A 144,179-nucleotide genomic window follows, 5' to 3' on the forward strand; every position below is an offset into this window, starting at 1 on the left:
TGTAAATATTTTAATAATTGTTAATGCTTACGTTTACAAAATCCCAACATCAACAACCAGTTTCTAATGAAACCAAACATTTTTCCACTTTTTAGAATAGCTCTAAAGATTTAAGCTCAAACGTTATGTGTATAACTCACAAGCTCAAAAATTAGAATGATTAAATTTTCAAAAAATAATTATTCCTTAGAGTTTTTAATTGTTGAAATTTGTGTCTTTTAACTGAAAAATTTCATTGTTAAGACACAAAAAGTCAAACAACGATTGTTGCTGGAAGTTAGTTAACAAATTTTATTTAATTGTTGTAAACTTACCAACAAAGCTTTTAAAACTGCTTTTTATAAATCCGGGGGTAATTTATTTGTGCACTTTATATTGGATGATCAAAAATATAATAATTTAAAACTTTTCTTAAGGCATTTTGCATAAGCTAGTTCAGATCTGTTGAATTATAGTGATATACATCTTTGCAGGAGTCGGAAATATTTGCTCTGCTGTCTAATTATTTTTAAATCACTATAATCCATAAATAATTACATTAAATTGTAATATTTATACAACATCGAATAACTGTTTTTATAAAAATCATGAATACAAAAAACAAATAGAATTAATGAGATACACTTCGATTAACAGTTTTTTTTTCTGTCAATGATAGTTTCTTTTCAAAGCGAAATCGCTACCATTTTTCAAATCTTTATGTATATCCTTATGCACATTTCTGTGCAATTTAAAATTTATATTGTTTATGATAAACTATAGTAATGTACTTATACTACTAAAATTATGACTGCGTTTCTAGTAAAGTGATAGACATACTTTTACAAACTATACACTGTTATAATTTTCATCCTGAAATTACTGTAAAATAACAGGCTGCAGTCTGTCTATCTGATGAACTATACAGTTTATGGCTGGGAACATTTTTCGCCGTTACAGTTTTGAAACAGTTTACAGTTAGTACGATTAAAAAACAGTGAATATAAAACTATACTATTTTGTACCCTTTAAAAATGGAATAGTTTCTAATAAAACTTAAACGGGCATTGAAGCTCTGTGGCGTCTGCACCATTAATGCGTGAATGATAATTTGGTTTTATTCAGGGTCACCACCTGGTGAGAGTACAACACTGGGTATTCTTCATGCATTGAAGGAATGGAAGAAATATCGTGTCATCAACTCTGGGATTCGAACCCCTGTTGAGTCGATCATGAGATTGACCGATTAGCTCTCTGAGCTACAGCATGCACCTAGCTGCCAGGAACAGTTGCCACCCATAGAATTATGGTAGTTAGACCGTATTAGGTAAAAACAATCAATAAATGATTTTTCTCACATTTTTAAGTTTGAATATCACCTTTTTCTTGGTAATTTGATTGTTTTGATCGAATATGGTAAAATGTAGATTAAATAAATTGCTATCTAACCTTTTTTTACCTAGGAATTTCTAACTGTATATAGTTAGTTATAATTTTAATAAACTATCTTTTAATGCTTAAATTCTTCAGTCAAATTTATTTAGCTCAGATGCAAAATTAATCTTAAAAAAATCCAAGCTAATTTAATTTATCATTTGTAATAAATTTCTAGTTCCGAAATGTTCCCTGAAACTTTTTTTGTAATACGATTCTTAAAGAGGTGGTTCCATGATGATGCAAGAAAAGTTTTTCTGTCAAGTTTATTGTAATAACAGCTCACTCTTTTCCATGTAAAAAAATCATTTACTGAACCACTTTTATTCCTGTTCTTAAAATGTTTGATCAATATTGCGTTGTCGATATTCGTGTAATTTCTATGGTAAATACTTTTACTTAAAAAACTGTGCACTGTCCTTATAAGTTTTTCATACATGTATTTATTTTTTTTTTATTCAATATCAGTTGTGAATAAATGTTTTATTTACAGATATACATGAATGTTTGTAATTGCTTTTTTTTAAATCTTTTTTTACACTAATTTCAATATACCATATGTGATAGTTAAAGCGATTATTGATGTCAAAAATACTTGAAACATTCGAAGTTTGAAGACAAGATAAGAGTTAGACCTAAGAATTGGTAGGAAAAATAAAATATTAAATCATATGAAAACATCATATCAAATATATTATATCATATGAAAATACGTTATATCATATTCAACACTTAAAAGTTCTTCAGTACTGCTTAATAGTATTTGCGATCAAAGAATATGGGAAATTTGATAAGTGTTTCGAGATGAAATGATTTTCAGAATTGAAGAAAAACAGCTCTAAGATAGCAGAATCATCAAAAGTTAAAGTTTTATATCAATGTTGATGTTAGATTTTCAAAGATCGTGTTTGAAGTTTTTAGAAGTGGGGTTCTTTGTACTCGTGCAAAATATGCATCGACCTAAGAAGTCAAAAACTTTTTTCCTTTTTCAATGCCACCATAACTAAAAAGGTTTTCTTTTAAAAATATTGCAGTCCTACAGAACGACTTCAAAATTGCTGCTATTAAAATTAGAAAGATACAAGTTCCTCTCCTCATTTCGGTCGATCTGAACTTTGCGCAGATAAAAATGATGCCATTTCCAAAGTCTTCAAGTATGATCTTTTAAAATGATGCCATTTCCAAAGTCTTCAAGTATGATCTTTTAAAATGTGCCAAATATTTTCCCAAACTATTGCCACTAAGAGAAAGACTGTTAACATATGGTTAGTATAGAAGTATTTCCATATTTTTATCCAACCCCTGCTAGTATTTATATGATAGATGTTAATATATATATATATATATATATATATATATATATATATATATATATATATATATATATATATATATATATATATATATATATATATATATATATATATATATATATATATATATATATATATATATATATATATATATATATATATATATATTGTTGAGGAAAAACACAGTGAAAGTTTCGATAAGGTACGGTACTTTTTTTTACGTCGAACAATGGGCTGTTGGCGACGGTTTGGGAAACATCACTGAGGATGATCCGGAGACAACATACGTCACATTCCGTTTTACAGGGAGGATTCACATCTCATCCATCCGTAGATAGTAATTTTGACCTGAACCAGACCACGATCAATTTCCTATCCAATACATCGAGAGAAATTCATTTGTTATAGGAATTCGGAGGTTTTTGTGACCCCAACTGATTGAGTGGACATCAGTCACCACTTGTACTCAGGGAGTCATTACCTTGAGGGGATCGAACTCACGATCTGTTGGACATGGGCTGAACGCCCTATCAGCCATGCTTTCCGGCAAAGTGAAACTTTCAAACTACAATTTTCCTTTCCCGTGGTGGTTCAAAAGATATAGCGTTCGCCTTCCAATATGGTGAAATGGGTTCGAATCCCAGCGATGACTGGTCGATTCGAACTCCGCACCCTGATTTCACTGACCACAGTGGTGACGTAAAAATATCCTCAGTGGTAGACGGATCAGGGGTTAGAGTTCCCTTGCAATCAGGATAACCGTAGGAAATTTTCGCGGTCTTCTATTCCACATAACGCAAATGCGAGTTAGTTCCATCAAAAAGTTCTTCACGAAGGCAAATTTCGCCCAATACTTGATCCAGGAGTTCCCTTGTCCTCTGGATTGGGTTCAAAATTACAAGGCTACGGAGTTGAGCATAGATAGTCGTAATCCAAAAAATTGGGTCTGCTGTTCAACGACAGTTATTAAATAAATTTTTTGTTCATCATAACAAGACCAGACTCCAATTACTACCATATATTTGGGACATAAAATTCTTTATTCATTTCAAACTTCATTTCAAAAGCACATTATTCAATGATTAATTTTCCAAAATAAATTTCAATATAGAATTTTTGTTTTCAGAGATTCAGTGCAAAGTTTGAACAATATTTTCAGAAAAAATATACTTAACTGGTGACAAAATGCCTTATATTTAAAAATATTAATATTATGAAACAAATTTCACAAGGACCATGAACTATTTAACTTAAGTCTCTTTCTATAAGAGATTTCCTCAAGCAATTTTGCCACTTAGCAAGGCTTTGAATGCTTTGTTGACTTTTATTCAAGATCGTAAAAAGACAGTCACAATAAACTGGGTAACTTTAAGCTGCCAGAAATTTTTTTGGTTATTTTAACTCCATGTAAATATTTTAATTTATAAACGTCATTGAACCTCCAACCCAAATTTTGGGTTTGCGACTACCAGTGTTCAAGTCCGTAGCTTTGTAATTTTGAACACAACCTAGAAGTCAAGGTAGCTCCTGGAAGTATTAGGAGAAATTTTGATGGAACTAACCCTCATTTGTTGCATTACATGGGGAGGAAAACCACGAAAACCTCAAACGGTGAGTCTGACGGCAAAGAGACTCTAACCTAAAATCCGTCTACCACTGAGGATATTTTACGTCAGCACTGTGGTCTGTTCGAGCCGGATACGGAATTCGTTTCCACCAGCCATTGCTGGAATTCGAGCGCTGGTCACTTAATTGGGAGGCGAGCACTCTTTCCCTTAAGCCCCCACGACTACTAAGCAATAATTGTGGAAAAGGCCATGCCTAGTATGGCAAAGTAGGATAATCATTACTTATTTCTTAATCAAATTTTCGATAAGATTCACAGTGAATGTGTGATTTAAAATTGAAAATGTGTGTGATTAAAATTGAAAATAAAGCAGTCCGTGAAAGATATGTTACAAGATTCAAAGCGATTATGAACGTGAAAAGCGATTATGCATGTTATTGCTTTATAAAAGCTTTGTTTGACTTTCATTAATTCATTAAAAAAATAATTAAATTATATACGTTTGTTTTAATTAAAAAAAAATTTGAAAACAGAATTATTATGTATAATTTTTAAAAAGCAATCGAAAAAATTAACAAAATAATAATGTACAAAATGACATTTTTTAAAATTATCCATTAAGTATAATTGTAAAACAAATGTATTTTGTCATTTTTAGCTTTTTCCATTTCATTTATTTAATTAGCTTTTTCCATTTTTCATGAGACATATTCACGCATAGAGTTATTACTCTATGCGTGAATTTATTACTCTATGTATTCACGTCTCAGCAGGGTCACGGTATGATGAAAACGTAGCACATTTACGTCTCTACAGAATCACCGTGTGACTAAGTTGTGACATATTCATGTCTCAACTGTGTCCCCATGTGACGAAGATGTGACATATTCACGCCTCAACACTGTCACCATGAGACTTAATTGAGACCTGAATATGTCACATTCACGTCATACGGTGAAGTCACTGCGACAACTGAATGCCTCATTGTGGTCTGTTGTTGACGTCTGGGTGACGTTAAATGTCACGTCACTAAAGGAGGACACAGTAACCTTTTTAGACCCACGCATCGTCATCGCAAAAGTCACATATGACTTCACAAATATGTCTCCATGGCTGTTGAATTTTTGTTGCAATCTGGTAGCGGTGTTATCTGGATAGTTATGTTTCTGCTGCCTATGGGCCAGCCTGTATGGTATTTTTTCCGGCAAGTTTAACAGTTTACGGACCTCGAGTTAATTCTCGAATGCTAAATTTTAATCCATTGCTTTTCCTGAACTTTTTATTAATCCCCAACGTAATTTCAAATTTTATGATTTTTTCGCAGCGAAGAAAACTGTAACATTAAGTTGAACACTCAAAACAACAGAGGTGGCTCTTACGCTTTTTCATTATAGATAAAAGTATATATTTAATTATTTTGCAAAAAATTTTTTATTTATCATGAATGATCCATTTTATCATTATAACAATTAATATTATTTATGGGTCAGTTCTTGAGACTAGATATGCAAATCTATGATTTGCCTCTTCTCTGCTATAAATTGATTTTATTCTTTTTCAGGAACATATAGGAAAACTTGGATGTCGATTTTCCAATAATCGAAAAGATTCTTATGCATAACTAACAGCTAATTTTTATGATTATAAATAATAACCTATAGCTTGAATGTTAAACGTTTAGTTTCTGAAAATTAGGAGGAAAAACCCAATGTATATAAACTCTTTAAAAAAAATTTATAAGACGGTTGAAGACTTCTCTTCTCAAACGAGCAATCTGTCCCACTATGAACTGATCGTTAGACACGGTTCTCAGTAGATCAAGTATCACTTTCTGAACGGGTTAAATACCACTTTAATTCACTCGCGAAGGGACCGAAGTTGCACGGTATTTGTCTTCGCTAAATTAGGTTGTTGTTGCTTATCCTCATAGATCTGACATTAGTCAGATCAAATCCAGAAAGTTGTTGACACCCAGAAAGTCGATGACAAGAAGTGGATCGGAAGTTAAGTCCGCCCTGCTGGATAGTCCGACACAATCAAGTATATGTTTCGGCGAGGCTGGATGGACGCAGCATTTTTTACAAGTCGGGTAAATTTTTGTGCCACGTTTGAATCTTAGACATTTTAGGTGACCAGTTGAGAATCTGGCCAAGGGAGCTTCGATCGCAATTGATTCCCAGAAGGGTGCCAGGAGATGTTGCGATGTACCATTGGTGCTTAGGTGTAGTTTGCCAGATTGATTTTGTCTATATTTTTCATTGGAGTAAAGTAATAATAATAAGTGATGATCCGGTGGATATATCTTCTTCACGGTCATCTTTGGAGTTTTCGTTAAATTGTTCTACCGTAAAGTGCTCGGTTTCGCGCGTGGGTCGTTGGACAAAAGATTATCGAAAGGAGAAGAAGTTCAGTTCTTCGAAAACGTAACTAACGCGAGGAATTGCTCGGTGCGATACGCTATTCCAGAAAAAAAGGGAAAAAAAACTAACAGGGTGAGCAACATACTCAGATTTAGCAGAGCGTCATTTGAACTAAGATCCAGTGCATAAGAAACAAAGTGACAGGAGGTACGTCACCTGTGACCCGGTTATTGGGCAACTCCATTTGCATAGTTGGATACGCAGCCTCCCGCCATTTTATTCTTTCCTTGTCGAAATGTGTTTGCAGATTTAATTTACAGGGATTATATAAATGTATTCTTAAAGAAATATCTTAATTAATAGTATAGTATTGTTTGTAAATAGTGTAAAAATAAAGAACAAACCAATCATGAGTAAAAAAGAGAAAATATTTCTCCTTCACCTCAACATTTCCCCAACCCCAGTATTGGTGAGGAGGGGGGGAGGTCGAAGACCGAAATCATAATTGGGTGGTCATAATAATTTGGCCACTAGGTGTATAAACCATGGTTAAAAGCGTCAAAAACTGTAAATTGAACTTACCAACCCTGCTTGAAAGACACAATGTTTGTTTATTCATTCATTTGTTATAATTTTAGTCTTCAATAAACCAACAGTATTAAAAAGATCTTTTAATGTTTTTATTTTTTCGAGAATGAAATATTTACACTGAGAGGAAATGCTGAGTAAAAAGTTGACTAGTTGTTTCACAAGGCATGTCTTTCAATCACTTGTTGTCTTCAGGCTTGAGGCAGCTGTAGGGGGGAGGGGGATCAAAGACAGCATGGTAGGGGGGAGGGAGTTCTTCAGATGCCGTCGTCGTCGTTTCGGGTTCTGTTCTGGTGGAGGATGTTCTGAAAGGCAGGGTAAGGAGTGGAGCTGCCACTGCCGGAAGGGTCGACGACGACTGCCTGGAGTAAATGCGCCTTATCCTCTCTCTGTCTGCCCTCACAAAAAAGGCGACCAGCACGAAGAACATGAGGGGCAGGAAGACAGAGAGAATGGCAAAAACTGCCAATCTAGGCTTGCACCTTGATCGGATGGTGAAGGAAGATCGACCAGCATTTGGTTCTTCGGGTATCCAAACCAATGCACCGTCATCAGATGCAAAAGAAAGACCTGGAAACGAAATTACCCATTATATTTTACTTGAATTGACTCTTTAAGCAAAACAGCGTCAGTTCTGGAAATACAAATTAAAGATAAAATAATGATAGCGAGGGGCGACTATTTCATATAACAAGAAAAGAAGTTAAATGAAAGTGCTATTAAATGACTACTTTATATAAAAGTAATGAAGACTACCTTATATAAAAGTAATGAAAACTACTTTATATGAAAGTAGTCCCCATGAGCATTTTTCTCATTGACTGACGAGCCCTTATGAAACTGTCTTTGGGTTGTTACTTGAGATTGTCCTTAACTGACCTCTTCGCGTCATTTCCTGACACGAATCTGGTTCCCGTAAGTTGTTTCGTTTTCAAGTGCCCGAAAATAAGGAAGTCACCACAAGGCTACAGGTATGGTGGATGTTGCAGCATTACCCCTTTGAACCTTGTCAGCGTTTCCTTAATTCATCAGTGACGCATGAGTAGTAAGAAATTTTTACTAAACCTACGTGCCACTTGCATGAATGAGACACGCCTTTGTGGCGCACTCATGCGTCAAGGATTATGGACCGAACCATTATAGCGTGGGGTTTGTTGCCTCACTTTTATTTACTCCACCCTCTTGTCATTCATCAGTTATACCGCAGGAGAAATTCCATAGTAACCATTTAAAATTTTAATTTTAGCCGATCTACAGAAGGAAAAAAAAGCAAATTATCACGGGATTGCTGTTATAAGTATACATACTTGGTAGGGGTACTGGTAAATAGCTTATGGAGAAGAAGAAATGAATTAGAGCTTCAAACTGGATTTTTAACCTTCATGAAAATTTAGTGAATTAAATGGAAAAGAATGCATGAAGATCGATGCTGTAAGATAGTCAATAGATAGGCAAATCCCATGGGGAAAAAGATCTCGTGGTATACTCCCGCTAAGATGGATAGACTGTGTTGAGAATGACATTCTTAACATTCCTAAGGTTAAGAATTAGAGAGTAATTACCAAAGGTAGTGATGCCATGAAGGATTTTTACCTCTAGCGTTTTCTGGAGAGTAATTTTATATGTTACATTAAAAATGGTTTTCTAGAAAAGGCAAGAATCAATGAATTTCTACAACAGGATTACATACCAATGGTGCAAGACGTTGAGAGGCTGCACATGTCGAAGGAGTGTCCGGACTTCATGATTGTGTAGCGGGATCTGTCGATGAGCAATTGAAGACCGAAGTGATTGGTCTTCTCTTTATTGGTATTGAGGGCCACAATCACGTAGAACCCATCGGCGGTGATGTTTACTTTCACTGGTCTCTGAGATACCACATCACACATTGTTTCTTCACCGCTCACTGCCACAGCATAATCACTGCAAAGAAAACAGGTCGTAGTTTAAGTAAATAGAATCTGGAGACAAAAAAAAAGTTTTTTTAAAAAAAAGAAATGCTTAGTGCAGCAAGACGGAAAGTTGATTTGGCAGAAAAAGTCATGAAGGTGCTTTAGAGTTGAAGGGAGATCGTGGAACACTAAATCAAACAGTCTGTAATATGAATTTATTTAATAATGCTCCTTAACTTACCTGACCAATGAAGAATCTTTTTGCCTCTTCATGTTTCTACATGCTGAGAAATATTCATTCTTTGAACAGTCTAGATTCGATATTTGAATCTCTTCTGAGCTTGCTTCTTCCATCGAACTATCATCGGAATTCTGCTGTTCTGAGAGCTTTTGCAAATATTCTTGAACACCGTGTTCACCCTGATTAAATAAATTAAAATGAGTATTTTTTGAAAAAATATATATCAATATATTAAAATAATTAACCATATATTTAAACTTTATGAAAATTAATCTTTTTTATTTTATAAAGATAAATAAAAGGAGTAAAAAAAAGTAAAATAATTTTCCATGAGGTGAACGTTAGGCTTTTGCTATAAGCAAAAGTATTATTGTTGGAGATGTTAGTTAGATTGCTTTCTGTGATAAGTAAAATAATTTTCTTTGATGTAAACGTTAGCTCTTAGCTATATGCAAATGCATTATTGTTGGAAATGTCAGTTAGATTACTTTCTGAGATAAGTAAAATAATTTTCTAGTATGTGAACGTTAACTCTTTGCTATACGCAAATGCATTATTGTAGGAGATGTCAGTTAGATTACATTCAGAAATTGTTTTGAATACAGTTAGAATATATATTTGCCGATTTAAAGATAACTTATGATTGATGGAAATAGGTCTTTCATTTCTAGGGTCTTTCATTTAGCTATACGCAATTGATTCATTTATTTTTCCAAATTATTTATTTTACTTATTTATTTTAATTTAATTTTGTTTATTTTTCAAGTGCATTTGGTGACGTCAAAAACTCTTTTTTAACCAAACATGAAAATGCCAAAAATGAGAACGCAGACACGAAATATTTAAACAAGTCTTAAAGATTTACATGTGTCACCGATTGAACATTTGCGGACAAAAAATTAAGGCAAAGGTATAAAATGTATAAATTTTCATTCTAATTTGTCAAAATTCAATAAATTGTTACAAATAATCTTCGCTTACTCAGCTCCTCAGTAATAAAGCTGCTATAAAACGGACCAAAAACAAAATAAGATTTTCAAACTCATCTTATTTTGTTTATTAAAAATTTCTAGATATAAAAGGTCCATAGTTAAAGTTTGCATTAGTGAGCAATATCCGAATTTCATGAAATTTCATTTCAGTAACGTTAGCAAAATTTCATGAAATTAGGCAAAGACATAAAATAAAACCTCTAGATAAGTTTGCATTATTTGCTTTACTAATATGGAGACTCTGCTACTATCACTATCACTTCTTTACAGCTTGGCCTTCCACATCTCCAGACTTAAATTCTTGCACATCAAAAACAGATTGATCATGACCACATCACACGCGTCTCCGAACTTAATTATAGCACAACACACCATGAATGTATTATTCCCATTATGCTCTACTTTGCGCATTACCTATTACACGATTGAGTATTCACGTCTCCCCCTCTCCGTTACTATGGTTTCGGCAAATCTTGCTTTTTTGCAACACCGGTACGTTTCAGTAAGACGCTGGACAATAGGCAATACTTGCGAGGGGGGGGGGCTACTGGCCGAAGCCATGGTAACGTAGAGGAGGAAGATGTGGAGAGTGGGGATAGTTATGAACTCTTACTTTAAAGACCAGTAGTCTTGCTCCTTCTTGTGATGCACAAGAGTAGATTTCAAGAACTGAAGATGTGAGGAGAAAATATTTGAGTTTGAAGGAGTTTCGACTTCTGCCTCCTCCCAACTTCAAAGAGACGCTCACTTTCTGTTTATTAAGATGGTTGGCGTTGACATGGGGAGACTGGCTTACCTGAAAATAAACTTAGATATTTATCTCACTGCTCTTAAATAATAACGAAAAAAATTAATAAGAAATTATTCAAATTAAAAGGAAAATGTATGTATTTTTTAAAACAAAATGTTCACGAAATTAACATTATTTACGTCGAAAATTATCTCTTAAGCGCAACAAAATTGCTAATTTATGAGTTAAGTGAATCAAGATAATAAAACTAATAAAAATGTCCGTATTTAAAAGTTCATCTTCATATTTTGTAACAGAACTCTCCAGAACTGAACAGAATTTTGTGGCAATATGGAAATAACTACATAGAAAGCTAATATAAAAAATAAAATACAAATTAAAAAACATTGTTAAGACGTTGACAAACCTTAAACGAAATTATGGCAGATGTACAGTCAGCAAAAAAAAAAGATATCACCCTGAATAACTTTTGTTCTAATGATCGGATTTTCACGATCTAAGTGTCAATCTTAATGGTTCCCGGGGGTGACCTCAAATATGCTAATTAATTAGTGCTAACTATTAATTAAGTTACGAAATCAGACACAAAAACGTACTTTCTCTGAATAAACATGTATTTTTTTTTACATATTTGGATTTCTGACCTTCAAAATATAGGGGGTAGCCGCAATCTGGGAAATGTGGTCCCCATAGTTTGGTCAGGAGAGCGATCCAAAGTTCGTACCCCTTAATGTTAATTTCGCTTTTTGCGTTTTCAGTCATATTTTCAAAACTAATGAAGCAATTAAAAAAAAATTGCACCCACTCATAAAACTCATTTACCCAAAGATAATTTCATGAAAAAAATAATTTTTAATATTTATTTATTATTTTTTATTATTTAATTAAAGTGAGGATGAAAAAATATTGAATTATAAGGTATGAATTTTTTTATACCATAATAATCTACATATTTTTCAATAGAAAAATCTAAAGTTTTCAACTGTTTTTATTTATTAGAATCTAAAAAAAATTAAAATTAATTATTTTTAAAAAAATAATTTGGCGACAATAAAAAAATGATTAAATGGGGCGATTAATATTAAAATGTGATAAACTTGCGAAGAACTTGACTTCGCGCGCGTAGTGTAAAATTTCATTCCTATTTTTTTCCCTAATAATCGTTTGCTAATCTTTTTATTTTTATTTCTTTCAAACTATAAAATACGATGTTTCTTTTTAGTCATTTAATAATTTATTTGTAATTCAGCAAAGAAATTATGAATAAAACATTTTGAATAAAAAACACTTTATTCAACGAATGTCTAGTTTTATAAAGGCGTGCATCTGATAGAATATGATTATGCACCAGATTGTGCTTACTTAATGTGATTATTTTTTTAATTTTTGATTTTCTTTTTCAATAACTGATACAATTTCAATAATATACATACGTATGCATAGATTTGGAATAATATATTTATCAATTTCTTGAATATATATTTTATAATTATTAATACGAATGCGTAGTCAACATTTTTAATCATCTTAAAACTTCGCCCGGTGGCTGAGCGGTAGCGCTTCGCGATGTCGTTCCTCGGGCCGGGCAAGGCTGACTCAGCCTTTCATCCCTTCAGTGGGTCGATAAATAAATACCAAGCATGATTGGGAACTAAACACTGGGGGTTCCGCGTTCGGCTGACCACCTGACCGGAACATCTGCTCCTGCACCCCAGAGCCCTAGGTCCAGAAAACTGAGGTGGGCACAGTAGGCCTTGGCCCTCCATGGGCTGTCGTGCAGCTGAGTTTAGAGTAGAGTTTTTTAAAACTTCTTTACATCTTATATATCGCCTTAATCTTAAAATAAATTTGTAAATTACCTGTCTGTGCGTGTTTCGCAGAATTATTTTTCTAACTTTTTTATTGAATTTTAATGCAATTGTTTTTAAATTCTATTATGTATATTTTTTTCCAATAATATACTAATCAATCATTTAAGTACTTTAATTTATGTTTTTCTTTAAAATAAAATTACTTTTTAAATTATTGCTAAGTTCTTATTGAAAGAAAACTTAGAATTATTGCCAGCTATCTGAGAATTAAATCTTGTTAAGAAATTAAAAATATTCTACTGATCACACACAATATCATTCGAAGCAGAACAGCTGACTATTTACTAAAAATACTATTGTTTACGAAAATTGAAGATAAATTATTAATTTTATTTTTTTTATTACTTCTTATTTATTCGAGTAATGAAAAGTAAATGCGTATGTGCGCACAGGGGAAAAATTTAACAGATTGTTTTGTTTTTTAAACGAACAAAAAACTATGGGCATGCAATTTTAATTCAACATTCAAAGTTAATCTTGTGCGCTAACCCGTTTAAGTTACCCTTTTGTCTTAAAAAGTTGAAAATATTTTCTTTAAAAGTTGTTTGTATGATTTCTCAACTTTTGCACAGTTCAAAAAAATATTGCTATATCAGGAAAATGTTCGATATGCCTTGTTTTGTTAAACAACTACTAAAATAAAAAATTGTAAAAAGATTTGAAAAACGTGCTACTTTTAGAATCATCATCTCAAAAATTGTTCTTTTACTCCATTTGACTTTTTTCTTCTTAAATAACTTATAATCATAGTTTTAACACACGTTTTGAAGAAATTATGTATACCAATTTCTCCTAATATTTCGTAATAAAAAAACAAAAATATTAATGATTTATTTATACAGTGAAACCTGCCAAGTTGACCACACTTGTAAGTTTTACACCTGAATAAGTTGACCTCAATTATCAAGAACGGAAATTTTCCTACATAATAAAGAAGCAAAACCTTTGTAACTTGACCACCTGTCTATCTTGTATGTTGACCACTGAAATAAGTTAATTTTGTCTAGGAGTATTATGAAATTCTATTCTAAAACCCTCATAAGTTGACCAGAAAAAAAAATTCAGAAAATTTTCTGTCATTTTGCAATGTATGTTAATATTTCACTTGTTTGGTGAAATTGTGTAAAAAGCTAATCTAAACCCTTTTGTGAGTTGACCATCTGGGGAAACTGTAGGGAGTCAGCTTTTGACCATTTCTTTCATTCATTCATTGAAAACAGGTGTGTTAGTTGAAAAGTTGCTCTTCCAGTTGCAATAGTGAGCAAATAGGCTTGTATGTGTAGTAATAACAGAATAAATTTTAAAGTGTTAAAATAATTTTGTTTTGTTAAAGTTTTCAATGTTTTGCTGTTGTGATATTTTAAGAAATTATTTTTATTAAACACTTCACATGCATAACTAACAAAATAATTTTTTTTTAAAAGTTAGTTAAATATTAAAATTATTTCTGTGTAACAAATTGAAGTTCGTTTAGGTTTAAACACATTTCTTGAGATATTCATTTAGTCATTTGCTAAATCAAATTTTAATGTCAAGTAAAAAAAAAATTAAATATATAGCAACATGTGGGAAACGAAAAAGTAAACAATGTCCCACCCCTTCTATAAGTTGACCACTTGTCTACGTTGGCCACTAAAACAATGCACATGAAGTGGTCAACTTACACAAGTTTTACTGTAATTGTTTCATTGAACCAGAGTAGTTAATTGTTTTCGTAATAATCGGCCTTACAACTATTTAACTTAGATTCTTTGGACTAGGCGTCACTTCATGCATGTCTTTCGAGATTGAAATTTCAAAGATAAAATGTAAAAATTACAAGAATGCGTAAGCTGGTTTCAACTAACAAAAAAAAGGGACAAAATCGTTGGCCATATAACATTTATTAAGTTTTACAATTTTATCGAAAATAAATACCGTGATTTCTATAAAATTTTGCGATTATGCATCAGAATAGCTATCTTTTATCAGGTCCACCTTTGCTTGATCACTTTTTTTTCCTTCCCTAAGAAACTCGAAGTGAGGGGCAATAGCATTCAACCCTACAACTCTTCAAAAATTTATGATAACTTATAAAAATTTGTTTTTAATTCAAAACTGTCATACAAATTACATTAAAACAGCTTTAAAAAAATAAATAATGTCAGATAAAAAGGTAAAGATTCTATAATCTTGCAGAATCAAAAATAATTTAATAATTTATTTAAATTTTCTTTTTAAAGGAGATTAAAAAAAAAAAAAAAAAGCCCAGAAAGCAACGCGAAAAATTCTTTTGGTTGCTTAGCAACGAGAAGCACTATCTTTTCCCATCTTGTCATTCATTCAGTTTCTTTATGGTTGTTATAAATTATTTCCCCTTCTATGGCGAGGTAATTTGGCATATTTTTAAAAAATCGCCAGATATATAAATCCTTATTGCGACCTAATTTACAACCCATTTTTTTTCGAAATTTTGTCTACCCCCCCTATTTTAAGGGTCAGGATTCCAAATATGTAAAAAAAAATACATGTTTATTCAGAGAAAGTACGTTTTTGTGTCTAATTTCGTAACTTAATTAATAGTTAGCACTAATTAATTAGCATATTTGAGGTCACCCCCAGGAACCATTAAGATTGACACTTAGTTCGTGAAAATCCGATCATTAGAACAAAAGTTATTCAGGGTGATATCTTTTTTTTTTGCGGACTGTACGTAGACATTTCCGTTATTTATGTAAGACTAAATGCTGACTTAAATAGTAGCAATAAATCCAAGAGCGTTCGTAGAGTTTGCTTGAGTTGAGTCTGAGCAATTTCGATATTGATGTAAGCCTTTCCCGGAAATTGACACACAATTTGTTTTCAGCCGTTTGTCATAGACGGTGTATTCCACAAACAGCTAACATATGAAGCCACAATTACGTCGAATTAAAGTCGAACAATTATGTCCTCATGCAACACGACTTTACATTTAGTTTTATTGCTCTGATACGAATTGATTCATTAACAATGGCCCGACTTGAGCAGTCTCATATATTGGTGTGAAACTTGCTGATATTTAATTTTTACCTTTGTTTTAAAATGTGATACGCAAGCTACATCTTTGAATATGTGATGTGCAAATATTATAGTTCTTCTTGGGGGAGTTTACTTAAATTAGAGTTATAATACAAGCTGTCTCAGGTTTTCAAAGTGAGTTATTATTTTTGCATGAAGTGCATGCAACTTGAACATTTATTTTAGTGACTAGTTTTTCAATACAGTTCTTTATTATTTGATGTGTAATTACTCGCATTAAACTATTTTTGTGCAATAGTGTCATTAAACAAATTGAACTGTGACAACATCTTAAGTGCTACTTTTTAATTCACCAGCTTAGCTGAAATTAAACCTCATATTTTTACCACCCTACTGCATATCACTACACAGATAAAACTCAATGATCATCTATCCGCATGAATACGCCTTTACTTCATTTGCATGTCGCCACCTCATAGAAACGCCACAAAATGCAAGCTAAAGATGAATGGGGAAGGGGCCGCCAGCAGCCCCAGGTGCCCAGATGCTTTATACAGTTCAGTTCATCCCATAAGAATGAGCAATCTGCGGCTTCTAACTTTAACTTATCAGTATAAAAGATATGTAGATTAGACACTTGTTTAGTACCTGGTAAGCTACAAAAGGATGATCGGAGGTGAGAGCAATCGCTTCGCACCACACAGTGGATGCTGGTGGTATCAATCTCTGGTCAGTGGCTGAAAGTTCAATTCTGTGTTCGGGCCAGGTCTTTCGCTCTGTGAAAGTAAAGAACAGGCCGAATACGGCCACTATGAATACAGCTGATAGCACAAACCATCCCGAGATCTTGGAGGTCATCACACTGTGGGGGGGAAATTTGAACATAGCATGAGTGCATGACATAGGACTGAATTTCATGACAAATGAAAAGATAATATTATCAATACAACTCAATCGTTTAATCGCAACAATAAGAATAAAAATCGCAACATAATGGAATACGTTTCAATTCAATGTTAAATAGTATATACAACTGGTCGCTATCACTGTTTCTATCATAATAGTTCAACCTCTTTCTTGGGTATCTTATGGTACAGTCAGGAGAAATTGCTTATGTTGTTCACAGTCATTCAAACGTTCTTCCTTCTGCTGAAAAGTCAATTTTTTTGAAATCTCACCTGAAAGCTATATTTTTTACACTTATGTTTTCCTTACCCAAAGCAGTTAACCCAGATAGCAAAATAAGGTTTATTTTAACCCAGAAAATTTTGTTATGCGGTTTACGTGTAAACCTTCTAACTTTAAAACAAGATCTGTGACCATTTGCTCAATTCTACGCACATTACCCTCCTCCAAAACCTTGTAAAACAACCTGCGGTATAAAAACCTTAAATCGAGGTTGACTTAGGGAAGTGTTCCCCAACTCCCGGTCAGCGGATCGGTACCGGTCCGTGGATCAAATAGTACCAGGCCGCCCATTTCATTGAAACTAAATTTAAATTCCTAGTTTTTATACCCCAAATTAAAAATATCTGTGTTCCATTAAAATTTTATTTACTTAAAAAAAGGGGTCCCCGAAAGTAGTGACATAAATTTTAATGTTTGTAATGTGTCATTGTCTCCGATTACCCCCAGATGGAACCGTCTCATTGCAAGGAAACAAGCTCAGTTTTCATTGATTTAACGTTCTAGTAAGTTAAAATGTTAAATCACTTTATATTTATTTTTTGGTGTAACTGTATTTTACTTGGAAGTTGAATACAATTAAATTAAAATTTATAAATCAAAATAATCTAATATATAAACAATCAACGCCCCCCCCTCCTCAGAGGGCCGCGGTAAAAATATCAAACGTTGACAGGTACGCGGTGATAAAAAGGTTGGGGAACACTGACTTAGGGTTCTCAAGCGTGAAAAAATCTATCAAAAAGCTAGTCTCAAGGTGAAAATAATCTTAAATCTAGGTAATTATAAGGTTTCTTTTCGCTAAGTCTTGTATGTTCAGCTGAAATCCACCTTGTCTTGAAATTTTAATGGACAATGCAATTTGATCCTATCGCTAGTGTGACGTCAGCTGAAAACGTCATCATAGACCTAAGTGACCATTCTACCTAAGTGACAATGCTTTTTAAAATAGCTTTAAAAATAATTTTTAATCCTTTTGGGATTGAAACTGCAATATTTTTGGTTTATTGAAAAAAGGTTTTTAGTACAAACATTTTCGCGACAATTAAAAGAAAGTTCCGAAACAAGGTTGTCGTAAGGTTAAATATTTTCAGGGAAAGTCGCTCCTTTCATTTTGCCCCAAAAGTCTTACTTACAAGTAAAAAGTATTCCCTCAACAACCATGAGAGAGAGCATTTTCACTATTTCGTGACACATGATTCTGATAATCTGCTCAGCATTATCCTCAGGCCGGTGAGATTAATTCTACACAATTCCATATGTAAATTTCGAGGAGGGGTGAGATTAATTCTCAATTCGGTTTTTACAATTGATTTAAAATTTATGATTTATTTCTGTCACATAAACAATGAAATATGCCTCTATAACTGAAACAAAGAGCACATGTCTGCTAAAGTTAAGTTTATTATTTTTTTATTTGCATGAAAAACTGAATATACGATGAGTGTATTGAAATAATTGAGCAGTAGTGAAATTTGCACTCAAGGAATTAAGTACAAACCGTGCCCAGTGTTAAGAATTGCCACGAGGCGGCGCTCATATCATATAACACATTATTGTTCAGTTGCCATTCAACTCTAGAACAGAGAACATCTCTTGTTACTCAAAATGATCTTGTCAATTTTATGTTATTAAGTTGTAAATAAATGTTTATGTTTGTTACAGTCCGCTACTTTATAGCTCAATATATCACGAACACTTAACAAAAAGTGGTCATCGCCGAGCACGAAGACAAACCGAACGCTTGTGAAAATTTAATACGAAATCGAAACGAACAATGGCTTTGGAGCAAATAACAGTATTTAACCGAAAACGGGGTTATATACGAGGACAATTGACAAGGATTGAAAATGCACTTCAGCAAAATACTGATTTACCTGTAGACAATACGGACATCACTCAAAAATTATCAACTTTGGATAAACTTAGAACAAAGTTAGAGGATCTACGCAGCGAATGCTATTCTACTTTGTCGGATGAGGATTTGCCAGATTTTGAAGAAAGTTTAGATGGGCTGCAAATTGACCTCGAAACATGCGAGGTAAGCTTTCAAAAACTTTTAAATCCAAATTCTAATTCAAATGAAAATAGTTCGTCCTCTGGTAACTGTAAACTAAAATTACCGTCAATTAATCTTCCCGAATTTTCAGGTTTATATGTCGAATGGTTGTCATTCAAAACGCAATTTATGTCTTTAATTGACGATAACAAACAGTTGTCAGAACAACAAAAATTGTTTTACCTTCAGTCGGCACTTAAGGGTAACGCTAAACAATTAATTACGGTAAATGATACGTACAACAGTTTATTCGAAGCATTGAAAAAACGATTTGAAAATACACGGTTGCTAATTATGAGTCATATTGGTGAAATATTTAATTTTTCTAAAGTTAAATGTGAATCTGCGTCTAGTTTAAGACAGATGCTCGATAAAATTGAAAGTAATTTGCGATCATTAAAACAACTAGAATTAGAAACGAACCCTCTTTGCGAAGCAATATTAATTTATATAATTATTCAAAGAATTGATATTGACTCACGTAAATTATACGAAATGGAATTGGGTTCGGAATTACCGAGTTGGGAAAAATTTACGGAATTCTTAACTAAAAGATGTCAAGCACTAGAAAATGTAAACAGAAATTCAGGCGAATTTAAACGGGAACCAACCCCGAAATTCAAAACTCTAATGGTGAAAAACGAAAACAAAAATAATTGTTTATTAGGATGCATGGAATCCCACCCTATTTTCAGATGTAAAAAGTTTATCGATTCTAACGCAGATGATAGATTAAAATGTGTTGTAAGGAATAAATTATGCTTTAATTGTCTCGGATTTCACACAATGTCTAAATGTAAGAAAATTCATTTAAAATGTAAATCTTGTAACAAGAATCATAGTACAATGTTACACGGAGCGAACTTTTTCTTCGATAGACAAAATCAAAACAAAAATACGGGTGTGGCGCCAATGAGCAGGGAAGAAAGAAATAATTCAGTTTCGGAACAAGAAGTTACGCAATCACAAATGCAAAATGAAATTAATAACAAACCGCAAGAGGCACCATGTTTATATTCTTTTAATGTAAATAAAAACGTTCTTCTTTCTACAGTGAAAGTTAAAATATTGCAATCGAACGGAAAATATTTGCATTTAACAGGGCTATGCGATTCTGGAAGTATGAAATCTCTTATTACAGAAGAGGCAGCTAATTTATTGGGTTTAAAAAGATCGCGTTGTAGGTCAAATTTAATAGGATTAAAAAATACAGTATTTCCAATAACTGAGAAGATTTATTCGCGTATAAGTAATGATGAGGAATCATTTAGTAAGGAACTCGAATTGTTAATTTTGCCAGAAATAGCCGGAAATGTTCCTTCGGAAGAAATAAATATTTCTAATTTGAATTTACCCGAAAACGTTAAGTACGCTAATCCTAATTTTTATTTACCGCAAAAAATATCGATTCTTTTAGGAGGAGACGTATTTTATGAATTGTTAAAAGGAAATCAAATTCGATTAAGGGGTAATTCTATTATTTTAATTGAAACAGTTTTCGGGTGGATGGTTACAGGTTCGATCCCCTCTACACACCCACATGATTCCAAATGTTATTTCATACAGGACAATGTTGATGAAGGGTTAAATAAATTTTGGGAATTAGAGTCAATTGGGATAGTTCCAAATGATAATACAGATGAGGAAAGTACTGCTTTAGCTCTCTTTAAAAATTCTGTAGATTACAAAGAAGGGAGGTATCAAGTTGGGCTACCATGGAAACATGATTTTAGGGAATTAAACGATAACTTAACTGTAGCCAGAGGACGGCTAGATCATTTGATTAGAAAAGTTGAGAGACGCTCAGAACTGTATGAAGATTATCGTGAAATTCTGAAAGACTATGAAAATCAAGGCATCATAGAGAAGGTCCCAAAAGACAAAGTACAAACAGATAAACCGCTATTTTATCTACCATTTTCCATGGTTTACAGAGAATCAGTCAGTTCTAGTAAACGAATAGTTTTTGATGCCAGCTCACATGAAGAAGGTGAACTTTCCTTAAATGACTGTTTATACGCAGGACTTAGCCTAAACCCCCTGATATTTAACATGCTCATATTTTTTCGTTTGAATGCTGTGGTGATCTTAGCAGATATCGAAAAAGCGTTCCTTCAAATATCGTTGAATGAGACAGATCGAAATGCAGTGAGATTTCTTTTTCCAAGTTCGAACCCGGCCATAAGTGAGCAGTATGACATAAATATTTTTAGATTTTGCAGAGTTCTTTTTGGTGTCAACGCCAGTCCCTTCTTGCTTTCTGCCACAATTAAGGAACATATCAAAAAATATCAAGAGTTGCATCCCGCTACGACGAGTATGCTCAATGAATGTCTATATGTCGACGACTTCATAGGAGCTCTCGACGACGTGAAATCTGCCTTTCAGATGTCGGACGAAGCCAAGAAAATTATGGCAGAAGCAAGCATGAATCTGTGTAAATGGAGTTCAAACAGCAAGGAACTAGTACAATTATGGAAAGATTGCGGGTTCGAAACCCACCCCATTCATTCGGAAGCCAATCCTATAGCCAATTTACACAAAGTTCTAGGACTGCCATGGCATGTGCATGAAGACTACATCTCTGTAGATCTGAAAGACTTGCTTAAATTCGATGGAAAAGAAAGCATTACTAAAAGAATTGTTTTAAGAACTATCGGAAAACTGTTCGACATATTGGGTTTTCTTAGTCCGTACACAATAAGACTCAAGTGTTTACTCCAAGATTTGTGGCTTAGAAAGTGTCCGTGGGATACGGAACTTCCACCGGACATTCGCCAACAATTTATTCAGTGGAGGTCTGAATTATCGGTCTTTTCAAAATTACAAGTTCCTAGAATGATTCTAGATTCCAGTCTAGATGATGCCAAGGTACTTCAAATTCATGTATTTTCGGATGCCAGTGTTTCCAATCGAGTGAAAGAGATTCAAGCCCTTAGCAATCCTGAATCTTGGTCACACGTTCCCGGTAAACTTAACATTGCTGACATTCTTACGAGAGGAGTTAGTGCAGAAGTTCTTCTGAAAAATGAGGCCTGGTGGTCAGGTCCCGAGTTTTTAAGAAAAGATGAGATTTCAGTGTTTGAGTGCTCTAATTCCATTGCTGAAAACTCTTACCTTTCAGAGTTAAAAAAAGGTTCCTCTGTTGAAGAGGATATGTGTTTTGCTTTAACTAATCAAAATGTTATGTTTTATAATTACCTACTTAAACTTACCAATAATTTTTCTAAACTTGTTCGTATAGTTTCATATATTTTTAGATTTATCTATAACTGTAAAAATCCAAAGAACAAGGCAGGTAGGTATTTAGATTCTGAAGAATTGAACAAATCCGAAACTTTTCTCTTAAAATTTGCCCAAAGTGAATATTTAGAAGAATTGAATGCTTTAGTGAAAGGTGAGAATGTGAAAGGTAAAAGTAAATTGTCTTCTCTTAATTGTTTTATTGATAAAAAGGGTCTTATACGTGTTGGAGGTCGAATTGTAAATTCAAGTGTTAATGATTGTACTAAACATCCAATTGTCCTTCCAGCAAAACATCCCTTAACCTATATGATTGTATATTATTTTCATTTGAAATATTTACATGTCGGAGCACAAACTTTGTTGTACTTAATACGTCAAAAATATTGGCCTGTGAACGGCAGAAATTTGTGCAGGTTGGTAATACACAATTGTGTTACGTGCACAAAAAACAAACCAGTTTTAGAGCAACAATTAATGGGTCAGTTACCTAAAGAACGAATCGAACCTTCTCCTCCATTTACCATAACAGGTATTGATTTTTGTGGACCATTTTATATAAAATTTAAAGGACAAAGGAAAGGTGTTTTAAATAAGATATATGTTGCAATTTATGTATGTTTCTGTACTAAATCAATACATTTAGATTTTGTAAGTGACTTAACATCAACAGGGTTTATAGCTAACTTGAAAAGATTTTTTTCTAGAAGAGGTAAGGCCTCTAAAATTTTCACTGACAATGGACGAAATTTCGTGGGTGCAGACGCTGAACTGAAACGGCTTTTCAAAATTATTAATTCACCAGATGAACCTTTGGCTCAATATTTTGCCGAGGAAAAAATTGATTGGCAATATAACCCCCCAAGATCACCAAATTTTGGAGGATTATATGAAGCCGGCGTTAAATCTTTTAAATTCCACCTAAAACGGATAGCGGGAAATTCCAATTTTACTTTGGAAGAATTCATTACAGTTTTAGCAGAGATTGAAGGAGTATTAAACTCCAGGCCATTGACTCCATTGTCAGCTGATTTCGAAAACTTTGATACCCTAACACCTGGGCATTTTCTTATTGGGAGACCCATCACTTCTATTACAGAACCCCAACTTGCAGATATCAATGAAAATAGACTCAGTAAATGGGAAAAGATTTCTAAAATTTCTCAAAAAATTTGGAGACTTTGGAAGAGAGATTATTTAAGTAATCTCCAAGAACGCCACAAATGGCAGTTCAGTAAAGATAATGTTAAAATTGGAACTTTAGTGTTGGTGAAAGAAGAGAATTTGCCAGCAACTAAATGGTTAACAGGAAGAATTGAGGAAATATTTATGGGAAGGTAAGAGTTGTAAATATACGTTTGCCACAAGGCAATATACTTAAAAGATCAGTACGTAACATTTGTATTTTACCTATATATTAATTCTTGTGTTAAAATTTTCATTATAATTGTAAAGTTGAAATTGAGATTACTTTTATATATATTTGATGTTTTGTATGAATATTGTCAATTTTTCATTTTATTTTATTATGTAATAAGCATTGTAATTAATAATGATTGGATTTAAACATCCAATCGGCGGGGAGTGTTAAGAATTGCCACGAGGCGGCGCTCATATCATATAACACATTATTGTTCAGTTGCCATTCAACTCTAGAACAGAGAACATCTCTTGTTACTCAAAATGATCTTGTCAATTTTATGTTATTAAGTTGTAAATAAATGTTTATGTTTGTTACAGTCCGCTACTTTATAGCTCAATATATCACGAACACTTAACACCCAGCGTCCGATATACTGAACAACATCTAGTAATTTTTTTTCATTTAAAAAAAAATATTTTAAGATTTATTTCTGTTTAGATGACTTTCAAAAGTTTATTCAGAAAGACAATTAGATTTACCCTAATTGGCTTCAATGACAAGTAAAAACTATAAGAATAGTAGTAAGAAAGTTAAGAATTTCGATACAAATAACATTTTAGACACATAATTATGTATTCACTAATTATAATAATGTTATTTATATATAGACACATATAAATATGTCATTTATTTATAGACACATAAATAAATAACATTTAAGACACATAAATATATTATTATTTAAGACTCGTGGATTTTGTCTCATAAACAACTTCACTTTTAAATTACATACTAAAATATATTCTCAATATTTAAAAGATACAAAAATTTAAAATAAATCATTTTTTATGCAATAAATAAATGCCACTAATAAAAGTTAACTAAGTTTAATTATTTAAATTTTTTAAAGAAATATTTTATCGTATTTATGAGTTTATTTTTTTAACATCATATTTCTGAGTAAAAATCTGCCACTATTTAATATTTCGATCTCGTGATTATGAACGCTGAGGAAAAAAAACGTTACGCTGATAAAACATTAAAAAAAACTGCATGCGTTGCTGAACGAAAATAGAGAGATCAACATGCATATTAATAGATAAAATGTTGGCATGATTTGAAACAGATAAAATGCTTAACACCGTAATTGGATTGTGACTAGATAAACTAGTTCTATTGAATCTGATTATTTATGATATGCCCTAACAATATTTATGGAGAACTTAATAATGTATACATATAGATAGATTTTTTTTTAAAAAAATGCCTTGAATAACTTCTACTCTATTCTTTGAATTTTAACTTTTCTTAATCTTATTTCATAATAAGAGTCATAAAATATTGCAGTAGATAATTTGTCTTACGAAATCAGACACTTTATCTGAATAAAGCAAATACGAGGATAATATCGTCAAGACTTTCCTTATTTTCTGTTCTTTTTTTTAAATTTTAATTTTAAAAATAAATGTAGAAGTTTTTTTAATGCTACAAGGAAAATCTCCTGTGCTTTGAAAATCCTACTCATTACAAATTCTGCTAATAGTACAGACTTTCGTTCAAAGATTTACTAACAGTATGTTTGGCACTATGACACGAAATATAAATAATAAAAAAAATCTTACTAATAATGCATACCGTGAATTATTTAACGAATGAATTATTTAATTAAACTTTTTTAAAATAGTATCTCAAAATTCAAATAAACAAGTAATACAAAAAAAAATTAAACTCAATTCCTACTCAGGTCAACAAAGAAAAATTTTATTTCAGTTACTTTTTATTAAATAATTAAATAATTTCTCCCATATAAATGAATGAATGGATGAATAAAAAGTATTTTATTTATTAACGATTAAAAATTTTAACAAGATATATAAATATATATAATAAGGAGAGCGTGAACTAATTGTAGGAATTGAAAAAAAAAAGAATATTGGGATTAGGCAACTATAAAAGTATAACTTTGGTGACGTGGACCACACATGCTACCACGTAATGTTCTTTATTGAATTTATCTGGCACAGCGAATATTAAATACAATTGAATATTTAAATGCACGCAATAAACTATTTGCTTAGGTTGAAAATGATCACTGATGTTATTTTTAAAATCTGTGAAAAACTGAATCACTTATAGTAAAATTTAAAACAATGATTAACGCTTAACTCATCAGAAAATTCCATTTCATTTTTCACTCATTCCTATTTAATGAATGAATTAATATAAAAAATGTTATGAATATAATTTAATAAAAAATGCATTAACATTAAGCGTTATCCCCTACAACAGGGATGGCGAACCAATGGCACGCGACACAATATTTTGGGCACGCCACCGATCACAAAGTTCACTATGAAGCACATTAACAATTAAATTAAAATTCACAAAGAACAAAAAAAATAGGCAATTATTGACAAAAAAATTAACAAGTAATGTCAAAAAACAATTAATAATCATAAGAATAAGCTAACAATAATATATATATATATATATATATATATATATATATATATATATATATATATATATATATATATATATATATATATATATATATATATATATATATATATATATATATATATATATATATATATTGATTTAAAAGGTTAAAAAACAGTGTTTTAAATCATTGATACTTTTATTATTTCTTTTCTTAGTTTCAAAATTTATTTTAAGTAAATTACTGCATTAGTTTTAAAATTTATTATTGTTGCATTAATTAATTTCAGCTAACGAAATTACTTTCTTTCTTGGTATGCGTTAAATTCTAACACATTTGAAATTACATTTTTACAAATCTCCTGATTCTTGAGATTAATAGTACAGATTAAAGTAAACATTTAAGTATTTTTTCTCATATGTTTAGCGGTATCTTTGACATTATCAGATTTTCTAAAAAGAACTTTTGTGGGAAAAAATTTTTCAATGAGTAGGTACATAGATTTTTAAAAAAAATTTTTTTAGCTTAACTTATCTATTTTGATATAGGATTAAAAATAAATATTTTAGTATAAATATATGTAGATTAAATATTGATTTATTTTTTGCTGAATGACTACATTTATAAACACAATCTATTACATTTATGGTTTGGTAATTGAAACTTTGTTTTAATAGTTAAAGTATTCTTTAAATTCTCTATTTCATCTAGTCTTTAAATTTCAATCATGCATTTTTTTCAGAATGGTTGCTATGCATTTAAATCTAAGTATTATAATAAAAAATTGTTTTAGGTAGTTCGAGTTTCTATATATATTCTTTTAATATAGTTTTAATGTTAATTATTTTAATTAAATATTCTTATAATATAGTTTTAATATTAATTTAATTTTGATTAAACATTTATAAAGTTTTTTTAGTCATAAATCAAACTTACTGTGTATTTGAATAAAAATCAAAAAAATCTGATTTAATCAAAAAAATCCAATTTAAATCAAAAGAATCTGATTTTTTTGATTTTTTTTTACAAAAATCAAAAAAATCACGAACCCTGAATAAATGACTAGCAAAAAAAAAATAATAACTGTCCTGCTTAAACTAACATTTTACAACCTAACATAAGTTATTTGTCATCTTATCTGCAACAACAGAAGTCACACTGATCTTACTTTAAGTTGAACTATGCGTATAACTGAGACATTGCAAAATTTTTTTGTTTTTTTTTTTCAAAGTAAATGAATAGTTTTGAGTTGATACTATTTTGTATCATTATTTTCCCAAAAATCACGAAGTCAAAATTATTTGACGGCACGTCCATGATCTCATTAAAAAATTTTTTAGAAAAAATGGCACGTTGGTGCGTAAAGGTTCGCCACCCCTGCCCTACAATCTTATAAAAATGCATTTGATCTTGAGTGGATGAATAAAAAGTATTTCATTAACGAATTGAAAATTTGAACACAATGTACGGAGAGTATGAACTATTAATAGGAATTGAAAAAAACAGTCAGCTGAAAGTGTTTTTAAATTGCTAACGGTAAAGGGGATCATATAAATCTTAAAAAATATTAGTCCTCACTAGTTCATACTTCCAAAACAACTAAATTATTTTTCATAATTGAGCGAAAAATTCAAATGTGTTTTTCAATCTTTTAAACATTAGTTACAAGCATTCAATGTCAATCTGATTTAGCATATGTATATCATCGATTTTAAATCAAAAAATAAATACTAATAAAAGCTTAATAGTACGTAAAGATTTTAAGCATTGCAGAAAATATAATTTTTTTAAATCAAAAATAATTACTTTCCTTGTTTGAGAGAGATAAATGAATGCCCTGAAATTGTTTAAAGATCCTTTTATGTCAAAGAAACGAATAAAGAAAACATTTAAATTCACCGTTTAAATATCTGTATTACATTAGTTTATTAATTTACTTAAGTTTTAACGGTTAGATTTTTGTTAAATTTTTTAATAAATCAGTATCTAATAAAGTTAGCGCTACAGTATTAGTTTATTTTTAATTAAATTTTTAAACAGTTAAAAAAAGTTTTAATAATTTTTAATTCTAATCAATCATTATACGTTATTGGCCTTTATCATGTTAGTTTAATCTGTAACTAAGCGCTCAACAGTTTGTTTTTTCAGTACATAAGCGTGCAACGATTCATTATAATACATTCATTATTTTTAATTAATCACCAACTATTATGATTAGCTCTATTACATTATTTTTACTATTTTTTTAATTAGTTAAAAATTTTAAATCTATTGTGAACGTTTATTAGTTTTATTAGTTATTAAATTAGTTTATTCTCTTACTAAGCTTTTAAACAGTTACAGAAATATATTCACAATTTTTATTTTTAAATCAGTCATGAACTGTTATGATCAGCTCTATTACATTAGTTCATTCTACGAAGCTTTTAAACAGTTGCAATAATATATTCACAATTTTTATTTTTAAATCAATCATTAACTGTTATGATCACCTCTATTGCATTAGTTCGTTCTTTTACCAAGCTTTTAAGCAGTTAAAATAATATGAAAACAATTTTTGATTTTAGATCAGTCATCAACTGTTACTTTAATAAATTTATTTTATGAGCAAATTATTAAGCAGTTGAAAAAAAATTGCTAATTTTAGACAAATATTAGCCATTATAGAAATAAAAAGTACTCACGTCTTTTCTTTTTGTGTTAGAGTCGTATTAAATAAAAAAGAAAATAATGTTCCTTTCCATATTCCATTTCGTCACAGTTATCACAAAGTATGTATTTTGTGAGACTAAATCAGTTGAATTTCGGACTAGAAAAATAGTCTCGGTCTCTATCACTGATGAAATAAAATAATCCCTGAATCTTGTTGTCGATTTGAACCTAATTACGCTGTTACAAATAATTTAATTTTAAACAAGTGAGTTTTAAAAGTATTTCTTGTGCACTTATCACCAATTCTCTTCAACATTTCTGTCGATCAGCTTATTGAAACAGCTTACCCCAAAAACAACATCAAGTCTAGCCAAGGTCGATTAATCATTCTGTATCTCTTTTCCATAACATCACAAAAAAACATCGGGTTTTATTGTGTATTTAGTCTGCATTGTTACGAAGGCTGTGGGAAAATAGATCTATTTTATTTGTCTTCTTTTATTGCTCTTAATTTTTAACTATATTGTGATTCTTGTTTTATTTTACTACCGGCTATCGTTCAGTTTAGAACCGAACCCGGTAGAGATCTCGTAATGATTCATAATCTCGTAATGATTTCCGTTTAACCCCAAGATTCGTTTACCTGGCCGCTGTGAGTACTTTTACGTGTCAGCATTGTGGTCGTTGTTAACCGGGATTAGTATGCATGTTACTGTGAGAAACTAAAATTTGTGAATGTCAGCATCCTCCGGCGAATGTTGATATTTGTATAAGCCACTTAGATGAATGCTCGAAAATATTTTTTGTCTGCTGTCTTTGTGAGCCAGGAGTAGTGAATATATATATATATATATATATATATTATAACAGTCACTAAGCAGCCAACCCAATTTTGGATATGTTCAACCCTATAGCCTTATAATTTTGAACCCAGTCCAGAAGACAATGTAACTCAAGCATTGGGAGAAATTATACCTTCGCGGAGGCTTTTTTGATGAAACTAACCCGCATTTGAGTTACATGGAGAGGAAAACCACGAAAACCTTCCACGATTAGCCTGACGGCAAGGAGACCTAAGCATATGAGCCGTCTACCATTAAGGATATATTTACGTCAGCACTGCGGTCGGCGCGAGATGGGTGCGGAATTCGTATCTACCAGCCAAACCTGGGATTTGAATCTGGTTCACTGAAAGGCTAACGCTCAATCCCCCCGAGGCAACACGACTCATATGTTACTGTGTTTTATTTTATTAATCCCAAGTGTACAATAGCTTAAAAGTTATCAAGGTTTTATGTAAAAGTTTTTATTCAAACTTATTTAAAACACTAAAGCCGTTAATATGCGCAATGCCTACCTTAATCTGAAGAATAATTAGTGTCATCCTTAAAAGTGTTTCGTATCATTAAAGTTTGTTTCTTTCATTCTATAAACTAATTTGTTGATTGTTTTGACTTGATTCTTCCGGTGTTGAAAAATAAATAAATGACAATATGCTAATTTCCTTGATTGTAATAATATTTTTTAGTCCTTAAAGTTACTGTTTCTACCAACTAACATGTTAATTATAGAGAGAAGTCTTAATTTATTATACATCGAAAAATAAATTAATATTATTATGTTAATTTCAGTGCGCAGATACGTTTATCAAACAAAGACCTTATCTTCACATTAACGTGTGTCAATCGTAAGTGATGTGCAGTTTATCTAGGTAAGACTGTCTAGATAATCTATAAAATGAGACCATTTTTGTGTATTTTAACGGCAGATTAGCTAAATAATCTGTATAATAATTGATTTCTAGACTTACACATATCGTCTGATATTAATATCTGTAAAAGTTGTTATTTAAATACTCTTTTTCCGTTAAATTCAATGAAATCAAAATTAAGTCATTAGTTCTAATAGTGCAGAGTTTTATGTGGGAAAATTGTAACTTTTGATTTATTCCACTTAACCTATAAAGCCCTTAAAACTGGTAGTTAAAAATGGTTAAAAGTTTGTTTTAATGGAATTTAACGTAAAAAAATAGATAAAAACATTACCTTGTTTGCAGTATCAGAATTGTATATAGGCACATAAATCTTATAACATTTGAACTATTAGACCAAATGGATATGAATCAAAATTTTGACGACACAGAACCTCAATAAAATCGAAACTATTAGTCCTAAAAACTTGGGATATTTGATTAAGAAAAGAAAAAAAAGAGGTAAACAGTACCTTTTTTATCTAAATAACAATATTAAAGTCTTATCTCTTTTTTACTTCCCCCAGTGATAAAAATTTTATGCTTTATAAGAAAAAGCACAATTTTTTCAGCCGCTTTATCATTATGGTATTCCCCTTAAAATTACCAACTTTCAAGGTACCATTTACACACTAGATTGCTTTTCTTGAAATAATAAGAAAGCATAAAGTGATTATTTCTACCTCAATAAACAATTGTCTATTATACAGTCTCTGGTGAAATTATTCGCCGCACTATAAGATTCTATGCGAAATCTTAATTATCACGTGATACTCTATACAGCTTTATTGTTTTTATGTGACTGAAACCGGTTTGCACTTGTTTACGTTAGTGTATCAATGGGTTAAATTAGACGATATATAATATAAATTAGACGATTGAATAAATTAGACAATATTTTACATAAATATAGAATATTTATTATATCAAGCATTATCTATTATATATAATTCTCTTACGTGGCTCCCAAATTTTGGCTGTATTTCTTTTCCGCCGGTGGCAACGTTTGCTTTGTTTTGAAAACACCAAAGCATTCTGCCTTTTAATGATGTGTTTCTGATCTAATATAGATAATTCTCTTACGTGGCTCCCAAATTTTGGCTGAAGTACTTTGTACAACTAAATAAGATTCTTTTCACAACAGTTAAATATTTATTTTATTTTCTTCATTCATAGAGAAAACAGTCGGCAAAGAATTCTGTTAGGTTAAAAAAAAAACATTTCGCTAAAAAAATAACAAAAAGTTTTATTTTAACTGTCAAATACTATATTATAATTTTAACTTTTTCTATGACTGTACTCATTTTCTTACTCTTCTCTTTGTTTTTTATGCATTTTATTTTTTTGTGATAAAATTAAAAACTTATAGTTGTTCTGATTCTGAACACTGATGAAAACACAAAATGATGGGCTTCATCAACAATCAAAAATATATATATTTATCTTACAAATTCCATATTATTAAGGTGGCGCCCTTCAGAGAATTAAAAATACAAAATAATCTTCATCAAAGCCGATGCATTTTCATCCGGCGTTCAGAGGCAGACTACTTTTTCATATTGTTTTACAACACATGGCTTTAGCCCTCTGGTGGGAAAGACTTTAAAACAAAACTTACAACAGTTACTTTTCTCAACAACTGAAATTTAGAATAGTGTGATTAAGAAAAATATGTGAACTGTTTGCAATTTCAAATTAATATTGAAATATACAGGTTTAGAATTTTCTACAGTGAAAAGTTTTCGGAACTTCAGTATTCAAAAAAGTATACAAAAACTAGCGAGCATTGGATTGCGAAGCCATCCGAAATGAACTGCGAAAGCAGTTCCGGGGGTTGGTGAGCACCAGCGAGCAGGGGGCGAAGCCTCCTAGTATTAGTATATTATAATAATTAGTCCAAATTATTAGACGCACTGTAGTTATTTTTAATAATTACCTGTTCTGCACGAGTTTATAGGCAATACTTTTATATCGGGTTGAGTAAAAAGTTTTCCACCAAAAAAAAAATCCTGAAAAATGATAAACACATACAAAATCAGCAAAGCTAATGAGAATAGTTATCTCCATTCAAATCAACAATAGTCTGCCAACGTTTTGGCAACTTTTCATTCCCTTCTGCGAAGAACTGGGGGGTGCGCGAGTAGAGAAAGCAATCGACCTCATTTATGACCTCGTCATTTGAACGGATGATTGTGCCATCAAGATGCAGCTGCAGATTTGAAAACAGATAGTAATACGAAGGCGCCATGTCTGTGTTGTATGGTGGATGTTGCATCAAATCCCACTCTAACGTGTGGAGCGCCATGCCGGTCATTGCACTAACATGTGGCCAAGCGTTATCTTGATGAAAGAGAATCACCTTCCTTCTGAGCTCGTTTTCTCCTTTTTTTGCGAATCGCATCGCTAACTTTGATTAGCATATTGCTGTATATTGTACTGTTGATAGCCTACCCGCTTTTAAGGTACTCCTTGTAGATAATTCCACGACAATCCCACCAGATACGGAGAAGGACCTTCTTGTTAGTTAGCGTTCGTCTTGCAACCGAACTTGCTGATTCCCCGGATGCTGACCACCCTCCTCCACGGCTAGTATTGTTGTAGTATACCCATTTTTCATCACAGGTCACAATTCTGTCCAGAACGTCCTCTTTTCTTTGATCTCTGAGCAGAACCAAACAGGCCGCTTTTCTCTTGCTCTTGTCTTCAGCAGTCAATTCGCGAGTCACTCAACGGTTAAACTTAACTGTTAGATTTATGCGTTTGAGAGTATTTGCTATAGTTTTTTGGCAAATGTGAAGCTCTAACGCAATAGTTCGTGCTGAAAATTTCTGTCTTGAACAATAATTTGCTTTAACTGGTCACAATCAATCTCAATAGGGCGGCCAGAACGTAGTTCATCTTCAATGTTGAAATTCCCAGTATTAAACTTTCAAAACCAAACTTTTACTGTATCCTCATAAGAAACAGTATTGAAACCTAAACGTTCACACATTTTCTTGTGGCATTCAGTTACACTTAGTTTATTTCGGAACTCATAGTACATAATGGGTCTGATCTGTTAACGTGATAGCTCCATTTTAAGAAATTTTTTGGTGCACAAGATGATAAAGTTTTGGCAAACAAATTACACAGTTGTGTAGTTCCAACTTTCTGCTTTAAAATACAAAAGCCCGTTTCAAAAAAAGTTAACCACCACGGCAATGGCTGCTGCTAGCACGGAGGTATTTCCCTTTGGCGGAAAACTTTTTACTCAACCTGATATTTAAACATACGTGTAATGGATTTTTATTCATGAGATTTTTTATATGCTTCCAATTGGTATTTATTTTTAACGTATTGCATTACAATGCTAACCAATTGATACAGGAGCGTAAACATATGCTAACCGATTTCATCCGAGTAAAAGTAATGCAGCTGTATAGTATCACTTGAAAATTATAATTTCACATAGAATCTTATAGCGCGTCTAATAAATGCCACGGACTGTAAAGTAGTAATTGTCTGGCTATTTAAGAGCTTAATAAAACTCTAAAATGATTTAAGGTTTTTTCGTTTATTTTTTTTTTTTAATAAATCAGAAATTTCATTACATGTTAGATGTGATATCGATAAATCGATGTTCATTACATCAATCGATGCTCTTTATCTGAGAAACTAGCTTGTTAAGCATTTTACTGACACCAGAAGGTCAAGTGTCTGGAATTTGCATGAATGATAAGAAATCGTTCAAGAAATAATGAATTGAATCCAATAGAGAAAGAAGTTCAATGATAAGAACTCTAGTTACAAAAATTTGGGCACTTTAAGTAACAACGCAGCCAAAAACCGATTTGAGTTTCGACATATAATGAATTGGAAAATTCAAGAAAGAAATAAGAGAGTAAACAATTAAAAGATAGAATAATCTACATACATGTGCTTAACTTATCATAAAACTTATTGATTTTCTTATACTATATATGAGTCGCTCAGAAGCCAATGCGGTTAAGTCCAAAACACAACAATTGAGAAAATTAATGTTTTTTGATACATTAGTTTTTAAAATTCCTGGTTTATTAATTTAATTAGAAAAGTGTATAAACTCTTTTTTCGAGGTGTAAACTCTGCAAAAAAACAAGATATGTACAGGATGTGTAAATAAAAACGTAAGTATTTATTGAAATAATGACAGCATCTTAAAAATTTTAGGACTTACACCTTTTAGCAGCTGAAAAAGATAAGAAATTTATGTCTTCTAGTATAAACGAACTTCGATTTTTCTCAATCATCACTAGATACAGTGACTAATAGAAAATAAACTGTTGGATTATTTCAAAAATTGATTTTTACTTCAAAACTAAAGTGGCACTTTTCTTTGTTTTAGGAAATGAAAAAAAAAATTTAAAAAAATAAAAAATACCACATTTTAAAAAAATACTACAAAAAATACCATACCATTTTTGGTGAAGAAATACTACCGTAGTATTAAAAATACTACGCCTGGCAACCCTGGTTACTATGAATTTCTTATTTTACAGTGGTACCAACAAATATCAAAAGAAGAAGAATAATTTAATTTTTATTTCAAAAATTGTGTAAAAAAATATTGATAAAAGGTGAACTTATTCACAATGGCTTCTGAAATTATTATGTAATATATTCAGAAGCTATTAAAAAATTGCTGTCTAACCTAGAAAAAAGTAACCAACGAGTAAATCCTTTAATAACTAAGAAGATTATTATTTATTTCATCAAAATTTCCAAAAATCAGAAAATATCAAAAAATGGACTTAACCGCATTGGCTTCTGAGCGGCTCATATATATAAAGAAAATTGCTTTCAAAATGTCATAAAAAAAAACAATGGCTACTCAACTAAAGTGATTAATTCTATATAAAATCATTGTAAATTATAAATAAATTTACCAAAAACTTCTTTATCAATTTATATATTTTTATTATGTGCAACTCCATTTCAAGCAAGTCCGTGGCTAAAAATCTGTGCAAAATAGGCTATTCATGTTTCTTTATTGTTCTCACTTTTTCTTAAATGTATATTAATTTTATAAAATCATTAAAATTGTATAATTAAAAGTCAACCTCATTAATTATAAACTTCTTTAAATTATCCAGTATAATATTATTACCTTGCGCAAATCCATTTTTGGAGCAATCCTTGGTAACTAACAAATCAAACACGCTTCAGTACTGCAGTAAGAACGCGCTACTGAACAAAAACCTTCTATTTACGCTTTTAGTTCAATTTGCGTTTCCGTTTTCATATTTCGTAGTCTGGTTATCTTATTGTGAAAATATTGTCAATCATAATTGAAAGTTTCCCGTCCATGTAAGTTCATTTGAATTCGCTACTCGCTTTATAGATTTCGTTTTGTGTCTTGTTCTGTTTTTTCTTTACACTTTTTTTCTTGACATTTTATTTTCTGTTTTTCATATAATATTTTTTATTTAATGTGTTCTATTTTGCTCTATTGTTGATTGCTTCTCATGCTATTGTATTGATAAATTTTGCTTTGGCTACATTGAAACAATATTAGTTAGCACTCTTTTTTGCGGATATAATCGTGTGAGCTGATGAAGAGTTCATATCCTTTATCCCGGGTTTTTATTCATATTTTTTAATGTTATTTTTTTTATTTTAATAATTTTTTTCTTATCTTTTCATTATTCTGTTGTTTTTCCCATGTTTTCCCTATTACACACACACACACACACACACATATATATATATATATATATATATATATATATATATATATATATATATATATATATATATATATATATATATATATATATATATATATATATATATATATATATATACGACGAGCCGTTCGAGCGGGATATGCGAAAAACGAAATAGAATTTTCTTTTTAGTTAAGCGTTAACCATTATTTCAAATTTAACTGCAAGAAATTCAATTTTTCAAATATTTTAGCGATAACATTAGTGATATTTGATTCCTTATATCAAGAAAATGATCAAAAAAAATGAATGAAATGAAAAATGATCAAGAAAAGAGTTTGTTGCTTATACTTTAATGTTTAATTATTTTTTATTCGTTAGGTCAAATAAATTCATAAGTCCGCAAAATTAAAGGAAGAATAGCACTAATTGACTAAGAAGAAAAAGTCGACATACTCTTATTGACACCAATGATAATTAATTTCCGTAATAATTACTAATTAAAATAAACGAAATGGGCTATGTTACATGGCAAAATTAAAGGAGTAAAGGAACTTATTCGTTTAGTAGAACCGTTAAAAATCGCCATATTATTATTGGCGTATATGATACTTAATTTATGTTGATAATATGTAATAATTAAATTTAAAAAAATAACCTATCAACTAAAACGTAAAGTTAACGTAGAAAAGATACTTATTCAGTTTGGGGATATTATTATCTGCCATATAATTACTGAAACCAATGCTTAATTATTATTGGTAACATATATTAATTGAAATACCGTAGAAACTGCCGTACTGGAGAAAATTGCCATACGCAGATGACAATTAATTTTGGCAATATGCACTACTGATATAATGATAATGGGTGCAGTTTTAATAAGAATTCTACCACGGGTTTTCCGTAGTTTCAGAAAATATTCTTCCAGCTGAAGAAAAGATAGTGTATTTATATTTTAATGAATTATACTTGGAATAACTTTTTTCCACCACTACTTATAAATATTTTCTTATGGTCGGGTAAAGAATTGATCACATAAAAATTTTATTTGCTCTTAAAATTTCAGCATCAGTTTGCTGCCAATGATAAATGTACTTCGTACAAAACCCAAATATTGAAGAACTATGTTGTTGTTGTAGTTTATTTACGTCGCCCTAGAGCTGCACAATGGGCTATTGGCGACGGTCTGGGAAACATCCCTGAGGATGATCCGAAGACAAGCCATCACAATTTTGATCCTCTGCAAAGGGGATGGCACCCCCGCTTCGGTAGCCCGACGACCTGCACGCGATGTCGAGCACTTTGCGGTAGAACAGTTTAACGAGGACCAATTCCGCTCACCCTCGGTCTTACGCAGACTGATCCAAGTGGTCACCCACCCGCTCACTGACCACAGCCAGTGATGCTTGACTTCGGTGATCTGCTGAGAAGAAGAACTATGGAATAAGTACCAAATATACAAATATAGGGATAATGTATTATATAGTTATTGTTGAAACTGCACAGCATTGTGATTTAAATGATTATCAAATACTAATTAATAGTTTTAAAACTATAAGCAGTTTTAATATTGATACTGTGAAAATAAGTGTCTTACTGACCCTTGAAGGGGATACGAACCGGAGAGGATGTTGGTAAATTTTGCCTATCAAGAATTAGCCGCGAGCAATATCATCTTTACAAGTGATGCTAAATACGGTTAATCTCTATTTTGATGAGATCAACTACACAGAGAGTGTTTTGCTTGTTATAATAACGTAAAGCCATAGGGAAGGGCAACAAATAATAATAAATAAATCAATAAAATTATTTTAGGTTTGATAATTGAGCTCAGTGGAAAAACCAGATAAGTTATACTTTCAGATAGGCTATAATCAGTGTAAGAAGAAAAACAACTGTTTTATTACCTATCCACTAGAAGGTGGGACTAATAATTCTTTGTCTTATTTTATTTCCCACTGCCTAATTTGAAAATTCAACCGTACTAATTTGAATGTGAATTAGTAATGTTTAGATTGAAGTGAAAAAGAAGGAAAATATTGTTACATTTAATGTACTCATATTGAGGCAACCACTTTATTTTCACTGATCTTAAAAACCCCTAAAAATGTCACTTACCTGGTTCTTCCACTAAGCTTTTCAGTGCTGTCGGTATATGCGTTTCAGATTTGTGCATGATTTCGTAATGTTGATCAGTACTGATTAAGTGATTTTATTTTTATTCGTCCCACACGAAGAACGGACATTCAGCTACCGTATATATAAAAAGAAAAAAATTTGAAAAAAAAAGCAAAGAAGAAAATTTTACAGAGACTTTACTTTTCAGCTATGTGAACTACAGCATAGAGAACGTGAGCATAAATAAAATTACTCAAGCTATGAAATAATTTTAACAAACTAACATAGATTAGAGAGGGGAATTACAGTACAGTGAATGTTAACATGATTGTAATTATTCAAGCTAGGCAACAATTTTAGAGACAAACATATATCATAGATGGGAATTACAGAACAGTGGATTTCACCATGATTTTGTAATTATTCAAGCAAGGATATTGATTTTAAAGGCATTTCAGAAATTGGAAAAACAGCATAATGAATGTGAACATGTTTATAATAGTTACTAAAGCGAAGAAATCAATTCTAGATATTAATACATTTCATAGATCGTAACAACTTCATGGTGGATATAATTATTAAATCGAGGAAATTAATTATAGATTTCAATACATTTCAGAGATTGTAACAACTTCATGGTGGATGTAATTATTAAAGCGAGGAAATTAATTATAGATTTTAATACATTTCAGAGAGTGTAACAACTTCATAGTGGATGTAATTATTAAAGGAAGGAAATTAATTCTAGATATTAACACATTTCAGAGATTGTAACAACTTCATGGTGGATGTAATTATTAAAGTGAGGAAATTAATTCTAGATATTAATACATTTCAGTGATTGTAGCAACTTCATGGTGGATGTAATTATTAAAGTGAGGAAATTAATTTAGAATCACTCACCTGAATTAGACGTTATCCAAAATACATAGGGTGAAAAAAAATCGCATACATACGTGCGATCTGGTAAACTTTGGATTCGAGATAAGATGACGTCGATCTGTGAACTACTCTCTCAGTGCAAACAAAAGAAAATGAAGGAAGGAACGTATGATGGACAGCGCACTGGTATTTTATCTTTAAAATACCACAAATAAGGGAAGGATGCAGATAGAGATAATAAACCGTCCATTAAAATCGCCGAAAATTCTCTTATCTTATATAATACGGCAGTTACATTCCTGTTTGAGCACGATTTTGGTAATCTGATTATATGCAGAGTGCGTCCAAAAATTAGACACGTGCGTTGTTTGGAAAATACACTTTTGATCAAAGAAGTATTTAATAAATAAATGAAAAGTAAATAAAAGAATCGGCTTTAAATAATTTGTATTAAACTATTCTTCGCTGACACAAAAATATTCTAACCCCCCCCCCCCGTATGGGTAAACTGAATTCTGGCTTCTTATGATATACTATAGTTAAAAGACTAATTTCATAAAAAAATACTTAAAAAGAAAATTATCACTTAATGAAAATTATGATAGTTAAAATGTTATGTTTATGAATATTCGTTTATATGACAATAATTTGATAAAAAAAATTTCTCAGCTTTAACCTAATATATTTTAGTTTCATTTGCTAATTTTTAATAAAATTCTCCATATTGATATTAACTTTTTACGTTTGTATTTCTACATTAGACTCTCAAACTTTTTTTAATCTTTTATCCGTACAATGCTAAGAAGAAAAAAAGAAAAAGAATATCCTCAATATCTTTTGGTTTAATCAATGTATCTTCACATTCTGGGACTTTATCTTAATAGTTCGAGGGAGTGACTTCAAATATGTTAATTAATTAGAGCAGGCAATATTTTAGGTCGCAAAATCAGACACAGAAACGTACTTGCTGTGACTAAACACATCTTTTTTCGACGGATTTGTGTATTTGATCCCCAAAATATTGAAGTTATCTGCAATCTGGAAAATATGGCCCCAATAGTTTAAACAGGAGAACAAGCATAATTTTGGACCCCTTAATGCTAATATTACTTTTTGCTTGCTTCATTGCATCAAGAACACTTTCTAAGCAAATCGAAGCAACACAATACACAATTACAAACTTAGTTATAAGTTAATAATTTTAAATAATTATTTTAATAGCAGCAAAAATTCGAATAGAAAGGATGCAATTTTCAACAAAATTTAAAATCGTAATTTTAAATGAAAAACCATTAAAAAAATTTTATGAAAACTGTTGTTGAAAAGTTTCCGTGTCATCAAATTTTAAAAAGACGTGAATTTAATAATTCTATTCCTTGGGAGCTATTTGACCAATTTTGTTCATTATACGTTGAAACCATTGACTTTTGAAACATTTTCTCCACAAAACTCAACATATTTCTAAATTTTTGAAAAACTTTCATTAAATTTTCACTTTTTAATTTAAATTGTAGGAGGTATTGAAATCTTCTTGACCTCTAAACACTTATTGCCATCAAACGTTTAACATCCTGTCTTCCGCAGGTATGGTAGTATAGTATGCTATAATATAATACTTGACAGAGTTTGAATATTGTAGGTTTATATTACGGGGAGATATGGAACCATATATATATATGTGCAGTATATAAGCAACAAATTATTCATTTTAAGGCACTTTGAAATATATATATATTTACTCAAATATTGTGCCTCATTGTGGACACCCTAAATTGTCTGTAATTAATTCCTTTTACATAGTACTATAGTATATTATAATACAATACCTGACCTAATTTGAATATTATAAATTAATATTAAAGGTCGTTACGGGGCGACTTATGTGTACACACCCCCTTTTTTCTATAATTATTTCCCGGTCTCCCTAATTTGTATATAATTATATCCTTTGGTATGGTTGTATAGTACATTATTATCTAATACGTGAACGAGTTTGAATATTATAGGTTAATATTAAAGGGAGATATAGGCTATATTAGCAACAATTTCATTTTTAACAGTATATTACGCCCTTTGAAATATATACATAGATTCTTAAATATTGTGCAGCATTGTGATACCGAGATTTTAATTTATATTTAAAAAGAAATTTTTTAATCATCTTTTATTTGCTGAAAAAATATACGTTTAACTTAATCAAAATGTGAGATAATAGTTAGCTTCCAATCAAACATAGGAATCGGACTTTTTCTCGGTTTCTATTTCCTTCACTTTAATTTTCTTATTATTATTTTTAAAATAATGAAAACTATCTGTACAGAATTTGAAATCTATCTATATACATATTTGATAGATATTAAGTCTTCTGGAAATTTAAAAAAAAAAAATAAATTTAGATATTGATAAATAACTTTTTAAAAAATTATTAAAAATACACACCTCATAAATTTTGGAAACATTTTAAACTTCTTTAAAATTTAATGATAAATAACACTGAAGATAAACTAAAATAATTAAATTTTTAGAATTCATAGATATTTAGTAAAATAAAAATTATATATTTATTTTAAATCATAAAATGTATGCATAGATTAAATAACAAAAAATTAAATCATCAGGAAATTCAAAAAAAAAAAAAATCAGGTTTCGATAAATAATTCATTTAAAAAAATAATGATAAATATGGAAATTTTAAATTTAGAAATTTCTTAATTTTCAAAAAGCTAGTAGTACATAATGATAAACATAAAGAAAAATATGCATTTATGTATTCAAAATGAATATTTATGATTATATATTAAAAATATGAATGTAATTATTTGAAAAAAATGAAAAATGTTTGGTAGTATATTTGTGAACATTTTTAGTATATATATGGGAAGTTATTTTTACTTATGTTTTTAATACAGCCTTAATTCCACAGCGTAAAGAAATTTTATTTTTTTTTAAAAATGCAAGCATGGAAAAAATGCATTCCGGTCTAATTTTAAGACATAATAATCAAATTAGAAACAATATAATAATAAATTTAATGCGTTGCAGAATATTTGTGAAAGTGTTTATTACAGTTTTAATTCATTACTACAAAAAAAAGTCCCGTATCTTTTCTCTAAAAGTACAAAATACAGTGGGGAAAAAAATGAAAAGTGAATACAAGTTACTCACTGTTTATAAAACTGTTTCATATTAAGTCGATTCTTGTAGTAAACAAAATGGCTCTAACATTATAACTTAACACGGCCTCGCCTCATTTGAGTTCAGAGAGAAGAGCCTTGATTATAGTGACCTATATCTCCAAAATGAACTTTCACCTCACAGTAAAAGATGGTGGGTTGACCACTTTTTTTTTACACCTTCAGCATTGTTTTGCTTTCTTACCAGAACTTCTGCAATCATATAAGTAAGACAGGATTAGAAAGAATCATAAAAATTTCCCTAAATGCACGATGTTTTGGAGAAACAATTTCAAAATACTAAAAGGCGGGAATAAATTTTTGAAGTTCACGGAAGTAAATAAAAAACAAGGTTTGAAATCCTAGAAAATAATTCTAATTTAGCAACAGAAAATTTTTTTGTTGTTCTAAATGTTAATAAAATTAAGAGTTGAGCGGTAGATTTTGCATTTAACACTAAAATTATACTAATTTTAAATTTTAGTCTTATAGAATTTACAGTCAAGATTGTTCGTCATCTACGGGACAAATACAATTCAAGTCATTGACGTATTTAAGGTATATACAATTGGCGCATTTAAGTTATAAAGTACCACATTGGACTGATCGTAAAGACGCGACTCCCAGTAGATCACCAAAGACCAGCATTAATGACTGCAGTCAGTAAGTGGGTGGGTAACCACTTTGATCAGCCTGCGTAAGGACAGAGAGTGTGCGGTATCGGTCCTCGTGAAACTGTTCTAACGAATACAGACTTCGAATACAGATCCTCGGGCTGCCAAATCAGGGGACCCATCCCCTCTGTAGAGGATCAAAATTGCGATAGCATGTCATCCACAGAAATGCTTCCCAGATCGTCGTCAATAGCCCATTGTGCAACCAGCTTTAGTGCGACGTAAATAAAGTACCTACCTGCATTCAAGGTATAAATTGCAGTTTTGAATTAACTATAATTTAATAATTACTCCGAAATGGACAAAATAAATTTTATATTTGTTTTCCTTTCTTAAAAACTTATTTCTAAAAAAAAAATTTCCGGCAGACAAAGGAAACTCTGTGTGCCTTTCTTGTAAGCAAAGAATAACCACTAACATGGATTAAAAATTTCCCAGGTGATTTCTTAACATTGCATCGAAAATTGATAACTCTCTTTAAAGTGATAAGAATAATTCAGTTTGAATACTGTCAGGGTAGATAAAGCACCACTGAAAAAGCAAATATATATTTTTTAGTATCTTAACTTGATATCTCTAAGGAAATAAGTCAACTTTTGTCTAAAATGTCTCAGAGGAAGTAAGTCAATTTTTGTTAACTATGAGTTCGCAAAGTAATTAAACACACGTAGACTTTATTTATATATTATAAGACAGGCTCTGAATAATTATTAAAATAATTTATATCAATAATACAAAGACTCTAGATCGGTTTTGATTAATAGCGGTTTGGTAATTTCTTTAGTTTTTATCTGATTTATTAAATACCTTTAACACCTTATTTATTGTTGTTATTTTTTATGATGTAAGCTTTTAGATAATATACAGTTTTTTACAACATATTGTTGTTTTTTATGTTGATCTAGCTATGACATAATGTAAATTAGTGACGTAGTTCTATATCATCATGTACTTTATGAATGTAGTTATTTTTTAACAGCATTTACGTTATAGATGCAGCTCCTACATTGATGTATGTTTTTTTTAACATGATGGAAATTGATAACGTAGTTTTTTACAGGATATATATTGTTGTTGAAATTTAAGTTGCATAGTGGGGATTTTAAATATTTTTAGAAGATTCTAGCATATTGTTAAGTTAAATATGCAGTAAAAATTTGGATTTATTTGTATATATTAATTATTTTCATCTATTCTATTCCTCATTATAAAATAAATGCTACAAAAAATCCTACTTGAAACAATTAAAAAAGTTATTGAAGTAAAAAATGTGTTAATGTTAAAAATAATGAATAATTATTGTTAAAAATGTTAAAAAATTATTGTAATAGTTTTTAACGATTCCGGTTATAGTTTTCGAAGTTATTGTGTCCAAGATTAAGAGAAATGCTGTATGAATGAAACGCTATTTTAAGTTTGAAAAGGTTCATTCAATCCATATGTGCATCGATACTGAATGCGTTAAATCTTTTTAATTTCTGTTTCGTTTAATTTTTAAAAGATTTTAGACATACTGATTTTGTAATTTTGGGAAAATAAATAATTACTTTTTTAACGAAATGTTCGCAGTAGTCATTTCCTATGACAGTTGTTATTTATTTTCTTTTTTATTTATTTTATGTACAGTTAATTATATTGTTTTATTCTTTTGCCTTAAAGCGTTAATTTTTTGTCTTTCTTTTCATTTATCAAATATTTTTAACCATCGGTAATTAAATATCTATCTATAGTTTTAAGTATTTATTTTAGAGCAATGATACAAGAAGCAGTTGGAGTATGGTGGAACCGGGAAGCTATCAGTACTTGAAAGCGGACAAGCTAAGATCCGCAGCAGGCTATTTGGGATGTATAGATAAATGTATTACCTGATTAAAAATTTCATTCGTTTCAAAAATATGTAAATAAGAAATAAAAGTCGAAATGCCTCAAACGCTCAAAAACAGTCCCCCATTTTCAAGACTTGTCAGACCTGAATGAGATGAGACGAAAGTGATTTGATATATAAAACTAAAAGTTGCAAGCAAAAAATAGAAAAATAAAAGTTGAAAAAAAACTAGAAAAACTAAAGTAGCCGAGAAGTAGGTAGGTAGGTACCTTATATACCTCGCACTAGAACTGCACAATGGGCTTTTGGCGACGGTCAGGGAAACATCACTGAGGATGATACAAAGACATGTCATCGCAATTTTGATCATCTGCAGAGGGAATGACTCCCCTTTTTTGGTCGCCCGACGACCTGCTCTCGAAGTCGAGCGCTTTACGGTAGAACAGTTTAACGAGGACCTATACTGTGGACACTCGGTTCTTATGCAGGCTTATCAAAGTAGGCACCCACCCGCTTGCTGATCACAGCCAGTGATGCTTGACTTCGAAGTTCTACTGGGAACCGTGTCTTTACGATCTGTCCACTGTAGGATATAATAGCCGAGAGGTAAAGAAGATGAAAAACAGAACAAGAAAAAATACAGTGGTCGAGAGGGACAAATCAGCGGAAAATGCATTTATATGCATTATTGGCGATCAAAATGCACTACAGGTGGCTTAGAACAGAACTCTCTACCTATGGCAATACCTCGCACGCTTTCACGATTAGCGTGTGGAGAGTCATAGGAGAAGGAAGCATGTTAGTTTCTGTCTTGATTTTCAAACAGATTTAAAAAATATTAAGTTAGAAAATTCTATGGAACTCTAAACTGTATTAAACACAATTCTTAAAGAAAGCGTCGTGGAAATTTTAGAAAATATATTTGACTATTAATGCGAAAAATATTATGGAAGGGGAAAATATCATACTATATTAACCCATAAACCCATGCCATGAGCTCAAAAATGCCCGGATGTGGTGTATTGTGCCATCTCGAAACAGTTATGTCTAACTGCTTTTATACTGTGTAATACTGTTTGTTTTTTTTTCTTTTTTTTTAATACTGTGTAACACCTGTTGTGTTTAAGTGCATGAAGAGTGTTTCGGCCGTAAGCTATGCAAAGATTTATATTTTTGATGTTCTTCTTGTATTGACTCTGAATAAAATTTTACGCTGATTTTAGATTTCGTTTGCACTAATTTTAAAGGCTAATCATATTTCTATGACTGTCATAGCCCAACTAGTGGACATGCAGTAGCAACTATATGACACTTTTAACATTTTTGTCAATCATATGACATTTTCATCAAATTTTCCCCTTATAAGGCGAAAAAAATTTACCAGCATTCAAATTTTAGTCCGCTAGAACAAAAACTAGACGAATTAAAATCTGTAAGGTGTCCGTATTTCTGGTACCTTTAATGTTAAACAAATCTGATTAAATCAAATATACAGTGAATAATTTTGTTGACAGATATCTTGAAGAAATAGAAACGGAGGTGGGAAGATCTCTTGCAATTTTGAACGATGATTTGGAAAAACTCGAGCAGGCATCATCATCTACGAAATATGCTCCCAGGTTAGATAAAGAGTTTTTTTTCTTCTCGTAGCGTGAATGAGGAACTGAGTATAAACAATGAGAAGTTTCTAAAATTGGATAGAATATATCTAACAGAGTTTCAAAATTATAAGTTAATATTAAGACATGGGATATTATATGCATGCAGTACAATAGCAATTTTTTTCTAATTTCATACGCTCATATTTTAAGTGCATTTAAAAATAAAAAATGTAGTATATATCAGTGTATGTAGTATATTTTTATTATATATAAATATAAAAGTAAAGTATATATATATATATATATATATATATATATATATATATATATATATATATATATATATATATATATATATATATATATATATATATATATATATATATATATATATATATATATATATATATGTATATATATATATATATTTATATATATATACAGTGGTGGCCAAAAGTGTGGACACTTTTTGAAAGTTTCATGTTTTTCTACTTTGTGTGCTTGTAGAATATATTAATTTTTACTTAAATACAAACGTTTATGTATCAAATTGAAGGTAATTTAATGTAAAATTTAATAATAAATACGTTATTACAATATCTATATTACAAAAAAAGTTATGCAACTAATAGTAAGATCTATCTTAGATTTGCATTTTTTTAAAGTGATACTTACACAATCAATACTTAGTAGGGTAACTCTTATTTTTTAAGACAGCTTCACAGCGTCTTTTCATCGAGTGAACGAGTGTTTGGAGTTTATCTTTCGTAACCACATGGTGCCAAGAATCAATTATAGCTTCAATAAGTTGTCTTTTATTGGATGGACGTTTTTTTCGTACAAGAATTTTCAAACGTCGCCACAAATTTTCAATTGGATTGAGATCAGGGCTGTTTCCTGGCCATGGTAATATATCTATGCCTTTATTTTGAAACCATGCTTTGCATACTTCTGCTGTGTGGCATGGAGCTGAATCCTGCTGAAAAATAAATGGTGCGTTGTTTGGGAAGACATCCCCGATGGAAGGTATTAATTTTGGTTTCAGGACAGTTTCGATGTATTTTTTGGCATTCAGTATGCCATCAATCACTTGAATTCGGCATACACCATCTGCAGACATACATGCCCAAATCATGACATTTGTTGAGTTTTTTGTAATTGCTTCAATGCAATCAGGATTAAGTGCTTCACCTACTCTACGTTTCACGTATTTTCTACCATTACTACCAAAGAGCGATATTTTACTTTCATCGCTCCAGATTACTTGCTTCCATTAATTTTCTGACCATTTAATGTGTTCTTTTGCCCACTTAACTCGTTTCTCGCGTTGCTTTTGATTTAATTATGGTTTTTTCTTTGGAATTCTAGCTTGTAGTCCAAATCTTGATAACCTTCTTCTAATAGTTCTTGAACTTACTGCAATACCCGCTGCATTCATTTCACATCTAATGGCATCTGATGAAATTTTTCTATCTAGTAGGCATAGCCGTATAATTTTTCTATCGGCAGTAGCACTTGTGCATCTTTTTCGGCCTGATTTGGCTTTATTTTCCACTGATTTCGTTTTTCATAACGTAAACAGAACTTTTGTACACCAGAACTTCCCCAACAACGCACCATTTATTTTTCAGCAGGATTCAGCTCCATGCCACACTGCAAAAGTATGCAAAGCATGGTTTCAAAATAAAGGCATAGATATATTACCATGGCCAGGAAACAGCCCTGATCTCAATCCAATTGAAAATTTGTGGCGACGTTTGAAAATTCTTGTACGAAAAAAACGTCCATCCAATAAAAGACAACTTATTGAAGCTATAATTGATTCTTGGCACCATGTGGTTACGAAAGATAAACTCCAAACACTCGTTCACTCGATGAAAAGACGCTGTGAAGCTGTCTTAAAAAATAAGGGTTATCCTACTAAGTATTGATTGTGTAAGTATCAGTTTAAAAAAATGCAAATCTAAGATAGATCTTACTATTAATTGCGTAACTTTTTTTGTAATACAGATATTGTATTACTGTACTTGTTATTAAATTCTACATTAAATTACCTTCAATTTGATACATAAACGTTTGTATTTAAGTAAAAATTAATATATTCTACAAGCACACAAAGTAGAAAAACATGAAACTTTCAAAAAGTGTCCACACTTTTGGCCACCACTGTATATAAAAGTAAAGTATATATATATATATATATATATATATATATATATATATATATATATATATATATATAAAGATGAAAAAGTGTTGTATTGCTTTTCAGTAGTAATAAGCTCAAAACTTAAATAAAAATAATAATAATAAGAACTCTTAAGTACTAGAACTTTATAATAAATAAATAATAAAAATTTTGATCGTTTTATTACGGTCACTAGTAGTACGGTCACTGGTCAAATGCTTTTTCTTTCTGGTTTGACTCTGATAAACATCACAACATTTCAAATCATGGGTAGCAAAAACTGTCTCAATAGATGTTTGTCGTCGGATTTGTTTTCAAATCCTGCCTATGTATACGTGTTTCAAGACGTCACAAAATACTTTTCCTTCTTCAGTATTCATATTTATATTAAAATCACCGTCAAGACAGTAATTATAAGTTAATAATAAAAAGTATATAAAAATACTTTAAATTATTATTATGTAAATACATTAAGAATGACTGCTAATGAAAATAAAAGAAGAAAGAATTCTAAAAAAATTATCAAACAGCAGCGGTCGCCATAGCAACGCATGCAATGACAACGCATGCGCACTGTTTATTATTATTATTGAACACAGTTGAAAAGCGTGATGACGTTCAAACAAAGTGTGCACGTCATAATACCCAAAACAAGACCCATTTTGCCAATGGGTAGAAAGGTTTACTTTAAAAAAAAAAGTAAAAGGAAGATTTTCGTAAGTATAATTCATACCAAGAAGAAATAAATCAGTTAAATTAAAATGACGATAAATCAATTTTTTTCTAAAAAAAGAGAATAAAAATTAAGTAGGAGTTTAGAAGGCAATCAACAAAAAATAATAATATTATTAACAGTGAAAAATTAAAAAGTGCATATTTAGAAACGTGTTCTTGAGAAACTTCTTGGAGTAAGATGCCAAATCGATTCTTAAAAAAAAATTTTTGAGTTGATAAAATATAATCAGAAAAAAAGTGCTAAAAAAATGTGATCATTTTTATAGCACTGAATTGAAAAAAATTGAGGGATTGTAAAAAAAGTGCTGAGCTCTAAGAAAGTTTCAAAAAATAAATAAACGGATAGTTCAATTAAATATCCCATAAGGAGGAAAGAAACCTAAAACGTTCTTTAAAATAAAGGTCAAGAAAATACGACACAAAAGAAGAAGAAAATAGAACGAAAAAAAATTCTATAGTAATAAAAATCTAACTTATGGGCAAATTAACACAAAATTCTTTTATTTTAATATTGTTAAGAATGGTAATAAAATAAATATTGATAAAATTGGCACCGAATCAAAAACGTAGATTTCCTTTTGTTAAAAAAAAAAATGATATTTATTAAGGTTTTGTGTCTCTTTAAACAACATTGATTAAGAACGAGAGTAGGGGGAAGAGTGGGAGTAAAACAAGTTCGAAAGAGATGAGTCACAGGTAGAAGAAATATCCCGTGCTCTACAGTTTCGTTTCAATGTTGTTAGAGAGCATGATGAAATGGAGAGTGAAGAAAGAAAATTATTATGAGTAAGTAGCATCAATAAGTTTTTTTTTTGGGGGGGGGGTCCCCCATCTTGCGTTTTGTCAATGTTTGGATAAACAAAATGGTAGGTAAAATAATTTTAATTTCTACTTTCATTTTTGTATGAGTAACTAAGTTGTTTTCAAATTGAAAATTTTACTTTAATATTAATGTAAGTATTACTACAGAAACTTACTATTGAAAATTTTATATTATTATTACCGCAGGCATGAATACTAAAACTCACTTATGAAAATTTTATGTAATTAATGTAGGCATTACTACCGAAGCTTTCTAATGAAAATTTTACATAATTAATGGAAGCATCACTACTGAAACTTACTATTGAAAATTTTATGTAATTAATGAAGGCATTACTACCGAAGCTTTCTAATGAAAATTTTACATAATTAATGCAAGCATCACTACTGAAACTTACTATTGAAAATTTTATGTAATTAATGTAGGCATTACTACCGAAGCTTTCTAATGAAAATTTTACACAATTAATGCAGGCATCACTACTGAAACTTACTAATGAAAATTTCATATCATTATTAGTTCAGGTATTATTATCGAAATTTGCTAATGAAAATTTTATGTCATTTTTAACATAAGCACTACCACCTAAACCTGCTAATGGGAATTTTAAATCATTATGAGTTATTAAAATTGATTATTATAATTTATCATAAGTAGATTAATAAACAGTGGAGGGTGGGGTCTAAAATATATTACTTACATTTTATTACATGTCAATAATTGCAAAAGTATATTTACAGCAATATTAATTTCTAGTTTGATCAATGTAAGCGTTAATAACTAATGAAAATTGTAAAAAATTCTAAGTAAGTAAAATTATTATTATATTTATTATTGTTATTATTACTATTCAGATTATTCATAAAATTATTTGTAAACATGGATAAAAAAAAAAATAATTTGCCTTGCTTATATGTTATGCAAGCAAATTATTCACCTTTATTTTCCCTTCTCCTGATTTCCTATTCATATATGACAAGTTTATAATGTACAGTTTGCCAAAAAAATGGACCACCCTGAATAACTTTTGATCTAATGATCGGATCTTCACGTTCTAGGACTGAATCTTATTGGCTCGAAGGGGTGACTTCAAATATGTTAATTAGTTAGTGTAGACGACATCTTAAGTTACGAAACCAGACACAAAAACGTACTTTCTCTATATAAGCATACATTTTTTTTCAACGGATTCGGTTTTCTGTCCCCTAAGGCAGTGTTCCCCAACCCCGGTCCGCGCAAAATAAAAAAATTGAGCGAAATCGGTTGAATAGTTCCTGAGAAATCAAATTTTTAAAGGAGTCATATATTTAAAATTCGATCTCCCAAGAACAATTCATCCGATTTCGCGAAATTTTGTATTTTGCATTGTAAAATTACATACTTTAAAATGTTGTAAAAAATTACAAATCTTAAAATTCAAACTTTTTCGAAATAAATAAATAAATTGAAAAAGAAAGTATGTTCATTCAGAAAAATTATGTTTTCGTGTCTGATTTCTTAATTTAAAATATCGTCAGCAATAATTTATTATGACATTTGAGTTCACCTTCTTGAGTCCTAGAACATGAAGATCCGATCATTAGATTCGAAGTTATTTAGGGTAATCAGTGTTTTTTTTTTATTTATTTATTTATTTTTTTAGCACTGTGGGGTGGGGGAAAAAACAAACATCCGAGGAAACTTTCTGACCTAATGATCGTATTTCGCACCCCAAATAGTACATGTTACATATAAAATAATTTTAAAAAGTCAGACAGAAAAATTAAAAATACTTTAACTCTTTCGAAGCATTCATATTGTTACCTCTTAAGAACACTAACGGACATTCCAATCATTTGAAGGTTTGAATATTATTTTACTAAGATATAGATAGTTGGTTTTTATCTTAACAGCTTAAGAAGCGCTGATTCTATGGCATTATACAATATTTAAATGGTTATTTAAATATTATTAATAATATGAATAATATTAATAATAATATTATAATAATAATATTAATAGCAATAATAATATAAATAATAATAATGATATTTAATATTTTTATAATAATCCATTTATTTAAATGGTAAAGTGTAATTTTATTGAGATCTATAGGTGATTTTGAATTTCGGAAGCTCTGCTTCTACGTATAGTGTTATATATTATTTAAGAACAGTAATAGATTTTCTAGTTATTTCAATCATTAAATATCATTTTACTGAGATGGTAATCATCATGATTGATCATCGGGAAAGCATGAAGAGAAGTGCAGGATACTTTGTTTCACGTGATGCAAGAAATACATCTTTGAAACCAATATTAACGTTTCGGGGCACTGTTAAATGACTTTTTCTTTTTCTTCCAGGATTATTTAGGATTTTGTTAGATTTTTTTCTTGATAATGGACAAAATTTTGCGTCATTTCCTTCTTTACAAATTTAATAAACTACTTAACATTTTTCTTCTGTATTTTTTTAAATTCCCGTATTTTTTGTCATTACATGCTAGTTCTTGTAAATTAGACTTCCATTTTGCGAATTTTCCTATTTTTCAATTTTTTTTCGAAGAACCAAGAAAATTCCTCACAAAATAACTTCCAAAAAGCGAAGTGAATTTTCTATTTAACGAACTTTTCTTTGAGATCCACTTTCCCAAATATTTCGGAACATTTCAAACTAGTTAACGTATTCTACGGGGGAAATGAACTTGAATTTATTTTTGTAGCCACTTAACTTTTAGAGAAAGCAGTAAAATCCCTTCCCCTCTTTGTTTGCATTTTAAACGAAAAACTCAGACAAAATTAACGAATTCTATCGGTAGCAATTAAACTTAAAAACGCATGTGGTAATTTATATGAAACGCATGTAGTATGTTTAAAATTACTTTAAATGCAGCTGTAATTTTAAGCATAAATTTAGCTCTTTTTAGTTGAAAATGTATGTAGCATGATAGTGTGGTGGTGGTGGTACTTATTCCTCTTGGCCCAGAACAAGGCTAGACCAAGTCCAGGAGACCGTTCACCGACAGAAAATCAAACACCATCTGCGGATCCTCCAAAATAAAAAATTTCTCCAGTCCCATACAGGTCAGCAAATGATCAGGTGAAGCCTGGTGAGCACTACATTTTAGGCATACAGGGAACGTCTTTTGACCCTGAACAAATGTTAGTCCGCGGGTATGACCAGTGATTAGTCTTGTGATAGCTGTCTGTAGTTTCCTACCACCTTTTAGCTCCAGGGCAGCCCCAGGAGTATTTTGTTGATACCATTCACGAATAGGTGGAATCCTCCAAGTCCTTTACCATGATAGTGTAACACTGGATAATGTATTGCTCTATTCTTGCTTTCCATGCAGGTTTCTTTCATGGTTAAGATTTATAAAATAAATAGAAGATACTAGTTTACAAGATTAAGGGTGTATCCATTGCTATTTCAATTATGTCAAGTACTTATGAAATTAAAACCTGTTTTGTTCTGTTTAAGTATTTCAAAAGGTGATTTTATATTTAGCGAATTTTCTATACAACGAACTTATTATTGGAATTTAGTGACTTCGTTAACCGCTTCTCTGATTATCCCGAATTAAATCGGAAACTGCAAATATTTATTATCCCGAGTAAACTCGGCCATAACAGAATTCGTCAATATGTTTTGTTTTATCACGTTTTTACTCGGCCGGAGTAAAAAACAATGATAATTGGAAGTTTGCCAATTTTTGTTTGGGAGTTTTGCTGTTTGTGGGACTGTAGACGTGTTTTGTGCAATTGTATATGCGATGGTTGCTGAATTTGCATAGAAAAAAAAATAGTGCGTGGAGTCCCTTCGAGCGGAAGAAGTTAAACTTCGCAACCTGCGACGTTAATTGTAGAAGAATCAGCAGTCGTTGAAGGATCACTAGTTCTATTCAACGACCCTGCTCCGCTCGCTTCCGTGCTCTGTAATCACGGTAATATTGTGCATTTTTCCCTCCTGGACCTCTTGAACCAGTGGAAGTGCTTGTGGTTGCCTCAGCGTCTCGCCATGAAAAATGTATTTGTATTAATAATGTACGTGAAGGCGTCATAATGTAATTTCAGAAGAGAAAACCTAACAATCAATTGATATTCACAAGAGACATACCTTGACATAACCTTAAGTCCGTCGCATTGTCCGTGGGATTGTTTTCACTCATTTTTTACACTTGTTATCGACTAAGTTTGAAAATAAAAAATACTATCCTATTAAATTGTGTGTGTATCAAATCAGACTAAAAAAATATTTATAGAAAAACAATACTTTTATGACTTTTATTATTGCTAGTGAGAACCAAAACAATATGGAAATGAATGAGGGAAAACTGGATCCTACCACGTGATTTCCCGGCCTATGAAAATGTAGCGTTAAACGTTTAACACAACCTTGTTGGAAGTCGCATAAGACTTCCACTTCAAAAAGAGTAAAAAAATAGCGTAGTAAAGTAATGCAAATGATTTTTCAGATCATGAAGATGTGAACATGTACAAAGACTAATATTTAACTTTTTTCATTTGCCCGTGATAATTTGGGATAGTAAACTGATGGTAAATTAAATATTTTTTACGCATAAAAATATTATAATTTCAACTTAGAACTTGTGTACTATGTTTTGTTTTAGTTCATTGTATTTATTGATGAAATAAAAAAATATGTTAATTATTTGCATTTTTTTTCTTTAAAAAAGCGAAGCGGTTAAGTAGACGTCCGACTGCATATATCAGAGGTGGCCAACTTGCGGCTCGTTAGCCACATGCGGCTCTTTGAAGGATTATTTGTGGCTCTCGATAAATGTACCCAAGATAAAGTAAAATAATATCTGGCCTCTCACAGTATATATTTAGTTTTCAAACTAAATTACAACTTTTTCAAAAGGACATTAAAAATAAAACATTTTGTCATTTTCCTCGAATTAAAAAAAAATTGTTCCAATATTAAACAAGAAAAACTCAACGAGTATATAAAAAAGCTAGAAGGAATATTGACGCAATTCCCAAAATGGATTTCAAGACTTGAAATATTTTAAATCGTCTCTTGATTTTTTTTTCTGAATCCATTTGAAATTAACATAATTCAAGGTGAGTGTTTTCCATTTACAATATAATTTTGTCCCAAAAAGCATCGGGAGAATTAGAATTAAAGAGATGCAAGAAGATCAAGCTCTACAATTAAAATATTGGTCGACGTCGATTACTGAATTTTGGAAATTTGTACCAGAATCGAAGAATCCTGAATTAAAAAAGGCTGCTTGTCGAATTATATCAATATTCGGAACAACGTGAATCATTTTATTCCACTTTAAAATTCGTGAAATTCAAACAACGATCTGCATCAACTAGCAATCTCAACAGCCTCAAAGAATTACTAAGAAGTGCTGTCACCAATTATTCATCAAATTTTAAAGAATTATCAAGAGAAGTAAAATAAATGTGTTTAATTTTTAATATTTAAATTCAATACATATATTTTGTACTTTTATTTATATGTTTTCAACAAATATAATTTCTGTAAAAAAAAAATTCATTCCTTTTTTTGCCTACCTTTTAAATACATATTTAATTGCGGCTCGCGAAAAATTTCAAATTTTGAAAAATGGCTCGACTATCAAGGAGCTTGGCCACCCCTAGTTTATATAATAAGTGTCGAAGCAGTGCGGTACTAAACACAATCTGAACGAGAATTTGAGTTCGTTCGCAGATTGCACGTACTGTTCCACATGAATTACCGAGGGATATCTCAAGGGTATGATTTTCCATGAGAACATCCACTGAAATTACTTTTTTTATTTCTTTTCTACTTTCGGTTTTTTTTTGTCGTCGGAGTTTACTGAAGCAAATCAGTTTAGCCGTCATCAAACAACTTTCTTAATATCGAAAGAGTTTAAAAACATGGGGTTTAAGGTAAAGGTCCTTCTAAATCTTCCTATTGATATTCAGCAATTTATAGAAAAAATTCAGTATTTCTTTCATTTAATTATTACTGGCTTTTTTTCGATTTATTTATTTATTTATTAAAAGTATAATTAAATAAATAGAAACATTAATTTAACTATAAAACGACGATAGTGAACAACTTAGTAGGAAACAATGGTAAACAACACAGACATGTATCTTTAACACTTTACGGATGAGCTGTTTTCTTTCTGTCTTTCTTGCATTCGGGCTGTTTTTGTAAGAGAATTGTAAGTGCAAGTATGGAATGGGGTGGAATAAAATTCGGACATACAACTTTAACATAAATTTTAAAACGCGACTTTTTTTAAATTAAATGTCACTCAAAAACCAATTTTTTTCGTGCTCTATATTCTGTCATTTAAAATGAACTACATTTTTCAAGAGAAGGAAAATATGCCTATACCACATAATCGAAACTATTTTAATCATTAAGCTGTTAAAATATTAAATATTATTGTGTTGATATATTAAATATTCAAGATATCTCTCTCTATAAAAAGTCTGGATGTATAATTGATTTGGATTGTGCTCGTCAACAGTTTGGATTGTGTTTTTTCCAACGTTTTAGATCAGGTTTCTTTTTAGCAATATGCAAAATTTCAAGCCTAGGTTTTATTTTATATTTTTAAACAACTAACTTTTTATGCAACTAACCCGCCTTTGAGTTACTTAGAGAGGAAAACCACGAAAACCTTCCACGGTTAGCCTGACGGTAAAGGGACACTAACCCATCCGTCTATTACTGAAGATATATTTATGTCAGCACTGGGGTCGGTGCGAGCCGGGTGCGGAATTCGTATCGACCAGCCATCACTTTGATTCGAACCCGGTTCACCTCATTCGAAGGCGAATGCTCTATCCCCTGAGACTTCACGCCTCTCAGGCGTAGGTTTTTTTTTTATAACCGTCACTTAACAACCAACCCAATTTAGGGTTATATATATATATATATTTTATATATATATATATATATATACATATATATATATATATATATATATATATATATATATATATATATATATATATATATATATATATATATATATATATATATATATATATATATATATATATATATATATATATATATATATATATATATATATATATATATATATATATATATATATATATATATATATATATATATATATATATATATATATATATATATATATATATATAATTTTTGTAAAGGGCTACAAACATGTGACAAAAACATCAAGGAACTGTAATAAAGGACGACCACTTTTGACTAAGATATGTTATTTACATATTTATAGATGATTACCTACTCTAAATAATATATTACGCCATAGAATAGACGCTTCTTAAATCATTCAGTTCAAACACCACTCATGGATTTCAATAAAATAATATTTAACCATTCAAATAACTTCAGTGTGTATTTAATGTTCTTAAATAAATATAACGCCATAGAATTAGCGTTTCTTACATCATATGGGTTAAAATAATATTTAATCATTCAAACAACTGGAGTGTCCGTTACTGTTCACAAATGAATGACTAAAACAACAGTTATTCTCTGCATCAATTAAATATGTAATGAAGCTGTTAATGACGTCACGACTCATTTCCACTTTCTATTCCGTTTATCTGTTCTATTAAAGGAAAGTATCAAGGATGTTCTTCAATAACTGGTATGTATAAAGAATCGTTCCTTTTCTTTCAGCGCGTTTATGCTCTGTTTAAATTTATATCGACACTTTAAAACACGAGTGACAACAGGCAGCTGTCGTGTCACTAATAACACGCAAAAAACTTTTATAAATGGCACGCGTTCCCGTCGCAAATTGAAAACGCTTCGGGTTTTATTTATTTATTTGAGACTTCGTGAAGAGCTTCATAAATTGGTTTCATTGTGATATATTTTAGTTATACAGTTAAAACGTCGTTCCGTGAGCTGATATGTAAACCGACATAATTGTGAAAAAGACGTATAGTTATATGAAAAGATATGATATAGATTTATATGAAAAGACTTTTAAAGAAATTACGTATTGCAAAGTGTTTTATCATTACTGACCTTTCTATTGCTGTTACGTATAAATAAATGAGAACTAATTTAACTCGTAAAAAAATCTATTACGACTACCTTGCATACACTATAACAGGTCAACGGTTTTTAAGTTTCCTGAATTAAGTTTTTTATATTTTTAAAAATGTCAACATAAATGTTAAGACACATATCTGGCAACATTTAATCTATTTCTCTTTTTGCTACTTCAACTTAACAAACTTAAAAAATTAATTAGTTAATTAAAGAAATTTTTCCGAGCTGACCCAATTCTGGGTTTACGACTATTAATGTTCAACTCCGTAGCCTTACAATTTTGAACACAATTCAGAAGACAAGGGAACTACTGGATTAAGTATTGGGAGAAATTTGCCTTCGTGGAGGACTTTTTGATGGAACTAACCCGCATTTGCGTTACATGGAGAGGAAAACTACGAAGACCTGCCACGGTTAGCCCCATGGCAAAAGGACTCTAGCCCATGATCCATCTACCACTGAGGATATTTTTACGTCAGCACTGTGGTCTGTGCGAGCGAATTCATATCGCTGGGATTCGAACCCGGTTCTCTTCATTAGAAGGCGAACCTTTATCCCCCGAGCCACCTCGGCACAAGCATAGTGGAAATGAGCACATTACTCATCGTAACTCCTATTTTTCAAGACCTTCACTCAGATGGGACTGGAAGGGTAAATCCCTTTGGAGCCTCAGTTGCTTCTCGAATTCAGGCCAAATATTAATATTCAGTATATGCCCCTTATAACGTCAATTTAAAATAGTAGATGCAATTGCCATTATAGTATGCTTTTCATTATCATCAAATAAGCATATATATTCTAAAAATAGCAATAAAAATACTAAAGAAATGAACAGTCAAATTATTTCATTTATTTTGTACAACTATTTTGATTTGAAATATATATCTATAGTGGATTGGTTTTACGGGGCAGTCCAAATCTTACGAAAGCACCTAATGGGGGAAAGTGCTGTGGGATTCGCTTATTTTTGTTGGAGGAAGGTAGTAACAAATTGTAACAACAAAATCGCTGCAATCTGACTATGCATTACCCAAGTTGATCAATCATAGAAATGTAAAATTAGAACTATCTAGTTATTTACAGAGCAAAGCTGAGAAGCATTCATTAAGACTTATATTATTCAAAATTTTGCATGTACAAAAATCTATTCATAACAATACACAGCCTCCTTTGAGTGTGGATAATGAAAGTACATTTTATCCCTTGACACATACTTTCCTCCTCCACATTGATGGATCATATCTACTATTATGACCCCTACCCTACTTGCCAGGTGGAATTTTCAAGTGGGGACTCCATTATCTTTACATGAATTATTTTTATAATCGTGAAAAAAAATATGTATGAATAAATTTAGACATGAAAAAAAAATGTTTGAATAAATTTAGAGCTTTAAAATCAAATTTTTATTTTATTTCATAACCGTCGAATTTTTTGGGTTCATAACTACTCATGTTCAAATCCATAGCCTTGAAATTTTTTGAACCCAATCCATAAGACAAGGGAACTCTTGTATCAAATAGTGGGAGAAAATTGGCTTCGAGGAGGACTTTTTGATGGAACTAACCCGCATTTGCGTTACATGGAAAGGAAAACCACGAAAACCTGCCACGGTTAGCCAGATGGAAAGAGAACTCTAACCCATGATTCGTCTACCATTGAGGATATTTTATGTCAGCATTGTGGTCGGTGCAAACCGGATGCTGAATTCGTATCAACCAGCCATCGCTGAAATTAGAGCCCGGTCACCTTATGGGAAGGCGAGCACTCTACTCCTTAAGCCCTCACGACTCATATTTGTTTCATATATAATTTTATAATCGTCGTTGAACAGCCGACCAACTTTTTTGATTTTACAACTACTGATGTTCAATTCCGTCTCCTCGTAATTTTGAACCCAATCGAGAAGACAATGGAACTCCCGTATAAAGTATTTAGAGAAATTTGCCTTCGTGGAGGTCTTTTTTGATGGAACTAACCAGCATTTGCTTTACATGGAGAGGGAAACCACGAAAACTACCCACAGCTAGCCCGACAGAAGGGGACTCTAACCCATGATCCGTCTGCCACTGAGGATATTTTACGTCAGCACTGTGGTCGGTGTGAGCCGAGTATGGAATTCGCATCAACCAGCCATCGCTGGGATTCGAATCCAGTTCACCTCATTGGAAGGCGAACGTCACCACGGCTCTGAAATTAAAATCGCCATACAGAGTCTCTTATCAACAGTTTTCTCATTTTAACTATTGAAACTATAGCTGCCACGAAACGTATACCAGAGAATGCACCCCACGTTCTGCAGGTCAAAAACCGCATCGAAATAAATAGCACCCTGCAAAAAAAAATTCTGATTGTTAAAATAGATTCTGAGATATGGCTAAACATGCCAGCAATAAAATTAAGACGCTTGAACTTATTGCCATTTTCTTGACCTAACTATTTAGATTTTATTTTCCAATGTACGATTATGCTTCATGCTTTCAGGGTCGAAAAAAGCACATGTATAAGGAAAAACCTCTTTTTTTGTGTCGAATTTAGTGAATTAGTTACTAGTTATCACGAATTAAAAAGTTTATTTAAAATCTACCCTGTGAATCATTAAAATAGTATCTTAGTGAAAATCAAATATTTTAATCAAAAGTTATTCAGAGTGTTATGTAGCTTTCGTTCGTAGTTTTCGTGAATTTCGGAAAGGAAATATCTGACAAATAAATTTGAATAATGAAATAACTGAAAGCAATTATATTGAATGATAAAATTGAAACTGGTCGATGAGCCAATCTGGAAAACTGGTCCTTAAACAAAAAGAGAGCTAGAAAATTAAACGATCATGTTTTGATTTCATTAATCGATGTTTCATTGAAAAATATATATAATTTTCATATTTAGTTGTTCGTAGACCTCTTTTTTTTACGAAATTGATAGTCCAAACAACTAAAAATGTTAAGAACCGCTACATTAGAAAATGCTTAATATATTCCAAAATGGCGTATGCACGGAGGTATTCATTAGAAATAGACGATACAATCATAGACATATGTGTTGAAATATGCTAAAACAATTAAAAACTTATTCCAGAAAGATGTGTGTTAAAACAATACTAATGCGCTCATTTGATAGAGTGAGTTTTTGTATTCTAGGCTTGAGGAATACCGCAAAACTCTAGAAGTTTTGGACAATGTGCTAGCAGAATTCGATGACTGGCCTGCTATGTAAGTATTCCTTACAAATTCATATTATTATTTTTTAAGAATTTGATAATGCACACTAGAACCTAAAATATTATATTTACTTAAATTAGAAATAAATTAATAAAAATTATGACTTTTAGCAATCAGTTAATTTTGGGTTATGTTAGATTTTAACGTCAGAATTTTTTTTTCTTTAAATTCTTCTTTATTTAAAAAATTTTTTCTGTTTCTATACTTAACTTTGGGTTTTTTCTAACACTGTATTTTTCTGAGACACATTTTTTAATCTTTTTTTAACAAGTATAATCTTTTGATTTTTTTTATAGTTGAATTATTAAATAAGTATTTAAAAAATCTTCATAACTCTTCTGTGAGGTATTTTCTAATTTTTCTGATTGATATAATAAATTGTTCGTAAGAATTGGATGTTTTTGAAAAATCGTATCGCTTAATCGACTTATTTCTCTTAAAAAATCAGCTTTTAAATCTAGTTAATTAAATATTTGCTTTTAGGTCCACCAACATTTGCCAATTTTTGGATTTCAAAATATCATTTTTACATCTTTAAGGATTAGAAACGTTATATTTTATCACTTATCTATTTTTAAAAAGTAGAATTATATCACCTTTAAGTTACACTAATTTGTTCGACATTAATAAAAGAAATATAAGAATAATTACGATTTTCATTCATAGCCTATAAGTCACTGATTTAGTAACACTTACTTAAGCTTAGATTCCTCGCGTTAACAAGAGATATCTGATTTTCTTTCTTAAACAACTTTTTATAAAACATTTTATTTTACCTTCTTTATGTCTGGAGTAAATATTAATTTCGGAATTGTTTCTTTTAGGGAAACAGAAGACAAGAATTTTAATAATGAAAACAACTCTTTAGATGTTTTCTCCACGGATAACCACTCGAACCAGAATTCATCAGATTTTCAAAAAGAGGTATGTTAGAAAATCGATTTTAGTTCTTTATATTCTTGATTGACTCAAAAATACCTTGTCTTTTGAGTCAAATTCGAAATTACGAAGTTGCAACGGTGCACAATTTGCTGCTTTAAATTAACAACGTGAAAAAAATGCGATAGGAATAAAATAAACAAAAAATATTTTAGAGGTGCCCTTATCTTCGAAGTTGATTACAAATTTATAAAGCTGCGTATCCGATAATAAAATCACCAATATTATTAAAGCCTTAGAAAGGTATAAAAAGAAATAATAGAGAATTTTAATGAAATCAAAACATCTGCAACCATAAAAAACGATTTTTAAATCCCATGCTAATGTGTTTAGGCATAGGTAGAGGGAAACTCTAAAAATAGATTTTATTCTGCGTTCAATTTATGGTTGAGTTATAAAAATATTACATATTATATTAATTATTTTTATTTATTGAAAAAGGATTAAATAAGATAATATTTTTTTTAATGTTAGGAAATATGTTATGCATATTTCAGCAAGACAAGAACGTTACCCAAATATGTTACGTCAGAAGCAGCCAGTTTTTTTAATGAATTTAATTTATAAAATCCTCTAAAAATAGGATTAAGTTGCAGATTTTGAAAGCATGTCACTCATTTGAAAAAATTCAAACAGTTCTAATGATTTTGGGGGGAAATAAGTCTTGTTGATTTACACTTGCTGCTAACACTAAGACAAAAATTGTTAGAACTCCTTGAATTTTTTAAATTTAATTACATGCTTTTAGAGAGTGCATTATTAAATGATTCTTCGATGATTAAGGATAGAATCGTTCGAATGTCATTTTATCATCGAAATTAAAGATAAAAGTTAGAATTTGAAGACATGCTTGTTTGTTTATCGAGCACATTAGCATGAAAATTTTGAAAAAATGTTAGTTGTATAAGTTGTAGTAAGAATATATGCTACAAATAATAAGGAAATGTTAGATAGAACATTTTTTGTTGCTTAAAGTAAAATAATAATTAATTTATTTATCAAATGCAAGTAAAGTTCACAACAAAGTATATTTCCTGATAAAATGTATAGATACATTTTAATTATAATTGAGATTTAAAAAAATATATGCTTCATAAAGCATGTTTTTCCCTTATAGAATGCTACACTTTTAAAGGATCATTCATATGCGTTGTTTAATCAGTGGTGATGATAAATAATAAAATTTTAAAAAATTTGGCATCCGATTTATTGTCCGATCCGATTTATTGTGAAACATCCAAGAGAGATTATTTTATTCTCATTTATGATGTGCACAGTATTTGTTAGGAATGCAATTTATATTTTTAACTATCGTATTATGACTTAAACTTAATGCCTCATATTCCTAAAATATAACCATAGGATAATAAATTTACTGAACTTCAGATTTATAGAGATCCTGTTTATTTTTTAGAATCTGAAGAAATATTTGGCTTTGGTTTTAATTGTCACAAATTGGGAAATATAGTTTTAATGTAGAAAATGTCCGATTTATTGTGAAAAATGCAAGATAGACTGTTTGATTCTTATTTATGCCTTACACAGTATTTGTTATGAATGCAGCTTATTTTTTTATCTAACAAAATATGATTTAAACTTAAGCCTAATGCCGCATATGTCTAAAATATAACCATAAGATAATAAACTTACTGAACTTTAGATTTACTGAGATCCTGTTTCTTTTTTAGAATCCACTTGCCATTCCAAATACTCAACTCAGCGAAGATAACAATAACCTCTTATCACATAAGATAACATCTCCACCGGGAACACGTAATCACCCACAGCTCACCTCTGTTTCATTTGTTGTTCAAGAATCAAACATGGCTATGTGGGCAACGGAAAGTGACGATGGACGCATGCAGCAACTCAGATCGAAATTCCACAGGGTCCGAGAGCTACTTAAAAGGAATGTTATTACACTTCTGGATGCCGAACCCCCTTCTTTTATTCCCCCAAACCCCCCTTCTCCAAATAAGAACTTTACTTTCAGTTGCGATATCAGTGAATTGTCAGATTCGAGCAGCAACAGCAGACAGTCACCGACAGTGGAGGACATTCCGAATCTTCTGCCCACGGATGTTCTTCTGAGACCGCAGTTTGGGATCACCTATTCTCTGGAAGAGGACTTACCCCCTGGAGTGAAGGAGATTCACAGGTACAGTATGAAAATCGATATTTTATGGGGATTTTTTTTTCTATACAAAAAATGAGCAATATTTATATAGGCAGGAATAGTTTGTATTTTGTTAATGAATATAGTGCTTAAAACTATTTTTTGAGTGCTTAAAAGGTGCTTATTTTTTGTTGAAAGATTTGGCTACGCACCCTGTTTACGCAGGGGCACATCCGGGCAGTGACTGAGAATCTTATTTCTTATAATTTGTATTTTTTAAAGAAAAAAGAATAAACAACGTTGCTTTATATATTTTTTAAAATAAATATATCTTATTCGATTAAGTGTGCATTTTCTTTTGTTTTCTCTACAAATAGTGATTTATTATCACGCAAACACCAATAATTTGAATAGTTTTATCGCCAGGAAAACTTAAAAAGGCAAACCGAAATCTATTTTTCTACGTTCGAATGAAAATTTTAGTTACTTAGGCATTGAAAGATATTTTAATGACTGTTTAGTTTGACAAAATAATTCATACCTTTCGAATATTTTTTTTGAATTGTTATGCCTTTATGTTCATTTAATTTAATTATTTTAATTAACTTCCATGGTTTTGAAAATTACTTTATTATTTGAGGATTACAACTGTTTTTTAGCATCTTAATTTTTTTTTAAATTACGCGTAATTTAGAAATGCTTTATTTGAGTTTTTGGGGTAATCAAAAGGTGTTTAAATTTGTTAAAATCGTTGCATCATATCTTAAAAATGGTTTATTTTATGTATGGGAAGTTTCTTTTGTTCGTTTTTAAACATTGTGGCATGTTATAGGGGTGTAAAACATTTTTGTGCCCGAGGACTTTGCATGCTGTTAAAACATGTAGTGGACAGTTCTCAAAACGTGGGAACATGCATGGAATCCTTAAGCTCTGATAACGCGTTTAATTCATAGTAAAAATATTTAGAGTAAATTTATAATTGTATTTAGTGACGTGAATTAACTTAATTTTAAAATTTTTCTGTGAATACTTAAATATTTTTTCTAACCGAAAGAGTTGATTTAGGATATTAAGGCTACACGGTACCCTTTTTTAAAAAAATTTTTTAAGGCCTGTAATATTAAAATTAATAATAGATTTTCATTTGTATTATATTATTAAACTGATTTTCAAAAAGAAAAGGGAAATCGACAAACCACAATTTAAAAAATTTAAATTTTTTTAAAAAATTCAAGATTTTTTTAAATTTTTATAACTTTTTTAATTTTTAAAATTTTCCAGTTATTTTAAATAATATAAATATCTTAGATTATTAGGAACAAAAGTTAGTATGGATTTGATGCTCTGATACTTAGTTGAATCTTAATTATTTTTATCGTTACTAAACACGTGGAAAATCCGAAAATTCTAAAAACTCCAACTTCAAATTTTTATTAAAAAAAATGTATACATCTCACACTAAAATCCATACTAACTTTTGGTCTGTATATACATAAAAGTTTCTACAAGAAATTTCAAGGCTTTATCTTTAAGGGGAAAAAAGCCTTAGGGAATCGAAAACAGTGGCATCAACAAAAAAGAAAGTCTGAGAAAATGACATTTAAAGTAAAGAGAACCATAAAACCAAAACTAAAAATGCTTGTACAGTCCTACTTTCTTAATATATTATAAACAAACTTATTGCTGGTCCAAAAACACTAATTTACTTGAATATTAATAGTATTATATTTTTTCACATTTAAAATTTATATGTAACCTGTATCGGCTAAAATACACGTAACATTGGTTTAGACAAACAAAGCAATAGGATTAAAGAAATAGCTAGCATAATTATATAAATATTCAGTCAATCAAGTATAACAAATATTCTGTTACGAATGTATTTATAAATTAAAAAATATTAGTCTTAAGAAAGACTTTTTATAAATAAAAATTTAGTAAAAACACAACTTTAGAACGCATCCATAAAACACCGAACATAAATAAACAACAATGCTTCTAGAAGTGAAAGTGAAATTTGATAACTTTTGAAGAAAGTGAAAATTAATAATCATCGAAATAAAATAAGTCTTTTTTTGAAAAAAAAAGTTTTAAAATTAGATTTAAAAGAAAACGAAACTAACCACGCCCCCTCGCATGTCAAATTGTGAGTCTGACACAACTCGGAAAAATCCTAATATCTCTAAAACTAATTAGATCTCAGATGCAAAATTTTTCAACTTGCTTCCCAACCACATTAGCCACCCAAAAATGCAAAAATATTTTTTTGCATATTTTTGCGACTTTTAGGGTACTGTGTAGCCTTAATAGTGTTAACTGAGCCAATGTAACACCAAAAAATTTTTTTTGTTTACAAACAAAAATGGAGATAAAAAGTTTAAATAGAAGGGTTACTTGATATAAAAAACAAATAGCAGCCAGCAATATATGAATTATATTTTACTGTGTTAAGATTTTTAAAATGGTAATTTAGTGTTTTGATGCTTGCCAACGTACGAAACGGCGGTATTTTTTTTAGTCGGAAATATATTGAAGATATTATTTAAAACTTATTTATCCATGTTAAAAATTATTTTTCAGGAACTTAATTATTATTTTGTTATGCTTTTATGAAATATTTATGTAAAAAAATTTTGTCTTTTTCTTACACAGAATGCATAAGTATGTTCAAACAATCAACACATAAATACTGACACGTGAATATTGCCATTACTTTCACAGTAATCTACTCTTACACGCATTGAAAAAATATATTTATGTGTTCAATTTTAGCTTGGAAAAATAACTCAAATGTTTTGAAATAATCATTATGGCGATACATATCAAATATGGTGACGCAGTAGAACGGACATAATAAATAACCCTAAATCCAGAAATTTCGAGTTCAGCATCCACACCTACCACAGTGCAGACGTGAAATATCCTCAGTGGTAGACAGATCATGGGTTTGAATCCCCTTGCCATCGCCTGATGGCAGGGGAATTCCAACTCAAGTGGGAAGTTTTCATGGTTTTCCTCTCCATAGAACGCAAATGTGGGTTAGTTCCATCAAAAAGTCCTCCACCAAGGCAATTTCTCCAGGCGTTCCCCTGTCTTCTGGATTGAGTTCAAAATTACAAGGCTACGGAGTTAAACATTAATAACGTTTATAGTCGTAAACCCGAAAAATTGGGTCGACTGTTCAATGACGTATATAAAATATAAAAAGATATGAAATAAAATGCAAGATATTTTATAAGCGTTACATGATTGCATTAATTCCAAAAACAGATACTGACCTTTTATGCAAAATAATCGATTGGCGATACGACGGTGTTTTAAAATATGTTACTTATTTCTCTCAATTTTCCTTTATTTTTTTCTTTCAATTTCATAACCCAAGTTAAACTGCCAACCAAATTTTTATTTTATGATTATCAACTTATCTGCTTAACCCTGACGCACGGTTAGCCCGATGGCATGGGCTAATCGTATGAGCCCTTGATCCATCTACCACTGGAGATATTTTTTTGTGAGTACTCTGGCTGGAGCGAGTCGGGATCGGAATCCGTATTGACCTGAGTCACCTGATAGGGAGGCGAGCGCGGCTTTAAATTTTTTGATAGAAAAATTCATAAAGGTGAAGGGTTGAAGGCGATAGTGCGTTCGCCTTCTAATGTGGTGAACCGGACAAACAACACAGCTGAAACTGTGCTCAGTTGCAGCTGTGTAGGTAAACTGTACGCGGTCAGTTCTGCGTCTTTAAAATATTCAAATTTAACAAATCACTCACCATGCACAAGATAAGGTCAGTGATGTGTTCTTAGTCGGCAAAAAAAACCATCTGCTGCATACATTTACTAGCAGGAAGTTACGATTTGTGAAGTAGCAAAATTCCCTGCATTGCTGACCAGGAATTTCACTACTCCTTATTTTGCAGTGACCTCTTGGTTAACACCTTGACATACGAAGACGTCTGGGAGACGTCAGATGCTTCTTATGTCAAAACGATAATTGACGTGTCTCAGACGTCTTCAACACAGAGATGCCAACTTGCTCCTGACAGCAAATAAATATTTTAAAGTGGTAGTTTATCAATTGTGATTCGTGGTTTAATGAATTCAATTTAGTAGATTTTTAACCACCACTATTTCTAAATAATTCGTAGGCTTATATAATTCACCATTTTATAGCAGTTATGTCTGGCTATACCTTTTAAAAAGCTAGCAAAAATAGTCAAATATTTGAAAAATTTAGGTTGTTGTTATTTACCGTTTTTTTTTTTAAATTATTTTGGCGTGTCCGGAGCGGTTGACAACTCTGTCAACATTCCGTTGCGAGCTGTTGTTTACAGTGCAATCAAAGATCATTCCCATATCAAGAAATTAATAGTTCTGCACAGTTTAGAGTTTTAAAATGATATGTCAAGGGGTTAAGGAAGTAGGAGGCAAGTTTGAATGAAGAAGGTATTCTAAATCTAGTCGTAATAAGGAATGATAAGTGTTTAAACAAACTTGTCAACTATGCTGAAGAAAAAAGCGAAACAATTTTATTATCAAATGGCCCTTACTTGTGTTATTTGAGGAAAGATTCTACATACAGTTTCCATTTACAGGACCTCAACCCCTAAGAGCAACGTTTCACCTACCAGCAGCTTCTCCAGGGAGTTTGGACGCTTGTCCACGTTCAACAGTCAGAGTGAATGGGAAGTCGCTAGCAGCATTCCCGACAAAGTTCCGGTCACCTCTTTCAAATCTTTGACGCTTCCTAATGGTATGTATATGCTCTTCATGATGCTAAATAGCTCTGATAATGATAATGTATATCCTGTTCTGAGATCCTTGATGCTAGGACTGTTTTTATGACGACTCTATCTCTTCGTATGATAAAATGGCGAAACTACCACTCTAAATATTAAATACCGATTCACTAGTATAAAAGAGATGTTAACTTGATTCTAAATCGAGTTACCTTTAGATAGATGAAGGTTGACATAGTTGATAATTAAATCCCCTCAGTATAAATGCCTTTTAAGCAAATGACGAGTGTTTTATGAAGTATAAAAAACTTTCCTATGTTGTCCTATGGCCTGTAGAAGTGGATGGCTGCCCAAAGCGCAAGACCGGCTACGCAAACCTTCCAAATTTGCTTAAACGGGATTTTGAAAAGGATGCTATGAGCCGTACACAAGTTTTTGGGTGCTTTAAAAGTGATAGTTTGGGTGCTGAGCGTTGCAGACCAAGCTCGTTCTGGACGTCCTTCAACAATAACATTCATGTCAAAATGATGAAAACGGTTAAAAACAATCCGTCAAAAAATCAAACAGAAATTGTTGTTTCACGATCGATCGAATTTCAGAACATATAGGTGTGTGCCAGCAGATTTTGACTGAGGATTTTCAAATGAGAAGTGTTTATACTAAATTGGTTTCTCTCCTTCTCACACAGGATAAAAAAAAAACATTTATGCATGCTTACTGTACTTGCTGTCAAGCTTGCAGTGGGAGGTTTTCGTGCTTTTCCTCTAAATGTAACGCAAATGCGAGCTAGTTTTATCAAAAAGTCCTCCACGAGAGCAAATTTATCCCAATACTTGATCCAGGAGTTCCCTTATTTTCTGGATTAGGTTCAAAATTAGAGGGCTAGGGAGTTGAATATTACTATGCATAAAATCAAAAAATTCGGCTGTTCAACGACAGTTATAAATTATTAATATGAAGAGATATATTAAAATCATATTGCACATCTTATCAACTATTTCAGGGTAACAGAAGGTTACATTCATTCTTTTGCTTGCATTATTTTATATTTAAAATATCATAGTGTTATGACTTGAAAATAATAACAATGATTCAAAACAAAACCTTTTCCATTATATGTATTAACTTAAAACTTTACAGCAAAAGTTGTCTCTTACGAATTATGTGATTAATTTTGCAATTTCCAGGGTTACAAATTGTTGTACATTGTACTAGGAAAAAAGATAACCCCTTTTTATAACTTTTGTTCTAATTATCAGATTTTCACGAGCTCAGTGCCATCAAAATTTAGACTGATTCAAAATCAAAAATGATTCAAAAATTTAGACTTCAAATGTTCTAATTAGTTAGTCTTAACTATTAATTAAATTACGTAATGTCGCACAAAAATATTCTATCTTTAATCTTAAGATAATTAATTCTATGTAATTCTATGTATCTTAAGATAATTAATTCTATGTAAAGAATAATTTTCGAAAATTATTAATGTTTCGATTATTGAAAAAAGTTTGCATCTTAAACTTCGTAATTTCAGATTGCGAAATTCGAAATGTGTGCAGTATTTCCAATATTTATCCAATATTTCTTGAGTTATAATTTTTTTTTTTACATATAAAAGCATTTTCAAATTTTTATTTGCGGTTTGGAAGCATTGTACGGAGACCGGTTGATTTTTACCACCATTCGTTCTTCAATCTATGTTAATGTAGAGCGCGCATGTTCCAATTTTGTCTCCGCGTCTCCAATAAAGATGAACTTCACACTGTCGCCAATAATTCATCAGTACAGCTCTAGTACAACGTCAAATACAAATTTCAATCCGAATGAGGTCTACGTTCCCTTGAACATGTTTCAGAAATAGACGATTCTCTAAAAGTGTTATTTTATTAATATGTGTTTGTACCCTCTAGGGTTAGATCGTTTCCCATTTTCTACGCAAGAGGAGAGTTCTCATTGGAGGAAGCCATCAACCCGAAAATCAACCAATAATGTTTCGCCTAGAGAAGAAGAACGCGAAACAAAGAAATCCCATTTCTCCTTCAGAAAATTCAGCAGAAAGAGCAAATCTGGTAAACGGTTTTTTAAAAAATATATTTATAATAAAATCTTAAGGTGTCTTTATACCTTTTCTTTCATAGATTTCGTTCAACCTAAACCTTTTAGAAGTTTCGACTATAAAAACCTGTTGATTAACTTTATGAACGAGTATCAAGCAAAAATTGCTCTTCTTACATTTAAGGGGGGGGGAGGCATTGCGAGGCCCTGGTCTTCTAAATACGCCAAAATCGGTCCTGTATATTACTTATTGGGTTCGTTTTAAAAAAAAGTGAGTGCTTCATTTTGGGAGCTATTCCTTTATTAGCAAAAATCAGCTCGTTTCATAATATAGCAATTAGTATTCTTAACAGTTAAATTTAACTATGTAAAAAACGCACTATACATGTACATACATGTATACAGTGCATCAAAAGAAAAACGGGCCACCCTGATTAACTTTTGATTTAATGATCGAATCTTCACATTCTAAGATTCCATCTTAATGGTTTGAGTTGTTGACCTCAAATTTGCTAATTAATTATTGCTGACGATATTCTAAGTTACGAAATCAGACACAAAAACGTACTTTCTTTGAATAAACATACCTTTTTTTTTCAACCGTTTTCTCAGGAGCTATTCAACCGATTTCGTTCCAATTTTGCATTTTACCATGTAAAATTGCATAATTTAAAAAAGTGTAAAGAATTGTATACCTTACAATTCAAATTTTTTCGATGATTATTAAATAAAAAATAATAAATATTAACTAAATTCCATTTTTTACATGGAATTAGCTTTGGACAAACAAATTTTATAATTGAGTGCAAAAATTTGTCATGTAATTTTAAAGGTTTTCGAGATATTACGAAATACGAAAAAAATTAAATTAACATTTATGGGGTCGAACTTTGAATCGCTCCCCTGATCAAACTATGGGGACCGTAATTACCATATTGCGGCTACCCCCTACACTTCTATTAATCAAATACACGGGCAAGTAACAGAATTTTACATTTTCGATTATAATTATTTTATAAAAAAAAACCGTAGTTCCCATACTTTCGTTAATGTTTCGATGAAATTGTACTTCAAAAATATATATAAAATTTTCTAATTGGGACGGCGTGCACTTGAATTGGCGACTAAATGACAAAAGCAGATAAAGTAATACCACACAATAGTTCTAAAAATACAATATTTAGAGTGAGAAAAAAGCATAAATAGATTTTTAACTATAAAGAAATATAATTTAAATGATCTAATTAATTAGAAAAGTATATCAAAAATTAGTTATTTTTTATGTTAGTTTTTAAGTTAGTTTTTATTCATTTTTAGGTTCGGTTCTATGATCGTTGGTCATCAAGAGGATTTTCTTAACTAAGAAATTCTATGCTATATTTCTTGAACACAAAAATACTATTGTTGTTGTCGTTAATATTGATTTCTCAAATGTATATATTTTTTACCATTTGCATATATTTTGTTGACCTGTTTTTATAAAGTATAGTTATATATCTTGAAGACTTTTCATTAAAAATTTATGTACTTTTCTGAAAGAAAATCTGTCTCGAGCTCAGAATAATTATTAGTTTTAAAGCAATTTTGTTCAGTATTGCTGATTTAAGTATTTTTAGAACATTTTGTCATCTACCTTGACCTTTTCTACTCAAAGTTATCTCTCAACTCAAGAGGAGGATATACCGCGGGAAAAATCTTGCACGGCAAATTCTGTTTTAACCATATATTGGTATTTTAAAATTTAAAAATTTAAAAAATTAATTAAATTTTAAAATTTAAAATATAGAAAAAGTTAGTTCTGGTGTACTTAGAAATGCTGAAATTTATTTTTTAATGTATCAAAGTGCAAACATATTATTTCTGGATTATTTTCCCATCATGCAATACTGAGTATGTTCTATATTCTAGATCAGGGGTTTCCAACTGGCGACCCGGGGGCCGCATCCGGCCCGCGGAGCCTTTTTTTGTGGCCCGCGAACTAAAATATATTGGTTGTCATTTTTTGTGAACAATTTTCGTAAAAAAATCTATATGGGTTTGAAATACTTTTCTCGGTAATAAAAAACTAATTTCTTCGTTTCTGTGAAATTTAACATATCAACTGTGCAAAAAAAATTTATTTCTCAGGTTTTGCATCCAAGGAAATGTTTATTCAAATACAAAAATAATTGTGTATGTTTCTCTTTTTTTATTTCATTTTTTTGTATTTTGAGAATATAATTTAGCATGTGTGTATCAGAAATTTTCTCGAAGAAATTCTCCGATTTAACTTTTTGAAACCATTCATTTAGGCCGAAAATATTTACACACACATTTGTAAATTTTAAATTTAAATATCTATTCTCTGGTGGTTGCAGCAGACAAACCTCAATTTTCTCATTGAACATTTTGTGTGGCACTGTGTAAGTTTTAATACCAACTTTTTTAAAGTTTTATATCTTAACAGTTAGATATCTGTTGCACATTAATTGCTTAATGCATATGTGCACATTAAAGTTATTGTAGCCCGAATTTTTATTATTTATTTAATATTTTTAAAAATATTATTAATAACAATTAAATATTTTTAAAAATCTACTTCTTATTTTAATTTGTAATTCAATACTTTTGTTTTGTGCAACTTGGTAAAAATCTGACAGTAATATTTAATGTTGCTTCCAACATAAAAGAGTCCTACATAAAATTTTGACAAAGTTGCGGCCCGCCATTTGATTTGTGTCTTTAATTGTGGCCCCCGACCTCATATATGTTGGAAACCCCTGTTCTAGATGGTAATAGCTATGCTCTAGAAAGCAAAATTAATAGAGCAATGGCACTGAACAGTTTAGGATAGACGTGAGAAAAAGCCATATTTTTATTGACCCTATTAATGCTTAATTAATTTCGGTAATAATTATGAATTGAAATTAAAAATAAGCTTTTTTAAAAGTAATATTAATGCAAAAATTGCACTAATCCGTTTGAGAGAAGTGTAAAAAAATCGTTAAACTATTATTGACGCCAATGGTGATTAATTTTGGTAATGAGCACTAACTAAAATATTTTAAAAAATAAGTAGTAGGGGAGATTGGGGTCAATTGTAACATTTTTAACTTAACTATTTTTAACTAACAAAAAATCAAATATATTATTAGTATTAATTGACAGACGAGTAAAGTAGCCTATCCTCTACTAGAAAAAAAAATAAATACCTGATTTTAAATATTATTATATTAGTTATTAACAATTTTTGACAATTGTCCCCTCTTACGGGGTCAATTGCAACAGTTCATAAATTCAACTAACACATAGTTAATTATACATATTATCATAGTTGTGATATATTTTTTTATTGATCAAAATAGTAGTGATATTTTAGGAGTAAAAATAATAATGAGCAGAAACCTAAAGGGTTAAACTTTTAACTTTAAGGGGTTAAAAATTTTAATTTATGCTGTGAAAGGTGACAAATAAAATAATGCACATGCAACATAATATAAATGATATAGGAAACTATTGGTGGTTCTTAAAGAGTTAAGTAATGGTTTGTAAACATAAGATTATTTATTTTCAGCTGTTACAATCGTCCCTTTACTTATTGTTACAATTGTCCCCAAGACGCCATTTCAGCTTTATTTGTAAAAAATAATGCTAGTTAATTAGCAAAGCTAATCTTTTTTTTATTGAAAGATTAATTAAGGTGTCCACTTACATATTCGGTTATTAATTTTTATTTGTTTAAACAAAATTACTTTGTTACAATATAATATTCTAATACCAAAAAAAGGACTTGCGTGGCGTGAAAATATCTTTTGTGATGTAACTCTTTCAAAAGTACATAAAAATGGTTGCCATCAGGGGTGTACATGTAGATTTATTAAATACACCTTATGCGCCACCTATGAACAAATCTAGAACCCAGCACTCGAAATTTTTGCTCTGTTACAATCGTACCCTGTTACAATTGACCCCACTCTCCCCTACTCTTCAATTAGCCGGGTGCAAGCAAAAAGTCGACGTAAAATGTAGAACACAGCCAAGTTTTTTTTTTATATATTTTTTAAACACGTAAAAATTAAACTAAATTAAAGATTATTAATGCTTTATTAATTCAAACAGTGGATCTAACCTTTACGAGGTGCATTTACCAGGTGATCGATTTAGCTGTTTACAGAAACAAGAGAAGAGAGTGTTTTGGTTTAATAAGTACCAAATGTACAAATAAAGATACAATGTATTGTATTGTATTATTATCTATGATACCTATTAAAACTGCATCAATACTGGAAAAATTGAACATAGAAACTGTGAAAAGAGATTTTTTCAGCTATAAAGGGATAAATATTGAAGAAAATTGCATGATTGTGGTAAATTTTGACTATCAACTATAATAATCAAAATTAAATTATAATTATTTTAACTTTAAATTAAAATTATTTTAAGATAAATTAAAAATAGGGAAAAATTAAAATTATTTTAGCTTTATTAGTTGTGGTGTATGTTTTTCAGTTTTGTGTAGGATCTCGTAGTGTTGTTCAGAGCCGATTTGATTACTTTTTTGCATCCCGTACGAAGAACGGGTATTTAGCTACTTAACAATATGTAATATATAACCTTAAATCATCAAATTATAAGTTTTATCTCTCTTGAGTACATTTTGTTTTCTATACAAATGTTCAAGAAGATGCCATCCCACGGAAGAAAACTTTCCTCTGAAAATCTCTTTTTCTTTCATTACTAATTTAAAATTTAAAGTGCAGAAAAAGTGAGTTCAGATGAACCTAGAGTAAGCCATGAAGTTTTAAATACTGAAATGAAAATTTTGAAATATACAAATGAAAATAAATTTTGAGAAGATAACTTAGGATGACGCAACGGTGAAGTTCTATTCTAATAATTTGTTCGCATTCTAATATTTTGAAGTATTTTTTTCTGCAATTGAAACTTTATGGCTTACTCTAGGTTTGCCTTAAGGTACTTTTTCTACACTTTAAATTTTAAATTAGTAATGAAGAATAAAGACAATTTGCGACGAAAATTGTTTTCCTTGGTATGGCATCTAATCTCACACTATCTTTTTTTTAATTTTATTTTTTCATTTTTAGTACTTTTAAATAATCATTTATCGAAGCAATAAAAAAATCACGGAAAAAGCTCTTAAAATTGCAGTAACTTTTGAACAAAATGAATTTTTGAAAAAAATGCTTGTATTAAGTTCATAAATGGAAAAGTCCCTTTTCAAATTTCAACTCTATAAATGCAATTCTGCGAACTGCAGAGGGGTACGCATAGTTTTTTCACTACATGTTTAACAATTAATACTTCTCTAGCTAACAATTGAGTATTAATTTTTTTTATTCCATAATACTCCCTGTGCATTTATTCCCCTTCCTAATTTGAAATGTCTAAGTCTTATAGTCTTAGCGCAACAAAACAAAATGCAGCGTAAAGTTGAAACTAAACTTATCTCAAACTAACTGTATCAAGATAATGTTTTTGTAATTTGGGTAACAACTTTTCTCTCACTTCCACCAATCACTTTCAATCAGATGGAGTTGAGCAGTAGTGGCTCAAGGGATAAAGCGCTTACCTCCCATGAGGTAATCCAGGTTCGAATCCCAGCGATGTCTGATCGATACGAATTCCGCTAACGGCTTTCACCAATCACAGTGCTGACATGAAATATCCTTAGTGGTAGACGGATCATGAGATACCGTCGGTCTAACCGTGGGAGGTTTTTGTGGTTTTCCTTTCCATGTAACACGCAAATACTAATTTGATTCATCAAAATGCCCTCTACGAAGTCCAGTTTTTCCCAATGCGTAATCCAGGAGTTCCCTTGTCTTCCGGATTGGATTCAAAGGTACGGACGTGAACATTGATAGCCGTAAGCTCAAAAATAAATCAGTTCTTCAACGCCGGTTATAAAATGAAATAAGTTAGAGCGGTCATGGTTTGATTCCCTGCCCTGAATGAACTGCATTTTCTTCAATTGTGCCTCAATGGTTCAGAATCTACTCCAATGTAGTGTCTCCGGTGATCTCACGTACAATTCGCGTACGTAAATTGTACGTTCACAAATTTTAACGTACAGTTTAGGAGCATGGTACAGAGGTTGTGTGATTACTACCACTCTAAGTTGTAGTGGTGTTGCGCGTGTCACTAATAGTCCATTTTTTTAGCTCTATCAAACAAACCAATTAAATTGTTTCTATTACTGTAGAAATAACAAAATAAACAAAAAATAAATAATTTCTTTATTGCATATAACAATAGTAATTCGTCACCTATACGAGACAAACATGAGGAATTTTTACTATACAAGATGAAAAATGATAACAAATGATCGCAATGTGGCACTGAAGGAAATTAAAAGTTTAACTTCGTGGAGAAATCTTTAAAATTGAACTACTCTGCAAGTATAATTATAAAATAAATATTTTTTTTATTTAGTTTTTGCAATTGGGAACTAAACAGTTAAACTCCAACATGCTGCATTAGCTAAAAATTTTAAACATTAAATGAAACATTTACTTGAATGCTATCCAGATCTATTTGAAATGAAGGGTGCCCGAAATTCAAGTGAAAAGAAATTTTGATAGAAAACAGAGCTTTTTGATAAATTTTAAAAAATGGGAATTTTTATTAATCATAAAATATACTGTGCAGCATATTAGGTAACGGTCACAAACAAGCTCTTTTATTGAAATCTTCAATCAACGTTTTTTATAAATCTGGCTGGATATTTTATCGGTACACCAACTGATTTATATGTTTCAAAGCATGAGTGATGATGAGCTTATTGGCATGAACTCCCCTAAAAGGCTTAAACATCAACTACCAGTTATTAAGATTTGGGTGAAAAATTCTTATCACGGGAAAATTATATGATAATACTACAGGGATAATACACTAACCTGTTCTCCTCATAACAAAACAGAATTTTAGAAATTAAAGGTTTTATTAACTACAAATGGACACTTTGGTGTTAATCTAGATGATGGAGAAACGTTTTTTAAATTCGATGTAAATACTGCAATGTAGTGTCTTTTATTTTATTAGAATAAGATAAAGTCAATGATCTTTCAACATTCCTCATTTTGTCAACAAGTATTTTCAGAAACAATGAAAATGTACAGTGAATATACAGAGTAATAGTATCCATTCTGATGTCGATGAAGTTCGGTATATATGTTATTTGTAAAACTGGACTACGGGGCCAGTGGTTGTAGGTTCGAATCCCACAACAGACATGGATGTAACTTTTTCACTCTCTCTATGCTCTATGTCTTTTCTTCTGCGTAATTGTGTGAATGTATCTTTCCAATGAAAATTACCGAGAAGAAAGAACTGAATTCAAATTGGTCAGTGTCCGATAACTCAGTCTTTTCAATGCAGGATGTTTCCTTGTTAAAAATATTATAAGAATAAATATTTACAAAAAAAACAAAATAAGCTTCTTGTCATCCGAGTGAATCGAGTGTTAAGGGATCTGGCTGTACATGAAGCTGCATCTGTGGAATAAAAGAATAACAATTTCGAACTGTCATTTCCCGTGAATACGATGATTCATCTTCGCTCTCATCTTCCTCCTCGTCGGAGCTCAAAGATGCCTCTGGAGCGTTGTAAATAATTCTACCGAAATCGGAGAAATATCGGATCACTTCCTCGGGATCATCCAGAATAGGAAGATCGCATCCACTGAGGCGATCGGAACAAACCTCGTCGAATTCTTCAGACTGCTCTTGCGTAAAGTAGTTTTTCCAATCGCCTATGATTCCTAAGAGAAAATAGTATTGGTCAAAAGTGTATAGGCGATGGCATCAATAATTTTCAAATTTATTTTCAAATTTTCATTTATATTTGATGTAACTAAATACACGAGTCATTCCCTCACTATTGAACTAAAATAATTAATAAAATATAGCTTCCCAGAAAATATATGACGATAAGCTTTTATAATCGTCATTGAACAGCCGACCCAATTTTGATTTAATGATGGGTCAACTCCGTAGCCTTGTAATTTTGAACCCAATCCAGTAGACAAGGAAACTCCTGGATCAGTACCCCCAGAGGTAGTTCCATCAAGAAGTCCTCAAGGAAGGAAAATTTCTCCCTGTACTTGATCCAGGACTTCCATTGTCTTCAGGGTTGGGTTCAAAATTACATGACTATGGAGTTGAATATTAGTAGTCGTAAGCCTGAAAAATTGGGTCGGTTGTTAAACGATGGTTATAAAATGAAATCTGTCTCTGAATAAAACCAATAAGTCGATGACAGATATTGTTTGTTTGGAGAATGAAGCGAAATTTCTAAGTTCCCTAAGCACAAGACATTAAAAAAGACAATTAAAGTACTAGGTTGTTTTCTACAAAAATCATATCACAAATTATCGACAATAAATTGTAAAAATTTCGTTATTTATATGATTAAACTGATTAACTAAAATTAATGTTTAAAATGTTCTTACTTTTTAACTTCCATTATTTTCTCAAATATTATTTTACACGAATTCTAACGTTTTGAACTTTATAGAGACAATAATATATGCGAATTAATTTAGCAGCTATTTCAATATTTACAATTTACTTTAATCTAAAATGTGTGATCGAATATCAGTAAAAATTAAGAATGAAATAGGTGAAAAAATTAAAAAAGAAAACAAATAGGCATTGTGTCTTTGAGAATATTGTTGAGTTTAAACTTTTTTAGATTTCATGTTTATTCAACTCGAAATTTTGATGTTTTGAACTCTACTTTTCAATAAGAGTTGCCGGTTTATTCCCCTAAGCAAGCCGTTCTTTTGGGGAGGAAAGAGATTTCGAAAATTTCTGATTTTTTTTCGCAATGTTTTTTATCATTTAAATCAATGCATTCACATTTTACACACAGAAGCCTCCGCAAGAAGCATTACCGTCAGTTAGTTTATTAACTTTTTTTAAACTTTTTGTTTGATCTTTACTTTGAAAATTAGCATTCTTCTTTACGTCTTTTCTTTTATTTATGCATTTGTAATTTTAAAGAAAAAATCTGAAATTCGCTTTTTTTAATAATCATAACAGAAATTGTATTTATTGGAAAATATTTAATCTCCGTGTGATTATATTTAATATTTTTGAATGAATTTATAGAGTTAAAAATACAAAAATTTTTAATGACTTTTAACGAAGTATTTCGATACTATTTATGTGAAGTATTTAAGAAGAATATATTTAAAATAATTGTAATTAAATTAAAGTAAATTTAACTGCTCAAATGCGAACTTCATTTTTATTTAAGTAAATTAAACTGCTCAAATTGTACATTGCATCTGTTACATTGCACACTCAAATCATATTGTAAATAAGCCAGTTTTATTTATTTTACAATTTTCTAATGCTTCCCCAAAACTCCGGGGCTTTAAAAACTGAGGGCTTTTTGTAGCACTAATTGCAATGAATCGAATATTCTATATTTTTAAAAAGTCCATAAAAGTTTTGATTCAAAATTATTTTGTCAAATTCTTGTAATATGTTAGAGTGAAATGGTATACATAAGACGAAGTGTGAACATTACCTTTCCTCATGAATTTAGACTGTGTCATGTCAAACAAATCACTTATTGGCAGGTTTTCACGATTCACCATTTTGTTCGTCTTCATACTCTCAAAAGAACAATGGTTGACAATCGCATCCACTTCTTCCTCTAACAAAGGTTGCTTCAGAAACTCTGAGAGCCTCCTCACCATGCCACCCAGATCCTGAGATGAACACCATGAAAAAGAAATTAATATATGATCTAATTTGTTGTAATATAATAAGGGAACGAGATATTTCGAAATCATAGTAAAAGAGAGGAGAAATGTGTGGAGACTGGGGAAATTTCATAACTTTGAGACGCCCGTAGCAACGAAGAAGGGGAGAATGTGGCAACTGGGTAAATAGACATAACCTGAGATGCTTACTTTATTTACAATAAAGAATTAGGTTTAATAATTTATTGTCATGCAGGGTGACAAACAAAGACTAAATTTAACACTTATAAGTATTTCATCCTTAACTAATTTCGCACGATGATATAGAGTGACAAAAATGCTTTACATTGTAATGTATACAAATTTTAACATTATTTTAAATCCTATAACTTTAAATAATAAATCCGAAATTTGAGTGAAACTATTCAGAAATATGAGAAGTTTTTTTTTTCCGCGAAGTGTTCGACAGATTCTATCCAAATTCTGGATTTTCACGTTGACTTAACTTAACCAGGAACACTTTATAAATTGAAAAACATTTTTTTCAAGAATTCTTTTTGGATAAATGAATTTTATAATTGTCGTCGAAAATTGTATTGATTCGTGCGAGAAGTTACGGAGATGTAACGAAATGCAGAAAAAGTATAAAATTAAGAGATTCAAACTTCTCGTCTAAACTATTGACTGCCCCTCCGGAGTTTTAGGGACAAAACTTTTAAATTACTTAAAAAGTTCAATTCCCAGATTAGAAATAAGTTTCTATGCCTTATTTTTGTCTTTTAAAATATCATTTGCCCAAATTTCTAAACGAATTCAATGTTTATGCCTAAATTATAAGTATTATTACTTAGCACATGAAAATCATAGAAATAGAACACAAGTAATTAAGGTGTTCAGTCTTTTTCATTAAATTGTCAATTAATACCCTTTTTTTATTATGCTTTTCAAATTCGACCAACATTAAATATATTACATAAAAAATAAAGACACGAAAGACAGAAACAACGTGATGGCAAAGAAGGAACTTAAATAGCAAGAAAGTTACAATTAGATCAAATGTTATTCAGTGAGATTATGTTTTTTATTTAATTATATACTTATTTATTTTTGCACAGTGTGCATCATTATTTAAGAATTGTAGGTGCTTATAATGTTTTAATTCATTTACTGCAAACACGATAAAAAATTTCCTGAAAAAAGAGATTATTAATTTCCAGGACTTGTGAAAATATTAAGTGAATTACATATCACCTACCAATGCATTTCTGTACTTAGATGTAAAAAAGTTTCAAAAACAATATTCAAAGTTTCTTACAAGTGAAACATTCTTGAAAAATGACTGATGGTTTCCATTTAGGTAGAAATAATCTCGCTAAATTGGCGACTTTGGAAGAAGAAAAAAAGATTTTAAAACTTTTTTTAATTTTGAAGTTATTTGCCCGTTCTAGAACACTTGCAGCAAGATCGTATATTTACACAGTTTAAAATAATACTTTGCCACAAGCTTTTCTTAGGCCAAAGAGCTTCGAAGAACACTAATAAACTTTATCAAAAATTTTATCTTCAGATATTCTGGAAATAAATCATTCGCCATAGCAAAATCTGAAAAATTTGCTGTGAGAACTAGATTTAAGAATGTTGGAATTGGGTACTTGCACTTTATGAAGAAGAAGACCTCCCATACCCACACATGTGACCTATGACGTCAGCGCTAACTAATATTTATCAGCAAAATGGCGTATTAAAGTTGAGCTAAGTTTCTCTACATAAGTTAGAATGTTAATTAACGATAAGTTAATTAAATAGCCGTATCGCAAATTGAATCAGTTGAAATATAATTCTTTCTCGTCCACTTCTTTTATTTAACTTAGATTTATTATTTGTTTATGTATTTTATTGTTACCATGATATATTTTTGTTTTGTGTACCTGGCAACTTCGATGCGCAATTAGTTAGTTTATGTTCCACACGGTTTTGTGCCTGTCTTTGTGTTAAGTCTCTGTGTAAATATGTAGTGGAAGAATTGTAACCTTTGAGAAAGAATCTTTGTGGAAGAATTTAGAATGTGTCACTTGACAGGCTTGGTTTACTTGAAGTAGAATGGAAAGAACAGTTGCTAACGTAAACAAATGTCACGTTTCTACAACCAATCAGGATCGAGATACCCACACTACGTCACTTGCAGGTATCCCCATTGAAGAGCATTCCGAAAGAGGACTATAAAAGTTGTGTCTGGAACTTTATCATCCATATTGAAACATATTATATGGGTATGTAATTCATCTAATATTTTCCTATAAGCCTTAGAAATTAATAACGGCACCTTATATTTAATGAATTTTAAGCAGCTCTTACTAGTTTTAGTTCTTCATAAGATAAAAAGAAAACTTTATTTGGGTTTCTCTTGCAGAATTCCCAGTAGGGGAGAACATGATCAAACCAAGATCCGTACACAACTGAAAAAGAAAGAATATCAATGAAATACTGTAAAAAATATTCTTAAAGAGCGTTATTGTTTTCAAAATTCATAAGGAATAGACTATGTAGGAAATTTCTGTCATAAATCAATTTAGAATAGGCATCTTTCTTTTATGCAACAAAATAAATTTTCATCTCGATTTAGACATTTTAACTCAACCTTAGTTACTGTTAATCCGGAACATAAAAAAGGCAGCCGGATGAAGTTAAGGAAATCCGGGGCATGTTAAGGGAAGTAGAGGCATGTTAAAGGAAGCCAAAACATAAAAAAGGCAGCCGGAACATGTTGAGGAAAACCTGAGCATCTTAAGGGAAGCAGTGGCATGTTAAAGGAAGTCAGAACATAAAAAAAGCAGTCGGAGGATCTTAAGTAAATCTGGAGCGATGTTGAGGAAAACCGGAGCATGTTAACGGAAGCAGTGGCATGTTAAAGGAAGCCGGAACATAAAAAAGACAGCCGGAGGATGTTAAGGAAATCCGGGGCATATTAAGAGAAGCCAGGACACGTTAAATGAAACCAGAACATTAAAAGAGAAGCATATTAAGAAATGTTGGGACATAAAAAGGAAAACCAGGCCATGTTAAGGGAAGACGGAACATAAAAAAGGAAGCCGGAGCATGTTAAGGGAATTCGAAACATAAAAAAGGAAGCGGGAACATGTTAAGGAAATCCTGAGCATGTTAAGGGAAATCGGAACATAAAAATGAAAGGAGAAGAATGTTAAGGAAATTTTTAGCATGTTAAGGGGAGTTGAGACATAAAAAGGGAAGCCGGAACACAAAAAAGAAAGGAGGAGCATGTTACGGAAGCTTTTAGCATGTTAAAGGAAGCCAGAACATAAAAAGGGAAGCCGAAACATTAAAAAGGAAGCCGGAACACGTTAAGGAAATCCTGAGCATGTTAAGGAAAACCGGAACACAAAAAAGAAAGGATGAGAATGTTAAGGACATTTTTAGCATGTTAAGGAAAGTCGAAACATAAAAAGGGAAGCCGGAACACAAAAAAGAAAGGAGGAGCATGTTAAGGAAATTTTTAGCATGTTAAAGGAAGTCGGAACATAAAAAGGGAAGACGAAACATTAAAAAGGATGACGGAAAACGTTAAGGAAATCCTGAGCATGTTAAGGAAAGCCGGAACACAAAAAAGAAAGAAGGAGAATGTTATGGAAATTTTTAGCATATTAAGGGAAGTCGGAACATGAAAAAAGAAATCGAAGCATGCTGAGGAAAGCCGGAGCATAAAGAGGACATCTGGAGCATGTTGAGGGAAACAGGAACACAAAGGAATATTATTTTTCCTCCAATTTTTATAACGCAATAAAAATGCTGTGCCTTCCCTTTTTAAAATGCTGTGATTCAAAAATTATTAATCCTATTGGTATTCGGAAATTAAATGTCTAGATATATTATGCTATTTTGCCTTAAATTGAAAAATAATGTTTCAGATTTTTAATGCATAAATTTTAAAATAATGATAAGGAAAAAAACAAAGTTTTGTTTGAAACTTTTTAGTAACTAATAACAATAATTTTTCACAACTCACTTAGAAATAGAAGATTTATTCAAAATAAACAAAAAAAATTGCTCCACTTAAAGAATATCTTAAAAATCATAAATTAAAAGAGCCAATTTCTTAAAATTTGTATTTTTTTTTTAAATGTCTTAGGGAAAATATGAGGACATTTTTTGTATTCCCGTTAAATGACGGAACACAAAAAATATTTAAAAAATTCGATTAAGTTCAATCAATCTTCTTTAATCAAATTTGGTCACGCTACGAAAAATAGCCTCAATAGTCGCAAAGAGGACGATAAGTACGAAAACTCGGTGATGAGTAAAGCAATAGTATAACGATAAGTAAAGCAATAAGAGAGATCTTACCATGTCCTGCCATAAAGTAAGCAAGGAACTTATCCCACGAATGTGAAGCATTACCCAGAAAAGAACTTATTTTGTGATGATGGTAATATGAAACAGCCGTGTCTTTCGGGTTTCGCATTACGTAGATAATCTGAAACACAAAAAAGTTTTGCTTTCAATTTCAGTAATACCATTATTCTTGCTTAAACTAAACCAACAAAAATTTAATGATAAAATAATGAAAAAGTTACGATACATTTATTTTACAGTATGCAGAATAAAAGTTATTAAGGTAAAGGACACACAAATAGTTAGAATATTTTTATTAGGAAAAAATAGTTAGAATATTTTTATTGCAAAAAAAAGGAACACACATTAAGAAATTGTATCCGACTTTTAGCTCTTTTAGAGATTTGATTCAATTTTCAATACTTAGCTGGCAAATTTAGTGGGAAAATTCTTATTAATTAAACTGCCTTTTTGGGCATTTCCTGTTCCCTAAAATAATATCAAAAAATTAGTGGAAAATTTACAACAAGATTAAAGTAACTATAAGAACTGCGTTCTGGTCAACGCGAAGATTTAACCGACACTTCCTTTCGAACGGAAATGTCCGGTCACACAATCTAGTACAAAAACATTACACCAGGCTATATTCTTTTACCCATAAACTAAACCGAAAGCTGTGACGTATGAAATATGCCTAGTCACATAATCTAGTACCAAAAGAACTACGTCTGACTATCTTTTTACCCATAAATTGGACCGAAAGCTGTCAGGAATGAAGTATATCCGGTCACTGCCCTATCCAAAAGCACCCCAATCGTCTAGTACAAAGGTACCACGATCGATGACTTTTTTAGCCGTAAAGTTGACCGAAAGCGTTCAGAAATGATCCGGTGATAACACTTATTGTAGTTAGTTACCTTGCATTTAGGATTTCTTAGATCTCTTGGTAACAGAGGAAGAGGTAAGTGTGTCGCCATTAACCGAGGAGAAGGTAACTTTTTCAAGAAGCGAGAATGTCCGAATGGACTGCCAACTTCAAGGTGGTGGACTCTATAAACGAGAGGCTCTTTCTTCACTTTTTCCACGTCTCCTCCCTGACAAATCAGTGAGACAATCTCCTCCGTCCATGTCGTACCTGAAACAAAGAAGCTGAAATTAAACATTTTGCTGAAATATCTTATAAATATTTAATACTAGTTTATTCAAAAACCAACATGGGGTACGTTCTGCTTCATTTTAACCGGCAAATTGTAGATGTAAGCACTATTGAAACTTGTAGAAATGGAGCTCTACAGGCAACGCTTGTATATCAAAACTAAGTTTGTCTTTTTTTTTTCTATAGCTGTTGTGGGGATTGAGTAGTTATAGACCATGTCAACCTTCATCTATGAAAAGGTACCCCACCATAGGATCGAGTTAACATGTCTTACATACTAGAGAATTGGAATTGTATATTTGTAGTGGAAGATACACTACAGTACTCCCCCACCAGAATTATCGCTGTGATGGAATTCGATGAATAGATACCACTTGTTCTTTCATTACTGTTTTGTGAGAAGTCAGGAGAGCTGTATTAAGATCACCGTACTTTTGAGTGCTAATCGTGAGAGCTGTATTAAGTTCACGGTCGTGGTCGCTCCTGTGTTGCCTTTAGCAGTCGAGTGAACATGTTGTACGAGATGGAGACTGAGTAGCAACAGCTCGAGAAGGTGGATAACGTCGCAGTCACATGTAGCAAGTCAACTGTTCAATGTGAACCATCCATCGAAGTAGGCGTGTTCAGATCGAAGTGGGCGTTACTATCAAAATAGGCGTGTTCATATCAAGTTTTCTGTCAAGGTAGGCGTTTTCCCATCAGGTCCTGGTCACCAATGTGGGGATAGTAGATATTGATAATGTCAACCTTTATCTATGAAAAGGTACCCCAACGTAGAATCGAGTTAACATGTCTTATGTACTAGAGAATTGGAATTGTATGTTTGTAGTGGTAGATACACTTACAGCTGTATTTCTGAAATTCTGTTGCCACATGAAATGTCTTTTTTGATCACATAAAGTATCTTCTTTGAGCAGTTATAAAAATATATTACTTTACGAATAATATATTTTCATAACTGTTTTGAGTTTGCGACAATTATTCATGACTGTTAGGAGAAGTTAAGCCTATCTATAGCCATTACTCTCTATTTTATTTCTGAAAACGGCACAAAACGTCAACGGGAAGAAAAGCCACAGTTTTGTGAAAACGAAAAGGGTATGTGATCTCATGTTTTTAATGTTCAGAAAATTAATTTAATGATGGTCTAATAAAATTTGCAAAATTGGAGAATGGGAAATCAGCAAGTGGACGTAATGTGGGTATCTCGATCCTGATTTGTGTAAACCAAGCCCGTCAAGTATTTATTTTCTTAAGTGACACATTCTAAATTCTTTCATTAAGATTCTTTTTCAAAAGTTTCAATTTTTTCACTATATATTTACACAGAGACTTAACACAAAGACATACATGCACGAAGCCATGGAACATAAACAAACTACGTAATTATGCATCGAAGTTGCCAGGTACACAAAACAAAAATATATCACGATAACTACAAAATGCATAAACAAATAATAAATACAAGCCAAGTATAAGAAATAGACGAGAAAGAACTATATTTCAACTAATTCTATGTGCGATACGACTTTGTATTCAATTAACTTATCGTTAACATACATTCTAACTTATTAAGTAGAGAATACGACTCAGCTTTAATGTGCCATTTTGCTGATAAAGATTAGCTTTCGCTAACGTCATAAGTTACACGCGCGAGTATGGAAGGTCTATTTCTTGAAGTGCAAGTACCCAATTAATTGATTTTCATAATTTTATTTAGGGGGAGAAATCTCACCGAATTGGCCATTATTTTTTTTAAAAAATTTAATATTTAAACTATTTGTCCGTTCTAAAACTCTTTATGACGAGATGGTTTTGCCTCAAATGAAAGGCACTTAAACTGAGATTTTTTTTATTTTTCTCTGCTTTAACTTAAACAAGAATCACCGGCGATCATTGATTTTATACAGATTTTTATAGTTTTTACATTTTACAAATTTTTTCAAGACACAATACTAATGTGGAACAAAAAATATAGGCGCTCGAATCAGAAGAATCTAATGACAGTGTTTACCTGATTTCGGGTATGTGATGATGAATACATCGTCGCGTCTAATGGGCATATCTTCGAGTCCCTCCAGTAAGTCTGCAGGTACTAGGTACCCCTGCAACAGCACCCCTTTGTATATTTGAGCCTCTGGGATTGATTGCACGTACTCAAGCTGTAATTGGTCTTTAGGTGGGTCGTCCATTGCCCGTTTCACCATCTTGTTTTTCCTCCTCTTCCAACTGGATATTAAGGACGACAACGGACTTTTGTACAAAAGTTTTATAGACAGCAGCTAAAAAAAAAGTAAGTCTGTCACTGGGCCATGAAACAGAGTGCTGTATGGAATTCAGTAATGAATTAAACTGCAATGGAGAATTTAAACAGCGAGTTCTTATTTTATTCATTTCTTTATTTAATTTTCCTTTTAAAATTACAACAAAGGCTATTGAATTAAACAATGCTTACATTCCTAGTAATGACCTACAAAAAATTGCAGAAATGCAATTTTTTGTAGGTCATTACAAGAGAGAGGAAAGAAACATTTTGGCTTATAAACTATCATGTTTGCAATTTCATACTGCTCAGGTATATTGTATAATTAACATGCATTTTTCTTTTGGTAGAGAAGTTTTAAATTGAAGATCAAAGTGAATGAAGAGTGCAATAAATTTTAATTTTGAAAACAATAATATATTTATCTGAGAAAGCTTTATTTAAGTTTTACTTTGCAAAGTTCATAGATATCAGTGAATAAAGGATCCAAGAGACAATGTCTGAGTGTTTTTGGAGAAAACACATGATCAAACTGAACTTGGCTACAAATAATCAACAAATAAACCTAAAAATTCTCTCACTAACTCCATACAAAGATAGCAGTATATATATATATATATATATATATATATATATATATATATATATATATATATATATATATATATATATATATATATATATATATATATATATATATATATATATATATATATATATATATATATATATATATATATATATATATATATATATATATATATATATATATATATATATATATATATATATATATATATATATATATATATATATATATATATATATATATATATATATATATATATATATATATATATATATATATATATATATATATATATATATATATATATATATATATATATATATATATATATATATATATATATATATATATATATATATATATATATATATATATATATATATATATATATATATATATATATATATATCCTACTTACCATACAATAGATCATTAATCAAGTAAAGTTTGATTTCACTGGAAGTTTTGCTCCTCAACCCCTTCCCAAAACTACGCCACTGAATCTGACATATTTGTGAAAAATAATGGAACGAAAAATTCCGTATACCCGGATATAGATGATTAAATTGCACTCTGCTCCTGCATTGCTGATGCAAAACATTTAACCAAGAAGAAAAATATTTTAAAAGATTCTTATCACAGAAATTTTTTTCCCTTTTTTCTGAACTTAAAATGGAAAATATTACCGTCAAGTAATAGGGTTAATTTTAGCTATTCTCTAAAAAAGAATTTTTGGCTCAAAAACAGCTCGGCATTTGAGTGAATTGTAAAAACTTTGGTTGTAATGTTGTCAAGATTTATGCAAAAGTACTTTCTTTTAGAGGCAGTTTATAAGTATGAAAACAGTTTGTAAACTGACTGATGAGCCTAACTGGTAAAGCCATAGTAATAACTGCTAAAAGCTTCGTATTAAAAGAATCGTATAATTTCTATATTTATGTTATAGAGAAATTGAGAATGCCTTGGTCACCTCTCACTAACTGGGTACGAAAGCTTTTAAATACCTAAATAAAATATTTTCTGCTACGAACAATTTGACCATGTTATTGTGTACAAATGTGTATTTGTGCTTAGCACACCCTCTATACATTATACTGTGACGCAATTAATACTTGAGTAGTAATTGTATCTGAACATTGTTTAGAAATTTAAGACGTAAGAGTTGAAATTTACCTAAAATAATTTAAATAAAAATTCCTCGTGAGCTAAGTTCATGAACTCACAATCGCAAAGCTCGGATACGACATCTGGGCAGAAGACATGTTCCATGACTTGACCTTTCCCTCTCCTTCTTTTCTCAGTTGTGTAGGAAAGTACTACGATATTTTCCCCTTTCTTAATATTTTTCGTATTTAATTGTCACAAATATTTCTTTAAAAATTTCCACAACACTTTCTTTTGGAACTATGTTCAATGTAGATTTCAGTTCCATATAGTTTCCTAACTTAAAAGTTTTTAACATATTTGAAAATCAAAATAGAAACTAACATACTTCCTTCTCCTATGACTTTTAGCGCGCTAAAGGTGAAAGCATGCGAAGTGTTGCCATAGGTAGAGAGTTCTGCTCTACGCCACCTGTTGCCCATTTTGGTCTCCAATAAAGTATCTTTATTCGAAGGAGAATCAAACTTTACTAATCAAGTTAACAAAAAGGGCCTAATTATTACTGAAAGAATGAATTTTATTCGCTGATTGAATAAGAAGTTAAACCTGGGGAATCCCCTACTTTGCTACCAGACATCTCTAAATACTTCGAGGAGGGTAATTTATTTAACAAAAACGAGTTAAAATATACAAAATATTATTGAAAATTTGAGTTTTGGGCGTAAATAAGTCGAAGAGCTTCTAAAGAAGAAGAAAAAACTTAATCAAATAAATGTCTCTTAATTGTTTTGAGAAAAAGTAGGGCTATTTATTTGTGTACTCGGTTCGTTAGCACTCTAAAAAGACTAATGAATGAATTGTTCGACTAATGACCTTAAACTACATTTTCAACGTTGATAAAAGGCTTTAGAAATAGATTTGTTTAAATTTAGTTGGTTTAAACATAAGGAAATTTACTGTTAGGCATTTAATTCACATTAGGATTTTTAGTTGTATATTCAATTTAGCTGATTTAGTTAACATTTAGTTGTTGATATTAGAACAGTTAGTTGATGAAAAGCATTAAAAATAAAACCATTTAGAAATTAATAAAAATTCCTACCTGATGGAACTTTTTTTCTGCCATTAATACTTGACTTGGTAAGCGTTGAAATCAATAAAAAAGTATTAATAATACAAAAGTACTAATATGATTGCACTCCACGAGTTGAATCTTGCCAATGTAAGCTTATCAGTTAATATGATGAGAGAGAAAAAAATGAATTACGACAAATGAAAAATAAAGACCGCCAATCTACAACGAAAGTGGCTAAATAATCAGTTCAAAAACTTTCCTACCTGGCTTATCGTGACGTTAATAAAAAATAATAAAAAATCGTCACAAAATAAAGTGATAACTGAGGTGATTACGCATATTCCGATAAAAATGAAAACACTGTGAGACTCAATCAAACCTCAATTTTAAAACGTTATAAGTTCCCATTCTGAAAACAACTTTCATAACAAATGACTCCATCCACTGACACATCAAATAAATGTTGCACTTCTTGTTAATTATAGATATAACTAGTCATTAGTCATTTTTGTTTCGTTTTAAAAATCATCAAAATAAACAATTATATACGTCAATTCGCTATAACTCGAAGTACAATAACTCGAATATTACTATAACTCGATTTTTTTATGAGGTCCCGACCCTTTTATCTTCAATTTCATGTTAATTATTCTCGATTACTCGAATTTTACTCCCTTTAACTCGATTTTATTTTTTAATCTTTTAAAGCAAGAAAAAAAACCTAGGAGCTGATATCTTGCCCCTTCCTTTGCAACACACACACAATGTCTTTCGCACTCTTCATGGAGAAGATAAAGCTGTCCCTCTTGAAGTATGTGAGCAGTGGTTAAGTGAAACGTTACCAAATTTACTTCAAGGATACAGTTAAAATGATGTTTTCAATATTGATGAAATGGGTTTATTTTTTTAATGTCTTCCAAATAAGACTATGATGTTTAATGATAAAAACTGCTCAGGGGGTAAAATGAGCAAGGAACGTTTGACTGTCCTAGTTGGAGGAAATGCGTCTGGGACAGAGAAATTGCCCTTAGTTGTTATCGGAAAAAAAGCGAAATCCCCGATGTTTCAAGAACGTATAAAACGTATCCTTTGGATTACAAGTCTAACAAAAAGTTTTGGATGATATCAGTTTTATTTGAAAACTATGTAAGAAAATTGGATCGGAAATTATTCACTAAAAAAAGAAAAGTGATACTCTTTATGGATAAATGCACAGCACATAGTGTTCAACCTAATTTGAAAGCAGTAAACTTGCAGTTTCTCCCGCCAAACACAACAGCAAAGTTGTAGCCGATGGACCAGGGTATCATAAAGTGCTTCAAACAGTCTTATCGTAAATGGCTTGTCAGAAAAATGAATAATACGCATTAATTAAATAATCCGACAATATTTTGAAAGTTCAAAGCCGAAACTAACGGTAAGTCGAACTTCCGATATGTCGAAGTTTTTCGTCAGTCCTATCTGATTCGAGTTATCGCGAATTCACTGTATATATATATATATATATATAATAAAGAAACACAAAAAAGGAAAAAGAGAAAAATAAAGAAAATCAATAAGTTCTATTTACTGCGCATAAGCTGCAAGTATATAGATCTCATAAAATAGGTTCAAAAAGTAGAGAAAACATTGAAACAATTACAGAATAATCAAATAAAGCGAAAAAGAAAATTCTTTAAGAAAAAATATTTTTTTTAAAAAATTTATAAAAATTTGGAAAAAAATATTATTTCTATTTTTCTCTCTCTTTTTTAATTATTCTGTAATTTTTTTCATGCTTACTTTTTGAACTATATATATATATATATATATATATATATATATATATATATATAAAAATTTATATATATATATATATATATATATATATATATAATTTTTTTTTTTTTTTTTTTTTTATGCGACACCATAAACTCGGTTATTTTTCCATATCGATTGGCATCACCATACTTATTCTTCTTGTTAAGTTGTCTTTAATAATTTAAGCAGTGCTAAAAAATTACTCATACCTTAAATATTTACTTAGCTAACTTGTGGTCTTAAGTAATTATTTAAGTAGTGTTAGTTATACGTTAAGTATTTATTTAAAAAAAAATTGTATTTTTATAGAAATAAAATACGATGTAATTATTTAGATTTATTTTTGATCCTCTCTAAAATGGCAGTAAAAATTTAATGCACAAACGGTGCTATGGTATCTCATACTGTCATACTAATTATTGGCCTTGCCTTTTTCAAGCAATGGGCTATATATATTGTACAATACTCAAGTTATGACTCTAGTGGTGCGCGAGGAAGTAGTACAGCATGTAATAGAGCATTGAGATAAGCTTTCTATCTTATCTCACGACTGAGATTGAAATAATTTTAATATACTTCTAATGCCTATTCCACTGAAATGACCGGAGCTCTTAATTACAGGGGCTTGATTTAATGGCTCCCGGACAGATTTTAAATTATTTTTAAAATCCCATTGACTTTAACGATCTGAATTTTTGAAAAATACATCTTCCACGTAGACAAAGCCATCGGCGACAGCTAGACAGTGAAAGAATTTCGCTAATGTATTATTTGAAACTAATTGTGTTACGAATGGAAAAGGGGTTGAAGAATTGGAATATTTAAATACTGAGCCACGATGGCTCAGGGGACGGAGCGTTCTCCTTCCAACGCGGCGAACCGGGTTTGAATCCCAGTCGATACGAATTCCGCATCCGGCTTGCACCGACCTCAGTGCTGACATAAAATATCCTCAGTGGTAGACGGATCATGGATTAGAGTCCTCTTGCCGTCAGGCTAACCGTGGGAGGTTCTCGTGGTCTTCCTCTCCATGTAACGCAAATGCGGGTTAGTTCCATCAAAAAGTCCTCCACGGTGGCGAATTTCTCCCAATACTTGATCCAGGAGTTCCCTTGTCTTCTGGATTGGGTTAAAATTTACAAGGTTACGGAGTTGAACATTGGTAGTCGTAAACTCAAAAATTGAGTCGGCTGTTCAACGATGGTTATAAAATAAAATATTTAAATACACTTGTGCTGGCTGCCATTAAAATTTTTAAGCTGTATGAAATAATTTTGAAAGGTGACCAAGCTTGTGTAAAAAAAAAAAGCGGTTTGTATTTTTTTTTAAATTCATTTGTAACAAATGAATGAATCATGGGCTTATTGTTTATGTTTTATTGGTAAAATGTTTGATAAGATTCGGTTTATAAGGTTGATAAGGCTCTTATTTTTTAAGACAGTTTAGAAAAATCAGTGGGGAGAAAAAAAGGATTCTCTATGCTTCATAACTTTTTTTTCACGCTTTAAAAGTTTAAATTCCTAAATCATACTGAGAAGAATTGTATTTTGCAGTAATTTTAATGTAGTTGATTTAATATAGCATTTAGTAACTTTTGCTGATTTCTAAATACAGTATTAAATTTGTCTACACATTTAAAGAAAACAACAACAAAAAAATTTGTTTTAGTGGTTAGGGCACTTAATTGTCATTGTGAATAATAGGGTTCAATCTCTAATGGTGGCTTAAAACTAAATCATAGTTTGTTTGTTTTTTCTTCTGCTAAAGCTTTTAAGAGTTGAATAATAATTTTTTTAGTCATATACTCTTCTGTCTGAAGATTCTAATTATTTTTAGAACAAGTCTGAAGATCTAATTCAGTTTTTTTTTCTAATTAGTTTTAGAACATTTAAATTATGCTTTCATTAGTGAACATGTTACTGTGAATGACCGAAATTAGTGGTTTTTTTCTTCCACCAGTGAATGTTGACAATCACATAGTCGTTTTGGTAAATGTCCGGAATACATACTAGGTCTAGTTAAATCCCACTGGCCGATATACATTTGCCCGGTATGCCCTGCATCAATTTTTTTTGAGGTTCAGTGCCACTTCCCGGAATACATTTAACCGCTACTCCGAACACTGATGTTTCTCCTAATCTTTCCTCAGATGACATTAAAATATCGAATGAATATAATAATATTGACGAATAAATTAATATCAAATCAGATATAACAAATATTTCCGACGTTCCTCAAAAAGACGATATCGTTGCTGACATTCACCGGTGAAAGTCGACATTCTCTTAATTTTGGTCAGTCGTGGTAACAAATACATATTGTTAAATTACTTTTTAGGGTGGAATTCCATATTAAAATGTTGTATATTTTCAATAAACGCGAAGGTCGTCATTGGCGGAGTCTCTATGGAAGAAATGTAAGGAGCTTGTGTAGAATAACATAAGCTGTTTCGGGGTTGGCGAGAAACACCGGGCAGTGATCAAAGAATGTACAAATTATTCTTTACCAAATTTATAATCAAGTTATCACTTGTAATACTGACATTAAACGCGTCTTATAATATTTTTATCACTAAAAATATTGTTGTGTTTCACCATCACAGTATCATTTGTAAATTATTATTTACCCCTTGTTAATGTTATTTTAATACATAAAAGATTATTAACAGTGAATTGGTTTTCTTTTTTATTTATTTTCCTAATCAACTTATTATTATTTTTATGCATTTCTTTCGTTCTAATAAAACGTAAAGTTGCTCTTTCGTGCTCTTTTTACATAATTTAGTTTTAAAAGTGAAGTTAAAATACAAAAAGCCCTCATAATTTAATTTTTTTGATGTTATAAAATTCTACAAGGTAAATCCTCAGACAGTTTTTGATTATTTGTGACTCGCGTTTAAATAGGTGTCTTGAAAAATTATAAATATTGTTTTATAGAAGCATCGAAATTCATAACGTTTATGATACTAGCTACAGGTGAAATAAATAGCTGATTAAATACGTAATTTTGTAAAATGCGGGTTCTCTATGGATGGTTGATCGAATGTAAAGAAAAACAAGCTTCCCAAAACCGGAAGAAATTTAGAAAACTTCCGGTGTATCCCTCCGCTTATGTTATGCTTACGAGGCGATGTGTGAACAGGCTTAATATTCTAGGAAGCTTTATTCTAGTGACTTGTGTTTAAATTTACGCGTAATTTTACCATTTATAAGAGTTTTCTGTAATTTATTAATTCTTACAGATCGTGAGCCTAAAACCAATTTAACAAAATGAATATGATAGCATAAAAAAAGTGTAAGATTTGCCATGTTTTAAAAGTTATCCATAATTTGGCTATATTTGTGTAAAATAGCACAGTTGGTAATTTTCTGGGTAGCACCATAGCAAGCTTGCTGAGTCTTCCGAACTCATTTGATGTTTGTTTCGTTGAAAATTAGATTGAAAGAACGCATTATATTGTAAACACTGAAAGCATAATAATGTTGGATGTTGCGTTTTTTTCAGCTTCCGCGTAAAAATCCGTCGGAATTAGTAAATCCAATGTCTTGCGATGAATTTTAAGCCCTAGCGCCATCTGCGCTTAGCTTTACACGATCAACCATCCTTCGACCTCGAAAAATCTACTTTGAAAAAAAGGCTAAGTGAGGTAAGCTGAATTGTCGTTAATTATGCTACGTAACAAAAATAGAGAGTTGGAGACTTCTTAAAAACTTACTGCAGCTTATCAGTAAAGTCAGACCAGCTCATTCAAACTAGGACTAAAAATGTAAAGTATGATATGCATTCAGAAACCATTCTAAAATTATGTAATCATAATTATTCTTTCAAAAATCCTTTAAAACGCTTTTGAAAACTACATTTAAGTAACTAAACTTGTAATTTTCGATACATAATGGGATTGGTAGCTCCATATTTGAGATCCATGATTAACTATGGCTCATCTGCACTCAAACGCTTTCAAATTGAATTTTTAAAAAAGGAGAAAGAATTTTACTAAATGATTATACTTGGGTCATAAAATAACTCTCTACAGATATTCTCCAAAGTACTAGTCCCGCAGTTGACTGATCGTAAAGATACGGTTCCCAGTGGAGCACCAAAGTCGAACATCACTGGCCATAATTAATAAGTGGTGGGTGACCACTCTTATGAGCCTGCGTAGGGACAGAGAATGTGCGGTATCGGTTCTCTTCAAACTGTTCTACCGTAAAGTGCTCGACTTCTTATGCATGTCTTCAGGAGTTCTAAACACTTAAAAGAAATTAATGCTCCTTGCTCGTAATTAAGAACATCAGTACAAATTAAAAAATATTTTTCTTTAATAAAATTAAAGTAAGTTAACAAAAACAAATATATTTATATAACTGACAAATTTAGATTAACTCTTTGAAGGGTTTTCAACGCTGCTATTATTCTGTGATTTTAGAGCAAAATAAAAATAGAAAAAATGTCTTGACCCACAAGCTGATTTTTTTTAATTTTAATTCTATGAAATATAACCTAAGTTTTTTTCTTCAAACTTTCCGGGTGTTCCGTAATGTTTCCTAATATGCATTTTAAATTTTTGCAAAAATATTTTATTGTGGGTTTCAAGTACTGTAAAAAAATTAATTCATGTAAAAAAATTATCAAACTTCAACGAATTTTTATGGTTGAGAAGTCGGTATATGAAATATACCGACATAAAATATACGATATATATAAAAATATATCGGTATATATATATATATATATATATATATATATATATATATATATATATATATATATATATATATATATATATATATATATATATATATATATATATATATATATATATATATATATATATATATATATATATATATATATATATATATATATATATATATATATATATATATCGGTATATTTTTATCTCTCTGAATGTTGAGAAAGCTGCAACTGTTCTCCAAAAATTTATAAAAAGGTTTTTTCTTATTACCTACAGCATTTATTATTATAAACGGAATTAACTCGCTTTCAAAAATATTGTCATTAAATCAAAATTATTTTATTTAATGACAAATATGGACTTCTAACTTGTAATTTATCAAAAGATTATCGAGATGTTTAGTTTAAGCAATGAAGGTAGAAATATATTGCTTTAATAGTTGAATGAAGCTTATTTTATAGTGTGTTTTGTTTCAAAATAAAATAATTATGTTGCGAAATAGTAATTAACAACGATTAAGCGATAAAGATCCAACAAAGATAAAAATCATCCTAAAATATATCTATTTGCGATCAAAATGGGCTACAGATAGCATAGAGCAAAACTCTTTACCTATATGAACACTGTGCATGCTTTCACCATTAGAGTGTGGAGATTCATAGAAGGAAGTACGTCAGTTTCTGTCTTAATTCATATATAGATTAAAATCTTTTATGTTAGGAAACTATGTGGAACTGAAAACTAAATTAAACATGGTTCTAAAAGATAGAATCGTGGAAATTTTAAACAATTAAAACAAAATTAAACATGGTTCTAAAAGATAGCATCATGGAAATTTTAAACAATAAAAACAAAATTATCGCTAAAATAATGAAATTTTTTTTTTATTTACAACTCAAGAAGTATTTATGGGATCTCTCTGGTCCCATGTCTCAAAAATAAACTCACCAACTTAATGCATAACAAAATTAAAAGTGAAAAACAAAATTCTAAAAAAATTATCGGTCGCCATAGTAACTGATGCAAGGACGACGCATGCGCGCTGTTTACTATTACTCTTTATTATTGTAGTTGAAAAGTGTGATGACACCATCAAATCCGAACCAAGACTCCTTTTGACAATGAATAAAAACACTTTTATTCACTGAAAATAAAAATATTAAGAGATAAAAATATCGTAATACATTCCTATACAACTGAAAAGAGAAGGAGAGGGAAGGGAAAAAGGCATGGAACCAGCCTTCTTCCCAGATGGCGCATTTAAGAGCTGCCAACACTCTGCATAATCAGTGGCTGTTAAGCAATTCAGTCTCCAATTTCGTCTGATATAATGCATGAAAGCTACAAGCCGCTTTCGAAGTATAGAGCTCCAAATCTTATCTGAGAGTTCTGCTTGGAATTTAAATAAGTAAATAAAGACAAAATAATGTCAAATAAAAAATTTTCTGTTCCTGAAACTATAGACGATTCCTTTGACGATATTATAAGTGTAAAGACTGCATTTTTTTTAAAAAAAATTCCATATATATTTGTAATTTCTCGAATTTGGACTGATAACATTCCTTCATTTTATAGGGCCCTCAGTGTTTTAAATCGGGAAAAGTTCTTACCGAGAAAGAGAGTAGCGAAAGCACTTCATCGACGCTTCCATCTAGTGATAAAAATGAATCGACTTCTTCAAAAGCTGCTTCAACTAGATTTGAAAAAGAATTTTTAAATCTGCGGGAATCTAAATTTTTTGATGGCTCTATTGACAATCAGTGAGAATACATTCCCTTTTAATATTTTGTTTCAATTTATAATTTATTATAAGTTTGATGAAAATATTTTGGGGAGATTTCCGTATCCTAACTGTGGCAGAATGATAGCAATGAAAGTCTTGGAAACTTTTAAAAAAATATCATCACAGAAAGGGACCAACTCAAAAGGTACATGTTTTTTTTTTTAAATTTTACATCTTTTTGGAAACTTGGCGATTGTAGTTGGTGCAACAGCTCATGATACAGAAATATCCCCAATATTTTGACATCTTAATCTATTTTTTACATTATTTGTTTATTCCTTGTGAAAACTTTTTTTTCCTGTTATGAGAGATAATTCTTTGTAGGTACAGAAATTGGTAAGTGGTCCTCAAAGTTTCAGTTAAGCTCTGACATAAATGTTGAAAAAAATATGTGATTTTTTTATTCATTTATTTTTTTTAACTGTGCTCTTCTAACTTTTAGTTGTTGGTATAGTTCACAGTTTTTCTCAGAGTGGCTGCATGAAAAAATAAACTTAAGATTTTCGTATAGTTGGCTGTGCCAAGAGGGTCTGAAAATTTTGGAGATAATTAGGCAATGACACAAGAGAAATAGAACAGAAATACATCACAGAAGAGAGCCAACTTACACAGTATAACTCATAGTCATCCTTCAATACGCAATTATTTATTAAATGCTACAAGTTAACAAAAACCTTGGGTGCTTTACCAATGGCAGTTGGCGCTAACAGGTACCAATATGGTATGAATAAAATGGATTAAAAAAATTTAAAGTGCCACTGACAATCACATTTATATAATACATTAAAAATGGGCAGAATTCATAATTTTTTAAAGAAAAAAAATTAGATTAATTTGATTTAAATTGAATTTTTTTTTTCCATTTAAATCATTTTTTTTATTATTATTATATTTCCCAGCCAAATCATCGGATAAAATATATTAACAGTACTTAATATTAAAGACAATAATATAGCTAAAAGATATGATATTTCTTAGTAAAATGTTTCAAAAAGTATTATTTATTTGTTGCAAACTAATCACTGAATAAAAAAAATCATGGTTATTTTTGCTTTAGCATTTTTGCTTTAACATATGACTTTAAAGATGGGGAGGCAATTTGTAAGTTAGATATCCAATCAAGAGTAAATTAGTTTAGATCAGAATTTATTTAAAAAAAATATTGTAAGTTTCTCTGGACAGAATGCCTTTCTTTAGTAATTGGTTAACACTAACTTCCTATTTAATGCATTTTGAAAGCACTTAATGTATTCAAATAAACATAATAGTAGATGGGTATGATTGAAATATAAAAAGACAAACAGTAAAATTAAAATTTTCATTTACTTCAAAAACAATTTTATCTATCATTTCAAAAAAAAAAAGTTACCTGATTTTTGGGGAGACAGGATTTAAATCATTATTAAAATTGCAATTTATAACAGAATGATTTTAAAAAAAATCACATCTGTTTTAAAGGAAATCATTGATTAAAACAGATTTTTTCTTTTTAAATAAATCATTAAGCTCAAAATATTTTTATAAATATAATGTTTAGGGTCTTTTTAAAGTCTGATTTCATTGTTAACAAATGATTTGTCCAAAAAATAATGAAAAGCTTTATTATTATATTTCTAAATATATTGATAAATAAAATTAGAGAAAGAGGATAAGAGTAACTCTAAAGTGATAATTTATAATCTTTCATTCTCTGTAAGTATAATAATTTGCTGGTGACAATAACAATCATTATTGGTGGTACGACAGCCCAGGGTGAGCCTTGGATCTTTCCGATCCACTTTTTTTTTGCACATAAAACAAAATGGGTATTATACTTGAAGTATGTTTATTACTGGTAAATAACTTATATATTACCAATAAATATATCAGGACAATTAATTTGCTATGTCGTCCCGCAGTGGACTGATTGTTAAGACATGGTTCCCAGCAGATCACCGAAGTCAAGCATCACTGGCTGCAGCCAGTGTGTGGGTGGGTGACCACTTGGATCAGCCTGCGTAGGGACTGAGGGTGTGCGGTATTGGTCCTCGTTAAACTGTTCTACCGTAAAGTACTCAACTTCGCGTGCTGGTCGTCTTGGTGCCATCCCCTCCGCAGAGGATCAAAATTGTGATGGCATGTCTTCGGATCATCCTCAGGGATCTTTCCCATGCCATCGCCAATAGCCCATTATGCAGCTTTAGTGCAACGTAAATGAACAATTTGCTATGTTATGACATATGTTTTCATTTATTTACTTTAAATATTTTTAATTTTGACTGACTAACAAAAATTTAGTTTTGCATGTAATAGTTAACTAGAATCTAAATGCTCTTACCTCTTTTGCAATTATAGCCTTAAATTAATATTGTTCCTCAACATTGCATTTTTTAGTTTTTGTGCCTGAAAATGCTTATGCATCTGTGGATTACTGGTCTAATTTCTTTAAATGAATTTTGACTATTTACTCTGAAATACAAGTAATGAAAATCATAATTTTGATACATATGAAGAACTTAACGGTTTTGTTAGTTTATAGTTTTATAGTATACTTCCGGGGCATTTTTCCTTTCATTAACTTTCATATCTTTAAACAATATTTCTCTTTAAAAGATTTATTTTAGTTACTTAATGGTATGTTTTGCTCAAAATATATACAAGAAGCAGGGTTGGGTTTTTGACGTCAAAAAGTGGTTTTTGACGTGACAAGGGTATAATACTGGTTTAAACCGTCAAAAACTAAAGTTTGCCAAGAAAATATGTAAACTTCAAAACTACCAACAGTTGCCATGCATTATATGGAAATTTAATTATGCTATAGGTAATCAGCAGGTTTTAAAATATTTTTTTATTAAAATTAAGGTAAAATAACAGATTTAAAATCTCAGAAATTTATATTCAAATGCATGTGCAGAAAAATTTTGCACAAAAATTGTTTAAATATTTATATTTTGAAAAAAAAAAATTTTTTTTTTTTTTTTTGATATTTAAGAAAATTAAAAGTTTATTACCATGCATTTTTGACATATAAGGAACATTTAACTAATATTTATATTTATAAGGAACTTACAAGTTATGTTGTATAAATACAAACTTGATACAAGTGTATAAAAAAAAATTTTAATGTTAGACTGAATATCTTTATTATCGAGTATGTTAATTTGAATTTAAAAGTATTTATATTTATGAATAATGATAAATATAATTCATATTGTTTATTATATTTATTTATAATTATTACACTTATCATTTTAAAACAATTTTCATCTCTTAATTTTTTTTCTCCTTTGTATTAAGAATACAAATAATGTATATCTTGAAAGAAGTAATTATTCAACAGCCTGAATATTTAGATATTCAACAAAACTATATAGTATTCAGCAAAATGAAATTCACAAGTATTTGGATAAACTAAATTTTCAGCATAGTAAATGAATAGGCTGAATATACTGTAAATCGACACTAACTTCTCTGTGTATTTAACAGAAAGCACTTAAATTTGTATTGTCTTATGTTAACTATGAATTTAAAAAAATTTAAGATTTAAAATTCAGAATTACTGATTTTTCTGAAAAACTAACAACCAATCACAAAAGTCAAACGAAACAGAAGAACATTACAGTCACTGATCCATGAAATATGTAAACAAATTATTATGGAAATTTTTTAATTACCCTAATTAAATACATAATTTTAAAAATTAGAACATGCATCACATTACATAATCAAAATGAAAATGATGGAAGTAGAAATTTAATTCAAAATTCAATAGTCTAGTTCATTTGCTCCTCGCAGCATACGGTAGCACATAACTAGTTTTGAACATTTTTCCACCACCAAGCAAAGTATGTTGAAAGCAGTTCACTAATCCCCCTCCCCCCAGTTTACTTTAGAAGAGCTAAAAATATACAAAAATTCCCTGATTGTGAATGTTGCATGTGCCCAACCTGTTTAAAAGATGTCTAATGTACAAAACTGCTAATGTTTATCTTTAAAAATGTCTAATTTTTAGTATAATCTATATTATATACTAAATTTGGTTTTAAATAAATTTCTTAATAATATCACTGCAGATTTTCAATAACACATGAAAATGAAAACATAATATTACAATTACAAAAGATGTGAGCTTTCAAAAGTACAAGATTTTGGTTACTATTCAAAATATAAGTGTTTCTTCAAAATTTTTAATTTATTTTTTCTAGAACATATTTAGAAACACTATCCTTTATAAAAAAATATATAAATTTTATGTATTAATTAAATTTCACATATGAATATAGGTTTTTGACATTTTTGACAGTGAGGTTTTTGACGTGACGGTTTACTGACAAGAAGTAAAATATAATGTGCTCCAGATGCATTTGGTGTTTAAATTATAATTTTAAAATAATAAAGCATAAGTAAAATGTCATTAGTGTCTCATATTTCTATCACATATTTCAAAACTTTTTATGCAGTTTAAGTACATACAGTGAAACTTCCAAGAAAGACCACCTCAGTGTTTTACATGCTATAACAATTCAAAACAGTTACTAAATTTAATCATTGAGTTGTACACTTAATTGTATGGTCTTAATGTAATAATTATCAATATATTAAGTTAATTGTGAGATTAATATTCTCTAATTATCTTAAACAGAAATAATTTTTTCTGAAAATCTGCTTTATGCATTTTGTTGTAGCAAGCAATAAAGTCACCAATGAAAATCACTAATTTCAACTGTATGATTTTATTTATTTATTTTTTAAAATTTTTATTTGAATAAATAAAAGAAATTAAAAATATGAATGAAATAGCTGAATTTAATTACGTTGGTGAAATGGATAAGTACTATTCAAAGCGATAAAAGAAAATGCTTTCCAAGTTATTTATCAACCAAATGTCATATTTTCGAACTTTAAAAATGAATAATTCAGTTTAAAAAATATTAACATTTTTAATAATTTTTGTGAAAATAAATCTTAAAGTCATTTACAGTTACTCCAATTCCTATTAATATCCAGCTAAAAATTTATAGGTTGTATATAATTTAAAAACTAGCTGTTGCAAACATAACTTATATGTCCGTAACACCCAGTTTTTGATTTTTTTTTTTTTAATTTTCTGAATTTATAAAAAAAAATTTAAAATTGGAATTTAAGTGTAAATTAAACCAAGACTTATTTTCACAAAAATTACTTGATATTTAACTGAGTTACGTGCTTTTAATGTCTACAAATGCAGCTTTTTCCTTACTGTATTTTTCTCACTGCAGGAGTGAAAAGAAACATTTAGAAAAACCAGGCAATTACTCTGCGATTCTTGTTAATCCTAGGCAGGTAAATATAAAAGAGGTGTAAGCTAAGCATTTTATTTCTTTTTCCTTGTATTAATTCAATGCTCAATTAGATTTTGTCAAATCCTTGTTTTTAAAAATGGAATCCTTCTTCATGAAAACTATATACTTCTATAAACTATATTCCTAAATTTTTATCTTAGATTTGATTTAAACTATTTGTTTCAATTTTTAATAATAAAATTTCGGAAATCCGAAATATTTCATCGATTGTGTAATAAGTTGCATAATATCATTCATACTTATTTATATGCTTTGAATGTTAGTCGTTATCCAAAGTTACTTTTGTTATTTATCTTAAATTTTTCCACCCATTTATCTTTTCTACCTGAGTAGGAGTCATTAATGCAAGTGCACAATGCTTTAAGGTTATTATGATATTGACGCTCTTATTATACAAATTCCATGTAAACTTTGATTTACTAAGTAAAATATCTTTTGTTTTATACTCTGCTGTCTATCTCTCTTTGTAACTTGATTTTCAAAAAGAGCTTTCTTTTCCTGTGATTAAAACTCAAAGCAGTATAGTAGTAGGCAGTAATAAAAATGTAATTTTTTTATCCACTTTTAAATTTAGGTTGACTACAGAACAGGGAAAATACACAGATTTTTCAATCTAGAAAAATCACAAAATTCAAATAAAATAGCAAAAAAATTAGGGGGAGAAAATTTGTTTGATGGTTTTGTTTTGTTTTAATTATGTACAAACTTTAAAAGATATTTTCTGGTGCTTAATTTTGATTCAATTTTTATCAACTACAATCTACTAAATTTTTTGCTATTATAATGTGTTTTATATTTATTCTGTTCATAAAGGTCTTTTTTTTTTTCTCCATGAGCAATACTGACTTTTTTTATGCAGATTTGTTTAAAAAAAAAAAATTTAAACTTTGTAACCAACTAATCAGTTTTTTAAGCACTCAATGCCATCATAAATTCGTGTTTAAATCTTCTTCTTTTTTTCCCTTAGCAGTTATTGCAATTGATTTTCTCATGGTTTTTAAAATTACGACACACAAAATTTGCATCGCATATTTGAGTGATCACTTTTTGGTGGTTTTGATTTGCACCAATACCATTATAAATCCATACAGTGTTTCGATCTGTTTATGAACTACTATTATTAGAAATTTTCTAATTTGTTTCTTTGTTTTTTGTGACACACAAAATACAATCTGGGCATTTTCTTTTACATATGGTTGTCTTTTTTTACATAACAATTTCTTAGTTTTTTTTCTAGTTTTTTTTTTACAGTTATTATTGCTGATATGCACTTATTTTTTTTAAAAAATACTGACCACTAAAAAACTATTTTTAAAAAATGTCTACATTAAATATCTCTTATGTTGCAGAGAGGAAATCCTCTGTTGAAACACATAAGGAATGTGCCCTGGGAGTTCGGTGAGATTGAGCCTGATTATGTGATTGGAAAAACATCCTGTGCTCTGTTTTTGAGGTTTGTATTGACAAAGCATCCTGTTACTCGGTCGAGCATTTTCCATTTATCTGAAACATTTTGTTTCTCACGCAAAATGAATTGGTACTTGAAACCTGCGCTGCTGAATGCAAAAATATTTTAGCAATTTATAACTAGTTGGTTTTGGGAAACGGTACTTGGAGATCTTAAAATAGCAATTATTATTGATTTTTTTTTGTCAAAAAAAAAAATTTTTTTTTTGAATAAAGGAATGAATTAGTTATCAAATGAGTTTATAAACACTAATTCTGACCACCTGGTACAGTTTGTCTAAAGTAAGAACTCCCCTATCCATTTGTCTGGACCGATGGCGGTCAATATGGTAATGGCAATGACTATTTCAAGTAGGGTTGTGGGGATCACTGTTTCAGGCAAGTTTTGGATCGGGTTGGCAAGAGAAAGAGAATCATTTTCTTCGATCTGATTTGTTAGCCCTAGAGTGAAAAAAGGCTACCCTCCCTGAAATGCACTATTCTTATTTCCATAGCAGCAGACGACATCAGACTTTGTAGCAGATGGATATTGTATTAATATTTGTAAGACGACATCAGACTTTGTAGCATAGACAAACTATATTGTGTATTTTCTTCCATATATGTTTTCTTCTATATATGTTTAGCAAGATTGCAGGCTCAGAGAATTGGTTATTTAACTGTGTGCTGTATATATCAATGTCTTTTCTTGTCACAGAATCATTCTGAAGTTGAATTTTTTGCTTTCGATAATGAATGGTATAAAAAAAAATTTAATTTTCTCCGAGCATTATTCTTACGCTTTTAAAAACATTTCTAATCTATACTTCATCATTTAATCATGCCGGCCTCAACACTTTTCCATCAGAGGAAAAAATACTCTTATCAGAATTATATGGTATACCGTTAACTATAAGTCAGAAAATTTCAGTGTCACCTTATTGCTATTCAGATGCTTCTGAATGTCTGGATACTGGACACACGTTAGATTGAAGGAGAGATCGTTACTTTATCTATCCAATCAAGCACTCTGCATTTTATTTTTGTTTACTTTAGCTTTGAGTATTTGTCTTTTGTATTCTTTTAATTTTTTTAGTGAATTAAATAGCATTTGACTTATATTAATATTTGTAAGTTAATGTTTAATAATGTTTTTTTTTTGTGATGTTACACATCTATATAATGCTTCATGATTTCTTACTTTTTACTCTTCAGTGTGCAACATAAGAGATTAGCAATAATTTAAATTGCATCTACTGAATATACAACAAACAAATTTTAATATATCTGTGAATGCTGGTCAGAACTACACTTCCTTTTTAGAAGTATTTGGTGCTCTTTTCAACATCTATAAATATTCAAATTCATGAATTTAAGAATAAAATAAAGACTTTATATTTAAAAATCTACTAAATTGCAGTTAATATTTCTATTTTTAATGGTAGCTTTAAAAAAAAGTTTTTCTGTTATAATAAAAAATGCTTAAGAATCCCTAGCTTACTTCAAATTCATAGTAGACTTAAAATCTACTAAAGTTTTCTCTGATTTAATTGGCGGCTATATTCATCTAAGCATAACTTACTATTGATTTATTTTTCAGCTTGAGGTATCACAACTTATATCCAAATTATATTCATGATAGATTGAAAGCTCTTGGGAAATCATACAATCTGCGTGTTTTGTTGGTTCAAGTAGATGTAGTGAGTACTCTTAATCACATATTTTATCTTTTTTATATGGTGCTACGTTTCACATAGTAAATACCTAGCTGTGATTTCTAAACCTTTTGTTTTAGACTGAACCGAACCCACCTTTGAAAGACCTGTCTGTTATCTCAATTTTAGCTGACTGTACATTAATGGTCTGTTGGAGGTTTGTAAAGCACTTTTATTTAGAGTTGTTATAACAAAGTGTAAATTATTAATGGACCACTATTAAATTGTACTGTTTGAAATGGAAAAAAAAAAGCATTAAAGAATCTTTTTTGTATATATATATATTTTTTCATTAATAGATTGACAGAAGGCATAGCATTTTTAAAAAATGCTTAAAGTTGCTTATTTTTTATTTACGTTTTTTAAAAGCCCTTAAAAGTATTTTTTTCACTGGGTGTTGGTAAAAGGTACTTAATTTTCTATCTTTCAAAATGATAATATATCTTTCAAAATGATAATATGATGATAATCTTTCAATATTATCATCATAAATTATTAAAAAAAGAATGATTTTCTCAATGTTCTCTGCAAAATATTTCAGAAACTAGTTATTTTATCATGATTAACTCTGATAATGTTTTTGCATTTTGTTGATTTCATGTTTATAAATGAAGAACTTTAAATAATTGGAAGAAATATTTTTTATTACTATCACACATCCTATTTGTGATATTTTTGTTTTGTTTTTTTGAAAAATGTTTGAAAATATTTTTTGAGTGCTTAAAAGATGCTTATCTTTTCTTAAAAAATCTGGATATGCATCCTGATTAACTTCGAAAGGAAATAATGCACAGTAATCGCAAAGTGAGAGAAGTTCTACTAAAAATTATCTTCAAAAGAATTCTTGAATCCCTTTTAAAAAATAATTCACAACAATTACAAAGTAATTGAAGTCCCACCAAAAATAAGCTTCAAGAAGCGTAAAATCCCGCATGAAGCCGCAACTTCTGATTAAATTTTCTCCTTGCCATTTAACGTTACAAAATTAACATTGTCTTCATAGCTAGTCAAAATCGTATGATTCATGTGTGTTAATTGCGCATGCTAAATCCTAAGCGTCTTCTTATATTGACATCTTAAATCAGAGTTCTGAGACAATGAATGTGCTAAATTGATTATTTGCAATATATTGCCCAGAGCTGTGGTGTCTCAGGAGATAGAGTGTTCGCCTCCCAATGAGGTGAACCAGGTTCGAAACCCAGTGATGTCAAACGAACTCATTTTTAAATCAATCCATAAATTTATTTTATTTTTTTATAAAAATAATTCTAAAAATTTTCTTTCATGAGGAGACACTTGGTCATCCCTCATTTTTTGTTCATTTACTCTTACCACTGTTCTTCATATTATTCATGTTTGTGTTGTTTTTTTTATCATGCTTTAATTGCAAAGGCTTACTTTAAAATTGTTTTGTTAAAATTTTACAATATACACTTTAAGTAAAAGGGCCCTGTAATATTCTTATACAATTAAAATTGTGCCTTTTTGATCTCTTTTAAATATTGATCCTAGTTTTATCTAAACAACTAATATGCATAATGATTTAATTAAACTTCTTAATTGAAAACTTTAGAATTCTTTTAACTTCAGAATTCCTATAACTCATAAAATATAATTGTCTGAATTAATATGTTTCACTCAGTACTAGACCTTCTGATAAAGGTTGACCTTACTCTTTGCATAAATAAAGTTTTGCTACAAACATTTATAAAATATAGATTTTAATATCTAATTAATTTAAATGGAAAGGGTATGTGGGGAATTAATGTTTTTGAAAACACTTGAGTTACTTTCATAAAAAGTTTTTTATGAAAATTAAACGTGAATTTATTGGTTACTCAAAATTTGAAGGGAGAATGTTGTTAATTTCTTTCTTGTTAATAAGCAGTGATCTTAAAAAAGGTTCGGAGCCTATTGTGTACATAGTTCAAGATTAGAAACTTCCTTCACATTTAAGACACTCAAATTGTCTTTTATATTTTCCTTGAGGAAAAGGCTTAAACAAAAAACCTTAAATTAATATTTTTTTGAATTTAGAAACCTTGTCATGAAATATATATTAGAAACTACAATTTTATTTATTTATTTTAGTGCAGAGGAAGCTGGCAGTTACTTAGAAACATATAAGATGTTTGAAAATAAGTCAGCTGATTTCATTAAAAAGAGGCAAGACAATGATAATTATTCACAGGTAATGTTATCAAAAAGATTTCATATTCTATTTAGATTATTAAATAATAACTAAAAGAAATTTCGTGTTGAAAAAGGCATCTCAATCATATTTGTTTTCATGACATTAAATAGATTTATAAATCAAAAAAAAAAAATTTATCATGCTTTGTTCTATAATCAAATTTGATTCCAAAGATTTAGTTCGCAATTCTGTTGAAATAAAAATTAAACCTACATTACTATTGCAAATTCTTTTACATTTTTTTTCATAATCTCTATTTAATATTTATTTGCTTAAGAAAATATTTTTTTCACAAATGTGCAAAAGGTTAATTTCTTTATAATGTTCTACTATTTTGTATTTGTTGTTTTAATTGCATATGTAGAAAAATGCTCAGTAAGTACAATGGAATAAAAAAATTATCTTTCGATTATTAGCCCAACAATTATTCATTGTTAAACTTGTGATAAAATTTACCTTTCTAGCCACTGTGCAGGGTGCAAAAATACAGCTACAGAGTTGAAAATCGACTTGTCCAAAAGCCAATTTTTGTCTCTGAACATTTTTTTTTTCATTACAATTTGTTTAAAAATTATTGCAGTTTTTTTTCCCCAATAGATGCCATTTTACTGCACAAAAGCTGCAAGACTTAAAAATTTGGAAATACAGCATGTGAAAAATTTTTACAAGGAGTACACTAGAATAAAAAAAGAAATAAGTTTCAATTATTAGTTCAAAAATTATCAACTTTTAAACTTGTAGGAAAAACCAGGTAGAACAATCTACAACCTGCTAAAGTGTGGCAACATAGTTGAAATTTAAAACCAAAAAAAAGGGATTACTTTCAAAACTCCAATTTATTTTTGCAATTTTAAGTACTTTTTTGCTTTAATTAATGACTATTTATCCATTGTTAGAAAAAAAATTCTGTTTCTCTCTTAAAATCCTCATTTTTTAAGCTCACGTTTGATTGCTGTCAAATATAACAAAAAAGTGAATAAATAAGAATGAGGGTATCAATATTGAACAAAATTGGTCAGTAAATGTCGTGATTTTAACTTTTTTTTTAAATCATGGAAAGTCATGGATTTGGGTTGCTAAAAAGTCTAATTTTTAAAAAGGAATTTACCCCCTTCCTTCAATTTCATGGTGTTCTGAATATCTGAATTTGTAACAAAATCCCCACTCACAGTCATATTTTATTAAAATATAAAATGTTTTTATCATGTTCTTTAAAAATCATGGTGTTCTTCAAAAACATCTTTTCTAGAGCAAATTATCTTTTAAACTTCTGTGATTTCAGAATTTTTGTTATTATTATTTTTTTTTTTAATTCCAAAATGAGAACAGAAAAATCAGCGGTATTTCTTTCTTTTCCGATGAACAAGAAAAGTATCTTTAGAATATAATTCTTATTACAGAAAAGAAGAAGAAAAATTATTTGCTTTCCTATTTTTTCAGCTATTTTATTGCTTCAACTCTTTCTTTGCCCTGTTTTTTTTTTTTAATTTAAAATCTACAAATATGAGGATGCAGAGTATAACAGTTTTGGTTATACCTATCATTTCAATTAATGTTATTATAATGCTTTTGAAATTTATTCTTGTGTTTTTGTCAGAAAAAATAGTAACTTCTTTAAGTCATGAATTTGAAAATCTGAAATGTAGCAGATACCCTGGATTTTGCTAGGTATAAATCTTAAAATTTACATCAAAGTTTTTAAAAATCAGTCATGAAGGTTGGCAAGCAAAGGGAGAAGCTTCCCAGTATAATAAAAGAGCACTGCTTTTAGTTTTAATTTACAATAATAATCAAAATAAGCATAGAAAAGGATTCTAAGAAAAGATAAGGAATCAATATTGCAGGTAAATACAAGTCTGGTGACAAGTAAAGAAATCTGGACCTTCTTTGTTAATTAAGGAAGCATATCATGTGAATTTCTGACCAATAAGAAGGGACCTGATAAGGGTGACAAAAGGCTCTAGACCATTATTTCTGATATTTTGACAAGAATTCTTGTAATTTTAGTGGTGTAACATTGTTGTGTATTAATGAAGATGGCTAAGGGACCTATAAAGAAAACTACAACCAACTTTTTCACATCTTCGCTTATGTACTATATATATATATATATACAGTGTAAAGTCGCGTATCCGGAATCGGTGGGGTTTCCAGAAGTCCGTATAATAGATTTTTCCGTATAATACACCCCCAAGGTAAACAAAGCTTAAAATGATTTAATAAACGATCTGAATCTAAGAAGCAAAAAATAAATAAACACTATTTTTAAGGGGAATAATGTTTTAGTATTAAAATATCTAATCAATCAAATATAAAATATTAGAAAAAAAAATATTATTGCTGAAAATATGGAAAACGAAAAAAATTTAACAGTTACGAAAATATTAATCCGCCATTTTGAACCAGAATGATTCAAGCAGGAAGGGGAAATTCTGGAACAAAGCTTAAAATGATCTAAATCTAAGAAGCAAAAAATAAATAAACACTATTTTTAAGGGGAATAATGTTTTAGTATTAGAATATCTAATCAATAAAATATGAAATATTAGAAAAAAATATTATTACTTAAAATATAGAAAACTAAAAAAAATTGACGTATGAAAATAATAATCTGCCATTTTTAACTAGAATGATTCAAGCAAGAAAGGGAAATTCCCGTCATTCATTAAGGTGGGTAGATGGAGGAGAAAAATTCATTTCCTCCTTATTTGTGAAAGAAAATAAGTGTAAAGAGGAGATCATTTAAGTTGAGGGTGGGGAAGTAACAAATTATTGTTTTCTCTCCAATCATTGGCTATCAATTAAGCATAAAGGCGGGATACACTGATCGGGTTCTCTTTATTTTTTCTTTTATGACTGAAAGAATCTGCTAAAGAAAGAATGTTACCCCCTTTTTCCCCCGCCTCCTAAATATTACATGGTATGGGGAAGAACGAATGTTTTGGTCACTCAATGGTCTTGGTAGATCTTCACTTCCCCTTTCTGGTGATTTATGGGTTCAATGCATAAATCAGAGGTTCAGTGCAAGCTAGAAAAAGAGAAAATTTGTCAAAAGATCTTTTTTTTAGGAAAGGTGAAGATGGAGAGATGTTTGTTTATTTTGATTTTTAAAAAGTGTCCGGGAAAGGGACGTCCGGATACGGGACGTTACACTGTATATATATATATATATAAAATTTGAGTAATTCATTTTGTGTATTTTAACTGTAACTATACTTTACCCACATGCAAGTGAAAATCTCCTAATAGTTTCATAATAAAAAACTTTTTTTTAGCTTGTGGATTGTTTGACAACAATAAGATCAATCAATAAGACAGATGCAATGGTTTTGCTTTCTACCTTTAAGGTAAGTACTACTTATAAGTTATACACTTTTACATACTTTCTCTAAAATCGCAATTTTCTCTTCTTTTCAATATTTATTCAATTGATGTTAAAAATGTGGGGGGGGTTCCATTTTATCTTTTTACAGAAAAACTGAAATAGTCCTCCTGCCTGTTAATCCCTAAAATCATGATTGTTAAGGACCTTCCCAGTTTTAATTGCATAAATTTCTTTAAATGTTTTTCATTTAAAAATAATTAAACTTAAGAGTATGGCTCTAACATTTCATTACAAATAAAAAGTTTGACACAAAAAGGGAATAAAAATGTAATGATAGGTAAAAGAAAAATGAGTTTGCGAATTACTAAAGTCCTCTAGTAAAGTTATTTATAGACTCATTCTTCCAGTTTCTCACTCCATTCACTTAAAAAATATTCAGTTAAAATAATATTATCACAATCATAAACTAAATTTTTTTTAAATATAAATTTTTAAAAATTTGCAAAAATGCTGAAAAATAAAATTATTTTAGTATGCAAGGGCAAATTCTGGATATTATCTCTATACAGAATCAATTTGTAAAGGCAAACCATTTTTGTAAAATGTGTATGAAAGTTAAATAGTTCTCTATGAATGTTGAATATTACTACTTCATGTTAAAAACAAAAATATTTTCTCTTAGACTCTAAAAGGTATTGTGTCAGCATCTGTTGAAGAATTAACACTATGTCATGGTATGGGGCCATTAAAAGTAAGTAATGGAATTTGGGTAAATTAGAAAGTTTTGTCTTAAATAACTTCTTCCACTTTTTATATCTAATAATCAGGTTCAAAAGAAAAAAAAAAATTTCTCCAAAAGCTTATTTAAAAAGTTTTTTTTTTAAATGAAGTTTCTTAATCAAGAAACTTGTTAAATCTTTTTTTATTTGTCGAGTTTATTTGTTTTGAAGAATATGCAACATTTTTGTTGTTGCATATCCAGTGAAATTTACACTTGACTACTTAAATAAGACAAAACAGGTTTTTCTGAGAAACATTCTCACATTTGAAGCTATATTTAATTAGTTATGTTCCACAAAGTCCTATATCCAAACTTCCATTTTTAGAAGCATAAATGCCATACAATTTTAAACAATCCAAATTAATGAATCTCTTTTTCAAAAAAGGAAAAGAGATTTTTTTTCATATTGTCATGTTTCACGTATGTCACAGAAACCCTTCTGCACAACAGCAGGCACAGTAGTACATTTTTCATCTCAAATTTTTTGAAAAATCAATGAGAAAAAAAAATGAACAAAAGAAAGATTTTTATAGTCTCATTCTAAGCAAATCTGCAGCAGTTCATAAATCAAAATTTTTCTGCAACTCAAGTGCAGTTAAATATAGACTAGATATTAGAAAAATTAAAATTACCCTAACTTATAACTAATTTAAATTTAATTTGAAATGTCTATAATAATGTTCAAAAGAAACTGGGAACGAAACCATAGAGAAAGCATCCAAATAACTAATGATAAAAAAAAAATTGACATCAAGTTCAAGATTTATGTAATAAATATATGTCTCTTAAGATGTATCACTCCAGATAAAAGTTTTTCAGACTATTATTAAAAAAATTTTTATCCTACTTAAATCCCATACTGGTAGCAAAATTTGCACTTGTGAACATGGGACAGATAAAAAATCAATGCAAAAAATTTTTCCTTTTTAACTTTAATTCGAAACTTAAACAACAATACTTATGAAGAAAATTTAAATTAATCCATAGCTTCAAAATATCAAATCAGCTTATTCTAAATACAAAAACAAATTATAAGTTATCTCTGATTCAAAACTGGAAAAGTAATAGCATTTTTAAGCTAAGTGAAAAAATTTAACAATTTTTTTAAGGAAAAAAAATATTTTGCTTTTTAAAAAAAAAAAATTTGAATAAGTTTTGGCTTGTTATGAATATATTTTATTGAATAAAATTATACCACAACCCATAGTAAAAACTTTTCTCTCAAACTTAAATTTCTGAAACTGTTTTTGCAGCACTGCATGCTGACACCTGCCTAATACATAGTTTTGGGTGCCAGATTTAAAAATAAAAAAAAAGAAGAGAAATTATTACTTACCATTCAGTTATGGGGATAAAGGAGAAAAATCTTTACATTTTCACTTGATCTTTATTTTATTTAAAAAATTTACAATTTCAAAAAATATGTACGTTATCCTGCTATCAGTTTATTGTTATTAATATTATTATTTTTAAAATATGAAGAGAAAAAAGTTGCAGATGGTGAAAGAAACTGACACTCTTCAAAAAAAAAGTATATCTGCATTTTAAGTAAAATTATAAAGGTAAATTGACAGAATATAGCAACATAAAACAAAAAATAGTTAAGTAAAACAATTATTCAAAATATTTCTGCATCAAATGTAATATTATATAATGTACTCTGTATTTAATGTAGCTTTAATTCCATTTAGTGAACTGAAAATAATAAAAATTGAAGAATATTTTAGAGGAGAGGAAGAAATGATTTGTGGTTAGTGTAAAAGTTTGGAATTACTCTCTTGAATTGTTGAAAATAAGAAACTAAATATATCTGGAGTATAAATTTAGAATAAAAAACATCTATAAAAATGCTAGCTTAGGAAAATTCCTTATCAAAGATTCTGGTTAGTTTTCTTTGATTCATTGAAGTTTTTAAAAATAATTAATTTTGTAGGAGAGGGGGAAATGATTTGTGGTTAGTGTAAAAGTTTGAAATTACTCTCTTGGTTTGTTCAAAATAAGAAACTAAATATATCTAGAGTATATAAATTTAGAATAAGAAACTAAAAATTATCTATAAAAATATTAGCTTAAAAAAATTCATTTTCAAAGTTTGCAGTTAGTTTTCTTTAATTAATTGAAGGTTTTGAAAATAAAGAAAATATAAAATTAACATTTATTTATTTACTAATTTCTAAAAATTTTGTTTCTTTGGTTGAACGTTTTTACTGTATTAAATTTAAACTAGATAAATTTTTTAATATATAATTTTAATCTCCTTTAAGTATACAAATTTTGCTATATGTTCGATCAGTACTAGGATGTTGATGATAAACACATTTTCTGAATTTTAGAATGTTTTTTTTGGGGGGGAGGGGGGCATTATTGATGTTTTTTTGATTCATTCATATTTTTTAAACTTTTTTTAATGATTTTTTATGAACTTCGAATGATAATTTTCATTTTATGGGAATTTTGCTTGTTTGTTAATTTTTTTTATTTTATAAATTTTGCATTGAATCTTGCTATTTTAATATCCTCCAATAACAAAGGTTGATGTTGAACATAGTTTCTTAAGATATAAGAATTTGCTTTTTGACAACAGAAAATCCTTCAATTTTAAGCATATCAAAAATCATTTGATACCACAGTGCAATTCAGATGTTCTTGAAAATAGTAATGAAAAATTTTTTTATTTGTTTTCATTACTTCTTTATTTATTTAATTTTAAAATACAGCGATTCCCGTTTTAGCGAATTCCAAGGAACCAAAACAATCGCTACTTAATAACCAAAATTCATTGTACCGATATTACGAATTTTAGCATTAACCAAAACTATTTTATTGCATTGGAATTTTTCGCATAAAAAAATAATAAATATTGCATTTTATTACAGTTTGATCTATTTGTACCCCACACTTAGAAAATATCAAATCAATATTTTAAAATCTCACAAAAACAATTAAATTAAAAGAAAATAATGGATTTATTATCACTTACGTATCAGAAATTCCTTAATCCGTAATTTTTTTTCAGTACAAATTATTTAGAACCAGTACAAATAACAAACTTCGCCAAATTACGCTCATTTTCAAACAACTAACTGTACTGGAAATCACTCTTTTGGAAAGACTCGTGTATTTTTACTTCTTCAAACGTGATTGGGTTGGGGTTTAGTCTTTTCGGGGTGGTCCCTTTTGAGTGATTCACCTTTTTTGACTTGTCCCTTTCATATCTGAAATTTTTTATTTTGAAAATGCAAAAATATTTTAATTCTGAGATCATTGTGTACTTATGAAGAATGGAAAAATATTTTGATCCTGAGAGAAAATGAGAATTGTTGCTTATTTTCACCTTTATTAAATCTGATTAAGAATTTTGTAGCATTGTTATTTTTAATTCATTGTTTGTATGGAGATTCATTTGGGGATTCGAAAAATATTCGTTACATTGAAATTTTTATTCTTTCAGATATATATAAAGCATGTTTCCGGAAATTTTTAAGGATATTATTTTTCAATTTAAGATCATCAGTATCCTTGATTTGTACATGGTATATTGAACTTATCTTAAACAATAACTTATGATTGGCATCGCAAACAAAATTGAATTTTGAAGATAGTGATGCATATTGGCTGAGTAAATTTAGTTTCCTGAAATGATGTGTCTTGTTGATATTCTGATATCTCAATAAATTAGTGTTGATTCTTAGAGTAAAAAATTACTTCTTTTTAATAAACTGATATTTTTCTTGCATGTGTTAACCAAAGCCATTTTAAGATTTCTGCCTTTTATTTCAACAAATTTAGGATAGTAAAAATTATGTCTTGCTTTTATTTCAAGTTTAAAAACTTCCAAATGGGAAAATACATATCACCTAACATTTAACTCTTTGCGTCTTAGTGTTCCTACTTTTAAAATAAAGTCAAGAAATAGGTTTCAAACAATTGTTACTGATTGTTTTTATCTAAATAAACCTCTTTTTCTTAAAAATCACTTAAAGGCTGGTACTTACATGCATTGATTTAAAGTCTTATAAAAACATGTATAAAAGATATAAACTTAGAAAAACATTTATAGTAAAATTGGGCAAGAATATTATTTTTTTAAATGTATCTTTTTTTTTTAATTTTATTTTATTTTCATTAATATGCATATCTTTATTAACTTAAATTGGAAATAATCTTTGCATATTTTTTTCAGGCCAACAGATTGTATGAAGCATTGAGAAAACCATTGAAAAAGGAAAAAATGAAATAAGGCTTATATTTATTTAATAGTTTTATTTTATTTTTTCTTACAAGATATGCTGTATATATTTTTTTCACTTGTAATGTTCTGTTAGGTTATTTTTAATGTCTTCATTTTTTCTACTTTCACATTGAATTGACCTATTTCAACATCATGTTTTCGTGTAAATAAATGCATTTTTAAAAAATGAATTAAGTCTTACTACATACAGGGTGACAAGAAATAACCTTGCTTATTAAAATATCACTACTGAACTTAGAAATATACATGATAAAATTACTACCAGTACGATATTTACAAAATATTTTAATATGGCTACTGTTGCAGGGTTCGTAGCTGTTTCCTATTTTTATTTTGTTTCTTACTTTTCCTGATTAAAAACATTTTGACCTAATCTTTTTGATATTCCTGATTTTTTTTATTCTAAATGTACAATTTTATATGATTTTTAAATAATCATTTGTGTTTTTTTAAGTTTCTTTCAGTTGGAAAGAAAACTAGACAGAAAAATCAGTGTCAATCAATCAAATCAATGTCAAAACCAGCTTTTATTTTTTTTTAATTAAATCTGAGACATCTATAAATGAAGAGAAGCATAAAAAACAAAGCAATTTTATGTTCCTTTTTCTGCAGAAGAATAAATAATTGTCTTATTAAGCACCACCCTTCAAGCGAGATTGTTTTCTATTTTTGTCACTTTACACTTCTTTTCATCATACGCTAAACACAGGCATTCAACCCCAAGGTCAAGCACAACAGGTGTTTTTTATGCATAGGATATTGAAGAAGAACAAGTGTTTTCTTTCCCTTTTTTGAGTTCAATTTACATAATGAATTTAACTTTATGATTTTCATTAAAAATCAAGAGAAGTTTCGTGACGTGTTAAAGGCAGTGATATTAGTAAAACAATTATTTGTTATATCAAGGAATAAAAGGGTAATAAAAAATCGGGATTTAAAAAAGCGAGTAAAAAACAATTTAGACAATTTTAAAGAAGTAATATTTTTCTTCCATATTAAGATTTCATTATTTTTAGACAACCGAATCTAACTATGCTCTTGCTGAATTCCAAAATATACCTGATATAAAAGTTAAATACGGCTGCGAGAATCTTTCTACTAAAAATATTTTAAATTAACTTATTGTATTGTAATTTTATTGTCTGTTTTAAATACACTATTATTTTGTACCTCAAATGACCTACGACTGTTGAAAGACTGAATATTGTGTGTTATTTTGGTTTCTTTATGGGCGTTTTGTTATTCTAACAGTAACAAACAGAAAGTTCTTTGTTGTTCTAAGAGAAAAGGCAGGAATGGCACTCTTGCATTTGATTGACGCTTTTCCATTTTATGAATAAAAAAAGTTTTTTTTTTCCTCAACTTTCATTAAAAATTGCTTAATGCTAAATTTGCTTAACTTTTGTTAAAAATAAATATTGTTAGTTTTCACTTGCTGTCTCCATTATCTAAAAAAATATTAAATTGCGTATTGCATTCTATTTTCAGATAGTAGTAAATCCTTTTAGTGATTATTATTATTCTAAAAAGTCATGAAAATATTAATTAGATTTGGGGACAACTCACTATTATTATTCACCAGTATTAATTTGGTACACCTCAAATCTTACTTGTTTTAGAATAAGTGTTGCATAGCTGTCAACTCTGCTGGATTTTCCAGTAGACTACTGGATTTTGCCAGTTTTTCCTGGTCTACTGGTTTAATAAAAATTCTCCTAGTTTTTGTACATTTTAGAAAATTCCCTAAAATTGAGTAAGTTTGCTAAGAAACTCCTTTTGAAATAGAATTTTATCACAGATTAATATTATTGTTTCTTGAATATTTAAATAAGTTTTACTAATACATAATTAAATGAGCCTCTTTTATTAAAATCAGCTTAAAGCTTTTTTTTTTCTAAAATGAGTATATTTTTATTCAGAACTCCCTTTTTAAATTAATTAAAAAATCTTTTAACTATCTTTGATGAATCAAATATCTATTACTATTTAAAACATAACAGTTCAAGTTCATTTAATGTTAATCATATGATTGCAAATTTTCTATTTTGATAACTAAAAAAATCCCTGAAATTCCCTTAGTACATTTTGCATGAATTATCGTAAAATCAATATCTTTGCGCAAAATCTACTGGATTTTTTCCTATCCATGTTGGTAGCTATGGTGTTGCCTGTTTTTTGAAGAAGAAAAAAAATCAAGGAAATATGCCACATAAAATAAAATTGTCATAGATGTGGATTACACTATTTTTTATTTAGCTTAAGAAATGTCTTAATTTTCCTTTTTGAATTATTGGTCTGGTTTTTATTTTGAACCACAACGTGGCCTACTGTTAACTCATAATGCAGAACTGTAAACTTTTCTCAATATTTTGTGCTATACAGACTGCAACTTACTTCTGATATTTTGCCTCATTCCATGTGCTAAGAGTTTTTAGGTTTGTCAAAGTTCTATGATACTTTTTACAGACGCTTGTATCTAAAATAAAGCAAACAGAAATTTCCACAGAGTCAGTGAATAAACTGGAGGTTTGATATAATTTAAATCAATTAATTTTTTGTTTGGAATTTATTGATTTAAGTTGATGGAATTGTTTTTAAATATTAATAAAAAAAATATCATGGCTTTATTGGTATTAAAGATTTCATGCAGAGAAATAATGCCTAAATTATTATTTGATGTTTAAAATAGATTTATCTAATGAATAATATTTTAAAAAATATTAATAAAAATTAATATTAATTTTTTTAATAATAATATTTTTTGTATGCAAAATAATTTTCTGTATGATACACACATATTTCATTGAAATTTATGTCTTTGTAAATAATAAATATTAAAGATAGGCTTGTTTTGCAATATGCAATTTATAAAAATTATTTTTTCATGTTTCCAGACTTAAATCCATTTATTATTCATATGAAATCTAAATGACAAATTAAATCTTTATCTTTAAAATTTCATGAGGTTATTGGTCCTGAATAAAAATAACTTTCTTTTTTTTATTTAATGAATGATGAAATGAAAAAGTGATGAAAAAATAAAAGTTTATTCATCCCATAATAATTTTAACCATTTCAGTAAAAAATCTAAAGTATTTTAATTATAATATTGTTTTTAGACAATATTGAAGATTAAATGAATAATTCCAAAAAACTGAAACTGTAAAATATTATTTATTAAAATACTTCATCAGCTTAAAAAATATGTTGATGGTCATAAAAGTGGACATGTTTAAGTGCTCGAAAATAGCCTATTTTCCAGACTTGCCAGATGTGAATGAGAAGAAACAAAGGTGATTTAAAATATAAGATGTTAAGTTACCAATAAAAAAATATATAAAGGGAAGAAACAAAACGAGAAAAACTGCAGAAGCTGAAAGTAAGACAAAGATGGAAAAACAGAGGATCTTTAAGAACCACTGTGGTCGAATCAGGTTATGTCCATTATTAGGAGTACAACAAATCACCAATTGCTGCACATTTTTGGGATATTGGGCTTTAATTCAATTTATACAATGCCAAAATTATCTTCATCCCAAGTGCATCAGCTCATCTTGATACCCTGAAATCTTGTTTCTTTCATATGAATGCCAAATCCCTTGTTATTGAGATAAGTTCTTCTCGGCCACAATGTTCTATTTTTTTCACTCACGGCTACAGCAGGGTTTTTTTTTTTTTTTTTTTTCACCTTTATTTTCCATCGACTTTTCGTTTTCAGGGCCACTTAACGTTATCAAGCACTACAACAGTGATACGGTGTTTATTTTTTATTTTCGTTTTTGAAAGCCCTTAAGGGTGCTTTTTTTCATTGGGTGTTTTTAAAAAGTGCTTAGTTTTCCCTTTCTAAAAATAAGGTTTTTTTCTTTACCATGTCGATTTTCGCCAGGTATTATGCAAAAGCTTGCTTTTCACATTGTTCTATACAACTTTTTCACAATTCATTCAACCACCATCTATTTTAGCGTACTGTCAGTCCATAGCATTAGAAAGCGTACATGATTTTAGAGGTTTGATGAAATACATGCGTGTCCGCATGTGCATATAGTGAACTGGGTTCGAGGAGATTCTTGCACTCTCATGTGCAACTCTGCTACATTTTGCAAGATATTCTCAATTTCAGATTTCATTTTCCACCCTCTGATATCAAACCGAAAAATTTCTCGATCATTTTATAACGGCTAATATAATCAAGAAAAGAGTTCTTTGTCAAAAATTAGTTGTTTTATCATGATGGCAATTGTTTTGCATTTTGTTAATATATAGAGTGCTTAAAAATATTTTTTGAGTGCTTAAAAGGTGCTTATTTTTTGTTGAAAGATTTAGCAACGCTGGATAAGGTGCTAAGAGAGTAACAGCGACATTAAACAAGCATTCTTGCAGATAAGTGTAAATCCTGTAGACAGAGATGTGTTGCGATTCTCGTGGTTAAAGGATACTGAAAGCTCAACTATCGTCTAATATAGACACTGCCTTGTCGTTTTTGGGATCACCTTTCTTGCTGAATACAGCGATACTGCATCATTTTGGCCTAGAAAAATTTAAAGGATAAGATATGACTTCTACAAGGAGGAAGTTGGGTTTTACATGAATAACCTGGTACCAGTGTTGAAGATGATGATCAGTTTCTTCTTCTGAAGAGACAGGCAATTAAGATAATGGCTGCTAGAAAGAATGCAGGAAGACAGTGACGAGCTCAGCGGATGTACAGAGAGAAGTTGTAAGTCAAAGATTCTTAAACTTTTCGAAATACCCAATGATAGTATGAATGGTTGCTGGGATTCTCCGTTTCTGTGTAGACTCTCGTAAAGTTCAAGAGAAGATTGAAGGAGCAGTGCCCAGTGAAGAATTTAAAAGTGCTGAACTATGTTTAATAAAGATGATTAAACGCGAGTGGTCAGTAGAGATCGGGAAGAATTATGAACAATGAAATTTTATGAAGACGAAAGTGTTCTGAGAGTCAAAACTCGCCTAGTGCTTGATGAAGATAGCGAGTATTTTCAATACCCTATTGTTGTATCTGATCATTCAATAACTCTTCGTTTAATTGAGTATACGCATCATGCTGGTGTACAGACCTTTCTAGGACATTTGAGAGAAAGATTTTGAGTCCTCAGAGAAGTGAGGATTATCAGGGAAGTTATTTTTAAGTGTATTCGCTATAAGATGTATTCTGTGAAACATGCGACAACAGAGTGCCTCCCCATTTCTAGCCGATCGTGTTCGGGAATTGGCTGCCTTTCAAGTTGCCAGTCTTCCTACGAAGAGTTATCAAGGCTTGAATCATATTGTTTACCCTTGCTGTGTATCGTGCCGTGCACCTTGAGTTGTTCATGTCTTTGTCAACAGAAGCCTTTATTCAAGCATTGCGAAGATTTATCCCTCGTAAAGGGAGATGCAATGCCATTTATACAAACCGAGGAACATATTTTTCTGGGTACTTCAAGAGCTCTGCGAAACTTGGACTGGAAAGCTAAACTGATAACATCGATTTTTAAATAAGAAGAACTGATTCAAAGTATGAGAAGTCCACCTTAGACTTTAAATGTTAAAAGCAGACTTGAAGAGTCTCCTTGGAGCAACACTTTTCCCCCAGCAAACACGACTAGGACGTCAAAATTTCCACTGCAGTCCATGCACCTCTCGCAAAAAGTAGTACGCCTTTGATCCAGCAATAATGCTACATACATTACTAAAAGAGATACCAAATTAATTATCACCAAAACAAAATTAAAATGTTTACAAATAAAGAATATATGGAGAAAACTTTACATACCAACTAACAAATATCAACAGTGATTCGGGCTACCGAAGCGGGGGTGCCATCCCCTCCGCAGAGGATCAAAATTGTGATGGCATGTCTTCGGATCATCCTCCGGGATGTTTCCCAGACCGTCGCCAATAGCCCATTGTGCCAATAGCTCTAGTGCGACGTAAATGAACTACAACAACAACAATCACTGTTGATGTTGTTAATTTACGTCGCACTAGAGCTGCACAATGGGCTATTGGCGACGGTCTGGGAAACATCCTGGAGGATGATCCGAAGACATGCCATCACAATTTTGATGCTCTGTAGATGGGGTGGCACCCCCGCTTCGATAGCCCGATGACCAGCACTTGAAATCGAGCACTTTACGGTAGAACAGTTTAACGAGGACCAATACCGCACACACTCGGTCCCTACGGAGACTGTTCCAAGTGGTCACTGACAGCAGCCAGTGCTGCTTGATTTCAGTGATCTGCTGGTTACCATGTCTTAACGATCAGTCCACTGCGGGACACTATCAGCTGTGAAGTAGCCGCAATAAACGAGCATCTGGTAAATGCGTTGAACTAAAAGCCATTTAAAATTATTTCGAAAAGTAAGCCACAAATCACTTTTATTGGTAAGTATATTGTATATTCTTGATCTTGAGGACATTGTATAAGACAGTGTTCACGAAAATATATATATTTTTTCGTGATTTCGTTTCATCATTCCTTTTCAAACTTCTCCGCCATTTCCAACAAGCACTTGGCGTTCACCTATATTAGCTAGTGAGAACGGTTCCTTTAATTTGGAATGGTGGATCTTTTTTTTTCTCTGATAGCATACCTTTGATGGCAACAACACATTTCTAAACAATCAATCCATCAATAAATGTTGGTTGAATTTCTGACTACTTTAAACATTTAGGAACAAATTTTTTGTCGTTAACTTTTCATGTTTCGTTAATTTACTTAGTATAATGATAAATCAATTTGTCAAGAATAAAAATATATGATCAATTCATTTTCATCACAATCTTCCCATTTCTTGTTCATTCACTAAAAGACTCTTACTTGCTTTAAAGGTTTTTAAATTTTCATTAAAATTTATGTAGTTTCAGAAAAAGCGGGGCTCAACTATCATTGGATATCGTCAGAAAAAATAGGAGTTTCTTGTTTAAATTTTACTTGTTTATAAATTTTGTTTCACTTTCTGTTACTGCTTTTAAGATTTATATACTTACTACATCTGCTAGATAAATTTTATTTCTGAGGTGAATTTTATATTTAATGTCCATTTCAGACTCTAAATTTCTTAGTTTTCATGTCGTATCCCCTTGTTAAAGTAATAGATGATTGCATGTTATTCATTTTATAAATAGTTATTTATCAAAATGTTTTTGTTTTGTGAAGCATGCAATAATAATTCTTGTGACTTTCGGATATCGCCTTATGAGACACTTAAAAAAATCACAGAAGGGGACCAATTTGAACACCTTTCTTGGGACCCGCTGAAGGGGTGAAAGGCTGAGTCAACCTTGCCTGGGCTGAGGATCGAACCCAGGACCTGTGACACGGGAGTGCTAAGCTCTACCACTCAGCCACTCAACTATCATTACATGCATATTTATTCGTAGTTATATTCTTATGTTCTATGACTCTACTTTTTAAAGTACTATGTTAGAATATATTTTTCTACTTTTTAGAACATATTACGTTACGAACTTGTTATCTCGAAAATCTTTTATCTCCCCTTCAACTTTAAAATATAGAGAGTATACTTACTGTGCATGCAAATGTAAGACTACAAGTTATTGAATATGGAATAGAAATGTTTCATTAACTTCTGAAAAAGGGGCTAAAATAAACAAATTGCAAAATTATTTTCACAGCTCTTTTTATTTATGTATGTTTTTTTTTTAAGGAAAGTAAAACTTTTGAAATGACGAAATTAATAATTGTTTTGTCTTATATATTAATTGCAGTTCATACATATTTCAGTATAGGGTAACTTAACATACCATTTATTAAAGAAAATCTCACTAATAACAGCTGTTAGAATAATGTTTTTACTCAAATAAGTAAATAATACTTTATTTATGTATTCAAAGGAAGATATTCGAATACATAAATATTGCAAATGTATTTGTATTTCTGGAGCCATCTTGTTTTTATGTATGTTTTGCAACTGATATTTATATTTTTTACTTATTCTTATTTGACTGAAGAAATGCAAGAGCCAAGAGAAGAGGGTGATGGCGAAGAAAGTCAAGCTGCACCCACACCTTGGAAACCTAATGAAGATTACTTACAAGTTTTAACTGGAATGGGTATTAGTGCGGTGGCAGCTGAAAAGGTAAGAATTAAAAACCTGAATTTAATTAAGCACCAAAAATTAACCAAACTTGTTTCTATTATTGCTATAACAGTGATCATATTTGTCCTGATTTTCTTAACAATTTTTTTTTTTATATTCTGATTTTGATCTGGAATCTTGTTAATTCTGGGTTTGACATTTTTTTTTTATGTAGTACAAATAAGAATCCTCTATTGAAATTCTAGTATATCTTATACTCTATGTGACAAGTATGTAGTTCTTATATCTATGTTAAATTTTTAGGCATTATTTTATACTGACAACAGATCTCCTGATTTAGCTGCTGCGTGGCTTTTTGAAAATTCTGAAGCTGACCTTGAAACCTCCCTCGCTGTAAGAAGAAATTTTATTATTAATATAAAATTAAATTGAAAAATGCTGGGAATTTATTGCATTGTTAACAATTAATTTTTCAATATAGAGAAGAAATTCTTCTGTGTAACTGTAGCAAAAGAGTGTGTTTTCTCTGCTCATTAAATGTTAGTCCTCTTTAATATCACAGTTGCTCTTTTCATGATTTTATTATAGGATGGAACACTTCCTCATTTCTCTCTAACTATGTGTGAAGCCTTTAATAAGAATTTCCCACAATCGTGGATTAAACGGGATATTTAATTGCCTATTACGAAGTTCATATGTTACATCAGTTTTACTTTTGAACATTGTGTGTATCACCATTTAAAAACCAGGTATCAGAGTCACTGTAGTTTTCACGTGACATGGACAAAGAATGCTTTAATGTCTGTTGAGCACATATGAAATTCCATTCAAATGCGTATAAAAATTTACTTTTATAAACAGGTTATCTTTTGTCCGGAATGATTATTTTCTTTTTCCGGGTTATGATTGCTAAGGTTTTTTTTCTCTTGTTTCTTCAACCAATTCATAATCTGTTTTAAATTTTTAGAAAAATGGTCCACTAAACTTAGTTGTCCTTTTAATTAAATCAAAAATAATTACTAGAATAGTAGTTGAAATATATTAAATGCTCCAAAATAGTAAAAGTCCACAGTGCATCTATTTCTGCAAACTACAAATTGAACTCCTGCCAAAACATGTTCTAAATTGATGGCATCAGGAAATATTAAGATCCGGCAGGTGGTTCTTTAGAAATGGTACGTGCGTACTGACTGAATCCCATCACCAGCCTATATATGTGTGTGTATGTTATTTTAGTAATATTTTGAAAAACTTTACCAAACAATAAAATGAACTAATGCCTCAGGTTTTATCAGATAAATGAGTCAGGGAATGTGGCTTAATATATATAATTCCTTTTTTTGTTGTTAAACAATATCATTATTGTGTTGTTTGAAGAAATAAGCCATTGAGAAGGTAGAGGAGGGCTTTGGTGGAAGTTTTAACGCATGGGCAGGCAGAGGGAGAGGGGGGTAAAAAAAAGGAGGATTTTTCTTTTAAGTTTGAAATGGGGCCACAATTAGAATTAAAAATTTGTACTTCCTTTCATACAACTATCCTTTTAGTAATGCAGCTCTAAATTTTTATGTATGTCATTTATAGCAAGCACATTAAATTATCTGGATTAATATTTGTATTTTTTTGCTTAACTAGATATTAAAGTTATTCTGCCACATGGTCAAATTCTTGTAACATTAGTGTTCAATGGCAGACAAACTAATCAACATTAAAATTATGTATATTAAATTATTATTTATGATTCTTATTTCTATACAAACTTTATGTTTAAATTTCTTCTGTATGTGTTGTTGGTAATTTAAATTGACTATAGTTGATAACTATTCTAAAACTTAATTATAACCAATTTAATATTGTTACCCTACTTTAGAAAAATTCACAACACATTTCTTAATTATTATATTCTGCTATAGACCACCTGGATTGTCACCACACTGTTCAGTACAAAAGATGTTAACTTGCTTCAAACTGTCTTTTTGACTTTTAACTGTGTTAGTCCCTCAGTGGACTGATCATAAAGACACAGTTACTAATAGATCCCCAAAGTCAAGCATCACTGGCTACGGTCAGTAAGCGGGTGGGTAACCACTTTGATCAGTCTGGTAGGGACCAAAGGTTTGCGGTGTCGGTCCTGGTTAAGCTATTCTACCGTATAGTGATCAACTTCACGCAGGTCGTCGGGCTACCAAAGCAGGGAAGCCATCTCTTCTGCAGAGGATCAAAATTGCGATGTCATGTCTTCCAATCATCCTCAGGGATGTTTTCCAGACCATCGCCAAGAGCCCACTGTGCAGCTCTAGTGCAACATAAATAAAGTATCTACCTATCACATAGCTGTGTTATTGTTCCTTGGATAAAACTTATAGCCCGAAAAACGTCATCTGCATCAAAAAGATATTGCCAACCCAAAAAACATGAAAAAGGATTTTTTCCAAGATTTGGTTAGTTGAGCTGGGGTGGTGGAGTTCAGAAGAAAAGTTTTGAATCACAAAACTGTTATGTAGATCACTCGCTAAAATCCAAGTTTGCTCGTTAAAAACAAGCTTGTCGCTTTGATATTCAGTTTGTTTTATCTTAAATTTGAGTTTTAGTTTGATGTATTGTTTTTTTTATACATGCTTTTATTTTGTGCTTCACATATTTGAAATGTTATTAATCAAAAACAATTGCTTCATCAATAGGCAGAAGCTGGCATATCTGCTGATTCTGCATACGACGATGTTTACAAAATGGCGTTTGTTGTTAATACGAGTTTGAATATGGGAGCAGGTAAACTGGCATCACAGGTAGCTCATGCCGCCATTGGATTGCATCGTCTTTTGTTGCAAAATGAGAACAAATATGGAGAAATGGTTTTACAATGGACTGAAGATGGGTGAGCTTTATAATATTTCTACTTGTTTCCCATTTTGTGTTGTTTTTACGCCTAGAGTATGTCTTTTCTTTTAAGAAAAGAAGAAACTTTCTTAATGTATGTAAATTTCATTGAAATTTATGACAAAGTTTGTATTATTTAGTTAGTTAAGAGTATTGTTATTTAGTTACTATTACAACTATTTAATAACTATAATAATTTATTAACGAATTATTTATTATACCTCACAATATAAACTCAGAAATTAATTTAAAAATTAAAAAAGATGTGCTAAATCTAACTGTTTAAAATATCAAATAAATCACTTCATTTGTTTGTTTTTTAAAATCAACTTTGATTTTTGCCAAAAAAAATTAAAGCCACATCTCTGTGAAAAAATAAAATGCATAAGCTAAAACAAGACAAAATTAAAATTTGTTACTTCTATTTTATGATGTTACGGATTTGAAAGGAAATTATTTGAGGAAATTATTGAGGTTATTTGAAAGGAAAAAGTGCCAAGAAAGTGGAGTTTCAATTATGAAACATGTTTTAAGTTACTTGACGTATGTTGTTTGAAATAGATCGTGTTTATCATGAAACATACTTAAAAGTTTAAACTGCAGCAGAGACAGATAAAGTTTAATGATTTTTCAAATTAAAAATGTATCTTAAAAATTCGCAAACGCTTAGAGTGGCCACTCTACTTGTCAAAAACCATGAAGAGTTTTTGCTTTTCACTCCTTTATCATTTGTATTCGAAATTTTAATACTACGATTGACGACAATTGTCAATAATTATTTATATATAAATTAATTTATTTATCAGTAAAATTTAATTGCAAGGAACTTGTATTATCAATGCAGAAAATGTCATCTGAGTTACTATTTGCTCATATGGACTTTTTTTTTAAATAATAAGTATGAAAGTATGTAAAAAATATTAAGCTTTAGCTCTGAACATTTATTGTTTTAATTCTGTTATTTGTTTAAATTACTGTAACTAATTTAAATTATTGTATACATAGATTCAAAATTGTTTATTTTGCTTTCAGTAAAGTTGTAACCTTTTTAATAAATACTATTTTTTATAAGTAAAAACAAATCTATTATGAAAAATTGCCTAATAATCTTATAACATATCTATTAATAAGACTGTACTAAAGCAAAATTTAACTATGAACTTGAGGATAAATTCAAAGCTTTTATTCATGACTGTTTCTTTCCTGACCTACTTTTTTTTTCTTTTTTAAAAAAAAAGAAAAAACTGTATTCAAAACTATATTCGTGAATCAAAAAAATTATGAAATATATTTCAGGAATAGCTCGACAAAATAGCAATTTTAATCTAGTAAATTGTTATTTAACATCCTGTGGGGCATGTTCTTACTATCTTCAAATTTTACTCTACGTTTAAATATCAGAGCAATTTTAGATCTAAGCAGTGTGATTGTATGGATTTTTCAAAAAGATAAATTTAGAATACGCTTGCAAAAATGGCGTAAATTTTTTTTCTTTGAAATTTTTGACATAGTTACCCTATGTCAAAAACTAACCAGTGAAGGAACACTTAAGCTTCGCTTGCCTTCTAAAAAATCATAATAATTTCAAAATTCGTAATTTTAGTTAAATGACAGTGTCAACATATTTGTTACTAACTGCAAATTATGTAAAAAAATTGTAGAGAACTTACATAATATTGTTTTAAAGTTTTGGAGGTTCAAATAACAAGTAGTAAGAAGACCAAGTGAAGGAACAGCTCTTACCAGTGAAGGAACACCCAGTAAAGGAACACTTAATTTTGGTTATTTTTTAATGCTCTTTGTGAATTTATAAGCCATACAAATATTTAAAAACAAGCCTATTCTTGAAATTATAAAATAAAAATACTTGGAAAATGTTAACTTTTTTTTGTAATCATGAATTGAAAATTAAAGTTTCAACATATTAACACATACTGTTCATTCGCTGGGAAATCAGTGCCCAGTAAGGGAACATGCCTGTTCCCTCACTGGTTAGAGGTTATTTTTTGTATTTTTAACATGCTTTTGATGCGGAACATCACTAAAGGTACAGGAAAATAAAAGTTTATCTTTTATTTTCATTAACTTAGAGAAAAACCCAGTAGCAGAACACTTGTTCCTTCACTGGTTTTTCATCGTTTGGTGATCCAGTGAATAAACACCCCCTTACCACAGAACTTTATTATGCTATGCTTAAAAAAAATAAAACGTAACTTCAATAACTATATTTTGAATTCTCTTTTTCACAGTGAGAAAAATAAAACTATTACATGCAATTAATTCAACTTCAAACATATAAATACAAACACTCACCTTATAATTTTTTCAAAGGAACAAGTTGTTGCAGAGATAATAACAAATTTAAAAAAATTTTCAGAGAAGTCTATGTGACCAGGTAATCCAAAACATTGCTAGATGACTTCCTATTGTTTTGCAGTAAGCTATTGTTACCAATCAATCTAAAGAAAAACTTTCAAGTTCTTATTTTTAATAAATATATATGAAATGTTCCTTCACTGGGTTGTGTTCCTCCACTGGTTGGTTTACCCTATAACTGTGTATGTAAATGAGGATAGATTGTTATACAAAATTCAATACTTTTATTTTAAAAAAAGAAACTAATAAAAAAAAGTAACTCCGTTATACCAAATCTTGCAGAAAAGGCCTGCATAACATATGCTCACAACTAGGTGTGGTCCATCAGCACTCAGTTTGTGTTTGTGGCCCATGAAATCTTCATATACACCCTGTAGCAGAATTTTTTCGAGCTATCTGCGACTAATCTCTCTAGCACAAATATCTTTCTGCAAGATACTTATAACAAACATGTATGTTATTAATTGAAAGTAACAAATACGCTGTGTTTACAGAAAAGATTATATAACTTTTTTAAACTGAATAAGTAATAATTTTTTATTTTAATATTATGAATGATATTCTCGCATTTTATTGGGTGAAAAGCGCACAAATTATTTGTGCGCTTTTCCAAGTTATTAAATTTTGTAAGTAATCATCACAATAAAAGAAAAGTAATTAAAAATCATGAAATTCGTGGTTGTAATAGCTGGAAAAAAAGATCGACGACGAAATCACGCGAATCGGACTCCTCAAGTGCGTGTTTCGTTTTGAGATTAGGTTGTGGTAACAAAAAATATCGGATTTAAAAACTATGGAGAAATAAATAGCAATAACAGTCAAAAATTCTATAGAATTATAGCCTTAAAAAGTACTCAAATGCACGATTCGAATTTTCCATATTGTTTGAAATGTATCAGGATATTTAAAATCCAAGTGAAAATCAATATCAATAACTGTCGAAAATACAATAGAAAAATTACATCGATTTACGATACTATCTGCGCAAATTGAGCATGTCAAAAAGTAATAATCTAAATGCATGATTCGAATATGTATAAATTTTTGCAGAAAAGAAAACTGAAATTTTTCACTTTTCCAAAGAAAAATCTTTCTGCAAGAACTCTGTAACGTTCTGTGACAATGTCGCCGTGCCGCTGCTATTCTGCCACGGGGCATGTACATACATAGTTTTCTATGGTTTATTTGGTTAATTTTGTATTGACTCAAATTTTAATGTTTATTTCCAAAGTTTCTTAAATGCTCCCTGCAGAAGAATAAAAATTTAGGGTCTCTCGTGTAACACAATTTAATATCTTTCAGATGAAATTTATTTAACAACTGCCATTTTCGTTTTATAAATACTAAGTGATTAATTAATAAACAAACAAATGGAATATAGGAAATGTATTAGTGAGTTAGTGTTTGAACAAACGAATTAATTTCCAATTCGGCTATAAATCTGGGAAAGGATCAGTGAATTGGAGAATCAGTAACTGTGCTAAGTTGTGAATAAGCTAATCAATGAATGAGCAAATTAATTCAATCTTGAATTAATTTGCAATTAAATAAAAAGGTTCTAAATTTGTAACTTGTCAGACAAAGTTTAACATATATTTTTATAACTAATTCTGCTAAGAAAATTTCATTAGTTTTGAGCCTCATTGTCCAACTTAGATTTAGATAACAATTGAAAGCGAAATAGAAATCGCAGAGCTTGAACATAGTAATTTAATCGTGGAAGCAACAGTTAACAAAGATATTTTTTTAAATAAATGAAATAATCAGTCATCCTCAATTAATTTAAATCTTATGTCCAAATTTGCTTATTATAAATTCCATTCTTTATAGTTCAAAATTCTTAAAGCATAAATATTAGTTAAATATTGACTACTGTTTAAATTTCTAAATTAGACTCTGAATTGTACTTACTTAAAGTTCAAATTTTAATTATATATTAATCTGAATTTACTTCAGAATTTATCAAGTAATTCTCAGAAATTTCAAAAATACATATCCACTGGTACATATAACATCTGCTGATTCATTCATTAAACATTGGTTTTCATTGCTTTTAAAAATTAAATTTGCTGAAGCAGGAGAGGAATCATCTCTTGGACTATTATCTATTTGTCCACCTGTTATTGGAAATATGCTATGTTAGTTTCAGAATTAGCACTGACTCAGATCAGAAAAAGAACAAAATTAATGTCTCTTCCCTATATAACGAATTTAAAAATAAAAATCAGGTCTCTTTAGTCAATTAGAATAACATTGTGATTGATCGCATTGAGTTTGTTCCTTTATCTTAAAAATGCGTTATGAAAGTGCTCAGTTGCACGGGTGTATAATAGTAGAGGTCCCCAGTTGCTGGTGTGTATAGTGGAGATCCACTGTTGTTGATGTGTATTGCACAAGCTCTCATTTGCAGGTGTGTATTGCAGAGTTACTCAGTTAAGTGAATGTATCAGTAGTTTTTGGTAATGGTTTCGCAAAACTGAAACCTCTTGATTTATTTGTAAAATTTTTTTTCGCAACAACTTGTTATTAGAAATATTTGGAGTGCCCTATATATTTGGAGTAACATCTTTTATTTCTTGCCATGTTTACATTCACATAATTATTTTTCAGAATTTTCTTTTATATAATATTTAAGAGTTTTATTCATTTTGATAATTAAAATATTCCTTTTTCTTCATTTGCTACTTTACGTTGGAAAAGTCCTAATGCTGTTCACATGATCTAAATGTCATTAATAAAGAATTAATCTGACTACTAAAACTAAAAATAAAAAATTTATAGTTCAAAACCGGCCAACAAACTTACATATACTCAAAAACCATCCAATTAACAGTAAGATAATAAATAATCACTCAATTGTTACAAAAACTTGATATTTAATTATAACAATCTTGTAATATTTTGCTTAAATCTAATAACAACATTGGAAGACGTCTTCTCCCTCCAAACACAACAAAAAGCAGAATATCAAAATAAAAAATTAATATTGTTTTAAAAAATAAGTTTGTTCTTGTGTAGGAAAGATAAGTAGAAAATTCCATTTTTCTATCACCTTTTGTGCAAAGTTATTTTTTACAGCATATTCTGGATGTTTTATCTTCATAACATGGTACAAACCTAAAAAATACAACAAAAAATAATACAGTAGGGAACCGATTATCCGGAACAATCGGGACCATCGCTATTCCGGATAACTGATTTTTCCGGTTTTCCAACTAAAAAAAGCAAAAATAGTTGGAAATAATCTTAAAAAGAGGAAAAACCGATGAAGTAATACACTAATGATTATTTCCAAAATGATGGTAAGGTAAACATCTTTCAAAAAAGAAAGAAAAATTCTAAAATTGTATAAGGGGAAAAAAATAATTTTTTTTAAATGGCGGGAAAATTTATCGAATTTCGTTCCGGTTTTTTGGTTTTCCGGTTTTCTGATTCCCGGATAACGGGTTCTGTACTGTACTTTGAGTTCATTTAAGTACAGTTTTCTATTCTATAGTCAAGCTGCAGTTACACCACATCCACAGTGTCTGATGCACGAACAGTCGGTTTACACTGTAAATAAAGTATAATGTGCATGCGTAATCTCGAGAAACACATTTCTTCTTCCAATCCTCTCGCAGTTTGTCGATTGATTCCTAAATCTAAATTTATCCAACTCTGGTCTTGAAAGAGCCTCTTTTGCATCCACTTGTCTACCTACTGACAAATTGCTCTTCAAATAGAACTTTAATAACACAATCAAAATTTCTCAAAACGAAAACCTCTTGATTTATTTGTAAAAATTTTTTTCACAACAACACAGGTTTTAATATTAAAAAATAATTTTAAAAAATCTTTCTTGTGACATCATAATTCATCTACTGACCGAATCAAGTCAACTTTTCATTCACACCCTCTGGAAAACATGTTGATATTCAAATAAATGTGCTCACATTGTCTCCTGAGTTATTCCCAAAAACAATAATAGTCCTGATTATCAGGATCCAAGTAACAAAACAAAATTCAAAGTACATCAATCACATCTCAAAAAAAATTTTGCACAAATAATCTTGTATTTTCAAATCAATGTTTCCGTTTGATATTTAATATTTACCCCATTTTATATGATGCCAACTTAACAATAAACTAAAAAACCAACTAAATAACAGTAGAATAATAAATAATCACTAATTTTTGTCAAAAAATTCTTAATGTATAATTATAACAATGTAATTTTTGTTTTAATTTCATAATATTATCTAGAAAATTTCCTCCAAACTTATCTAATATGTCTGTCCAAAATGTGTAAGTAAAGAGTTAATATTATTTGAAAAAATAAGTTTGTTCTTGCATGGGAAATTCTTTTTTCCTATCCTTCTTGCTGTTGCCTCTGCTCTAAACATCTACACGTTGGTGTTCACCTTTACTTATATATTTATAGTTATATTTAAATAACAATTTTTTCTATTCTTATTTCCTAAAAAACTATTTCAATGTTATATTAATATTAAAGAAAAAAATTATAACTTAGTGATGGAAAAACAAAGTATTTCCTAACCTGGAGTAAGACCTCTGTAAAATATGTATGTTTTGTTTTAAAAAAACACAAAATTAATCTAGAAAAAAAAACTGTTTCAGAGAGACTAAAATAGTGTTGAGAGGAAATTCTACGCAGCATCTTGTGGAACTAGAAAGAAAAGCACTTCAACTTGGATTACCTACTTATTTAGTGCAAGATGCGGGGCGGACGCAAGTAAGTTTCTTGTAATGCATGTGAATGGTTGACCAAATGTAAACAATAACAAGCTTCCTAAACACCTGGAAAAAATTTTGAAAATTAAATTGGAGATTGATCGTTCTCTGGTTTAGGTCAAAATTGCTGTATGAATTAGTCGATGTATGAATGGGTCCGCCTTTTAAAACAGGCTGTGATCTGCATGTGGCTTAAGTCGTACTCTTGGCCATAGATGAAACAAGAAATGCACCCTTTGCCTTAAATTCCATCGGTTTCACCAGCTGGCTTGATGGTATGGGCAAGTGGCATTAGAAACAACGATAATAATTAGACCTTTTATGAGATAAAACTTAAATAAAACAAAAAGATAAGATAAAACTTGCTCGCCAACTCTTACATATCAGATCACTAATGGCAAGCTAAAATACTGATCATTGGATCAAAATGTATTTACAGGGTATCTGCTACATTTTAGATTTTCAAATCTATGACTTTCCCTGACTTAATTCTGAGAATTTTTCATGACTTAACGGAGTTACTATTTTCTCCGACAAAAACGCAACAGTAAATTTAAGAAAGCATTATAATAACATTAATTGAAATGATAGGTATAACCAAAACTGTTATATGCTGCATCTTCATATTTATAGATTTTAAATTTAAAAAAACAGAGTAAGGAAAGTGTTGAAGCAGTAAAATAGCTGAAAAAATACTAAAGCAAATAATTTTTCTGCAGAATTATGCTCTAAAGATACTTTTCTTATTCAAAGGAAAGAAATACTCCTGATTTTTCTGTTCTCATTTTAGAATTAAAAAAATTTGCCAATGACTGGCTTGCTTCAGCTAGAATTTGAAATTGATAAAATAATAAACAAAGAAAAAAAATTCTGAACTCACAGAAGTTTTAAAGATAATTCACTCTAGAAATGATGTTCTTTCTTTCATTTTTTGAAAGAACACCATAATTTTTAAGGGACATGATAAAAACATTTTATATTTTAATAAAATATGACTGTGAGTGGGGATTTTGTTACAAATTCAGATATTCGAAACACTGAAATTGGGGGAGGGGGTGCTGAATTCCATTTTAAAAATTAGATTTTTTGGAGACCTAAATCCATGATTTTGCATGATAAAATAGTTAAAATCATTATATTTCATGACAAATTTAGTTCAATAACGAAATCCAAGATTTTACAGGACTTACCAGGTGCGTGGATACCCTGTATTTAATTTAGGAAATTTCATATCTTTACTCTGATTATTTTTTTTTTTTTCAGATTCCATCGGGAAGCACAACAGTTTTGTGTTTAATGGGTAGATTGGACATAGTGGACGAGGTGACTGGATCTCTAAAACTTCTTTAATTAAGTTATTTTAGTTATGCGCATTTAAAAAAAAAAGCCTGTAAGCATTCCTTCATATGCTCAATTAGATATTCATTTCTATTGCTTTATAGAATATTTTGGAAAGTGTTTACTTGCTGGTTTCACTTAAATGTATTAAAAATTCTTGATATTAAAATATTGTAATGATTTTATACAAATGTTGATTATAAAAAAAGCATTGATGCAAATATTTATTTATAGTCAAATCTGTCTATCTTAATGAATTGTTACTTCCTAAAGAAATATTTATCTTTTCAATTATTTCAATTTAATTATAGAAACTGTATTTAGATTATTTCCTCAAACTTATGCTTGGATTATGAAATGAATGATAAATCTTATAAAAATTAAGTATGAACTTCTAGCTTTGTGTTTTTACATTAAAAGTGATAACAATCATTATAAAAAATGCATATTTTCCTTATTTTTTCTCTGAACCAACTAAAATTAAAACATATTTTATTATACATCCAGTGGTTCCTCTTCATTGTTATAGCAATGGTTAATTTCACACTCCAACATCACAGCAGTGGAAATTCAATGTGATGAATCTCATGGAAAATAGAAAAATTTTGAAATAAAAAAACTACAGAAGTTATTCAATATGATTAATTAAAAACGTTTTAATTGCTCCAAATCTAGAAAAATACAGTGATATGACTGCAGATTAGTTATACACAAATACATCATATTGTTTTTAATGCACTGTTCACCAACTAAAAAAGTGGACACTTTTGATCTAATGATTGAATTTTCATGTACTAGAACTCAATGGTTCAGGGACATAACCTTAAATACGCTAATTAATGTGTTCAGACGATATTTTAAGTTACAAAATCAGACACACTAAGCCCTTTCTCTGAATAAATATTCCATTTTTTCGACAGATTTGGGATTTCAGACCTGCAAAATATAGTCCCAATAGCCAGAACCAATTTCGTTGAAATTTTGTGTTCAGACATTTAAAATAGCATTCTTTAAAATAATGCAAAAATTTGCATAGTTTACAATTCAAAACTTTTTCAAAAATTATTAAATAAAATAAGAGATAATAATTTCTTAAAATTATTTTTATTATGGAACTGTCTTTTGTTTAACAAATTTTCTTGGGCGCCAGATGGTATATGAGAGAGAAGCTGCCTTATGTAGAGAATACAATGAATGGAAAATACAAATAGACGAACAAAAACAGGGGGGTGGACAAGCTGGTTTGAGGTAAGATCCTGGGCAACTGATCGAAAGAGATGGCGTTGGAAATTAAGGGCATTGAGGCACGAAGAAAGACTAGTAAGTAAGTTAGCAAATTTTATAATTGTCTGCAAAATTTTTTTTGATTTGCTTAAAAAGTATGGCAAAATGCACAAAAAATGTTGAGACACAAAAGTAGTAAGAGATATCCATTAGAAGTATATAAAATGGAATTAAACAAAAAGGAAGAAATATTTTTTAAACACAATAAGCACAGTCAGTTTTTGGTTTAACCACCAACTACAGAAAGGCTCCAGCATGTTAACAGGTCAATGTGTCCCCTGAAGAAGTACAGTTTTTTCTGATTTTTCTTTTTGAAATTTCCTTTGTTTTTTATTAAAGTTCTCCCATATTAATTTAAATTGAGTAATGAGATTAAGTCGTAGTACATACAAATCCGATCATTAGATTAAATGTTATTCGGGTTGTTTACTGCTTTATTTTGGACATTGTACATATTTAACTTATAGATCAAAAAACTATCTTTTTCATCTTAATTTTCTGTTTTTTTTTTTTTTCGTTTTCTGAGGTTAACTCTTTCAGTCCTAAATTATGAATTGGGTGATAAGAAAAAGAAGAAATACTGCCACTGTATTTAAATATATTAAGAGTAAGATTTAAATATATTATTATATTACACCTCTTTTGTTATGGTGAATTCTGCCAATTTTCAGTTAAAAATCATAAAAAAGAGGAATAAAGAGTAATGTAAAGATGTGCTTTAATGCTAGGATGCTTAGACGGGAGGGGTGGTTAACATCTGAAAATTAAGTTTGGATAAGATTTTCCTGAGACTCAAGACAACTTTACCCTTCTTTGCTTCCTTTGTTGTCACTTTATGTGCCTTTTTATGTTTCTCAAGCTTCCATTTCTGTAATTTACTCTACTCTCCAAAGTTCGAGATTTGAAGGTTTTGAGGAATTTTTTTTTTCCGATACATACATTGAACTGAAATTCAATTGACAATGCAAGGAATTTTATTGAGATCTATAAATTTTCGAGATAAGCGGTTTCAAAATGAGCTGGTTTGACTAAATTTTAACAGTCATAAAGAAATTTCATGCTTCTATAATAAATTGAATTATAAATCTTTAACCTCCATGATCAATTTATAATGAAACAGAATTGAGTTTTGAATAAATTGAGTTTTGTTAATGTATATAGTGCTTAAAAATATTTTTTGCATACTTAAAAAGTGCTTATTTTTTGTTGAAAGATTTGGCTATGCACCCTGTTTACTATCACACTTTTTTAAAGTTTATTAACCCACTTCACTTTCAACTTAATTTAGCATTAAAAATGTTCAAATAAGCCTTTTCCATAATCCATAATCATCAATGTAAATCCTCTACTTACCAGAACTAAAAATGTTACCATTCAAACTAAAATCCTTTCAAAATGTAATATCATTGTTTTTTAAAATATCAAACTATAACAAAGATTATTTATGAAAGAATCTTAAAGATTGTGTTGAATGAAAATGTATGTTAAAGTGTGAATCTAAACCAAAAAAAAAAAAAAGGTAATTTGTTATTGAGTACTTAAATTTTATAATAAAAATAAACGAAACGTTGATTAAAAAATAACCGACACTTAATTTCTAAATTTTTTTATTATATTGTCCCAAAACTCAACCCCAATTGAGTCACCTGAAAATTTAAAATATTGCCTACCAAAGGCATCCTGTCTGCTTTTAATTTGCTCGAACTTTAGATGTGAGAAAGTATTCAAAAATTCGCCTTTCTGATTTAAAGTTCTCAGAACAGAAATAATTTTTTATCAAAAAATTGCAAAAGTAAAGCTGCCAATTCACCTTTCGGAAACTTTGTAAACAGTTTTTTTTAGTTTCGCATCCTGGTAAGTTAAGGGCCATTCAAATTTAAATTATGCATATTTTTGGCCATGTTGGATTCCGCCAGCAAAAATAAGCAGACCTCATCCAATGTTAATGCAAGAAAGTCGCAACAACCTCACTTTTTATTACCTATTGGCAAAATGGGTGTTCTTTTGGGGTTTGATGGTGTGCACACCTTATTTGGATGTCATCACATTTTTCAACTGTGTTCAAGAGTAATAGTAAACAGTGGGTGTGCGTTGTAATTGCATGCGTTACTATGCAACCGCCGCTGTTTGATAATTTTTTTAGAATTCTTTTTTCACTTTTAATTTTGTTATGCATTAAGTTGGTGAGTTTATTTTTGAGATATGGGACCAGAGAGATCCCATAAATACTTCTTGAGTTGTGAATAAAAGAGAATTTCATCATTTGAACGATATTTTTTGTTTTTAAGAATCAGAAATTCTATCCTACAGTTCAAATGGATCGTTTTCAATTCAGGTGAATATCCTGATATGGGTAACCTGTGATCGACTGTCGGCGATCACAATTCTTTTTAAATTTAAATGTTATAATCAAAGAAGTTATTTCACTACATTAATTTTTTGAAATAAGTTTTTTTTTTTTTTTGCTTAACCTTTTTTTTTTCAGTCAGAAAATTAATATATAGATAGGTTATTTTTTGCAAGTTCAATTATGGGAAGGTGACTAGGGAGCGGAGGTTGGTGTATAAGTTATAAAAAAAAGTTACTGTACAGACAAAGTTTAAACAATTTGACTACAGATTTATTTTGAATTTCAAAATACTAAAATCAAATTAAATCAACTCAAGAGATCGTCGCTGAACCTTTCTGATAAATTGGCATATTCAAAATCGTCAGAGTCACTCATTATTGGATAACTTTTTCAAAACAAGGTACAAAAACACTTAAAAATTAATTTGTGGTTAACTGTTTACTTTTAGGATATTTAACATGATAAAAATGAATATATTACCTTTTTCACACCAGACAACTGCTTTATAAGGAAGAGTTCCTAGCAAAATAATCATCGAAATGCACCATGTGGTTTACATAAGAAAAATGCTGTGTAGTGGTGTGATGTATGGTAAATTTTAATCTAGTCTATCCATTTTTACTAAAATGATCTGAAACGGGCATTGGAAATAATATAAAGCGAGATACGAGATTGCCCTTTTGAAACACGGCATGTGCAAATTTGACAGTAACTTTCGTACAACTCGCAAATTCGCCGGTAACTTTGTTACAACTGAACAATTCTATATATGGCCTATATTGGTTAAGTGTCTTAGTATGTAATGCATTCTCTAAGACAATTAAAATGTGGTGATTCGAAATATATAAACCATTTTTTTCTACCACCTACTGTTTCTTCAACCATTTATATTTCATTTAACCATTTACTGTTGCACTGAGTACTCATTAACTTATCATTAGTTAGCAATGAAACGTTCTCAAGCTTAACTCAAAGAATTCAATGAATTTTTTAGAAGAAATTATAGCTCAGCCATATCAAAAAATTAGCTGACAAATTGCATTAAAAGGGGAGTAAAATAATAATGAAAATCGGGTTATGTTTTACAAAATCATACAGCTATCATGACTTGAAGACTACATTTGAAACTGAAAATGCTATATAGAAAACTCGCTATGCAATATCCACGCCACGTTGAGAATATTTACCTGCTATGACATTATTATTTTGAAGTCCCAATAATAATTAAAAAAATTTCTCCAAAAAATGGAGTTTTAAAAATTATTTTTTAGTAATTTATTTTTTTAATAAACACTTTCTCCAACAAGACTTTTCAACATAAAAAATAGCGTCGTGCTAATTTTTAACTGATAAAGCTAAAAGAAAAAAAAAATTGTGCACGATTAAACTCAAAAATATAAAAACAACTTTTTAGTTTGAAACAACAACAAAAATTTATAGCCTTTTGTTAATGCTCTTAAATTCTTGTAAAAAAAATAATGGAATTGGTACTATTAAATGCGAAATGTACATTAAAATCCGATTTCAAAAGTTGTTCTGAATACAAAATAATATAGATATAGTTAAAAAGTTTTGAATGTAAAATCACTTTCCAACAAATTTAAAATCACACAATGAAAACTTGGATCAATTGGTTTCGGAAACTGACGTTTTTCTTTAAATTCAAGGTTACATTTGGCGTTAAGAATGACAATTTTTATTAATTTTATATATATTTAAGCACTTTATATTACTTAACAAAATTTTTTAGACGCTAAAGTAGCACCATGAATTTTCTGGATTCCAATCATTACACTAATTGTGCTGTGATAATTCTTTTAGCAACAGATGATTTTAAAATGAAACATTTTATGTTTATCAGCATTTTAAATTTATCAGAAAATTAACTTCCTGAAAAATTGTTAATTAATACCCAATTATGGGTTTACGACTTCTAATGTTCAACTCCGTAGCCTTGTAATTTTGAACCAACCCAGAAGACAAGGAAACTCCTGGATCAGTACCCCCAGAAGTATGATTTCTTATGGGAACATGGAGGACTTTGTGACTCGACAGAATTTAACATGCATCAGTCACCATTTACTACACTGAGAGTCTTCGGCCGGCAGGGATCGAACCAGAAACCT

General features: G+C 30.1%; 5 protein-coding genes across 13 annotated transcripts; 3 read left to right on the forward strand and 2 right to left on the reverse strand.

The window, feature by feature from the left end:
• Positions 1-7,311: 7,311 nt before the first annotated feature.
• Positions 7,312-43,621, reverse strand: LOC107443054 (uncharacterized). Of its 4 annotated transcripts, none has more exons than XM_087166437.1 (7): positions 43,453-43,621; positions 42,533-42,753; positions 16,634-16,847; positions 10,980-11,162; positions 9,375-9,553; positions 8,932-9,164; positions 7,312-7,811 (listed from the first exon to the last, which is right to left on the reverse strand). In XM_087166437.1, exons 2-7 carry the CDS (start codon positions 42,550-42,552, stop codon positions 7,420-7,422), a joined length of 1,221 nt encoding a protein of 406 aa, XP_087022563.1. In that variant the 5' UTR covers positions 42,553-42,753; positions 43,453-43,621; the 3' UTR covers positions 7,312-7,419. The 4 variants fall into 4 exon arrangements, with proteins under 4 accessions (XP_087022563.1, XP_087022566.1, XP_087022564.1 ...); XM_087166440.1 differs by lacking the exons at positions 42,533-42,753; positions 43,453-43,621 and adding exons at positions 38,486-38,617; positions 39,389-39,519; XM_087166438.1 differs by lacking the exons at positions 42,533-42,753; positions 43,453-43,621 and adding an exon at positions 39,389-39,642.
• A 131-nt stretch (positions 43,622-43,752) lies between these two features.
• Positions 43,753-73,019, forward strand: LOC107443053 (uncharacterized). 3 transcript variants are annotated; one of them, XM_043043243.3, is made up of 8 exons: positions 43,753-43,833; positions 46,554-46,658; positions 61,548-61,619; positions 62,453-62,552; positions 64,256-64,725; positions 69,278-69,435; positions 71,332-71,490; positions 72,794-73,019. In XM_043043243.3, the coding sequence occupies exons 1-8, from the start codon at positions 43,820-43,822 to the stop codon at positions 72,805-72,807; spliced, it is 1,092 nt and encodes a 363-aa protein (XP_042899177.1). In that variant the 5' UTR covers positions 43,753-43,819; the 3' UTR covers positions 72,808-73,019. The 3 variants fall into 3 exon arrangements, with proteins under 3 accessions (XP_042899177.1, XP_042899178.1, XP_042899179.1); XM_043043244.3 differs by lacking the exons at positions 43,753-43,833; positions 46,554-46,658 and adding an exon at positions 50,247-50,349; XM_043043245.3 differs by lacking the exons at positions 43,753-43,833; positions 46,554-46,658 and adding an exon at positions 57,961-57,994.
• A 4,675-nt stretch (positions 73,020-77,694) lies between these two features.
• On the reverse strand, positions 77,695-91,982 carry LOC107443055 (sulfotransferase 1A3). Its single transcript, XM_016056798.5, has 7 exons — positions 91,750-91,982; positions 88,706-88,973; positions 86,453-86,670; positions 85,548-85,677; positions 83,544-83,644; positions 81,011-81,194; positions 77,695-79,235 (listed from the first exon to the last, which is right to left on the reverse strand). Exons 1-7 carry the CDS (start codon positions 91,771-91,773, stop codon positions 78,919-78,921), a joined length of 1,242 nt encoding a protein of 413 aa, XP_015912284.3. The 5' UTR covers positions 91,774-91,982; the 3' UTR covers positions 77,695-78,918.
• A 7,566-nt stretch (positions 91,983-99,548) lies between these two features.
• Positions 99,549-119,621, forward strand: Ercc1 (DNA excision repair protein Ercc1). 2 transcript variants are annotated; one of them, XR_006225256.3, is made up of 11 exons: positions 99,549-99,707; positions 99,794-99,978; positions 105,239-105,302; positions 106,672-106,775; positions 108,369-108,468; positions 108,564-108,640; positions 110,575-110,674; positions 113,953-114,024; positions 114,685-114,753; positions 116,475-116,533; positions 118,967-119,621. XR_006225256.3 is itself a non-coding variant. In XM_021145919.4 (10 exons), the coding sequence occupies exons 1-10, from the start codon at positions 99,645-99,647 to the stop codon at positions 119,021-119,023; spliced, it is 891 nt and encodes a 296-aa protein (XP_021001578.1). In that variant the 5' UTR covers positions 99,549-99,644; the 3' UTR covers positions 119,024-119,621. The 2 variants fall into 2 exon arrangements, 1 of the variants encoding a protein (XP_021001578.1); XM_021145919.4 differs by lacking the exon at positions 116,475-116,533.
• Positions 119,622-125,646: 6,025 nt separating this feature from the next.
• LOC107449363 (putative peptidyl-tRNA hydrolase 2) lies at positions 125,647-138,921 on the forward strand. 3 transcript variants are annotated; one of them, XM_043043242.3, is made up of 6 exons: positions 125,647-126,057; positions 127,012-127,139; positions 127,404-127,493; positions 129,779-129,972; positions 136,968-137,082; positions 138,345-138,921. In XM_043043242.3, exons 2-6 carry the CDS (start codon positions 127,014-127,016, stop codon positions 138,429-138,431), a joined length of 612 nt encoding a protein of 203 aa, XP_042899176.1. In that variant the 5' UTR covers positions 125,647-126,057; positions 127,012-127,013; the 3' UTR covers positions 138,432-138,921. The 3 variants fall into 3 exon arrangements, with proteins under 3 accessions (XP_042899176.1, XP_015920354.1, XP_071034340.1); XM_016064868.4 differs by having other exon boundaries at positions 125,649-125,868; XM_071178239.2 differs by having other exon boundaries at positions 125,658-125,677.
• The last annotated feature ends 5,258 nt before the right edge of the window (positions 138,922-144,179 follow it).

The sequence above is a fragment of the Parasteatoda tepidariorum genome, chromosome 6, assembly GCF_982258835.1.
Source record: "Parasteatoda tepidariorum strain Cologne lab strain chromosome 6, Ptep-v5.0, whole genome shotgun sequence".
NCBI classification, from domain to species: domain Eukaryota; kingdom Metazoa; phylum Arthropoda; class Arachnida; order Araneae; family Theridiidae; genus Parasteatoda; species Parasteatoda tepidariorum.

Bases quoted from the DNA above. Each gene is read 5' to 3' on its own strand.
- LOC107443054 (XM_087166437.1), bottom strand. From the start codon at position 42,552: ATGAAACAGTTTTATAAACA. The intron at 9,554-10,979 runs GTAAGAGTTCAT...TTATTTAATCAG, and splicing joins CAAGACTACTGGTCTTTAAA to GGTGAACACGGTGTTCAAGA. The intron at 9,165-9,374 runs GTAAGTTAAGGA...TTTTCTTTGCAG, and splicing joins AAAGATTCTTCATTGGTCAG to TGATTATGCTGTGGCAGTGA.
- LOC107449363 (XM_043043242.3), top strand. From the start codon at position 127,014: ATGCAAGAGCCAAGAGAAGAGGGTGATGGCGAAGAAAGTCAAGCTGCA. The intron at 127,140-127,403 runs GTAAGAATTAAA...TTAAATTTTTAG, and splicing joins GTGCGGTGGCAGCTGAAAAG to GCATTATTTTATACTGACAA. The intron at 127,494-129,778 runs GTAAGAAGAAAT...CTTCATCAATAG, and splicing joins ACCTTGAAACCTCCCTCGCT to GCAGAAGCTGGCATATCTGC.
- LOC107443053 (XM_043043243.3), top strand. The intron at 46,659-61,547 runs GTTAGATAAAGA...TTTGTATTCTAG, and splicing joins TCTACGAAATATGCTCCCAG to GCTTGAGGAATACCGCAAAA. The intron at 61,620-62,452 runs GTAAGTATTCCT...TGTTTCTTTTAG, and splicing joins TTCGATGACTGGCCTGCTAT to GGAAACAGAAGACAAGAATT.
- LOC107443055 (XM_016056798.5), bottom strand. From the start codon at position 91,773: ATGGCAGAAAAAAAGTTCCATCAG. The intron at 83,645-85,547 runs GTAAGATCTCTC...TTTCTTTTTCAG, and splicing joins TTACTTTATGGCAGGACATG to TTGTGTACGGATCTTGGTTT. The intron at 81,195-83,543 runs GTAAGAGCTGCT...TGTTCATCTCAG, and splicing joins CTTATGAAGAACTAAAACTA to GATCTGGGTGGCATGGTGAG.
- Ercc1 (XM_021145919.4), top strand. From the start codon at position 99,645: ATGTCAAATAAAAAATTTTCTGTTCCTGAAACTATAGACGATTCCTTT. The intron at 106,776-108,368 runs GTTTGTATTGAC...TTTATTTTTCAG, and splicing joins TCCTGTGCTCTGTTTTTGAG to CTTGAGGTATCACAACTTAT. The intron at 108,641-110,574 runs GTTTGTAAAGCA...TATTTATTTTAG, and splicing joins ACATTAATGGTCTGTTGGAG to TGCAGAGGAAGCTGGCAGTT.